The sequence below is a fragment of the Emys orbicularis genome, chromosome 2, assembly GCF_028017835.1.
Source record: "Emys orbicularis isolate rEmyOrb1 chromosome 2, rEmyOrb1.hap1, whole genome shotgun sequence".
NCBI lineage: Eukaryota > Metazoa > Chordata > Testudines > Emydidae > Emys > Emys orbicularis.
This window is the reverse complement of record NC_088684.1, coordinates 27,307,525-27,451,703: the sequence shown is the minus strand read 5'-3', so window position 1 is coordinate 27,451,703 and position 144,179 is coordinate 27,307,525.

The window sequence follows — 144,179 nt, the reverse complement described above, 5'->3', positions numbered from 1 at the left end:
ATCGGAACTCTGCTCTGGACAGCTCCAGCTGAATTTAAGCCCTGCCAACACCCTGATTTTCAGAGGTCCTGAATGCTCACAAAAAGTCAGAAATGTAGATGGACAAAACTGAATTTTCAGTTTGCTGGCAGGTCCCAAAAAACAGAAAAACAAAAGAATCATTCAGATAAAAAAAAAAAGTATATGGAGATATACCTATCTCATAGAACTGGAAGGGACCTTGAAAGGTCATTGAGTCCAGTCCCCTGCCTTCACTAGCAGGACCAAATACTGTCCCTGACAGTTTTTTTGGGGGGGGGCCCCAGATCCCTAGATGGCCCCCTCAAGGACTGAACTCACAACGCTGGGTTTAGCAGGCCAATGCTCAAACCACTGAGCTATCCCTCCCCCCACAAACTGATTTTTGGGGGTAATTTTAGGTGAATTGAAAAAAAGAAAAAATAGTTTGGGATCAAATTAAGCATTTCATTTTATTTCCAGGAATTTTAAAACCATTTTTCCTAGAAAGAAATAGGTGATGCCCCCCTCTTATACAGATAGCCCAATGCCTAGAACACTCACATGGCCTGTGGGGGACACTGGTTCAAATCCCTGATCTGGAGCATGGACTAGAACCCCTCCTGCTGAGTATCCTAGCCACCAGGCAATCAGCTATCCTGGAGTGGGTCTCTCTCCATCTTACCTATTAAAGTATTTTATACAAAGTGGAACCATTTCAATACTCACTGGGCCAGAGAGAGAGAGAACGAGAATGACTCTATAGCCTGGAGACATGGCACCATCTCCTCCTACAATTTTGTGAATCTATCCTGAACACTTTTTGGGGGCCTGAATTTGTGTTGAATTTGCAAATAGTTCCTGTTTACCAAAAACTAAGTTTTCCAGTGAATGCACTAGTCCCCAAGATTTGCCCAGCTCTAGTCAGAAGTCAATAGGACAGAGTACTCAATACCCATGAAAGTCAGGTCTTGAGTCTTCAATCTGATGATTCCTACAAGCAATTATTGATAAAAATGTGCTAAATGCTTTACCAACATCTAAGAACACCCTGTCCCTAAGACCTTACAATCTAAATGGACAAGCACTAAAGGAAGAGGAATGGGATATGAGGAAAGATGACTCATTGATAATTGGATTTGGCCCTATGCTCTCCCATCATGGGTGGGCTGGTGGGGAACCATCACAAATGGCCTCTTCTTTATAAAGAAGATTGCCAATGAGGTGAGCAGCCTCAAACCTTGAGGGGTGAGGTCCTAGAAGTAGCTTGATAGCATATGCTGAACCTGAGTACCACAACACTCAGGTATCTGCAGAGGTTTCACAAGGGCCCACAAAGAACTATAGACAAGTCACAACAGATACAGCTGCTGGGATGGTGGCTGGGCTAGCATGCATGGTTCAGGGGAAGAAGTCCTGACAGTGGGGACATTTTCCCTGGGCAGAAAAAGCCTCCCTCATGGACAATGTGTGAGAGGACTGTCTTCAAAAGGAGGATGAGAAACCCCTTCTCTGGGAGCTGCAGAAAGAAGAGGAGAGGCCTACAGAGCAACCTTACCCAGAGCGAGGATACTGAGGCAGCGAATCCTCTTAGGTTGAGGAATGCTCTTCATTAGCCATGTACAAGCCCTCCTCAAAGAGTTCCCTCCTCCTGAAGGGGAAGAGTTCCCACCACTGGTCTTCACCCCTGGCCTTAGTATGCCAGTCAGTAAACCATATGTGCTAGTAGCCCACCAGAAAGAGACTCAAAATAGGGAGCTTTTCTGGTGCTGTTGGAGGCTGCATTACACAGTAGGGAGGCCACCGCAGGAGAAGAAACCCAAGCCATATTCCAGAGGTGGGTGGTACTGAGGGGAGAAACCAGCACATGACACCCACCAGCAGTCATGGGAAAGGGGGATTCACACTGACAAAATTAAACGCATTGCAGCATGATATTTGAGGGGAAAGGAAAGGGAAGGCAAAGGCTCCTGTGAGAATGAGTCCCACCAATGCCTGGAACCTCTGGAGATATGCATAGGGGCCTTACCTGGTCCTCTGTCCCCAGAGGTGGGGGAAACCACTGGGCTGTGGCCAAATGAAGCAGCTGAGTGTGATGAAAAGGCACAAATCTGAAAGGTCCTGCACAGTTAACTAGCTAAACAGGGGAAAAGAGCACCTATTCCCTCTAGCTAGCGATAGAGCCACCTCTGGAACTCAGGAAAGCTGGCAGAGACAGAGGAGGATTTGCTCTCCTTGCTACTGTCAGTCTTGCCCCTCTAGGCACCATATCATTTTTCTACCTTTCCTTCTCTCTCCTTCATTCTCTCATCTTTCTTCTTGCTAGAAGGAGGGAAAAAAGGAGACAGTGGAGCAAGAGTATTAAGGTAACTGAAAAAGTTAAGCAATCTGCAGATATACTATTTACAGCATAGCTAAGAGTAAAACCCTAATCTCTGAGGTGCCAGACCTGTGCCTTTTCCACTTGGAAAGAATGCTACATGCAGATTACGAAGAGTTGATGCATTAAGGCCACAGATTAGTAATCCTTACCCACGTTTGAGATCTACTAGTGAAAAACCATTATGTATATGCAAAACATTATTAGCAAGCACATTTTTCAAGATGGGTACAAAGGTAGAGTGACTAGGTTGAGAGACACTGTGACCTAATGAGTTTGAGTGTAGAAGCACACAACTTGGATCTGACATTCAATTTATTTATTTATTAATTAAGAACCAACGTTTAGAGTGAAAGTGCAGCGAAGGTGTTGAACAGCACACACGTGCATGGCTAACTAACCTACCTAACCATCAGACCAGCCCTTAAACACATGCTTACCTTTCAGTTTAGGAGTAGTCACATTGAAGTCAATAAGACTACTCATGCTTAAACTTAGGCACATGCTAGTAAGCATGCTTATCTTGTCAGCTGCAGATTGAATGAATCAGGGATCCAAAGGACTATAGGTTTCAGTCATGGACAATTTAAAAAGGACTACTAAGCCATACGGAATTGGCCCCTCCCCCCCCTTCCAAAAAGCCCCAACAAAAACTATATAAGAGAACATAAAGGCTGCACAGTAAAGCATGCAAAAGTAAGGAAACACTACAGTTAAGGTTACACAAACACTTCAAAATATAAAATTACACACAATTGACAGATTGATGATCTTCAAAGGCAAGTCTACATGCATACAAAATTTATCATACATCAATAAAATTCCTGTGCAATATTCTCAAGCAACAGCAATTATATTCACTCTATGAAAATATGGCCAATTAATAAATGTAACTAATCATTTTGACCCTAGAGGTATCTTTTATAGAAAATATTTAAATACCAAAAATTATGCACCAGATTGTTGTGATGTAACGACATATGATTTCCACTCCGCTCCCAAGCAGAGGCGTTTTAGCTGATGAAACTACCTAACCTAGGTTTATCTTCCTGCCACAAAAAATATTATAAACAGTCAAGGACCACCAGTATTTTGCTGTCCAGAGTTGGGGGTTAGAATTTGGTGGAGGTGGAAGATTCATAAGAATGAGTTCTCAACTCTCTTACTGCCCTCAAATCAATCATCATAGTCACCCCTTATACCAGAGGAAATGCAGAGGAAACTGTTACATTGCCCTAACTAGGTTACTGCCGAATAACTGAGAGGGGTGTTAAAGCCAGACCCATGAACTTAGATGGCTTAACGTGCCCTACAAGGCCACAGATGGTTCTGTTGAATAAGGCCTCTACTGCTACACTTCCATTTTACAATCTAAGCCTAGAGGTAAACCATGCTATTTGATTAAAATTCAAAGCTGGCTAACAGGTTGAGCAGTAACAAGGACACTTATCCCATTCTCTCTCTCCTTAAAGTTATCTTGAATCATTTAATAAAATGCTCACAATCAGCTAGGATAAGAGGCTAAAGCACGATAGGACTCAAAGCAACATTTAAAAAATATACTTCCTACTTATCAGAGGGGTAGCTGTGTTAGTCTGGATCTGTAAAAAGCAACAAGGAGTCCTATGGCACCTTATAGACTAACAGACGTATTGGAGCATAAGCTTTCGTGGGTGAATACGCATCTGCGTCTGACGAAGTGGGTATTCACCCACGAAAGCTTATGCTCCAATACGTCTGTTAGTCTATAAGATGCCACAGGACTCTTTGTTACTTCCTACTTAGTAAACTTGTAACACTTAAACCCCTAGGGTATGTCTACACTGCACAATAAGCCCAGGTCTGTGGGACTCAGGCTTATGGACCCCGGTGTTTTAAAGCCCAGGCAGTCTACACTGCATCATCAACTTGGGTTTACAATTGCTGGACCCAGCTCTGACAGCCATGGTAATGCATCCATGCTGCATTATGTGGACCTTCTGACTGGTTTCTGCAGCTTTACCTGTGTTCACGCTGCAAAATGACAGGGCTTGGACCTGAGTTACAGCAGGACTTGGGCTCTGGCCCACTAGACTAGCAGGGTCCTAGAAACCAGGTCCTAAGCACTTACTGACCCAAGTCAGACCGATTTATGGGTGTGTAGAAGGGTCAGAGTTACAGCCAAATTTAGTAGGCAGTGTAGACATACTCTTTTTAAAGGCTTGGTTTTTTCTTGAATTTTTTTTTAAATACACTTTACAAATCCATAGAAGAGCTGACATCCTGTTACTGTTTGTGAGGGAATCATATTTTATGTGAAGACAGACTTCTATTTTAAAACCATCCAGCAAGCCGCAGAGCTACATCACACAAAGTTACCCCACCCACCACATTTTTTAATGCTTTCACCAAAGCAACACTTCATTAATCCCAGATACTACGCTCATATAATACATTATAACTCAATTCTGTGATTCATTAATTGACTCAGTTAAGCCATCCTTAATTTGATCCCTGATAGTTTGAAAATATTCAATGAGGACAGACATTCCCTGCAAGGTGAGTGTATAAACCTTCAATAAAGCTTGTTTCTGAGATTTGGCCTTTTATCTCTGAAAAGCTTTAGAGAGTTTTCAATGGAAAAGAGGGGGGTGGGAGGGAAGTGTGGGAAACGAGGAAAGCTGTCTTTGATGCCAGGTTAATTTCATGTACCCATGTGACCTAATCTAATTCTGAAACTAAACTGATTTCTGTCAAAACAAACACACACAACAACAACAACAACGAAACAAAACAAAACAAAACAAAACAAAAAAACCCTGCATGGATAGCAGAACAGTTTGGAATCAGGAAAAAAAAAGTAAGTTCTTAGCAATGCACAAAAAAGGCCTTAATTCAGCTCCTTTTGAATGACAAACTGCACTTTCAAGTGTCACAGCTTTATCTTGTATGCTAGGCAAAGTATCAGCCTAGTGAGAAAAAGGCTTCACCTTTAGGCAGAAAAGAAGTCCTTAGGCTACTCAGCACCCTTCAAAGAAGCCAAATTGCAGATTTTTTTTAAAGTGATTCCTTCTTAAAAAGCTTTTACAACATTGACAATTTTAGGGAGGAAGTGACTCTGCAGTCAGTGCCTGGCCTGCTCTACTATCAGAGGAAATAAGTAAGTGATAATGTACTGTAGGATATTTAAGAGAAAGAACAGAAGAAAATGGCAATCTGGGACTATACAGCTGATCCCCAAAATAGACACCGCAGCTAGTGCCAAACCAGCTGCCAAGAACAGTAGACTGTAAAATTCCCTAATACCTGTGTCATGTTTACTTTATATTTACATTGAGAAGAGGGCTTCCCAATAGACAATATTTGATAGTCTTTTTGTTCACTGTCACTGTCATTATCCACCATCTGCTCTGTCAATTTTTCTTTCTGTTCTTCCTTGTGCATTCATCAGCGTGGTAGTAAGTAACTATCTTAATGACTGCAGCATATTGCTTCTGGATTAGCACTAGATATTGTCCTGGCTCATATACAGAGCTGTAAGTAAGTAGGAGACCTGGCAGGAGTTATATGCAAAACCGTTTTCCCCTCTTCGAAAAGAAACAGTAACTAGGAAAGTTTTATCCCAACTCACTGTTAGGGATGTGATGGTTTGGTTAAAAGTACTTCCTCCTATGAAGTTCAGTGAAGTACCTCCCAGCTCTAAAAATCTGAAAAGATGTCGTGGGGTGATGAGTAGACTGAAAAACTGAAAAAAACACAAAACACAAAACAACCTGCTTAGTTTGCCCAAAACTAGATCGAGAAACTACAGTTTTGAGTAAAGGGCAGCTTTTAAAAAAGGACTTTGTGGGTTAATACACTGACCCACATATAGAATGTCTTTCTGCCTTGCTTGCTCTGTGGGTAGATGCCAGCAGGGGGTATTCCAAGCTTGGCACATCTTTACTTATTCTTTGCTTTAAGGCCCTCTAAAGTTAGTTCTCCAAAATTTATCTCAATGTTCCTTTTGTGCAAAGCAGACGTTTTTATTTTTTTGCTGAGCTTAGTCATGTATTGAGAAACTAGCAGGGTTTTGATTAAAAAACTCTTTTACTTTTGTTTTTCTTCAGTGCAAGATGTTAAATCAGGCTAAAGAAATGGGGGTGGAGGGAGGAAAAATTGACAAACTGAAAGAGCCAGAGGAAAATTGGACTGGAAAATTTCCTTGTGAGTATTACAGTATATAAGACAATGTAGTAGTGTGTGTGTGTTTTATATATTATATGTTTATTTATTTCTGATCCACAAAGAGAGGGAAAGTGAAGTGATCTTAAGCATCAGGGATCACAGGATGGAGCACCGCCAGGCTGCTTGAATGCTTACACAGTTTAAATGCAGCCCAGATAAGCTATGATGTAAAAGGGCTATGAGCCTTATCTTGTTTCCATTCAACTCAATGACAAAAAAACATTGTAGAGAGTGAACAGCAGCAGACTGAATTTTGTGGAGAGCAACGGTGGCAGAAATGATGAGTATGAGAGCTTTGCTAATGCATAAGTATCAGGGTGTGATGTTGGTGAGTGCATGCCTCTTGAATAATTGCACAAGTTTTTGCTCATAAATAGGCACAAAGGCTGTTAGAATTAATACTCCAACTGCAGTATGAAATTTGGGCTTGTCTACATGGCAAGTGACTGGACTTCAAGCCAGGGTATGAATCTACAGTACACCAGCTTGCTGTACAGTAACATCCCATGTGGACACTTGCCAGAGCTAATAAAGAATGACCTCTCTATAGGTTTTCTGTACCAGCCTATAGAATCCTATAGCAAAAAATATAATTCTCTATGCAATTCTATATGAGAGTTAAAGTTTATAGAACAAAGATCATACATTATTAAATTCTATGAGTTTTAAGAGTAAATTTTATAGAATCTTCTTAGTGTCAGCCCATTCTTTTCCAGAGGGGTAGATAAATTAACAGTAGCATAATTTAAAAAGTTGTGGGACACTCCTAGAAAGTGGTTGACAGTGATGAAAAAAAACATACTTCTGAAAAAAAATGTTTTAGGGCTTTGTATATTTTTGTATTTTAAGAGTTTCAATTTAGGGAATCGTAAGGTAAACAAACAGGATGCACAGTTTTAACCATACTGTCATTGAACACAGACAGACAGCAGTATTTATTAGTATGGAAACAATGGAAAAATTGTTAAAAGTGAGTAGTATAATCAGGAGAAATAGATTAGACATCAGTATAACAGTGGTTGAAGACACAAATAATAATAAAGGGGGAAGGGACCGAATGGTTAGGCAGCGGTTCTGCAGAAAAGGACCTAGGGGTTACAGTGGACGAGAAGCTGGGTATGAGTCAACAGTGTGCCCTTGCTGCCAAGAAGGCTAATGGCATTTTGGGCTGTATAAGTAGGGGCATTGCCAGCAGATCGAGGGACGTGATCCTTCCCCTCTATTCGGCATTGATGAGGCCTCATCTGGAGTACTGTGTCCGGTTTTAGGCCCCACACTCAAGAAGAATGTGGAAAAACTGGAAAGAGTCCAGCGGAGGGCAACAAAAATGATTAGGGGGCTGGAGCACATGACTTATGAGGAGCGACTGAGGGAACTGGAATTGTTTAATCTGCAGAAGAGAAGAATGAGGGGGGAATTTGATAGGTGCTTTCAACTACCTGAAAGGGGGTTCCAAAGAGGATGGATCTAGACTGGTCTCAGTGGTACCAGATGACAGAACAAGTAGGAATGGTCTCAAGTTCCAGTGGGGGAGGTTTAGGTTGGATTTTAGGAAAAACTTTTTCACTAGGAGGGTGGTGAAGCACTGGAATGGGTTACCTAGGGAGGTGGTGGAATCTCCTTCCTTAGAGATTTTTAAGGTCAGGCTGGGATGATTTAATTGGGGATTGGTCCTGCTTTGAGCAGGGGGTTGGACTAGATGACCTCCTAAGGTCCCTTCCAACCCTAATATTCTATGATTCTAAGGGATAAAACAGACAATCTGGGAAGACTGAATTCCACACTCTAGAGGCCATCACAGCAAAAAATCAATCTTATGCTAAGGTGTGAGTCTAGGTGTAGCAACTCAAGGAACATGGTGTCAGTGCACACATGCAGCACCAGGGTGCGAGTCAGGAAGGAAGGCTTGCATATCACCAGGTCCCTCAGCAGTAAGGGCTTTAAAAAACAGCAGGGATAGCTTGAAATAATTCCTCTATTTTACAGGCAGCCAACGTAAAGGGCTCAAGGGGGTGAAATGTGATTATGGCTGCTCAGTCCTGCAAGCAAACATGATACTGCATTCTGAACTAGCTGCAGTTTTGACATTTTTCTCAGAGCTAATAATGGAAGCAGCAATTTGGTATCTCTAGAGAGAGAAGAGGAAGCAGCCTGGATATATTTATGTAAAGGACTAGCAAAATAATAGGCTTGATTTGGAAACTCCTCATGGAGTCATTTCCACACAGAAAAAAAAAGGTGCCTTTAGAACACTATCAGGGATTAATGGATGGGGGTCTGGAATAGCCAACTGGTGAGAAACCAAAGGTCAGTACCTTTGTGGTCCAGGTCCTCGTAGATGTACTTTGTAAAGGCAAACCGTCAGTGTGACCATCTTGACCCAGACTCAAATGAGGGAAAACACACAAATGTGAAGACAGTCTTTCTTCTTTTTACTGCAATTGGCTTTTTGGACTTCACCAAGGTGCAGACTGTCCTTATGAGCTCTGGATGGGGGAAATACATGCTTAGAGGCCAGAGAGGTATACTTGAGTTTCACTAATATAACAACCCAGAAAGGACAAGCATCTCCCCTCAGAGAGAGGGAACCACCACATTATCATTATTTATTATAATTAGTATTTAGGGTGAGATACCCAAGTGCCTAAGGATGCAGATAGGTACCTCGGTGGATTTACAAAAGTCGGTGCCCAACTCCCATTGGCTTTCATTCCTTTATCCCTGGGCCTGTTGAGAAGACCATCTCTCACCACTGGAATTAGGACTGTGGAGAGACTGAGGATTTCTGGGGAGCGTGGCTGCCACAGAGAATGTTGCAGATGACGACTTAGGCATGTTAGGCAAAGGAACCCAGTGAGGCTGGGTTGCAGTGCTTCAACACAAGATGTATATTTATTTTATTATTGACCAATTTCACTTTTCTCACAATACTTTGGGGGTTTTTTTAGGCCTACCTGGGAGAATGTACCTAAGGAATGGAAGACTCTGCAATGAGAAAAAGGTAAGAGAGACGTTACGAGCTTTTGAGAGTACTCCTGGTATTTATCCTGTGCCTACCACAGAGACTTGAAGATGGAAAACCACTTGGGCCACTTGGATTGGCACTCAAAACTTTTGCAGTTTCATTGTTTGCATAGGCTTGCTCAAGTGTGCTGTAACCAGAAATCCCTCAGGTTGAGTGGAATTATTCAAACAGAATTACAAATACTGACACACAACGAACCAGAAATATCACCTAAACAACTCCCTGTAACAGAGAACAAACCATCAGGATCCATGGACAAGAGGCTTATCATAAGCAGAATGAAAAGCATAAGTGCATATTGTAAGCATAATGGTAATACTCAACATTTCTTTGGGCAACGAGAAGGTCTGGGTTGCTGCTTTTTAAAAGTTTATTTCCTTAAAAGGCAAATAAGAATTACTTTCAAACCAGAATCTTTCTGTGTGTATAGTACAGGATCCCATTTCCTTTTGCATAAATTAATATATCTAGTGATTTTCTTGATGTGCATAACATACATACCAAGAAAACTTAGGGCTGGTCCACACTAACCCCCCAGTTCGAACTAAGATACGCAACGCTGAAGTCGAAGTACCTTAGTTCGAACTACAAAGTACTTACCGCGGGTCCACACGCGGCAGGCAGGCTCCCCCGTCGACTCCGCGTACTCCTCTCGCGGAGCAGGAGTACCGGTGTCGACGGCGAGCACTTCCAGGATCGATTTATCGCGTCTAGACAAGACGCGATAAATCGATCCCAGAAGATCGATTGCTTACCGCCGAACCCGGAGGTAAGTATAGACGTACCCTTAATCCTATTCTATGCTTTCTCTTGCCATTTGATTTGTTGCTGTTCAGTTGTGTATCACGTCTGCTCTCATGGAACATTGAATACTGTCAGGAATGGTATATACTGCTTAAGGGGAAAAATATTCTTGCTTTAAGTGGGGGGGGGGAGGTAAGAGAGGCGGGGGGAATAACCTGATCACTATTTTACTATTTGGCTCTCTTTTCTCAACCATGCTAGTACCCAGGCAACCAAACTGCCTAATTTACCATCCTCTTTATTGGCCTGTTGTATTATAGGGAAATTAATTCTGTCTTTCTTAACTGTGCCACCCACCTGTAATATTTATCTACTATTATATGGCTGTAAACAGCATCCTGTCAATGAGCATTGATTGCTCTTTCATTTTGACATGTGGCTAAGACAATATGTATAATGTACATGTTCTTAAAAATATTTTTTTCACTGATTAGTTAATGCATTACAGGTAAATATGTTTGGCAAAATTTGAAAATGATTTGAGAAATCCCAAAATTAAAAATATTAAAATCCAGAGGAAGTTTCACAAAACCTAGTTCTCCTGTCTCATCCTGATATGTACTTATGTTGGCAGTCAAGCACCAGTTTGTAAGTGTTGAACTAACTGCTCCAATTTATGGAGCATGAGCACATAGACTTGAAAATGATATACAAGTTAAATCTGGTTCCCTCTCTGATGATAAGATGGAAATCTTGTATAGAGGTGGGGCTGGATTTTCAGAAGAGTTTGAGGCCAGGCATAATGGGAGCCATCCTGAAAGAAAGCTTTCCTGAACCCCTTCTTCTGGTCTTCAAACAACCCCCCAACCTCTCCAAGCTCATCATTGGAAGCAAGCTTGCCACAGACTAGGACACACCAACTCAAAGTGGCACCAGTCCCTGCCAGAACAGATGCAAAACCATTGTCATAGTGATCAACATCTTCCCACCCCATAACAAACCTCTCAAGATCCAAGGGTCCTACACATACCTATCAGAACACGTGGTGTACTTCATTGGGGCATTTAATGCCCTGGATAGCAACTATATGGGTGAAACCAGACAATCACTACATTCTCGAATGAACTCACATCAGAAAATGATAAAAGACAAAAACACCATATCACCTGTGGGTGAACACTTTTCACAAAGCCATCACTGTATATCTGACACATCAGTCCTCATCCTTAAAGGAAACCTGCAAAAGACTTTCAAAAGATGAGCCTGGGAGTTTAAATTCATAACTGTGCTAGACATTAAAACTCATGGTCTTAATAAAGGCTCTGGATTTATGGCTTATTACAACAATTGTAACCTGCTAACCCCCCTTTTGTCCTATGACTACAAGGGTGTTAACAGGCCACTTCGCTTTGAACTGTCATTTAGAATATGTGCTAACTACTTATGCTAAACTATCTTTTCAATAAAAATAACAGGAGTACTTGTGGCACCTTAGAGACTAACAAATTTATTAGAGCATAAGCTTTCGTGGGCTACAACCCACTTCTTCGGATGCATCCGAAGAAGTGGGTTGTAGCCCACGAAAGCTTATGCTCTAATAAATTTGTTAGTCTCTAAGGTGCCACAAGTACTCCTCTTATTTTTGCGGATACAGACTAACACGGCTGCTACTCTGAAACCTATCTTTTCAATGTATTTATCTGTGACACTCTGAGTACCTTTCCCAGACCTGAGGAATAGCCCTGAGTAGCTTGAAAGCTTGCCTCTTTCACCAACAGAAGTTTGTCCAATAAAAGATATTACCTCACCCATCTTGTCTCTTTAGTATCCTGGGACTGACACAAGTGCAACAAAATGGCATACATCAAATAATTTGGAATGTTTTGACATTTTCAAAATGAAAAGTTTCATTATCTGATTCAAAATGACGGTGTTAAAATTTCAATTTCAAAAAGTTAAAGGTCTAAACAGACTAAACTTTTCAAATATTTTGGAAATAAAAAGGTTTTGATTGACCCCATAAGAAAAATTGGACCACCAGTTAATGGAAATTAAAGAGATTTTGACTTTTGTTCTGATTCAGGATAGGAAAAAAATTTCAAAGTCTCAAATTCTTGAGGGATGGGAAAATTGATTAATTCTAGAGGTGGATGGAAACAGTTTCTTTATCCTTTAGATACTACATATATATAAAAAAAGAGCAACAAGAAAGAAACAGTGATCTCACAGTGTCTAATAGTACAAAAGAACGAGTCATTTCATATTCTCTTCATCCATTTGCCTGAGAAATGAAGGAATGGTGCGTGTGGATGCAACTGTTTGCAGAGAAAACACTGGGAAGCAAACAAGAAAAACTGAAAATAATATTTTTTAAAATGTATACTAGGGAAGAGGAGAGAAAGAGGAATTTGACTACAATGAATGGGAACGTAAAAATAGTCTAGAAAAGATATGAATAAAAAAAAGGCAGATGAAGAGCATTGGCAATCTGAGAGAGGGTTGGGGTCAGCCACTTAACGTTTCATCAGATGCAGAATTTAAGATTTCATTTAAAAAAATGTAAAGGACCAGATTCAACCCCTGCCCCCCCAATATTTATAGATGGCTACTTATCATAGTATACCTAGGCAACAAATACATCCTCTGTACAGGGCCGTGACTCCTTTTCCCATTCCCCTCACCATTTGCAGTCTTTAGATTGGTAGCTGTGCTGAACCCACGAAGTCCTAGTGTTCCCTGAGCACAAGGACAGAGCATGTTGCAACCTTTCAAAGGGTAACATTTTGGATATTCTGTCCCTGCATTTCTGGATGTATTTATGCACAGTGAAAAATGTGTCTTGCCCATTATGGGCATTCGTTCCATATCTTGTCACACAGTAGCTAGGATGATGAGGGGTCTGATCTGGCCCTTAGGTTCAAGTGTAAGACAGGATTTCAAATATCCCTACCAATGCAAGTTGCAAATGCAAAACAGCAGATTTGCAGAGTAGCTGTCAGTTGAGATAAAATGGTCAGGGAGCTAAATTGCATCAGTTTCAAAAAGGTTAATTAAGTTGCTCTGGTACCCAGTGAATATGCAGTCCACACCAGTGAAACAGCCTCTGACTACTCTTATGGATATCATGTCCTCATGCTCTATGGAAATCAATTAGTCTGCACTGAACTGTCCAACTGTAGGTTCTGAGTGAGCACCACATTTTAGTACACAATGATTAAAGACTACAATATTCCTGCTGAGAAAAGGATTGCAAATTGCACCCTTCTGGGGTGGCAGTGATGTAATTTAATTATAACCAAGGCTGAAATGCCATAAAAGCCTGTGGATAATATGTTAAAAGCACATTTTGGAACAATACTACTGCATGTCTTAGAAGACAGCACATCACCACCAATAATGAAGATTCAGCAAGTCAAATTACCCGCTCCCTGACATCTGTGCAAAACTAGTCTCTTCAGCAGGTTTACACAAATGTAGTTCATCGGAAGTCAGCAATGAGTTCTGCTGAAGGTGCACAAGAAGTAATACAATCCAGTTCTCTCAAGCTATGTTGGCTTTGCAGAAGTAACTGAAGAAGCAGCTGTCAAAACTACTCTTTAGTACTAAAGTTAGCAGAAAGTACTCAAAATACATCTGTCAAGTAAGAATAGTCCATTTTTTACATCGTCACTTTTTAGAGCAGAACCGTGTGTTACGGCGTCTATATCAGAACTGCTAATTATGGTTCTTCTATTGAAATCACTGGCTTCACTAGGAGTAAGAAGCTATTTATTTCCCTTAAATGTATTAGTAAAGAAATAAAAACAATTTTTTATGGGGATTCAACTGGCTAAAAGGAAGGTTACCTCAAGAAAAACAATAATGGATGTACAGAGTCCTGACCTATGATTGGACACTACTACTGTCTATGTACATACTAATGGAATGAAAACAGAAAAAGTACAGCGTGTTGGGGGCGGGGAGGGGGAAGGTGTTAAGCCAAAGAAAAGTATTAAGAAAAGAAAGTGCTTTTTAAAACAAGTATATGAGTTAATTTTCTTTAGATTCTTTGGATCCCATTTTGCAGCCACTCCATAGGCTGACATCCCATTGACTGCAATGGGAATCCTGTGTGCAGAACAGCTGTTAACTGGGTCCTTGAACAGTAGATGGCAAAACAAGTGTAAGGAAGAACATGAAAGAACTAAAAGCATGAATAAAATAAGAACACATTTTTAGTAACAAAATTACTACTAACATGAGTTACCAAATCAGCACTGACCTTTAAGACTCTCCAAAATTGTGATTTTTCCAAGCAGCTGTTTGCATGTACTCTATTCAGCTTCTTATGCTACCCTCATCAGCATAGTATCTGAGCGCTTTTCAGAAGTGCATTAAGTGTCACATGTGATTTACTCTCTCTCTCCCCCCTTTTTCTCACATGGGAAAAACTGTGAGGTTTATTAATTTATGTAATTCCTGGTACTGTGTGTGACTTTGTTATTGAAGGGTAGATCAGAGAACTGCACTTTACATTTGGAATGGAAAGGGGTGATGTCTGAGGAGGTTCTTCTACGCTGTGGACATTCATTCCCCAGCCTTGGACCAGCCCAAAAGAAAGCTCTGTCTGCTGCACATATATGAGCTTTACCCTTGCCATGGTGAGCTGCACTGTGCCTAAGGAGCGGTATATATCTGCGCCATTAATAAAGTGCTGGCACATTCTGAAAAAAGGACTAAACAGTGGCATTGTGAACTGCCATGTTTATTGTGTCTTTGACGCCATATAGCATTGGATCAGTTTACAAGTAAAAAGATTGTTCCCCTAATTCTCAACCCAGCAAACTAAGCCTAGACTCAAAGTCAAGCAGATTTTCCCCCCTCACAGATCATCAATGCTAACCAAAATACTGCAGAACAAATTCTACCATCAGTTACACCTGTGAAAACCCACTGAAGGCTAGTAGGATGCACTGCTTTTGCCTAACCCTAAAAGATCATTGACACCGATTTGTAACATTGTGACGTTATTTTGCCTAGAAAATCTATTTTAGATTCATACATATTTTGCTCTCTTTCTGAAGCCTGTACAGTTGTACTCTTGGTACAAAGAGAGCCTGTAAAATGTGCTTTACAGGCAAAGGAATATTGAAAATTAATAATGCCAAGTGTTTAAAAATTCCCTAAGATATTTCTAAAATAGATAGGAGGCTGGATTGTAATGTATTTTGTTTAGGACACATTTATGATTATGGGGTGTGGTATGAAGATTTTACTGACATGTTCAGCATGGCTTGCGTAACTTGCTCACTGCTTTGCCACCCAAGTAATGAGGCCACCCCAATCTCAGGCAGCTAAAAGCTTTATACCAAACAATCATACATTTTTTCCCCTCTTGCTACAGCCTAATCCTAATCAATGGGAAAGGCAGCTTCTCACTGAATCAGGTGTCTTGTAAGCAAAGAACTCAATCAAATGACTTTGCTGGCCCCTGTAGAACTTTTGTACCACTAGTATTATAAAACAAAATTTCAGAATGTTGTAAATAGTTTAAATGTATTTATAGGGATTATTTTTAAATCCGTCCACCTGTAGTCAAGTGTTTTAGTCCAACTATACAAGTCTTACAGAGAGCCATGGAACCTCTGAAAGTGACCTAAAATAATTCTCTATACCAAAAATGGTAAAGATCTGTAAATAAATCTGTTATTTTGGGTCCTTCGGGGCTAGAAATGAGTGCTGACCCACATTAGGAAGTAGATTCTCGTATGGTAAGGAAGTTCCCATTTCAATCTCTGCAGGGTCAGCAGATATCAAAAACTAAGTCTTAGTACAAAAGAGCAGTTGCTGGTGCAGGACTCATTGTCCATCATGCATCTGAAGAAGTGAGGTTCTTACCCACGAAAGCTTATGCTCCCAATACTTCTGTTAGTCTTAAAGGTGCCACAGGACCCTCTGTTGCTTTTTACAGATTCAGACTAACACGGCTACCCCTCTGACTATTGTCCATCATGGCCTTCAGGAAAGTGGGGTTTTGAGGAGAATTCCACATTTGAGAGTTGAGGAGGAAACAGTACTCTGGAAGATTGGTTTCAGAAGAAATGGAACTGTTTGAAGCTTATCAGGTGTTTAGAAAGTTAGAATGAGTTCCAGGGAGAAATAAAGTGGTCAAAAGCACTTAATATCATATTTGTCACAGGTTTTGGGAACTTTTGACATGAACATATGTGTTTATCAGTCTGGGTTGGTAAATTTTCATTATAATTTTGCAGTGCCATACTGTACTTTATACTTTACAAAGAGGAGAAAATAAGATTAAGGAAAGCAACAAAGTCAGAGGCATCCCAGATTTATTAAAGTGAATAAAGTAACAGACACACATTCTTGTTTTTCAACATTTTTAAATGCTTTGCAAACATATATTATATAACCAAGTGTTAGATATAGAGCTGGGTGAATGACTAATTTTTTGATTCTCCAGCAGTTCTGAAAAGTTGAAAAGAAAAATACCAGTTTTATCAGAAGCTGAAAATTCTGAATCTTTTTTTTTGGAAAAACTGAAAAAAACAAACAAACCAACCAAAAAAACCACAACACCAAAATTTTTGTTTCCAGGCAATTTTTTTTTTAGAAACAAAAGTAATGAAGGGCTACATTCACAAAATGACTATGGGTGTGTGTGCACATTTGGTTGCATTGCCTCCCTTATTACTTACAGCCCAGTGGTTTGAGCACTCTGTCAGGATGTGGGAGCCCCAAGTTCAAATCGCCCCTATGCCCAAAGTGGAGAAGGGATTTAAACTTGACTCCTACGCAGCATGAAAGTGCCCTAACCCCTGGACTATAGAATAGGAAGGTGCTGGGTTTCCTCACTCTCTTGCTCTGAAGCTAGAAATACCTGAATATAGTCTTTCAGCTAGAGAGAGAGAGGGAAAGAAAGAGAAAGTGAGCCTATCCCCCTCTTTAAAGCACTGAATAAGGTTCTCAACTACAAAGTGGGAGACTCAGAAATCACATCCCAACTCCAGTGACTGACATATAGGCCAAAGCTATTTGGTTAATTCATGTCAAATTCATGAATAGTTTGGGCTCATCCAAAATGGCATTTTTCAGCAAAAACTTTTTCTGAAACATTTTGACCAGTTATGTGCTTGTTGTTCCTGTCCACTGCAGTATTAACAAACCAACAATAAAGGACAGCAGGAGGATATTTGTATGAGATTAGCACTTACAGGTATTATGTTTCAGTAGGAGTGATTCTCTTTTTAAATTCAGTCTTTTCTCTTTAACTAGTGGGAAAAACATACTCTGTTGCTGCCGTGACTCATTCTCCTCACAAAAAATCTTTCTTAGTGGTGCTTATTAATCATGCTCTCTCTTACTCTTTCCAGTGTCCAACTTGTGGGTGGCAGTCATGCATCTGTATCCTCCCGGGGTCTTTTGTGTAAGTACTGCAGGCCCTCAACACATGAGTAGTTGGAGGTAGCTATGCATGGAAAACTGGAGTCCATGGTAAAATTTCCAAGGACATCAATGGGAATTGGATCAAGCCCTCTATCTCCCCAAGTGACCGTTCAGTACTTCCCCAGTGCAGTAATGAGTGAGTAGCTTTTATGTCTAATACAATTCTCTTTTTTTTTAAAACCTTGTTCAGACTCCTGAGGTTTTACAGGTGATTTTTTTCTGTATCTTTTTGCTTCTTGTGCTGTAATTTTCTGTTGCTTTATTGAGCTCTATTTAAATATAATGAGCTTGATTCATCAGCTGTGTAAAGTAGAGTAATTAACCAGATATGGGCAAAAAGTCACCTGAAAGTGTAAGAGATGGGAGTGTAATTTGCACATTGGTAACTGGGACCCAAATTCCTTTGTCAAATTTGGGGTGGGTTGTAACAGAGGGAACGCTAGTAAGCTATTGTTTTTCCACATGCAGTTTATGAAAATTTCTTCTTTCTTGCCACTTCCTAGTTGGGGTCAGTATCTTTGGTCTCTCTAAGGTCCACTGATACCTAGTCCATCTTCCTAGTCTTTGGCCTCCTCCTTGGTCATCTTCCATGCACAATCATTGCAACCAAGTCCCTGGGCTGTAGGGGAACATCCTATGGATGTAGGACCGCTGCAAATATCCAGTAAGCAGTTGCAGACCCACTAGTGGCATCTCTCATTAGAACGTGGTGGGGAGGCAGGTGGCCTGGCTCTCTATAAAATGCCACATTGTTCACCTTGGTGTCCTCATCATAGGGCCTGAGACCATCTTAGAATAAGTCTTGCAGGAGCAAGTGGGATTCAAACACCTCAGTAGGCAGTTCACATAGGAGAAGGGAAACTGATTTCAAGACAAAGGATATCAGGCTTGGACAGCTGACCTGTAAAGCTTGTCCAATAGATCTGTTCATGTGAACTGATGTCCATGTCAAGTGTATCTCAAGGGACTATGGAGGTCCCCACAGCTTATGTAAATGTTTGGTTTATTTGACAAATCAAATTCCACTGACCCATGATACACAACCGTTCTGCATCACATTTTACACCAACACCCCCAATGAATAGTGCTCACACTTTACATTCTCAGTAGCTAACTTACTTGCAGAGATGAAGTTTGCATGCCAGGAACTGAACTGGAGCCAATAAGAGTAGATTCATGTAAAGCTCTAATGGGTTTATATTATAATTTTAAATACATATATTCATACACATTAATAATTTATAGAACTGGTTGAAAGTTTTCTGATGGAACAGTTTTCCCCATCAGAAAATGCTGATTTGATGGAATTGAAATATATTGTGGGAACAGGCAGATCCCATCAAAACTTTTGACAGAAATGGAATGGGCAGGTTCCCCAGCTCCGTGGCCATTTCCACAGGATGGCCAATTTTTTTTTTGAAAAAATTGTTTTGCTTTTCCTGAAATAGAATTTTTTGAAAATTCCTTCACATGGAAAATGCTGAACGATTTGCTTTTGTTCCAATTCTGAACAAAAACACAAATTTTTAAAGTTTTGCGCAAAACAATAATTTATATTTTTTGATCAGCTCTAATAATTTACCATGATCAAACACACCTGGGTGAGATACTGGTCCCTAGGGGAAAGGATAGGTAAGATGGCTTGAAGCCACCATTGTACACTCCTGATTCTGGGCTGCACTGGGGCTGGAGTAGCCCTGGAATAATGTGGTAGACAGTCATCCCCTCTTTTCCCCGGGCTAAATTACAGCCACCTGTCCCAAACTGTCCGTGCCATGACTGCAATGCTTGACACAGTTCTCTTGCACTCCTGGCACACCCCTTACACCAGGGCTCTCACCAAAGTCTTTGTAAAGCAGCTTGCTGCTGTCTTCCTCATTGCTGTGCCAGGGGAAATTCTCCCCTGGGTGGATCCGGGGTTCTTATGAATCTTGTATGCCATTCTGGCCCTGTTGTCTGCTGTGAAAAGGCTGATGCTGGGGTGAGAGTCTCAGCCTTCATTTTTATTTACCTCATGAGAAGAATAAAAGTCTCTAGGTCAAATTCCACTCTCAGTTACAGTGATGTGAATCGTGACTGGAGGCTATGGGATTACTCCAGTTTTAAGGCAGTCTAAATAAGAGCATATTTTAAGGATTATTTTCAAGGGCATCAAGATTTGCCATTGGGGGGGGATGGGGGTTGAGGTGTATATTATAGGAATATATGTGGCAGTTCTGTGATGTCAGTTACCATAATACTTCTCAAATCATAAAAAAAAAGTGGGTTTAGACTGAAGTAAAGCTCAAGTTACTCTTCATTTCTTGTTTTTAATTAATGGGAATTTTTCTGACTATGTGAAAATAAATGATTTTAATGCCAAAATGTTATAGAAAATCTGTAATGTCATGATTTCAGCAGCAGTAGCTGGTCAGAAATGCAAAACTAAGCGATTCTGATTGACTAACTGTAGGAACAAGTATTCAGTAATTCTGTAGTGTTCATGATAAACAGGGCAGCCAGATGAAGAATTGTAAAATCTGTAAAATAACCATGTTATGAGCTAACAATGTGAGTAATAAGTATAAAAAAAAGCGAGTCTGAAAATATGAATTACTTGTGTTTAAAAATCAGATTATATAGTCAGACTCATCTCTCTTACTCCCCTCCCTCTGGGAGGTTTTGGTTTTGGCCAATACATAACACAGTACTAACACAATCATTTGGTACTCAGTGGATGGTACAACTGAGGTGCAAATTGACTGGTTGTTAAGTGATGGATAATTGCCACCTATGATTTCAGAGCTTACCAAAAAAAACTCCATCAGAAAATGGGTCTAAACATGTCCTCATCTGCTCAAAGCTCCACCTTGGACTCACTGTCCACAAAAGCACCTTGAGATTAATAAGTAGGAAAATGATACCACAGCTATCTTAGTCAGCTGTGCCACTGGTTTCTCATCCTTAGAGATGAACGATACTGTGAAAATACAGCATCTATGACAGAAAGTTGACTCACAGCAATAAGGCTGCTTTGAACTGAGAGCTTCTTAAAACCTTGTAATTCTGCTGTGTTCAATTTAGGCCTTACCTTCAAAAACAAACCTTACCTTAGACTTTAGTCCATCCTGTGCTTTGCTGTACATTGAGCTACCCACATTTTGCCATCCTTGCCTGTCGACTGCCCTTCTCTCCAAATCTTCCCCTTTCATGTTGAGGTGCTTGATGTCGTTCAGAACTGTTCATTTCCATGTTATTCGCGGTCTTCCTCTCTTTCTGCTTCCATTCAAGGGTGGTATTTGGTAAGCTTTCTTTTTCCATTCTCAGCACACGTCCCAGCCACTGATGACTTCTTTTGTAAACTATTTGTGAGAGGGTGCCTTGTCGAGTCATTTTTCTGACTTCTTCATTCGTCTTCCTATCTCGATGTGTTATTCCCAATTATATTACTATTAAAGGATGCCAAACGATCAAATCAAGAGAAGGACAGGAAGGATAGTTGGAACAAAGAACAAAAGACATCCAGAAGGTTTTTAATATTCTGACACTGGGACAAAGTGGCATGTAAGCCACTGAATTTAAATAAAGATTAACTTTGCCAATTAATCACTGACCCTGACAAGTGATGAGAAAGATAGAACAAATATTCTGAAACAGTGATAAACTATGTTGGGTCTCAAAACCTATACAAATATTGACATTTCTTATTTGCTCCAGATAATGTTCCTATGCAGCCTTAAACTGTATAAGTCAACTCAGCAATCAAGTCTCTAAAAGTAGGGAAATCACCAGGAGAAACAGAACCCGTAACTCTCAGAGACTCCTTTGAAAATTCCAAACTAAATCTAGATTGGATGTCTGTTTTAAAGCTATGCTTTAATTCAACCACAAGTTATTGCACTTGATAGTTTTCTCTTATAGAACAATAGATATGGAGGGCTGAAAGGGATCTCAAGAAGTCATCAGATCCAGCCCCCTGTGCAGATGCAGGACTAAGTAAACATAGACCATCCCTGACAGGTGTTTGTCCAACCCGTTCTTAACTTCCAATGATGTAGATTCCTCAACCTGTTTTGGAAGCCTATTCCAGAGCTTAACTATCCTTAGAGTTAGAAAGATTTTCTAATAACTAACTTAAATCTCCTTAGCTGCAAATTAAGCCCATTACTTCTTGTTCTACCTTCAGTGCATACAGAGAACAATTGATCAGCCCTTAACATTTGAAGACTTATCAGGTCTCCTTTCGGTCTTCTTTTCTCAATACTAAAGATGTAATAGAGAAGAGTAATTCCTTCCACTGCAGGAATTCCCAGGCACAGTTCTATGACCTATATAATACAGGAAGTTAGAGGAGATGATCATAGCAGCCCTTTAAAAACCTGTGAGTCCATGGAAGTCATATCTAAACTTTCATTTTGTGTTTGCCTGGTGACAGGGGCGGCTCTATGTTTTTTGCCGCCCCAAGCACGGCAGGCAGGTGGCTTTCGGCGGCGCACCTGCGGGCAGTCCGCTGGTCACGCGGATTCGGCGGCATGCCTGTGGGAAGTCCGCCAGTGCCGCACCATCGGCGTCCCTGCCGCCTAATTGCCGCCGAAGCCGTGGGACCGGCGGACCTCCCGCAGGCATGCCGCTGAAAGCCACCTGCCTGCCGCCCTCACAGCGACCGGCAGGCCACCCCCTGGCACGCGCTTTCTGCGCTGGTGCCTGGAGCTGCCCCTGCTTGGTGAGTACAGCAAGTTGATGACTACTAGTAATTTTATATATAAAATAAATGGTCAAGGATGGCTTTCAGCTTTGAACATATGATTGCTCCTTACATAAGTAAAAAGGGCGTGCTTCCCCATTCTTTGTTTGATAATAAATTAATTTAATAATCAGTGCATTTGCCCAAACCCCACTCACGTGGCTCCCAACAGATGACTGGAATGACTGTTTGTTTGAAAGCATGAATGCACGCTGCATCTTCAGCAATCATTGTCTGAAATTCTATAGGAAGATCATACAGCATCTGCATAATTTAACATGTACCTATCACTGTATTAATGAATCAGCGTCTCCCACTATTAAACTTAAAAAGAACCCAAACTAGAAAAGTAGTTAATTTGCTTGGAATTTAGTAGCTTGCCGAAAGCACGTATACTGGCCGAGGAGCAGCAGGATGCTTTGATGTGTTTTAGCTATCATTAGCCGGGTTTGCTATTAATTATATGTTGCTTTACCTTTCGACATATAATATCCTTATATTAAAGGTAAAAATACACTTTATGATTATACCAGAGCCAGACTAGTTTATAATCTTTTCTCAAAAGTTAAAGATGTTAAATGTATCTGAGCTTTGCCAGGTACTGGAAGTAACCAAAGGAAACCAGGTATTCTACAATGAACTCATGTAGTCGGGGGAAGGGGGAAGAAATTTTGCAAAACAAAACAGCCTAAATCTGAGTAAATTAAGTCCCCTAATTACTAGAACTGTCAATTTTAGATATCAGGATATTTTTTTAAAATAACGTGCACAGAGATGGGTGAACATCAGGGTTGGAGGTTAAGTGCCTTTGGATACCTTAGGGTATGTCTACACTACGAAATTAGGTCGAATTTATAGAAGCCGGTTTTATAGAAATCGGTTTTATACAGTCGATTGTGTGTGTCCCCACATAAAATGCTCTGAGTGCATGAAGTCGGCGGACCGCGTCCACAGTACCGAGGCTAGCGTCGACTTCCGGAGCGTTGCACTGTGGGTAGCTATCCCACAGTTCCCGCAGTCTCCGCCGCCCATTGGAATTCTGGGTTGAGATCCCAATGCCTGAATGATGCAAAACAGTGTCGCGGGGGGTTCTGGGTACACGTCGTCAGGCCCCTCCCCCTCCGTCAGAGCAAAGGCAGACAATCGATTTGCGCCTTTTTACCTGGGTTACCTGTGCAGACAACATACCACGGCAAGCATGGAGCCCGCTCAGCTCAGCTCAGCTCACCGTCACCATATGTCATCTGGGTGCGGGCAGACGTGGTACTGCATTGCTACACAGCAGCAGCTAACTAATTGCCTTTTGGCAGTAGATGGTGCAGTATGACTGGTAGCCTTCATCGGCGATCTGAGTGCTGGCAGACATGGGGCTGCATTGCTACATCGCAGCAGCCCCTTGCCTTTTGGCAGTAGATGGTGTATTAAGATTGATATCCATCGTCGTCATATTACAGTTCAATCAGAGGCACCTGGGCAGACATGCTCAGTCCTATTGAACCGTCTTTACGATGATGGCTATCAGTCTTAGTACACTATTTTCTGCCAAGCGCCCAGTATTTTCTGCCAAGCACCCAGAAGATGCCGAGGGCTATCAGTCATGCTGCACCATCGGCTGCCAGCTTAAGATGTAAAAAATAGATTTGTTCTGTATTCATTTGCTTCCCCCTCCCTCCGTGAAATCAACGGCCTGCGAAACCCAGGGTTTTGAGTTCAATCTTTGGGGGGGGCCATTCTGTGTGACAGTTGTTTGTGTTTCTCCCTGATGCACAGCCACCTTTGTTGATTTTAATTCCCTGTACCTGTACGCCATGTCGTCACTCGCCCCTCCCTCCCTCCGTCAGATACTAGTTTCGCGCCTTTTTTCAGACCAGATGCCATAGCACTGGGATCATGGAGCCCGCTCAGATCACCGCGGCAATTATGAGCACTATGAACACCACGCGCATTGTCCTGGAGTATATGCAGAGCCAGGACATGCCAAAGCAAAACCAGGACCAGCCGAGGAGGCGATTGCAGCGCGGCGACGAGATTGATGAGGAAATTGACATGGACATAAACCTCTCACAAAGTACAGGCCCCAGCAATGTGCAAATCATGGTGTTACTGGGGCAGGTTCATGCCGTGGAACGCCAATTCTGGGCCCGGGAAACAAGCACAGACTGGTGGGACCGCATCGTGCTGCAGGTGTGGGACGATTCCCAGTGGCTGCAAAACTTTCGCATGCGTAAGGGCACTTTCATGGAACTTTGTGACTTGCTTTCCACTGCCCTGAAGTGCCAGAATACCAGGATGAGAGCAGCCCTCACAGTTGAGAAGCGAGTGGCGATAGCCCTGTGGAAGCTTGCAATGCCAGACAGCTACCGGTCAGTCGGGAATCAATTTGGAGTGGGCAAATCTACTGTGGGGGCTGCTGTGATCCAAGTTGCCAGGGCAATCAAAGACCTGGTGATATCAAGGGTAGTGACTCTGGGAAACGTGCAGGCCATGGTGGATGGCTTTGCTGCAATGGGATTCCCAAACTCTGGTGGGGCGATAGACGGAACCCATATCCCTATCTTGTCACCGGAGCACCAAGCCACCGAGTACATAAACCGCAAGGGGTACTTTTCAATGCTGCTGCAAGCCCTGGTGGATCACAAGGGACGTTTCACCAACATCAACGTGGGATGGCCGGGAAAGGTACATGATGCTTGCGTCTTCAGGCACTCTGGTCTGTTTCGAAAGCTGGAGGAAGGGACTTTCTTCCCGGACCAGAAAATAACCGTTGGGGATGTTGAAATGCCTATCGTGATCCTTGGGGATCCAGCCTACCCCTTAATGCCATGGCTTATGAAGCCGTACACAGGCAGCCTGGACAGGAGTCAGGACCTGTTCAACTATAGGCTGAGCAAGTGCCGAATGGTTGTGGAATGTGCATTTGGACGTTTAAAAGCGCGCTGGCGCAGCTTACTGACTCGTTCAGACCTCAGCGAAAAGAATATCCCCATTGTTATTGCTGCTTGCTGTGCGCTCCACAATATCTGTGAGAGTAAGGGGGAGACATTTATGGCGGGGTGGGAGGTTGAGGCAAATCGCCTGGCCGCTGATTACGCGCAGCCAGACACCAGGGCGGTTAGAAGAGTGCAGCAGGGCGTGGTGTGCATCAGAGAAGCTTTGAAAATGAGTTTTGTGATTGGCCAGGCTACGGTGTGAAACTTCTGTTTGTTTCTCCTTGATGAACCCTCCGCCCCCCACCACCCGGTTCACTCAACTTCCCTGTAAACCAACCACCTCACCCTCCCCTCCCCCCTTCGAGCACCGCTTGCAGAGGCAATAAAGTCATTGTTACTTCTCATTCATGCAATCTTTATTAATTCATCACACAACTAGGGGGATAATTGCCAAGGTAGCCCGGGAGGGGTGGGGGAGGAGGGAAGGAAAAGGACACACTGCAGTTTAAAACTTTAAAACGTTAGCACTTATTGAAGGCCAGCCTTCCCATGCTCGGGCAATCATCTGGGGTGGAGTGACTGGGTGGCCGGAGGCCCCCCCACCATGTTCTTGGGCGTCTGGGTGAGGAGGAAATGGGACTTGGGGAGGAGGGCTGTTGGTTACACAGGGGCTGTAGTGGCGGTCTCTGCTCCTGCTGCCTTTCCTGCAGCTCAACCATATGCTGGAGCATATCAGTTTGATGCTCCAGCAGCCGGAGCATCGACTCTTGCCTTCTGTCTACAAGCTGACGCCACCTATCATTTTCAGCCCGCGATTCAGCCCGCCACCGCTCCTCTCATTCATATTGTGCTTTTCTGTAGTCAGTCATTGACTGCCTCCACGCATTCTGCTGTGCTCTTTCAGCGTGGGAGGACATCTGGAGCTCCGAGAACATATCATCCCGAGTCCGCCGTTTTCTCCTTCTAATCTTCGCTAGCCTCTGCGAAGGAGAAACATTTGCAGCTGGTGGAGGAGAAGGGAGAGGTGGTTAAGAAAAAACACATTTTAGAGAACAATGGGTACACTCTTTCACGTTAAATTTTGCTGTTCACATTACACAGCACATGTGCTTTCGTTACAAGGTCGCATTTTTCCTCTTATATTGAGGGCCTGCCGGTTTGGTGTGAGAGATCACTCACGCAGTGCCAGGCAACAGATTTCGGCTTGCAGACAGCCATGGTAGGCCACAGTCTTTTGGCTTTTTTAACCTTCTTAACATGTGGGAATGGTTTCAAACAGTAGCGCCCTCATTTCCCATACCAAGCACCCGTTGGGTTGGCCATTTAAAATGGGTTTGCAATGTAAAAGGAGGGGCTGCGGTTTCCGGGTTAACATGCAGCACAAACCTAACTAACCCTCCTCCCCCCCCCACACACCCAATTCTCGGGGATGATCACTTCACCCCTCCCCCCCACCGCGTGGCTAACAGCGGGGAACATTTCTGTTCAGCAGAGCAGGAACAGGCACCTCTGAATGTCCCCTTAATAAAATCGCCCCATTTCAACCAGGTGACCATGAATGATATCACTCTCCTGAGGATAACAAAGAGAGATAAGGAATGGATGTTGTCTGCATGCCAGCAAACACCGGGACCATACGCTGCCATGCTTTGTTATGCAATGATTCCAGACTATGTGCTACTGGCCTGGCGTGGTAAAGTGTCCTACCATGGCCGACGGGATAAGGCAGCCCTCCCCAGAAACCTTTTGCAAAGGCTTTGGGAGTACATGAAGGAGAGCTTTCTGGAGATGTCCCTGGAGGATTTCCGCTCCATCCCCATACATGTTAATAGACTTTTCCAGTAGCTGTACTGGCCGCGATTGGCAGGGCAAATTAATCATTAATCATTAAACACGCTTGCTTTTAAACCATGTGTAATATTTACAAAGGTACACTCACCAGAGGTCCCTTGTGTGCTCTCAGGGTCTGGGAGCACGCCTTGGGTGAGTTCGGGGGTTACTGGTTCCAGGTCCAGGGTGATAAACATATCCTGGCTGTTGGGGAAACCGGTTTCTCCGCTTCCTTGCTGTGAGATATCTTCATTGTCTTCATCCTCATCTTCCTCGTACCCCAAACCCGCTTCCCTGTTGCATGATTCTCCATTGATGGAGTCAAAGCACACGGTTGGGGTAGTGGTGGCTGCACCCCCTAGCATCGCATGCAGCTCCGCGTAGAAGCGGCATGTTTGCGGCTCTGCCCCGGACCTTCCGTTTGCCTCTCTGGCTTTGTGGTATGCTTGCCTTAGCTCCTTAATTTTCACGCGGCACTGCTGTGCGTCCCTGTTATGGCCTCTGTCCTTCATGGCCTTGGAGACCTTTTCTAATATTTTGCCATTTTGTTTACTGCTACGGAGTTCAGCTAGCACTGATTCATCTCCCCATATGGCGAGCAGATCCCATACCTCCCGTTCGGTCCATGATGGAGCTCTTTTGCGATCCTGGGACTCCATCACTGTTACCTGTGCTGATGAGCTCTGCGTGGTCACCTGTGCTCTCCACGCTGGGCAAACAGGAAATGAAATTCAAACGTTCGCGGGGCTTTTCCTGTCTACCTGGTCAGTGCATCTGGAGTTGAGAGTGCTGTCCAGAGCGGTCACAATGAAGCACTGTGGGATAGCTCCCGGAGGCCAATAACATCGAATTCCATTCACACTACCCCAATTCCAACCCGCTAAGGCCGATTTTATCGCTAATCCCCTCGTCGGAGGTGGAGTAAAGAAACCAGTTTAAAGGGCCCTTTAAGTCAAAAAAAGGGACTTAGCCGTGTGAACGTGTCCAGGCTTAATTCGATTTAACGCTGCTAAATTCGACCTAAACTCGTAGTGTAGACCAGGCCTTAGTCTCTTTTATTTGCATACCCCAAAAATATGAGTATCATCCAAGGCTGCCAATACTTCTGCTTCTGTCACAGCTGAGATCAAATGGAGTACAACATGCCAAGGCCTGAAGTCTCCATACTGCCTCCATATAAAATACAAATGTTAGTTCCAGTTTAATCTTGCCAAATTATTAATGTAAATATAGTTAAAATAAGTTCTATAAATCAAAGGCCATCTTGGTTTAGTGAAAGAACAAGGTAGGCTCCATTTTGTGTTAGGTTCTTGTTCCTCTATACCAAAAAAAGGCAGGAAAATAGGAAGAGCGGGAATCTGATCTTGCCCGGCAAGGGCATGCACTGAAGTGGCTGTTTATATTATTTTGCATCCTGTGAATCTCCAGATTTGTAATAAACACAGAACCACAAACAAACAAACAAACAAACAAACAAACAAACAAACAAACAAACAAAACAGCTCCCTATAAAGACAGATGAGGGGAAAAGCCAGGGGGCTTGAGCTTTTGAGCTGTCAGAAGTTCAGGTGTCTAGCTCTCTCTCGTAGTGTGGCACAATCTTGGCACTGACTATGGGCCTGCAATAGTTACTTACTAATTAAGTTGGGGTTGTTTGTTTGTTGTTTTGGGAAAGCAAACTTGCAAACATGGACCTGGTCCGATTAGTTAAATCAATCTTACTCTCACAGACGACGCAAAGCGGAATAGGGCGGGAGTTAAGATAGGGATACATACCTCTGTATTTCATCTGACATTCACAGTCGGTGTCCATTGCTGGCTTTGGTCATCCGGATTCTGTAGCCTCTCCATCGCTGACATCTGAAAAGGTAGAAGAACAACTTTGTATTTTAGAGTGTTTGAATGTGTGCTTGTGTTATCCCGAATCTCCAAAATCATTAATCCACTCCCCTTTCCTTCCTTTCCTTTGTCCCTTAGTAAATAAAGTGTTGTTGTTTGTTTACATTCATGTGTATGTGTGGTTTATTGGAATCCAGCTCTAATAGATGGGCTTAAAAGGGGGAATCAGCGGGAGGTAAACTGTAAGGCTCCCCGAAGTCTTCTGATCAGATCAGCCTAAGAGAGATAAAAATCATTATACCAGGGGAACCTCAATCTGTTTCATTTTAGGCAAATTAGGTGCTATCCATGGGTTCCTTGGAAGTGTCAATTCAATCATCAACTGAGCTAAGTTTGGATGCCCCTATTTTATGACTTAGGGATTTAAACTAAAGTATCCTATGACTAATCAGAGAAATTGGTCTAGGTTTCCAAAACACAAAAATAATTGGCCAGATTTTAATCTCAGTTATGCTTCTGTAACTAAGATCAGAATCTAGTCCAATGCAGGCCAAGGGTCTTGTAGAAAAGCCCATTTGCTAGCCCTTGCTTTAGCGATGGAGACTGAAGTTTCAGGAGCAGGGTGGGTTGCAATGTCCATTTCTGCTTAGTAGTGCAGCTCATATAAGGCTGGCTAATATCACCTTAATAAGCCATATAGTTGGTCTTAACATGCTAATCATCTGGAAGGTTCCCAGAGGAAATTAGGTAACCCTAACACCAAGAGGAGCTCATCTGGTGTAGGAGATATGGCTGGAGTCTCAGAAGTTAGCTTGTGAAAAGGAAAAGTTTTATTCCTTGCAAGCCTCACTCTGAGATCAAGAACAAAGCAAGATGGGAAAAATGTATTCCAGTTTTAGCAGCCATTTTGGTAGTGTCTCCTTTTGGATAGACATGATGGGTAAGGGTGTGTGTGTGTGTGGGGGGGGGGAAGTCTTGGGCTTATCAGGGGAGAGCCTAGAAGGCAACTGAAATTAGTGGGGGGAAATGGACCAGGAAGCCAAGAGGTAGGAGTTCCTGATGCTACTTAAGACCTGCCATCATCCAGCAGTACTTGTAAGAAGTCCCAGAATAAGAATAAGAAGTCCCAGTCTACCTCACATTGTGTCTACTTAAAGATGTTTTTCTATATGTCTTTAACTTTGTACCAGTCATAGTTTGGCAGCCTTGGTAGTGCTTTTGAGGGTGAAAACACTACCCTTTTTGATACAAAGCCAGCTATCAGGGCTGGGCCATGGGCAGCCTGTGTGCACTGGTAGGCTAGGAGGCTTGGGTCTGAGGTCACACTGCAAAGTCAATGGTAGAGTTGACAATAGGCCTAACACTAACTTCCATTTCCCTTCTTCAGTTACTTGAACACACTATCATTTCATAAGATCCAGCAGAATCCAGCTGGATGTTGATTCTGTTACTAGTAAGTTACCATTTTCAATTATCTCGATAAATTTTCCAGACTTTCAAGTTTCTTACACCATCTCTCAACTCGAGTTTTCTATGCCATTGTGGGAGCATCCATATATACACTAGATAGCCACGTATTACATTTACTGTGATAAGACAGGTTAACAGGCTTGTTTCAGAGATCGGCGGGGGGGGGGGGGGAGAGGGGGAGGGAGGTTATTTAGTTCTCACTATCTTTTTCCATTCACTTTGAAACTCCCTGGTCATTCTGAAGGCAGTAAGTGAGACAACTGCCTATCCCGCTGACCACTATTATCTCAGTGTTTCCGTGTGCTGCCCCTGCCCCTCTGCCATGTACTTTGGCCAAACCGGACAGTCTCTATGCAAAAGAATAAATGGACACAAATCTGACATCAAGAATTATAACATTCAAAAACCAGTAGAACTTCAGTCTCCCTGGACACTCAATAGCAGACTTAAAAGTGGCAATTCTTCAACAAAGAAACTTCAAAAACAGACTCCAACGAGAAACTGCAGAACTGGAATTAATTTGCAAACTGGACACCATCAAATTAGGCCTGAATAAAGACTGGGAGTGGATGGGTCACTACAAAAACTAATTTTCCCCCTGCTGATACTCACACCTTCTTGTCAACTGTTTGAAATGGGCCTCCTTGATTACATTGAACTCATTAGCACTACAATAGTGATTTTCCTCCCTTCTTGTCAACTGTTGAGAATAGCCCACTTGCACCTTAATTGAATTGGCTTGTTAGCATTGACCCCCCCCCCCTCACTTGGTAAGGCAACTCCCATCTTTTCAGGTGCTGTGTATTTATACCTGCCTTTGTATTTTCCACTCCATGCATCTGATGAAGTGGGTTTTAGCCCACAAAAGCTTATGCCCAAATAAATTTGTTACTCTAAGATGCCACAAGGACTCCTCGTTGTTTTTTGCTGATACAGACTAACACGGCTACCACTCTGAAACCTGTCCATCTATCTCCTCTAAGTCTTTGGGGGTAGGGACTGTCCTTTTGCTCTGTTTGTGTACAGTGCCTGGCACAATGGGGTCCTGCTCCTTGTGGGTGCTACAGCAATACAAATAATAATGAAGAGGTAATTCCTTCCTACACCAATTTAATACTCTGTTCTTAAACCAAACATCCCTGTTTCAAAGAAAGATGGATCCTGACATCACTTGCTTCCAAAGCTGGCAGTAGGTCCAAACACATGCCATTATTGGTGAAGGCCATTTCCATAACATGTACGTATATGTCACCTATCCATAAAATATATAGCACTAAGAAGCAAGCAAACGGATGCTTAAAAAACTAAAGCCCTTAACTTGTTTGCCCTTGCTCTAGTAAAACTGCAACCAACTTCAGTGGGACTTTTGGCTGAGTAAGGGCTGAAGTATTTGGTGCTTATTTTATAGCCATCTGATTTCACTGTTGCCTTCATCTAGCTGACTTTCTTCTGACTTCAGTGGGATTTGGATCAGGCAGCATATGATCCTCTAATCCCCTTTTAGCTCTGAAGGGAATAAGAGGCACACAGCATGGCTCAGGTTGAGAGACAGTTTTAAGATCTGAGCAAAAACCTGAAAACATGCTTGGGTTGATAAAAATATACCGAAGAAATGAAATTAACCAAGTGAGCAAACATCTATACTCATTTTGTGTTAAGCTAAGCAATAGATCTTAGAAGAATGACCAATTTGCCTTTATTTCATTACCTGCTCTATTTAAGAGCCTCTTCATGCCTATTTAATTTTCTTTGCTGGTTCATATAAAAAAAAAAGTAATAAAATCCATTATAGTTTTTCCTTGTTAGAAAGGTGGCTTCTGGGTTGATTTTCATTTGTTAGTGTTTCTGTTCAGAAGGTCAGTGAGAATAAAATCCATCTAAGGTTTGTGTGCGCTTTTATATCACTTGTCAGAATCTCTTAATGTCTTTGGGCCAAGTTCTTGCCTCAGACTATAAAGGCCAAATTCTGCTCTCATTCAATTCACATGTAATCCAATAGACACATACAGATAAGTCCTGGTTTCCATTAATTGTGTTGGAGACTTCTTTTGCTGGGGTGGAATGTGCATCCCTGATGGGATGTATTTAGGGAGATATTTATCTCAAGGAGAGCTTCCTTCCCATCTCAGCTCTGGATTAATTCTGTCAGCTACATATACCCAGATTGTTGATTCCCTTTGAACTACTGAATGACAATCAACGGGAAAGAGTTGGGCCACACAAATGCTAGACAGAGGGGTAGCCGTGTTAGTCTGGAACTGTAAAAAGCAACAGAGAGTCCTGTGGCACCTTTAAGACTAACAGATGTATTGGAGCATAAGCTTTCGTGGGTGAATACCCACTTCGTCAGACGCATGTCAGACGCATGTCAAAGGGCAGGGCCGGCTCCAGGCACCAGCTTGTCAAGCAGGAGCTTGGGGCGGCCGCTCTGGAGAGGGGCGGCACGTCCAGGTATTCGGCGGCAATTCGGCGGACTCCACCTCAGAGCGAAGGACCTCCTGCCAAATTGCCGCCGCAGATCGCGATCGCGGCTTTTTTTTTGGCTGCTTGGGGCAGCCAAAACCCTGGAGCCGGCCTTGTCAAAGGGTCCCATCACCTAGGCTCCAGTCCAAACTTCTACACAGCAAGTTTTGACCTGGGCCAGCTGCAGCCATGCCACAGATCTTTTACTCCCATGCGGATGTACCCTCAAAGGCCACTTAACAGATGGGTCCTGCACAAAACAGTGCTAGTAACAATGGTGAATTTATGACCTCTAGCCCAGTGTAGGAGACCTTGGTTTCAATCCCCCCGCCCCTCCTCCTCCCCAGGTCAGATTTGGAACAGGGATTTGAATACACCTCTCAGAAGAGTGCTTTAACCATTAAATATTCTGGGGTAGGTCTCTCGATCTCAAATACTGAAGCTGTTCCATTTTGTATGGATAGTCATTGAAACAGAGACTGAACCTGATTCTTCCAGCCAAGTGCTCTAACCACTGGGCTACAGTGTCACTCACCTCTTTTGCTAACCCAATGCATATTTAATTTATACAAAGTAGAAGAGTTTCAACAGGAGAGATTAAGAGAAGCCCACCCCAGAACATCACAGTGGTTAAGGCAAATCCCGGCTCCAAACCAGATAGAGGGGATATTTGAACTTGGGTCTCCCATAGCCTGGCTAAGTAAACTAACCCCTGGAGTAAAGGTTATAAGCACCACCATCTCAGGGGGGTTTTTTAAACAAGAAAGCTGCCTAACTCCAGGAGAAAGTTGATGGCTGTGAATCCTGAGCAGAGATAGGCACCTGCCTTCAATGAGGATGTGGGCAATTAAGTCCCTTTGAGGGTGGGGTTTAGGTCTCTCCCCTCCCATCAGCTTTTCCTGTCAGGCAGCCATCTCAACTGATCAGCATGCTGGTTTTTGTGGATCCCTTTCTTAGGCACTTAACTCTCCCCATTCATTGTATAGGGCACCTGGGCACCTAAATCAGGGCTGAGGATTCCATTAGGTATCAGGGCTAGTGGTGGATTTAGAGTTAGTGGAGTCCTGTGTGCAGCTTCATTTTTGCCTCCCTGTGACCCAGCCAAGAAAAAGAACATTCTTTTTTTCCTTCATCCTCCTCCTAGGCTAGGTCTACACTACCCGCCTGAATCGGCGGGTAGAAATCGACCTCTCGGGGATCGATTTATCGCGTCCCGTTGGGACGCGACAATCGATCCCCGAATCGACGCTCTTACTCCACCAGCGAAGGTGGGAGTAAGCGCCGTCGACGGGAAGCCGCAGAGGTCGATTTTGCCACCGTCCCTACAGCGGGGTAAGTCGGCTGTGATACGTCGAATTCAGCTACGCTATTCGCGTAGCTGAATTTGCGTATCTTAAATCGACCCCCCCCCCCCTGTAGTGAAGACGTAGCCCTAGATTATAAGTAATAGGAAGTAAATGAAAATAAGGTGAGGTACCATGATAGACTACAAAAACAACCCTCCCCTCACAGACCACTTGAAAATTGCTGAGGGTCTCGGCCGCCCACTTAATAATCTTTCCAAATGTTGTTTGTACTGTTAGCTAACTATTGTAAAGAGCTTTGGATAAGAGCGCTTCATTAAAAACAAACAAACAAACAAACAAACAAACAACACCTTTCCTCAGTCCACCTGAATGGAGTTCTCAGACCACAGTTTGAGAACTTCTGGTCTAGATGAAAACTTGTATTTGCATTACACTAATGTGAAAAATGAAAAGTATAGATGATTCATGAATGGAAAAATAAAAATTAAGTTTCTCCGAAGAAACTTATTCAGATAGCTTTTTTCTACACTTTTCCTTCACAAAAATCATTAAGTCATCGTAAATAATGTTTTACAAAGAAGCACTTTCAATTATCAATATTGCCGAACTTGTCAAATGTTCCTGACTCATCCTAAATCATAAATAATTTTTAACTTGTTTCATTACAGAAAAAGAACATTCACCAGAAACATTTGTGACAGGTATTGTTAAAAATATATTCAGAATGGTTTCTACATTTGGAAAGGTTGCCTGCAAATCGTCACATACAAGTCTATACAAATTAACCCGTGATCTCGAAGCACAGACCTGATCATTTTTGATAAAATGAATGAAATGTTTCACTTCATCCTAAAAAAAGATTTATGTCTATGTCCTCGCAGTAAAATTCACTTAATTTCTTACTGTAGTGCCTTTTAGCATTTTCGTCCATACTTCTGTCAAAAAATACGCAAAATAAATCAGTTTTCTTTAGAGATTCGCCTCTACTGCACAATTGCGCTATTATTGTGTCACAAATAACATTGACGGTCTCAACAATGATCTTCTGTCCCTTTTAAATTGATTTCATTGTCTCTAGTTTCATTCAAAAATAACTTCCTGCTTTTTTTATGCTTCTCATCAGATATATCAAAGGAACCTATATTTTCTGTTAATGTTAGTGTCTCTGCTTCCACCAAGCTCTAGTCATTTCGAATTTCCATGACAAAACTTTTAACTGGTGCTAACAATTGTGCAGCATTCAAAAAATTTGTATCAACCTTTTGCTGATGTCATTAATTCTTTGACGTAAATGGTTCCACAAAAGAATTTTAAAAAAAAAAGCAATATTGTACTTTTCAAACTTTCCTCCTAAGGATTTTGCTTCAGTTTTTGCACACATTTTTTTCAGAATTTGATGGGGCTATGTTTAATAAGGTTTTCTTTAGATCATAGCTCATTTTCAAAGTCAAAACAGCATCTGCATGAGCAGACCACCTGATGTCAAATTCTTTTGACTATCAAAAGTTTTTTATTTGCCTGCTCCAAGTGTGATTGTAGCATACTCCACCAATGCGTGGAAACCAAAAAAAGGCATACACGTTTTGAATGAAGTAAAAAAATGTGTAGCTCCCTCACAAGATTTGGCTGCAGCACTGCAGATTAAATTTAAGGAATGGCTGGAACATGGTATGAATAAAGCAGAGGGGCTTGCATTGTTCAGTCTTGCCTGTAAATCTGGGGATGAAAAGTGCTATAAGAACTAGTATTATTGTTCCACCTGTGTGAGTGAAGAATCAGACCCATGTGTATAAATTAATTCTGCACTCTAGAAAACCGTAAACAATTCAGACAAAAAAAAATTCTACCATCTTCCATTAATACTCTGTACTGCAACCTGTAAGCTATACTTAAGTCATAAAGCTTATTTTCTTCAACAATAAAAAGCAGTAACAAATGAAGATGCAGGTGTATTACTCAAACAATAATAATCATACTTAGCAGAAATGTGTTTCTTCAAAAGTAGTAGAGTTATTTCTACTACTACAGTGAATGTATGGATGGAGTGAGTGTCTCATCAGCATAATGACACATGTAGTCAAGTCTAAAAGGTCCAACACAGAGTCCTGCCTCAGGGATAACAAAACAATTGCCATGAGGGATCAGACCTTTCATCCATGTTTTGGAGTGACATATAAACTCCACCAGTATCAACTGCTTTAGAGCAGGGGGCAAGCAATCATGTAATGGGCAATAATGGAATAACTTATCCATAAATGGAAGTGTCTTCATAACCACTCCCACCCCATCAGTTAGTGGTTGGCTAGGCCCTGAAGTATTCTTATTTTTTAACCTCATTATTATGGTAATCTCCATATCTACAAAACAAACATTTAAACCTTTTTAAATCCTTCCAAGTTCTTGGCTTTAATAATTCTTATGGAGGTGAGTTCCAAAGACTAATTACTCATTTTGCAAAATTTCTTATATCTGTTTTAAATAAAAGTGAGAGTTTTGCTTAAGTAAACTCTGCCAGCTCAGTCCCTAATTTTGCAGAGAAGATGACTATTTTTTGCATGTACAGAATATAGAAGCCTGTTTAAAGCAAAAGTTATCTGGTTTCCATACTGTATAAGCCTGTCTGAGGCCAAAGAAACAATTGTCAAAAACTTGGCTTGCACAATACGGAAGCAATACATACATATTTCTCGCTGTGTCGAGTTCCTATATTTTATGCCAGAAGGCATGCTCCCTACCAATGCTCACTAGAAATCCAATTATTTGTTGATAAATTTGCTGCTCTGGTGATAAAAATCACAGCACTTCCTTCTACAAGTGGGGGAAAAAAACCCCAAAACACCCACATTTTTACTTACGCTTCTTAAGCCTTCCCCCGCCCACCTATAAAACTCTTCGCTTTCTTGTTTCAAACTATGTTTATTCTTTAAATTCTTGTGAGTATAAGAAAAATAATCAAATATATTATTGAAATACACGAAAAAAATATTTTGTATTTACTGTCGATTGTTCCTTCTATCCAAGGATATAAGCACTTTACTAAGGCCAAGTATTTAAACTGTGTGTGAATTAGGTAATATTTCCCTAGCTATAAAATGAAGGTAAGTCACAAGAAGATCAAGTGACACTTCCAAGATCACACTGCAAAGTCAAACAGCACTGTTCACAATAGGCCTAACACTAACTCCCATTTTCTTGGTTCAGTTGCTCAAATAAGTATCATCTCATGAGATCCAGCAGAATCCAGTTAGACATTTACTCTGTGTACAGTCAGTTACTATTTTCAATTATGTCAATAAATTTTCAAGTTTCTTTTATTGGCCTTATTCACATTTGTATCATAATCACAAGACAGGTGTGCTGCTTTTCTCTGAAATGATCCAGTTCCCTTGACAAAACAAACTCCTTGGCCTTCAACTTCCAAGTTTATCCACTCAGTTTACTGCCTTGCAAAATAGTACACACCTGCGATTAGCACTTAATTACAGTGAAGCCAGTAGCAGCTCTGCTAAGGTTGAGTTGACATTTTGGATATGACTGACATTTTGCATAGGTTTCGTTTCTGGCAGTCGGGTTACATCACAATGAAATGTTGTGTACAAATGTATTTTATTACATGTGGTTTGAATCTGTATAAGTTGTTAGAGAAAAAATAATAACTTGCCTCCAGTTTGAATTACCTGCCTCCTCCCCTTCCTACAATTTTTGAAAAGGAACTAGTTATTTATGATCCCATCACTATAGTATCAGAGCATCTCACAAACATTAATAGATGGAGTATAACATGCCTGTGAGGTACAGAAGTAGTATCCCTTTTCACAGATGGAAAAGGGACTCAGAGAGAGATCATGACTTTCCCAAGACTGCTCAATTTAACTCAGATCTCCTGGCTTGCAGTTTACCATCTTAGTCACAAGTCCAGCCTTCCTCAGCATTTAAAAGCTGCAGAAAAATTTAGTTCTGAAATCAAAATATGGCCTTTTAAAGAGAGTATGTGGGCGGCGTGACACAAAAAACGGCTGCTCAAAGAAGTTAAGAGAAATACTAATGAGCATTGCATAAAGTTATTTTCCTACTTTTTGTATCAACTCTGAGTTCTGTTTTTTTGAAGGGACTCTGCAACGTTATGAATTAACATCTCAGGGCAATGTCACTGTGGTAGCAACACAAATAATGATAGGGCAGCCTACAGCTTATATTACACATTATCAAAAATAATGAAAAAATATTGATGCTAGAGAGGGACTTGAAAAGACTTTCAGATACCCTGGGGAAGGGTGTGGCATAAGGACCAAGATAGATGGGACAGATTGGGACTGAAATATTAAGAAACACCTATCCAATCTCCTCTTCCCTTGTTTAATACCCATAGACAGCTCTTTGAAATAAATGGGTTGCGAGAGCACTTTGCTGACTCAATGAGGTTCTAACAACTCATGATGAGTATATATCAAGCTCATCTTATTGCATGATTACCCCCTGAAAGTTACTCTATGGTATTTTAAGGATAACTGAGTAGAAAACAAAGATCTGCCTATTTAAAAGATGCACATCTTTTCCTTGTAATGAAAATACCTTGAATACAGAAATCCTTTTCTTCTACTTATACTGTACACACAATATGTGAGGTACATTTTATAATTAATATAGATTTCAGGTACAGCACACTCCTCAAGTGCTTTCTTGGGTACAAGGTGAGTCAGGCTACCTAATGGTTCTGTTATTTTTGGTACTACCCATGCACATACTGTGGGGGAATATGGTAGTTCAATATCAATTCATCTTTTGGCTGAGACATCAAACTAATGTTCTGACCACTTATGCGAATTAAAAATTCCCATAAGCTTTTCACAAAGCATGGGAGTTCACCACAGTGTCCTGACAAAATTCCAACTTCACATAATTACGTTCTGCCCCAATATAATATAATTACATGCAATAATTATATTCTGCCTAAATTCCCCCTGCAGTTTCATCTGGATGCAGTGTTCTTCATTTCCCATCCTAAGATGTTGTGCAATATTGCTGTCTGCTCATGAACATGTTTCAACTGCAGCTGGTTGAAAGCTTTAATTTCAAATTTTGATATTTGAAAAGAAATCAATGAGATTTCCCTCCCTCCCCCCAACATTTCCAATTAATTAATCTCTTTGCACTATGGAATTATAGGGAGGGAGGAATTTGACCCAGTGGTGTCATAGTAAGGTATTATCAAAGTAAATCCATGAAGCTCCAATTACAAGTGAAGCTAAATGAAATATTGCCAGGTAACATACATTTCTAGAAATGACAATACAATTTCAAGATCAAAATAGTAAGTGGAAGTCTAGGAATTCAGTGTTTCATTTCGTCTTGGCTTTGCAACGAAGATCTCTGGGCATTAGGACAACATGAGAAAACCAAACCAGAAACTACAGGGAAAAAGTGCTAATAGCAAGATGAAGCGGAGTCTATGCAAAATAATGGATAGGAGATGACAACAGCAAGATAAAATGAAATATGATAGTAGTTACACTAATGTTAAAAAACAAAGAAAAGTGAATACTAATTAAGCATATTTATAGGTTATTTATTTGCTATGGATTTCAGAGTAATATTTACTCAGCCATACCACAGTTCTTAATTTTGCAATATATTGCCTCTTGGTTCTCTGAGAAGTGGTTGAAAAAGCCCAAATTCAGAATTGCAAGCTGTGACACATAGCTAGAAAGGGTTAAACATCCTGCAAAATGAATAACCCAAAGACAACATGTGGGGAGAGATGTAAATACACAAAAACACAAACATTATGTATGAGTAGGGTGGGCAGTGTAAATCAACAGTCCCTGTCTAGGCTGTATTCTGATAATTCAGAAGTCAAAAGAACATCCTATCATTTAAATGAATTGTAAACATGGGATACCTCAGTATTCATCTCTCTTTGAAATGTACTGTGAATGGTGGAGGAACAAGCAAATGGACTTATGTTAATTCATATAGCTAAGTACCAGAGATGGACCTCCTTCAAAGTCATCCTAATTACCTTTTGTTCCCTGAGGAATTCCAACTTGTCAAAAGACATGAAATTGTATAAAAGATCTTTGGGTCCTGATTCTGTCATCTCAGATCTGCTTAGACTTCATCAGGGGAAGTTTGAGTCACAAGACTGAGGTCCCAGTTATGCTGGTACACTCTGAATATGAGATTTGGACATTGGACTCAGAACCTCAATGAATTGAACTCATGTCTGTATGTATATTGACCTTTTACCCATGCTCTTGTTTTTTAATTTTTTTTTAGTTTAGTTAATAAGAATTGGCTGTAGTGTGTATTTGGGTAAGATCTGAAACATTCATTAGCCTGGGAGGTAATGTGTCCGATCCTTTGGGATTGGTAGAACCTTTTCTTTTATATGATGAGATATGATGAACATTTCTGTAAATCTTATTTGATATGGGTATTTGGATGGAGGCCTGAGGCTGGATCACTTTAAGGGAACTGTGTTTGGACTTCTGAGTAACCAGTGAGGTAATAAAGAAGCTGTTTTATGCTGGCTTGGTAAATCTAGGTATTGGAATATCCACCAGCTTTACATCGATTGTCTGCCCCATTCTTTGCAGTTCACCCTAATTGAATGACCACAGCTGGCTCCCACTAAAACCCCAGTCACACAAGCACAACAACAACAAAATACAGCGATGTAATTCCCAGGAAAAGTGGTGCCTCCCTGGACTAGAATGTGAGTGACAGGCTGGGAATGTTCCACCACTGGACTTAGAGGCCAGTAAGAAAGCAGCTCACTGACACAGCAGTCAGCACTTGTGACAGGCAGAGGAACCACAAAAGAACAAGCAACCTTCCCAGTCACTCAGCTCACCAAGCAACCAGTAACAGTGGTCATATAGGAACACTGTAGGCCCTCATGCAGAAAACGACTGCAGTCCTGGAACTGCTGAAATATACAGCCCTCAGTATCTTTACACTTATTCCATAGTCCCATGGTCTTGTGCAATAGGACTACTGACACATGTAAAGTGTACTCATGTGTACAAACGTAGGCAGAGTTGGAGCCCTATATTTGTATCTAATATACGTATGACTTATTCCTCAACATTTTTAATGTATTGAATCTCACAACATTCATGTGAGGTAGGGAAGTAGTATTATGCCCACTTTACAGGTGGGAAACTGAGGCATAGACACACTAAGGGCCAGATTTCCAAAAGCACCTAGGTGCCTAATTCCCATTGATTACATGATTGAAGCCCACCCCCATCCCTAGGCTTCAGAACTTGAGTTCCAGCCTGAACCGCAACTTCAAAGCGCTCTCGTACAGATGGTTTTAGAGCACTTGTGTGAGCCCTTTTCTAACTACATTTCTCCCCCCCCCCCCACTAAAAACTCCATGGGTGAATCTGATCCAATATGATTTATAGAAGGTCTTGCACGTTTTACTACCCCTTTCTCCTGCCTTGGCACAGATGTGCATTCTACTCCATTCTTAACAGCACACATGATGCTTAGACATCATCTGTCAGTTATGTGTCAAATATGCTGCAGTCTTAGTAAAACAGTATTTTATAGCTACATAAGTGACATTTTAAAAGAGTATATAGAGAGATAAATATATCCTGCTCAATGCATTCTAGTCAAGTGGATGGAAAAGTTGTGATGAACAAGAACTCAAAATAAGCTTATATTTAGAGAGAAGAGAAGAGGAATCCAGGGCCACCCACTACTCCATCTCCTGGCCCAGGGACCCTATAAATAACAGCCATGTGCTGCTTCCTGCAATAGTTGCTACTACTATTCCCTGAACCATATCCACTATGGCCCCTTTCTCTTCACCCTTACCTCAGGGCTGAAGATCTCACCTCCTCCCCTTCCTCACCCTTCTGGTCCCAGCCAGCACTGATCTGCTCAAGCCCTGCAGCTCCTTTTTAGCTGGGCCTGCTGCACTCTGATTGGCTGCTTCCCTGCAGCCTCTCTAGTCAGGTCTGGGGGGCCATCTTCACTGCTCCTTTTCCTCAAAGCCTCTAGCAGGGGTCCCCAGAGAACCTAGTACACCCCATCACAGATAGTCATTGTTTTTACATGAAAGTTTTTACCCAAAAAAATATTCAGTTTTTCTGATATTTTCTGTGAAAACTTTTCATTTTTTGACAAGACCCTTCCTACAGTTTTTTCAGCTTTTCTCCATGTGGAAAATGAAAAGAGGAAAAGGAGGAGGAGAATACCTCATGTCTCCACCTGTAACCCATATCCACAATGTCCTAAATTCATTGAGGGAGCTTCTGTGGACTCAAGAGAAAAGAAAGGATCATGAAAATTATAATCAGAGCCCTTCTTCTGACAATTGCTCCATTTCAGGGTTTCTGAATTTTTCCTGTCCTCAATTCATAGTTTTAATAGGGCATGATCTCAGCCTCAGCCCTACTGTCAACAGGCATAACTCCATTAAAGATGAGCTAGATGCATTCACTCACACTAAGGATGAATTTGGCCTACTGGTTAGGGCTGGGAATCAATCATTCTCTCTCTCAGGAGAACTCTGGTGCATGTTTTGCACATGGACTGGGAATACTATAGAATATATAACTATAAATATTAGGCACGCAAGTGTTAGTTTGTACGTTACCCAGTCACTCATCAATTTGTGATGTGGTTTTAGAAAGGTGGTAGAGGGAAGACAAGAATCACCTACATCACATATTCAGAGAATGATAAAAGAAATAGCCTGCTAACTATGAAAAGATAGACTCATCCCCCTTTCATTTGTCTCATGGAATTTTTTCTAGATTTTAGAAATGGAATGCTCAAGTCTAATATCATTTGTTTGTCTCTACCGGACAATGGAACTGTAACAGGTTTCAGGGGTCCTCAAACTTTTTGTATTGGCGACCCCTTTCAGACAACAAGCCTCTGAGTGCGACCTCCCTTATAAATCAAAACCACATTTTTTTATTTAACATTTTAAATGCTAAACGTATAACACTATTGTTTAAAATGAATTTATCTTTTCTTACCACTTTTAAATTAAGACTAAAAGACATTTATCGAATTATGGTTAAGCAGAAAAGGGGTGGGGTTTTTTTTGGTTTGTTTGTTTTTTTAATAGTTATGCTTAATACTGGGGGGGGGGGGGGAGATATGAAAAAACTTTGTCAGTATCACTTTTCACAATAGACTTAGTGCCCCATTGCCACCCTTCTGTGCTGCTGCTGGCCGTGCAGCATTGCCTTCAGCGCTGGGCAGCTGGAGAGCAGCAGCTACTGGCTGGGCACCCAGCTCTAAGGCAGTGCCACTGCCAGCAGCGCAGAACTGCAGAAGCAAAGGTGGCAATGCCATACCATGCCACCCTTACTTCTGTGTAACATTTGATCTTTGCACTGGGAAGGGTGGCTGGGGCAACTAAGGTAAATTTTTGGGCAACTATAACCCCCACAAGCCCCCATAGCGCTGCCCCTTCCTATGTGTCTGACAGTTAAATTATAAATTACTTTTTCTTTGCTGATCTCAGTGTTCTGCTTGGTCTGTGGTTTAAATGCAGCTCTTAAGCTGCTGAACAAGCAAGCCCTCAGCCCCATCATTTTAGCCTCAAGACGACAAACCTGCACACACAATATTATAATCCCCAGAGTCCAATTTCTTTAAAATGGTGAGAATACAAATATATATTTTGTTTAGGCACAATGATCGCTGCATTATATGTTTACAATTCTTTTTGAAGTAAATACATTACATTGCAACAGAAAGGTGTGTGTAATTTTCTTAAATGCTAGCTTTAAATTATATATTTTATAGCAATTGCTCTGTTTCATGCATGTACTTGTGACCCATATGTAATAACCAGGGAATCACAACCCCTAGTTTGAGAACCCCTGGGTTATATTAACTAATGCCCCATATGAGATAGAGACAAAAGAAGTGATTTTAAAAGGTGCTGATGAACCCAGTTTGTTCACCAAGGCAACAGAATGAAAACAAAGGAACTCCCCTACCCCATCCTCAAAACAATTAATAACCAGGCTGCATTGCAGGGTCCTGTGTGCCAGGTCAAACTCCTCAATTAAGTGCAAATGTATCACAAACAAAGGCCTGATTCTGTAAGCTTAATTGGGTGAGTAATTCCACTGAAGTCAATGAGACACTCACCGTGATATAAAGCAGGAATCATCCATAGAAGCCAATCAAATTATATTAGCTCATCTTTAAAACTGGTATAACTGTGAGGAAAATCAGGCCTGTTGACTTCAATGCAACTACTCATATGAGTCAATTTCCAGGATCAGGCCTATAAACAATAGACTCCTCAATCCACCCCACCAGATGAACTACTGCTACTACTAACACTATACAGTCTCCCTTTTTATGTGGTGCAGAACAGCTGGTGACCAGTTGATAGCTGAAGATAATTAACCTTTAATTGTTGCCAGTTACATTTTCACCTGTTCCACTTACAAATCCCTGGAACTTCTATCAAGGCTAATTATCACACTCTGCTCCTTTCCCAACTAAGGAGGTGTGGGGAAACTACCCTTCCTCATGAGGAAATTAACCCTTCACCTGTCAGTCTTTCCTGCCACCTTTCAACTGGTGTTAGGTTACCACTAGAAAAATTACAATTAACTTGCAGAGTGCCAGGTTATTGCTAATTATTGCTATTTGGTGGCCCCTGGCTTCTTCTGGCAAGAGAAGGCTGAGGCAAACATTTACTTTTAATGATAAAAATGAAAGCAAGAAAAAAGACATGTAAAACACAACAAATGTTGAAAAAGGGGAGGAGCCATAGCTATGAGGGAAAAAAATGTGGCAAAGAAATGTGAAGAGGAATGATTGGCTAACGCCACATGAAGGTGTCTGCCTTGGCTCGCCACCTATACAATGAGAAAAGTCATACTTGCCTCATAGGGCATGGTGCGGCTTAATTCTCTAATTTTGTTCAGGATCAAGTCCTTTGAGAGGCTCTGATGGATGATGAAAGCAAAGTACCACAGTACAGCAGCCTCCCTCTTCATATTTAGTCCAAAATAGAAGAGGTTGTAGAACAGATATGCTGTTTCCCCATAGACTCACTGGCTAGCAAAATGGGCATTGTCCTGGAATTGCTCCTTTGCGCTGTGTGTTGATAAGCTTTTATTACAGTGGCTAGACTCTCTCTTACATAGTCTTATTGTGCTCTTCAGACCTTCCCCAGTGTAATCCATGAACATCCAAATTTCTACTACCTGAGCACACAGCATGTCATGTCTTTCATTTGTATAACATGGTTTTGTACTCTCATGGGGGAAAACAGGGCTTCTTAAGATGTTATATATTTAAAATCAGAACTCTATAAAGAAAGGGATGGGTACTAACTACCCCCGGTAAGTACCCTGGTCTCAAGAGAGCAGATAGAAACTGAAGGGCGCAGATCCAGTAGATAAGATCCCATGGGAAGCAAGTCTAAAGGAAAAAAGAGGTCAGGAGAGTTGGTAGTTTTTAATGAGACTTTATTAAGGGCACAAGAACAAACTATACCAATGCGTAGGAAAGCTAGGAAGTATGGTAAGAGGCCACCTGGTTTAACCAGGAGATCTTCAGTGACCTGCAACTCAAAAAAGAGTCATACAAGAAGTGGATACAAAGGATAAAAATAAAAAAAAACAAAACAACACAAGCATGTGGGGACAAAGTTAGAAAGGCCAAGGCACAAAACAAGTTTAAATTAGCTAGGGCTATAAATGGTAACAAGAATGCATTTTACAAATACATGGGAAGCGACGAGTAGGACCCATTACTAAATGAGGCGGGAATGACAATAACAGAAGATGCAGCAATGGTCTATGTGTTAAATGCCTTCTTTGTTTTAGTTGTCACCAAAAAAGTTAGCAGTGATCAGATGACTAACATAGAGAGCCTTATAAATGGGGTAGGATAGAGGCTAAAGTAGGAAAAGAACACATTAAGAATTACTTAAGGCATGTCTACACTACACAGTTAAGTCACCTTACGCTCCGTCAACATACAACCACCGCTGTAATTACACTGCAGTTGCATGTCAACACTATGCTCCTTGTGTTGGCCGAGTGCATCCACTGTAGCAGCTCGTGCATCGACACAGAGAGCAGTGCACTCTGGGAGCTATCCCACTGTGCAACTTGCCATCTTCCACAGGATGTTCTGGGAAGGGTTTGCAATGCCTCCTGTGGGCAGGCTCAGCATACCAGGATGTATTTTTCTCTGTTCCATCATTGGGCTTTCTAGTTTTTATTGCGCCACTTTTCAACAGCCCCTGCAACCTGTGTGTCCAGGGCCGACGAGAGGGGGGGGAAGCCGGTACAAATTACCGGGGCCCGGCGGTCCGGAAGGAGGCCCGGGGCCCGGCTTTCCCCCCCCTCCCCCCGTTGGCCCTGTTTAGCCGGTCCGCCCTTGCTGGGGGGCCCGAAAAAATTCCGGGCCCGGCTTCCCCAGCTTCCCCCCCCCTCTCGTCGGCCCTGTTTAGCCGGTCCGCCCTTGCTGGGGGGCCCAAAAATTTTTTTTCACTGGGGCCCGAACCCGCTCTTGGCGGCCCTGTGTGCGCCCGCCATCTCTGTCTAAAATCATGGATCTTGCACTGCTCTCTCATATTGTGATGAGCATTATGAACACAAAGCATCTGATTCTGCAGTATTTCATGAGCTGTGATTCTGATGCTAATGCCGCGGTGTCTGCCCTGCTGTGTGCCATAGACAGAAACAATTCAAGATTGCTCTTGACATTCACTGAGCAGTTGCACGCGGTGAACCATTGGTTCTGGCCACAAGAAACAAACACTGGGTGGTGAGATTGTATCATGATGCAGGTTTGGGATGATGAGCAGTGGCTGCAGAACTTTCGGATACACGAAGCCACCTTCCTGGAACTGTGTGTGGAGCTGGCCTCAGCCGTCTGGCGCAGGGACACCAAAATGAGAGCTGCCCTCATGGTGGAGAAGTGAGTGGCAATCGCTGTGTGGAAGCTGTCAATGCCAGACTGCTATTGATCAGACTTGAATCAATTTGGAGTCAGGAAATCCACCGTGGGGGTTGCTGTGATGCAAGTGTGCATGGCTATTAATCACTTCCTGCTATGAAGGACTGGAATGGTGGACAATGTGTGTGGACTAGTGGATGGTTTTGCAGCAATGGGATTTCCTAACTGCAGTGGAGCGATAGATGGCATGGATATCCCTATTTTGGCCCCAGGCCACCTTGTGATGGAGTACATCAACAGAAAGGGCTACTTTTCTATGGTATTGCAAGCGCTGGTGGATCACCAGGGTCGTTTCACCCATATCCGCACGGGCTGATCGGGGAAGGTGCACGACTCACACATCTTTTAGGAACACTGGCCTGTACAGAAAGCTGCAAGCAGGGCCTTTCTTTCCAGACCAGAGGATCACCACTGGGGATGTGGAAATGCAAATAGTGATATTGGGAGACCCAGCCTACCTCTTGCTTCTCTGGTGCATGAAACCTTAAACCAGCCTCCTTGACATCAGCAAGGAGCGCTTTAACAGGCTCAACAGGTGCAGAATGACTGTTGAATGTGCCTTCGGCTATTTAAAAGAACTTGGTGCTGTCTCTTTGGCAGGTTACACCTCAGCAAGGAAAATATCCCCATGGTCATAGATGCCTGCTGTGAGCTTCATATCTGTGAAGCCCAGGGGGAGAAGCTTCCCCGGGGTGGAGCACTGAGATGGACTGGCTGTCTGCTGCTTTTGAGCAGTCAGATGCCAGGGCTGTAAGAGGGGCTCAACAGGGAGCTATTTGGATCAGGGAGGCTTTGAAGGAGCATTTTAGCAATGATCCACAGTAATGTGTGTTGCTGTAAAGTGTGATCCAGGCATAGCTTTTTTGCACTGTGGTACAAACCTTGTAATGTGTCATATGTTAGTATGATATGCTAATATATCAATGCAAATGCACCTATTTGTATGGCCACTTAATTTTAGCAGCAGTATCCATATGTTGGAGATTAATAAAGATTAATTCACTTTCCATAAAGTACATTTTTATTCCACACCCATGCAAACATCTCTAAGTCATGGTAACGTTAACTTCCTACATACAGGGAAAAGTATCTTTAAAGGGGAAGGGAGAGGAAAATCACAAGCACATATGCCAATGACACTCTCACAGCTAGGTGTATGTCCAGCTGTCATTGTGCAAAATCTCCCTCGGGGTGGATAGCCTGGGGTACTACTGCAACCCTGGAAGATAAGAGGAATGTGGGCTGGGGGGGGGGAGCGGGAAAGAGTGGGGAGGTTCTGGAAGGCAGTTCTGTATGGGCAGGCGAGCACGAAGTTCAATCAGGGACTGCAACATGTCTGTTTGCTCCCTGAGTTATCATTCGTTCCTCCCCATTTCCTATCCTGGCTATCCATCCGCAATTTAGAATTGATTGTTTCTCTCCATGCTTTCTGCTCGCAATCTGAAGCACCAAAGGACCATGTCTTCCTTACTTCTCTTGTTTCTTCTCCTTATCTGATGGAACCGCTCCACTGGTATGTGGGAGGAGACCCTCAAGGGCACATCTGCTTCTGCTAAAGAAACAGTGACAGAGGCCCTATTGTTATTGCACTTACACCCTTGATCCAAACAAGTAACAAGCACACCTTTCTCACTTTCCCTTGGCAGCCATACAGCATGGTGGAAGCACCAGCCATGGTGAGTTTGGACCAGGGTGGGAAGGGCAATTTGGGACAAAGTGGTGGGGGAGCACTGGGGTATCAGTACAAATGCAGAGGGCTACTCTTCAGAATACTGTCACCGTTTTCCACAGGTGGGGGTGATTGTAACTGATATCTCACTCCTGAGGGTAACCAAGGCTGAAAGGGTGCAGCTCCTACATGCATGTGGCTGCAGATTGGGTATGTATGCTGCTAGCCTGTGTGCCACAATGGCTCCTGGTGATGTAATTGCCGCATGGCACTCCACCATTTCCTACTGTGGGGGAAAAACCAAGGCAGCCCTACCATGAAACCTTCAGGGAAATTGCCTCATTTTTTCCTGCTGCGGCATGCCCACACTGACTGCACTGTGCATCAAGCTCACGCCATACCCCACCATTGAAGGCTTTGGTTGTTTTTCTGTAACAAAGGATATGTCTGAGATCCCATGAAGGGGGAGGATCTTGGAGCCTGGGCTCCAGCCCAAGCCAGAATGTCTGCACTGCAATTTGATAGCCCCACAGCCTAACTCCCACAAGCCTTAGTCAGCTGACCCAGGCCAGCCATGACCATACCTTGGGTTTTTACTGCAGTGTAAATTTTCAATGATCCCCTCAGATAGTCTCTCCCCTGCAGGCCAAGGAACATAGAAGACAAACAACAACTAATTCATTGTAATAATTAGACAGGGGCCTGAACCAAATCCCTATGCCCTAACACTCTCCCAAACTTTGGTGTGGTTTCATTATCGATATCCAGTTCTGAATCTCATGGTAGTGACCTGTCTGTATAATTGAGTGAACCATAACTGCCTGATGTGTATTTGGAGCAAAGGGGTTGAAATCCAAATCCTAACCTGAAGTGGGTATATTGATGTTTTACATTTATATAGTGCTTTTCCTTCCCAAGGACCCCAATATGTTTCTGAAAGTCCATTCACAATATTAAATTGCACTTGTGATCTCAGCAATACTAACTTCCATGATTTTTTGCCACATAATCCTGGGCACTTAGCCAGGTGATCCTACTATGTGAAGTTATTACTTGCCAGTTCTTCCCCCTACTAGAGTCCTATGGCCCTGTCTAGGGTAACAATATTTACCAAAAGGGAACACGGGACATCATCTGGGGCTAGTCTGAGGCCCCCCTCTTCCCTTCCCCCATGTGGGACTGGCCTGAGGTCCTGCATGCTGGGCTGGCCTGAGCTGCTTCCTCACCCAGCCCTCCCCCAACCCAGGGCCCACCTGCACCATTCACCCCCCTCGGCCCGTGCCGCTGACACCCCCCAGGCCCACGCAGGGTTGTCCTGAGCTGCACACCCAAGCCCTCCCTCCTTCCGCACGGGGCTGGCATTGCCCCCCACCCCACCCTCAAGTTCCTCTATGCCCCACTAGGGGTTGCACCTGACTTTTTTGGCAAAACTGGATATACTGATCAAGTTGGCAAGAGCAAATGGGACAAATGCCCAATTTTGCCAAAAAAGACAGGGCTTAAAAAAGGGACTGTCCTGGCCAAAATGGGACGTATGGTCACCTGATTTCCTATGAAGCCCTGACGCTTCCTTGTTCACGGGGAAGTGCTTCCTTGGGGGCTTAGGAGCATGACAGAGCACTGCAGCCATTGCTCTCCGCCATCTTCTTTTTCAAGTCCTTTACTCCTCTCCAAACAATGGAGGAGAACAGCTGGCCCTTGTAGCCTAGTCAGCATCATATTGTTTTCTTGTGCTACATGCTCTCTGAGGAAATAATGCACTTTTCCTGTGTTATGGTGAGCCGTGCTGTACACAATATTCCATATGGGCCCTGACATAATACCTGCTACCTTATATAGAAACGGTATCACTTATTTTGTTTTAGATTCTGTCCCTCTGTTAATATAGCCAAGTATCTTATTGGCTTATTTATTTATTAAAGTGTAGCTGTATCCTGAGCTGAAGGTTTCTATGATTTTTACATAACCCCTAGATCTTTTCCGTGATCTGTATGCGGATCCATGATGGCTCTCTTTTAGCACATATTCCCCTGTGGGGGAGCACAGCAAGTTTTATTCACGTTATTTAAGTATGGTTATTTTGTATTCAGATAGTATTACTTTCCAGTCAGTTTTATAACAGAATACTCATTTAATGCTGGGGGTGGGGGCACAAAGAGAAGGGGATGTTGTTCATAGCCTAGGTCTCTGAGCTGTCCCTATGTTTCTAGGCCTTCCAGCAACGAACTAGGTCAGTGGGGCCCTCTACATCAATGCATCTTTTTAGGCACTGTACATCGCATGCTTTTATTCCTACTGTACAATGTGTTCTTGTGTAATTACAAATGTATGTTTCCCATCATCACAAAGACTTCACATTGCTCAAAGCAAAACTTTCTTCAAAGGCTTTAAACTGTTGAAGGGGAGGCCCCCTTCTGAGAGCTACGATTGCTTGGGGTGATTCCTTCTTTAACTCATCCACAGTAGAACCATCAGCCAAATTCAACTGGCCTGCATCACACCGTGTCTGAACTGGCCCCAGGGTTGCATTTCAGCTTTGGAAAAGGGCATCTCTGAATTTTTAAATGCAAACTGGAAAAAAAAAAAGCATTGCACTCTGTTTGTCACAACAGGACAAGACGGGTTGGAACCATTTGTTGTTCTTCTTCTTCAGCTAAAACCTAGGGGAAGAAAACTGATTCTCTGATAAGATGTTTCCCACACTGGATATTTTCATTCATTAGCTGCAGCATAGAGAAATAAGGTTATTTGTTAGTGGCAGGAAGAGCTAAGCTGGAGGAAAATGGGAACACATATATATGGAGAGAGAGGGCATGCGTTAAATATTAATAGGAAAGGGCCAGATCCTGAAAACTTCCTACTGTGTATAGCACTTATTACCAGGAGTAATCCATTGATGCTAATGCTTTTATAATAGTCAGCGGGACTACTCATGTCAGTGAGTTGTAATAAGTATTTGTAGGATTGGGACTCACATTCTAGAAGTGTGTAAGACTAAAAAAGTGTGGACACTAGAAACTTATACTTTTAATGCGTATGTGCACACACACACAGAGTCTTAAGTGATGGTATTTAAACATATAGGTGGAGGTAGCCACACTATTTTTAAATGTTGCCTAACATTTTCCATTATAATCCTCTATTTTCACAACTTTAGTAGTACTAAGGTACTTATATGACCCCATCACTGTCATATCTCTACACCTACAATTTTTAGTATATCTACCCTTATAACACCCCTGTGAGGTAGGAGGAAAAAAATCTATTAATACCATTTTTACAGATGGGGCATAGAAAGACTAATGTACTTAGGCACCAAATTTCAGTTAGGCACCTAAGTACCTTTGACAATCTGGGCCTAAGGTCACACAGGAACCCTCTGATAGATCTGAACCCAGATCTCCCCAAGTCTAGGCTATAACCCTAGTCACTGGGCCATCCTTTCATAGAATCATAGAATATCAGGGTTGGAAGGGACCTCAGGAGGTCATCTAGTCCAACCCCCTGCTCAACGCAGGACCAATCCCCAACTAAATCATCCCAGCCAGGGCTTCGTCAAGCCTGACCTTAAAAACCTCGAAGGAAGGAGATTCCACCACCTCCCTAGGTAACCCATTCTAGTGCTTCACCACCTGCCTAGTGATATTTCCTAATATCCAACCTAAACCTCCCCCACTGCAACTTGAGACCATTACTCCTTGTTCTCTCATCTGGTACCACTGAGAACAGTCTAGGATCCATCCTCTTTAGAACCCCCTTTCAGGTAGTTGAAAGAAGCTATCAAATCCCCCCTCATTCTTCTCTTCTGCAGACTAAACAATCCCAGTTCCCTCAGCCTCTCCTCATAAGTCATGTGTTCCAGCCCCCTAATCATTTTTGTTGCCCTCCGCTGGACTCTTTCCAATTTTTCCACATCCTTCTTGTAGTGTGAGGCCCAAAACTGGACACAGTACTCCAGATGAGGCCTCACCAATGCCAAATAGAGGGGAATGATCAAGTCCCTCGATATGCTAGCAATGCCCCTACTTATATAGCCCAAAATGCCGTTAGCCTTCTTGGCAACAAGGGCACACTGTTGACTCATATCCAGCTTCTCATCCACTGTAACCCCTAGGTCCTTTTCTGCAGAACTGTTGCCTAGCCATTCGGTCCCTACTTTGTAGCAGTCCATGGGATTCTTCCGTCCTAAGTGCAGGACTCTGCACTTCTCCTTGTTGAACCTCATCAGATTTCTTTTGGCCCAATCCTCTAATTTGTCTAGGTCCCTCTGTATCCTAGCCCTACCCTCCAGCGTATCTACCACTTCTCCAGTTTAGTGTCATCTGCAAACTTGCTGAGGGTGCAGTCCACGCCATCCTCCAGATCATTAATGAAGATATTGAACAAAACCGGCCCCAGGACCGACCCTTGGGGCACTCCACTTGATACCAGCTGCCAACTAGACATGGAGCCATTGATCACTTCCCGTTGAGCCCGAGGATCTAGCCAGCTTTCTATCCACCTTATAGTCCATTCATCCAGCCCATACTTCTTTAACTTGCCGGCAAGAATACTGTGGGAGACCGTATCAAAAGCTTTGCTAAAGTCAAGGAATAACATGCCCACTGCTTTCCCCTCATCCACAGAACCAGTTATCTCATCGTAGAAGGCAATTAGGTTAGTCAGGCATGACTTGCCCTTGGTGAATCTATGCTGACTGTTCCTGATAACTTTCCTCTCCTCTAAGTGCATCAGAATTGATTCCTTGAGGACCTGCTCCATGATTTTTCCAGGACTGAGGTGAGACTAACTGGCCTGTAGTTCCCCGGATCCTCCTTCTTCCCTTTATTAAAGGTGGGCACTGCATTAGTCTTTTTTCAGTCATCTGGGACCTCCCCTGATCGCCATGAGTTTTCAAAGATAATGGCCAATGGCTCTGCAATCACATCCGCTAACTCCTTTAGGACCCTCGGATGCAGCACATCTGGCCCCATGGACTTGTGCTCATCCAGCTTTTCTAAATAGTCCTGAACCACTTCTTTCTCCACAGTGGGCTGGTCACCTCCTCCCCATGCTGTGCTGCCCAGTGCAGTAGTCCGGGAGCTGACCTTTTTCGTGAAGAAAGAGACAATAAAAGCACTGAGTACCTTAGCTTTTTCCACATCCTCTGTCACTTGCCTCCCTCATTCAGTAAGGGGCCCACACTTACCTTGACCTTCTTCTTGTTGCTAACATACCTGAAGAAACCCTTCTTGTTACTCTTAACATCTCTTGCTAGCTGCAACTCCAAGTGTGATTTGGCCTTCCTGATTTTACTCTTGCATGCCTGAGCAATATTTTTATACTCCTCCCTGGTCATTTGTCCAATCTTCTCATGGATTTAGTCACCCAGTCTGAAACTTTCTGTGCGTGATCTCTGCCTCATTTGCAAGAATGGGGTTACTAAAAAAGAGTTGTTTAAAAAATAGCTTTGGTTCCTCAACAGTTTGGAGTAGCAACTTGAAATTTGACATGAGGATAGACTTGCAGTCAGAGATAACTCCCTAGGTGGACACTTGATTTGGAATAAGTGCGCTGTATAAGCTAAACCAGGAATATGCACTCTTATTCCAGAATAAGACTGTCCATTATGGGGAGTTATACAGTATAACTATAGCAATATAATTATACTGATATAAGTATGTTAGTATAATTCCCCCTGTAGAGAAGCCTTAACCCTTTGAGGCTAATGGTGAATTTATACAAGCTACAAAGGGGAAAGGATAGCTTGTGAACATCAGCTGTTGGCAAGAACTGAATGAATCAGCCTAATGGGAACAAGAGGCACTGTCTGTGTGTTACAGTTTACCAAGGTGACATCTTTACAGGGTTGTTAAAATTACTCTGAAAGCATAATCTGTTATAAACTACTGAGTATGGGATCAAAATGTCACTGGTTACATATGACTGTTACTTTTCTGCAGAAGAAATGTATCAATGGATTACTTTTACCAAGTCATTCAGAATAATACTAGTAAAACAAGATGTCATTCCAGTTATTTTTTTATTCTTTATTCCAGTTAGATGTTAAGCTCTTCTGAGCAAGGACTATCTGTTACTATGCATTTGTATAACTATGATGGCATCCCAATCTCAGTTGTAATCTTTATTATTATTTGTATTGCAGAAGTGCCTAGGATCTCCAGTCATGGTCTAGGACCCCTCTGTGTGAGAAGCTCTATAAACAGAACAAGGAGATGGTTCCTCTCCCTAAGAGCTTACAACCTAACTAAATCTGTAGATGTTACTAATAATTAATACTGCTTGTCACACACACACTGGTAGAGCCTCTCCCTGCCCCCCAGGCAGGACACTCACCAGACTATTGTGTTTGGGGTCCACGTAACTGGGCCCTGTGTATTTTAAGTTCCATGAGTCTAAACAGAGTCCAATCACTGCCCATGGCTGGGGTCTCTAGGCACAGTTTCAGGTACGGATCCTCTGTTTAGCACCTCTTTGGAGAGTCACGGAGACTGCCAAGCCCCTGGCACTATTGTTGTCCCCTCAAAGTCCCCTGTAGCTTAAGCACGCACTCTCTCAGAGTGCTAACCATCCAGATATTCTGGGTTTACAGTTTAACTCTTCGGGGGCACATGACAGCAAAAGCCAACAGACACACAGATAGAATTGCATAGTATTCTAAAGCAAATTACTCTTAACTTAGCACAAGAACTACACAGATCTAGACAAAATAATAAACACATCTAAACACATTTCCTTGCCTCTATTTCCTGACTATTCTGGAGAGTTCTTTGGCTTGTGGCAGAGTGGAATCCCGGCTCTCCCTCCTGCACATTGCTTCTCTTCAGCATCATGGAGTCTCTCCCTCACTCTGGCCTCTGCAGTCAGTGACCTTTCATTCTCCTGTCTTAGATTCAACTTCTTCTGCTTCTCCTTTCTTTTCAAAATGGCTGGTGAGAGACCCGCTCTTTTATGACTTCCCATCCCCTTTGTCAGGTGACCTATTCAGCCTCATTAGGTGATCAAAATCCCTCACCAGGTGATCCATTGCTGACCACCTGGGCAGAATGGTTCTTATGGGATGTAGTCAACTCTTTGTCCAAGGTGGCTCCCATGCAAATAGAGGACCATTAAAGTTTAATGACCTTCTGTTGTTAGTCCTATGCCAACAGCCCTTGGAATTTCAGTCCAACATGGAGGTAAAAGGACAACAGAAAGGGAAGCAAGCCCCACCTTCATAATGGAGTTCGTGGTGTGACACTGATACACATGAACAGTTCATAATCTCAAACAGAATTCATAAGTTGTGCATAGACAGATTCTCCAAATCATCACCCTACCATTACCAACTTCTGCTTCAAATCTACATTAACTGCTTTCTCCATACAAAAACCACACATATTTTTAAAGTGATGATAGCCAGTGATCCCTTTGTTAAAACATAACAAAATAAAGCCTCTCATATTGGGGAATGAGATAGATAGTTTTACAAAGGTGTCCGCACCCTGCTCCCTAGGCTAAACAGGCATTAATCATGGTATTAGAATGCAGAGGAATGTATAGGTAATAAAAATTTGCTTACACTTAGGTACTTAAGCAAAAAAGAAAATTCCACTCACAAAATATCTCCTTCAGCATCTGTGAAAAAGGTCACAGTTGAAATGGAAGAATGGTGTAAAACAAGTGAAATTGAGATCCGAATGAGAGTCAGTGGCTGAGAATTCTGTTCAGAGCAGGATGAGTATTCTACTCCCCATCTAGGGCTTGATCCAGCACCATTTATGTCACTGATAGTTTTTCTATCAGAAGCAGGATCAAGTCCCTAATATACAAGCAATGGAATAATTCTGCAGATCATATGATATTAGTATTTTTTTCTTAAAGGAACCCTCAAAAATTGTAGCCTGTTTTATTTCCACATGGTATCAAAGAAATTTCAGGCTCATGGTATTGGTGTTTGGAAAGTGTTTATTTTATTTCTACCATATCCGTGACTGAGCAGGTCTAGATTTGAATATATACATTTTTTGAGGGATGGAAAATATTTGTAGCTTATGATGTTAGGATTAAAAAGAACAAGATTCAGTTGTAAAGACCCTTCAATTATACTTCTGCTGAGCAGAATCTTTGCAAGGAGATATATGCAAACTAGAAGAGGAATTTCATCTTTTACTCATTAGTTTTCCATGAAGAAACCACATGGCTGGACATTAAAGCACAGCTCTATCATTCAGTACAAGCTGTGCTTTCATTTTTTTCTGAACGAGTGCAGACAGCAAACTTTATTCTATACATGCTCTGATTTTAATAACATAATAAAAAAGCTTAAAAATTAAAATGAATTGAAGTCAATAGGAAAAAACCAGAGGCCACAAGTAGGTTCCAATATATACTGCAGTTTGGGTTTTAAACTTTTCTCTCAGGAAGTTTTTCTCAACTCTGCCCTGAATACTATCACAGACGCTTTCTTCACGACAGCTAAAATTGAAAAAAGAAATCATTTAAAAGGGGGTAGGAGGGGAGCGGGAAATCTCTGAATTATCAGGTCCTTTGACATTTGCTATTATTTTCTATATAAAAACTTTGACATAAAACCCATCCCTTGTATAGCTGACTGGGTGTCAAGATAGGGAATAAACAGTAAAGTCCTAAATCATTATTTGCTCTAAGCTAAAAATAAATGTAAAATGTTCTAAAGTTTGACAATCTGACCTCTTTTAAGGTGATGAATGGATTTAGCGATTTCAGAGCAGATTGACATTTCAGAATATCACATCCAATATACAGCCTATTTTTTCATCCAATATATTTTTATTTGAACCATTGTCCTTTTGTGTAGCAGGACTTTTTTTTAAGCCACAAGAAATGTTGTTCTCTTTTAGGGGTTCTTTGTCAAGGTCCTATCCTAAGACGTACTGTTGCAATTGTCATTACTGAATTCAATAGGTTGGCACACTTCAGCATCTCTCAAATCTCAAATGCTTAACAGTACCCGCCCGATGTATAATGTCATGAAATTCTGTGCTACTTGTATTTCAGTGTTGTATCATTCTGATGATAAAGTATGGTATTTGGGCAATTCTGTCAAATCTGCATCCTAAAGTTCTAAAATAACATTACAAAATTATCCCATGTGGGGAATCAGCCTCAGGAAAAGATGTGAAGACCGCAGTTTGTCATTGGTTTAGAGCTTTCTTGGTGACACGTTTCTACATCTCCTATTGCTTCCCATGTATTAGCTCCTATGCACTCTGAGGAAATGCTGAGTCCACTTAGTCGATTTTGAATGCCCAATGCTATGGCCACAGTGTGTTTGCCACAACAGTTGGGAATGAGTAGATAATGGGTTGCTCTGTGCTTTTGGTGTTCTATAGCGGAAGTCCTTCAGGAAGTGTAGAGATGCCACACTTCTTGTACACTCTAGATACAATCTTTGGTTTCCTATGACACATTTCATGTTGAGGGCAGAAACACAGTACCCAGGACAGGGCAGTCTCAGGCTGTAGCCAGACAATAGTAGGAAGTTTTGTTACCTCATTGCTGTAAATAGTTCCCAGGATCACCAGAACCTTGGTAGAAATGGGGTTGGGTGGGGCCACGAGGCCCCATCCCCTCCGTGGCCCTGCCCCGGTCCTCCTTTTCCCCCGAGGTCCCACCCCCTGTCCGGCCAGAAGCCGGAGCCAGGCTATGGTAAGAGCCTGGGCCACTATAGACGGCACCAGACCAGGGGCGCCGGAATAGTGGGGCCAGGGGGCCATTGTCATATCCTTGGGGGCAGCAGGTTTAGGAAGAAATCACTTGAGACCAGAGAGCAGCCAGCTTACAAAGCAACCATTTATTTACAGACACTCACTGACCTGGCCAGCCAGTTGGAACTGGCTGGCTATCCCCTAATAATCTAACTCAGTTGCCATAGGAACAAAAACCACAACAACCAAATACACAACAGCCATGGCTCTCCACCTTTTTGCAAAGTGGCCCATCCACTTTTCACCATAGGCCCCATCCCCGCCCCACCTATTCCCCTGAGGCCCCGACCCCTCAGCCAGGCCAGCAGCTGAAGCCCACCTGGGGAGCCCAGGCAGCAGTAGGGCGCCATGCCATGGACCCTGAGAGCAGCCCCCGGCCCATGTCCTTCACCACAGGCCCACTGCCCAGGGCAGATGGAGGGTCTGTGGCTCCCCACACTGCCCACGTGGCTCTTACTATGGCAAGGCTGCAGCCCCCCAGCTGGAGCCAGGTTGGGGTAAGAGCCGCGTGGGCAGCTGTGGGGATCTATGGACCCTCCTACTCTGGGCGGGGGGCCCACAGGACAGGGACATGGGCCAGGGACTGCTTTCGGCCCCCCATCCTGGGAGGTGGAGGGTCCATGGCTCTCAGCCCATTCCAGCTTCTGGCTTGGCCAGGGGCGGGGCCTCATGTGGAAGAGGGGCTTGGGCCTCTGGTCCCCCCAATTTTGGGAAAGCTCCACCACCCTTGCCCCAGACTGTCCACATGCCCTTGGTGGCCTGCCCAAGGAGGTGGGCAGGGCCATGGAGGGGCTTGTGCCTCTGGTCCCCCCAGTTTTGGGAAAGCTCCACCACCCTTGCCCCAGACCGTCCACATGCCCTTGGTGACCTGCCCAAGGAGGTGGGGACATGGGCCAGGGGCTGCTCTTGGGTGCCCCAGCCTCCTGCCCAGGGCAGGTGGAGGGTCCGGGGCTCCCCACAGTGGTGTAAGGTCCCTGGGCAGCTCTGACGATGGCCTAGATCTGGCTTCCAGCCTGGACAGGGGGCGGGACCTTGGGGGAAGAGGAGGAGTAGGGGTGGGACCACTGAGAGGGGCCTGCACTGGGAACAGGGGCCTACATTTCACAACAGGGTAGCTCCCCCGCTGTGAAGCACAGCCCCTGCCTGTGCCCCTCTGCATCTGCTCAAGGCTTGTGGTTTGGGGGGGGGGGGTAACGTGGCCTCCTACCCCCAAACTACACCCATGTTAAAAAGTGGGCAGGCATGGCCCTCCCACTTTTAAAAGTGCGGAGACCATGGCCTCCCTGTCCCCCCTCCCCCGGTTCTGGAGCCTCTGATTGTCCCTGTTCATAGTAATGGGTTTATCTTGACACCACTGTGCTCATCCATCAGACGCAACTCTTAGAGTCCTCAGACATTCTGGAGAGGGTAGAAAGGGGGTTCTCCTCCTTCTGACATCCCGGGAAGGAGTTCTCACTCAGCCAGAATTCCTCCTGCCCAGCTCGTGGCCTTGGAGAGACAGCAACTTATTGTCCTAGAAGGAAGCAGGTCCTTTAATTCCTAGTCATATGGCTGACCCCAGTGCAGGGACACAAAAAGTGGGAATAGGGGAAGGAGAGCAGAGGAGGAAGAGACCACAGCTATGAGGCTCCACTCTGCATAGATGGGTCCTCTGCCATAGAAAGGCATTATTGCCAACCCCAAATGTTCAAAAATCATGACTCAGGCTCACAGGGGTGAAAGTAATAATAAATTCTTACCAGTACAGGGGCTGGCTCTGGCCCCCGGAAGGGGTGGGGCCTCGGGTGGAAGAGTTGGGGCCTCGGGCAGAAGGGGTGTGGCCTCAGTTGGAAGGGGCAGGGCTGGGGGGGGGGTCAGTTTCCCCCAGCAGCAGTGGCCGGGAGCCCCGGGCCCTTTTAAATCACTGGCCCTGGCGCAGTTTCCCTTTTGCCCCTCCCCCCCATCGGTGGCCTGGGGGGGGCAAAAGGGGCAATGACGTTCAAGCACTGTGGCAGCGCTTTAAGGACCCTCAAAGCGCTGCCACGGCAGTGCTTTAACGTTGCTGCCCCTTCCCAACCCCATCGGCGGCCCTGCTGGTACGGACCCTACCGACAGGGCCGCCGACGGGGGGAGGCAAAAGGGGCAGGGACGTTAAAGTGTTGCCTCGGCAGTGCTTTAACATGGGCTGCGTACGGGCCGGTACAGGCTTCTTACCGGTACACCGTACCGGCCTGTACCAGCTCACTTTCACCCCTGCAGGCTCACCAAAAGTCACGAGATTGGCTTTAAAATCACAAGATAATGTAAAAATAATAGATTTAGTGTTCCTTTTATCTGCCTTCTATTTTTTGAGCCTTCATGGTGCACTGGGGTCACATTTTGAAGGTTTCCCCACAGCCACAAGGGCTAGAAACATATTTTTTCTTTAAGAATTAAGACAGAAATCATCACATATCCACCTGACTCCAGGAGCTGGGGCTTTAAGGAAAACAATAATAATCATGAGATTCATGAGAAAATCATGAGAGTTCGCAACACTGGCAGGGGACTGAGGGAAAATTAATTCAGCTCCTAATGTATTAACTCCAGTCTGATATTTTGTTTTTTCACATGTACCCATTTTAAATTGTCACAATGAAATGCCAACAAAACATAATCGAATGCCAGGGAAATTAATAAAATGCCAAAAACATTTAGTGAAAGAGCAGTGGGAAATATCTTGATATCCTGTGCATGCACATACAGAAAAGGAGCAGAGAGTGTGGTAAAAGGGAAGGTACAAATATGAACAAAGTGTACTGATTCATGAAATTAAAAAGGCAGTTTTTAGAAAGGCCAGCCAGCCCATCGGTAGTTTTAACTTAGCTCACCATCCTTTGCATGGCAAATAATCAGAGGAGGCTCTGATCCTGGCCTGGAACATTGTATCCAATATGTTAGGCAAAAACAGGCTTTCCATAATCAGGAAGTCTATCTGTATAACTTTCTTCATGTCTATAGACAGATAAGCAGATATAGTATAACACAGCATAGCTGACATAAGGCTTTATCGGGATATGGTTTGAGATGGTTACTTTACAGAAAAATGATAAAGTGAAGAATGAGTTAGGCAGGTCATCACAAACTGGTGCCAAGAACATACCCCAATCCCCATATGTCTATCCATGTATTTATATGACCTTTATCAACAGAGTATTTGAGGATAGAGTGGTATTATCCCATTTAATAGATGAAGAAATGAGGTCCAAGATAGATTAAGTGATTTGCCTAAGGCTGCAGCAGAGCCAAGAACAGAACCCAAATCTTCCAAGTTCTTATGTGGGGACTTAGCTTCTAATTAAACTTCCTTCTTGTGGCCAGTACCAAGGCCTTCTCTAGTCTCCTCATTGGTCTTTCAGCTTCTTCTCTTGGGTTCACCTGCTTCAGCCTGATGGCAACACAACTCAGTGAGATGAGAAAGAGCAGAGCTGTGCTCTCGAGTGAGAGTGAATGGTAAGTGTAGGTTCCAGAAACTTTCTCTCTCCACACCTTCTCTGTGAGGTTATGGGGTTCTATTGCCTGGGGGGTGGGACGGACACATGTGGGACAGTATGCAGACAACAGTAATCTTAAAAAAAACCCCAAGATTTATTAAAAGCAGACAGAAAATCAAATTAAAACAAAAGAAACAGTTTGCTTGACATATCTAGATTAGCTCTTCTCATAAAATAGATAAGGCATTTTCAGTTTAGTTACAGAGAAAAAAAAGTGAAATACCTTGAAAGTAATCTTCTCTGACGAAACTGTCGCCATCACTTTTTCTCTAGAAATCTATTCCTCAGTTGTGTGACCCGGGGATTTGTTTTTCAAGTCTCCTCTTCAAAGTCTGTCTACTTGTCTGGATATTCTTCTCTTGGCCATCCATGCATCTCCCAAGTGTTAGAGGCCATTAACCTATCACAGTGATATTTCATTAACATTTACACAGATGAGTCTGTGATCAGCAGTCCCATTGGAGAGTAAGGTCCCATGAATATTGCCTCCTAATTATCTCTGGGGGTTTTGTTCACCCTTCCTGTCTCCAGGGCTGGTATGTCACAAGTCCCAATGATTTTCATTTCTTTAAGTATAGTGATTAGCTGTTGATTTGTACAGTTGTTCCTTTGTATAGGAATCAGCTCATGCCTTCCAGCTCGATAGATCCAGTCTACATGCCTGCTGAACACAGTGACAACTTGGATGTGCCCCTTATTAAATTTCTTTATTTAATTTCTCTTATCATAAAACAGGGGTGACAAAACTTACTGACCCTCCAAGATTTATATGATAATCTTCCTAAGTTTGAGAGCTAGGCGCGTCTGCTGGGACTCGGGTCTTCAGCACTGCACCTGCTGAAGCCCCAAGTCCTGGCAGGCACCTCCCATGGGGCTGAAGCCCTGAGACCGCTATCTCTGCAGAACAGAAGCCCCTAGCCCCACCACCCTGCTGCAGGGCAGAAGTCCTGAACTCCCCCAGCCCCAGTCTGGTAGGTGGAGATATTGGGGGGGGGGTGTCTCCACGAACTCCTCTTTAACTGTAAAAGAGCTACATTCGGATCACGAGCTGCAGTTTGGCCACCCCTGCCATAAAACATACATTATTGACAGACCTTAGATCTTCTGTCATATTCCCAAATACCATATTTTTCAGTTATGGCACATATCTAGGAACATTTTAAAAATATCATTTTTATTGATTTTGAAATTAATGGTGCTATTTTAGTGCCCCTTCACCTGTCAATTGAGGTTACTTTTTCTCCCCCAATTAGTTCCTCAGCTCCTCTTCCCTCACCTGGCTTCCTCTTGAGTCAGAAATAGAGCTAAGCCATTCCCTAACTCCCCCCATCACTCCCCATCTATAATTGTAAGGATGTAAGATCAAGCATTCAAAAAAAATCAGGAAATTCCAGTAGCGTTAACTCAGTCACCATGCATATCCTGTGTATTTTATGGCATACATTAATAACAAAGAGTAATACAGTGGGGCCATTAACGTGGATGTTCCCTACCTGCAGTAGTAAAATTTACTGGTGTATTTGAGGTATTTACCATTCTAAGTATAAGGAATACTCCAAACAGAGTGGTAAAGGTAATTACTTTGGTACAGTATGCGTCAGTTTGTTAATGATGCCAACTGCAAATTAAGATTTACACTGAATGAAGAAAAAATAAAAAATATGACTGATGTGTATTGTGGGAGATTGCACTTAATGCATGTTTTTATTAGGTTTTATCTTTAAAAATCCCCCAAATTAACAGGAGAAAGAACATGAAAATCTAAAGGTGATCAGATATTGCAGGTTACAAACTCTGCTGGCTCCATTAGACGTTAATGAGGCAACTCCTATAAAAGCTACTGATTCAGGCCCATAACAGCTGTGCACTCAAATTCAGTGCACTGCTGTTTAAGTGGACGCCAATAGACTTAAGGATATTTTCTGCCATGCTTGCTCGTTTATGGTTTTTTTAAACGGACCCATCTTTGTTAAATCAACTCCCCCTCCTTTTTCCCCCTCCAAACAATGAGCTACCATTACTGAGGACTATGCCCATGCCAAGACTGCAGCCTCAGTTATTTTCACTGTAGCTCTATCTAGAACAGTGTGTGTATAATGGTTTTATTCTACCCTCACTGAGTGTTTCAAAAATAATGTACGTGTGGAAAGAGGGATTATAATCGTAACTCACTTGCAACTTTAACCTGAGTGGGTTCTGCCAAGTGCCTTCTTATCTTCACCAGGATTTTACCTCATGTTAGTTACCATGTGTATGCTAACAAGAGTGAAGAACACACCCTTTTTTCCTAGCAAAGACATGGCCTATAACACATTTGGTCTGAAGGCCTCATTTTACATGGTTGCAGGCAATTTATTCTGTTCAGCACTATGTGAATTTGCACCTCTTAACTTTCACTTCAATTTTTAGGAGAGAAGAACTTCCAAATATCAAAGCAGTTCTGAGCCATAACTGTCTAATTTCACCTAACTTTGCATTCAAAGCTTCTAAAATCACCAGGCTATTATATTGACCCAAAACCATAAGGCATCCTTAGTTTCATCAAAATAGTTATGCATGTTTGCAGACTTTTAGACAAACCTTTTTCTTTCTTGAAGAGGATCAATTATTGTATCTATAATATGTATTATGTGTGAAGAAAAAGGAAAATCCAGCTTTCCATAACAGCTGTTCAAAAATCTGTGCCTGTAAAGCAACATCAAATATTGTAACATGGGGGAGGGAGGAAAGGTCAAAGGAAAGGGGAATTAAACAAGGAGAAAATGGAAGTAACAAAGAGGAGCCTCCTAAAAGCAATAGAAAATTTGAAGACTAGCAGAGGTTGGAAGCTAGATATGGGGTCATACGGTTCATTCCTGCAAGGTGCTAAGCACGTTGGGCCAGAAGTATGAAAGGTACTGAGATGCATATAAGCACTTATTAGGATTTACAAAGAAACTTAAGTGATTTAAGTACACAACTCCCTTTAACTTTCAGAGTAGGGATTCAAATCAGGCTCTTTTATCTCCATCTTGAATGCCCTAACCACTGGGCTATTGGATACGATAGGACAGTGCTGTCTTTCAGTTCTATCCTGAACCTGAGTAACCTTCCCCATGAAAGTTTAGTCAAAATCATTATGTTTCCGTGAAAAGTTTAGGTTTGTTAAAAATTGGCATTTTCTAATTAAAAAAAAAAACATTTAATCAAAAAATTCCCAAGCATCTCTACTAAATTCCTTTGTAAATCTGGACCTTTGGCCCCAATCCAGCAAAGCACTTAAAGATGCTTAGCTTTGAGTAGTTCCATTGATTTCAATGGGCTTGGGATCAAGTCCTTAAACCATAGCACAGTGTTGTTGTGCAGTATTAAATGGATGCTGTATTCATCCTAGCAGTGGCTGCATTTCAGAGGAAGATGAAATCATCACCATATATAGTTTGTTAATCACTTTGGGATTCTTCAGGATAAAAAAAAACCACGTTGGCCAAAATTTGCAAACTTGAGTGCCTAAAGGAAGACAATTAAATTGATGTGAAGGCACCTAACTACATTAAAGATTCTCAGACACTTCAGTAATGGAGACCCCATAAGTTCCTAATGTAGTCAGCAGTATAGCTAACCAAGCAGCCTGATTTGCACAGGTGATGAACCTTGCAACTTCCATAGACTTCATCTTTCTGCTCTGTGTTGCCCTGAACATTGGACACACAATTAATCTGTTACTGATTTGAGTTTGTTTTGGTTTCAGCTTCAATCATCTCCCTGTTTTATTTTACTTTATTTGTTGTGAAAACAAAAAAAAAGAAAAGAAAAAAGAAAAAGAAAAAAGAAAAAAGAAAGAAACTGATATGTTAATTTGCAGATGAACAAACAGTTAAAGTAAAATGAGGATATTTTAGAACAGAGAGGGTATTTCTGTCAAATAAAATAGAATAATTTACTATATAATTAGATGGTTCATCAGATTTCTTACCTAAAGCATTTCTCTCTGCCACAGCCTGTTCCCACAATACACGAACACACACAGAGTAAAGATAAAAGAGTTCTGCTCTGGGTCATTGTTAAATGTAGTTTATTTCAGATGATTAGATATCAATTTCAATAAAGTGTGTTTGAAAAGGTAGAAGAGTGATGACTATGCAAAAGTTTGCAACATAGATCAACTGCTTGATTAGATAGAACAGAAGGTGCCTTGTATAAAAGGAGTGGTTAGAGATCAGTACAACTACTATAAGAATAAGGACAAAGGTGTAAATTACATACATGTCACAGGTTCAGGGCTAGTTGCACCTTGTGTCCTCTACTGGTTTCTTATTGAGTACAGGCCTTAGGCCGTAAGCCATCTCTCTCGGATAGAATTCATAGAATCAGAAGATTAGCGTTGGAAGAGACCTCAAGAGGTCATTTAGTCCAACCCCCTGCTCAAAGCAGGACCAACATCAACTAAATCATCCCAGCCACGGCTTTGTCCAGTCAGGCTGTAAAAACCTCTAAGAATGGAGATTCCACCCCTTCCCTAGGTAACCCATTCCAGTGCTTCACCCCTCTCCTAGTGAAATAGTTTTTCCTAATATCCAACCTAGACCTCCCCCCCACAACTTGAGACCATTTCTCCTTGTTCTGTCATCTGCCACCACTTTGAAAAGCCGAGCTCCATCCTCTTTGGAACCCCCCTTCAGGTAGTTAAAGGCTGCCCTCAACCCCCCACCCCCACCACTCTTCTCTTCTGCAGACTAAATAAGCCCAGTTCCCTCAGCCTCTCCTCATAAGTCATGTGTCCCAACCCCCTAATCATTTTTGTTGCTCTCTGCTGGACTCTCTCCAATTTGTCCACATCCTTTCTGTAGTGGGGGGCCCAAAACTGGACACAATACTCCAGATGTGGCCTCACCAGTGTGGAATAGAGGGGAATAATCACTTCCCTTGCAGGGCCGATACAAGGAAGTTTCGCGCCCTAGGCGAAACTTCCACCTTGCGCCCCCCCCCCCCCCCAGCCCTGCAGCAGCTCCCCGCCCCCTCCTCCGCCCTGAGGCATCCCCCCCCCGCAGCAGCTCCCCCCGCCTCTGCTCTGAGGTGCCCCCCCCACGGCAGCTTCCCCACCCCCCCCAGGGAGCCATGCGGCAGCTCCCCACCCCAGCTCACCTCTGCTCCGCCTCCTCCCTGAGCACGCCGCCCCTGCTCTAATTCTCCTCCCCTCCCAGGCTTTCGGCGCCAAACAAACAGCTGATTGGCGCTGCAAGCCTGGGAGGCGGGAGAATTAGAGCGGGGGCGGCGTGCTCGGGGAGGGGGCAGAGCAGAGATGAGCTGGGGTGGGGAGCTGCCGCACGGCTCCCTGGGTCGAGGGGGTGGGGAGCTGCCACGGGGGGGGGGGTGTCTCAGGGCGGGGGGGGGGGGGCAGCTACTGCAGGGCTCCCCATCCCAGCTCACCTCTGCTACACCCCCTCCCCGAGCACACCGCCCCCGCCGGCAATGACAATAATTGCATGGAGCGGCCGCTGCGCTGGGAGAGGGAGTCTGAGCCGCACGTGTCAGCGCGCCACTGGCAGCCCAGCCCAGGAACGCTGTAAAAAAAAATTGGGGGCACCGCTTTTTGGCGCCCCCAAATCTTGGCGCCCTAGGCAACCGCCTAGTTTGCCTTAATGGTAGCACCGGCCCTGTTCCCTTGATCTGCTGGCAATGCTCCTACTAATGCAGCCCAATATGCCATTAGCCTTCTTGGCAACAAGGGCACATTGTTGACTCATATCCAGCTTCTCGTCTACTGTAATCCCCAGGTCCTTTCCTGCAGAACTGCCGCTTAGCCAGTCGGTCCCCAGCCTGTAGCAGTGCATGGGATTCTTCCGTCCTAAGTGCAGGACCCTGCACTTCTCCTTGTTGAACCTCATCAGATTTTTTTTGGCCCAATCCTCCAATTTGTCTAGGTCACTCTGGACCCTATCTACATCTCCTCCCAGCTTAGTGTCATCTGCGAACTTGCTGAGGGTGCAATCCATCCCATCATCCAGATCATAATGACGATGTTGAACAAAACTGGCTCCAGGACAGACCCCTGGGGCACGCCACTTGATACTGGCTGCCAACTAGACATCAAGCCATTGATCACTACCCATTGAGCCCGACAATCTAGCCAGCTTTCTATCCACCTAATCCAATCCATACTTTTTTAACTTGCCGGCAAGAATACTGTGGGAGGCCGTATCAAAAGCTTTGCTAAAGTCAAGGAATAACACGTCCACTGCTTTCCCCTCATCCACAGAGCCAGTTATCTCATCACAGAAGGCAATCAGGTTGGTCAGGCATGACTTGCCCTTGGTGAATCTATGTTGACTGTTCCTGATCACCTTCCTCTCCTCCAAGTGCTTCAAAATGGATTCCTTGAGGACCTGCTCCACAATTTTTCCAGGGACTGAGGTGAAGCTAACCGGTCTGTAGTTCCCCGGATTCTCCTTCTTCCCTTTTCAAAAGATGGGCACTATATTTGCCTTTTTCCAATCATCTGGGACTTCCCCCAGTCACCACGAGTTTTCAAAGATAATGGCCAATGACTCTGCAATCAGTCAACTCCCTCAGCACCCTTGGATGCATTGCATCTGGCCCCACGGACTTGTGCATGTCCAGCTTTTCTAAATAGTCCTTAACCTGTTCTTTCATCACTGAGGGCTGCTCACCTCCTCCCCATACTATGCTGCCCAGTGCAGCAGTCTGGGAGATGACCTTGTCTGTGAAGACCGAGGCAAAAAAAGCATTGTGTACTTCAGCTTTTTCCACATCATCTGTCACTAGGTTGTCTCCCCCATTCAGTAAGGGTCCTACACTTTCCCTGACCTTCCTCTTGCTGCTAACATACCTGTAGAAACCCTTCTTGTTATCCTTCACATCCCTTGCTAGCTGCAACTCCAATTGTGCTTTGGCCTTCCTGATTACAGCCCTGAAATTCTTAGTTTGGGTCCCAGGGCTACAGCATCTGTGAACCAACTGTGATTGCTCAGGTCTGACTGAGCTTGGCTATATGCAGTTCTTCTCTTTGGGAGCTCTGAGCATTGGTGAATATAGTGACCCCAGCCAGTATTCTTAAAAACAAAGTATTGTTTAACCTTAACAATAGGAATTCAGCACAGCATACAAGAAAAGGGTTGAACAATCTATACTCATAATTATGTTAACTAAAGACTTAGGTAGACCTATTTTACCCATCCTCTGAAGCCTGAGGCTCAATCTCCTCCCCAACATTCCCTGCCTCAGTCTCCCCTTAACCATGTGAGCTCCTTGAGAGAGCATCTGTGTCTTTTAACACCATTGAGGCTTTGGATCTTCCTACCTTAAGGAAATTGAGCCCTCCTTGGAAAAATGTGTCTGGTAGGCTAAGTTGATGGCCAAGCCAGGGGATCAAAGTGACTGTCTCTTCATTGTACCCCAAGTGTTTACCAGGAGGTGGGACTATAAGGAATCAAGCCCCTTCCTGAGTGTATTTCCTGACAAACATGATAGTGAATATATGCATACTGTACACAAAACAATAACCCAGTCAAGATACAGCATTCATAAACTATTACAGGCAACTCCAAACCTCTCACACTCTCTTTCCTGTTGCAGCCTACTGGTCTGGTGTTTTCTTACCACATTGCAGACTCCTGATTTACAAATTGTTTGGCTACTGGCTCAATGGAGATAGCAGGAGCAGACAGATACATTGTGTGTTCTTTGTATAGATATGATAATGCACCTCATGCTTGTAGGAAAGTCAACATAGGGACCATTGCAAGAAGAACCTTGTAACTAAGTTAAGTAAATAGTCTTACTGAGGCCTTCTGGAATTTATTTCATTCTAACTTCACCCCCTTCAGTTATTCCAAACTGCTGCTCCCAAAAGCATTTTTCCCACCTATCGCTTTCACTATGTCACCTCCCACCCTTCATCCCACCACACACATTATGAGTCGGCTTCTTTTTAGTCCCTAGTTTGCTGCACATCAAGTTCAGACTCTTGTCCTTGTTTTCAAGGTCTTAAACCACACAATCTCCTCTGACCTAGTCCCTTTCATATGCATGCACACATACCCGAATCCAAATCGCTGCTCTGCCAATCATACCAGCCTTAATATCCTTTCCAGGTCCACCCACAAACATCTGCTTCTTTGTCCATTCACCTTTATGCTTGAAACCCTTCCTCCAAAATTGATTGGTCACGCTTCCACCTTCATCTCATTCTAATTGCTCCTGAAATCCCACTTCGGTCTTCCGGGTTCCCAGTATTTAGGAGTATACACAGAACAGTGGTAAATTCACTCCACTACATTAACAAATGTAAGTTAGAAAGGAAAATATTAAATTATTTGAAAAAGTTGTTCTCATAGTCCTCTGCTGTCCATGCAGATGTAATAGCTAAGTCAAATGTGACCTTTTTACATAGGTTTTAAAAGACACATGCAGTGAGAGGACAAAACAAATTAGTACAACACAACCTCCTGAGTCAGGTATAACACTAGAGTGAAATGTAAGCCACTTCCAAAAATGAGATGAGAAATTTTAGAAAGTAAACAAGAAATCAGTTCAGCAAAATGAATTAAAAAAATTCTGAAGAGGCATAGGATGCCAACACACCTAAAAACAGAAGAAATAGAAAGCAACAGTATAGAGTTTATGCTCATAGGACTCAGGAGGGCTAATAATAAATACTGAAGAAGGAAGACAGATGCAGTGCAAAACGGTACTAAGCTTTCTCCTAACTTCAGACATATGTTGCCTACACAACTAAATAGTGGGAACATCCATTTTGAAAGGCCTATAAAATTCAAAAAAGAATGAAAACATTGTGTTGAGATCTGTGGTTGAATTTGATTTTCGTTTTCTGAGTATTACATGTTTTGCTACTTATAGATCCATTTATTGGTGTTCATTGGAAGATTTAATTCAACCACTAATACCAGGACACAAACTATTGAGGGACAAGTCTTTGTGTTCAGAACTAAGGAAAGACCTTAGTATATATTGCTCCAGTATTTTTCTAATTAATGGAAAGAAACAAAAGTTACGTGGGACAGGTTACCAAGTATCAGAGGGGTAGCCGTGTTAGTCTGGATCTGTAGAAAGCGACAAAGAGTCCTGTGGCACATTATAGACTAACAGACGTATTGGAGCATAAGCTTTCGTGGGTGAATACCCACTTCGTCGGATGCATGTAGTGGAAATTTCCAGAGGCAGGTATAAATATGCAGGCAAGAATCAGTCTAGAGATAACGAGGTTAGTTCAATCAGGGAGGATGAGGCCCTCTTCTAGCAGTTGAGGTGTGAACACCAAGGGAGGAACTGCTTTTGTAGTTGGCTAGCCATTCACAGTCTTTGTTTAATCCTGAGCTGATGGTGTCAAATTTGCAAATGAACTGAAGCTCAGCAGTTTCTCTTTGGAGTCTAGTCCTGAAGTTTTTTTGCTGCAGGATGGCTACCTTTAAATCTGCTATTGTGTGTCCAGGGAGATTGAAGTGTTCTCCTACAGGTTTTTGTATATTGCCATTCCTAATATCTGGCTTGTGTCCATTTATCCTTTTACGTAGTGACTGTCCAGTTTGACCGATGTACATAGCAGAGGGGCATTGCTGGCACATGATGACGTATATTACATTGGTGGATGTGCAGGTGAATGAACCGGTAATGTTGTGGCTGATCTGGTTAGGTCCCGTGATGGTGTCGCTGGTGTAGATATGTGGGCAGAGTTGGCATTGAGGTTTGTTGCATGGATTGGTTCCTGAGTTAGAGCTGTTATGGTGCGGTGTGTGGTTGCTGGTGAGAATATGCTTACGGTTGGTGGGTTGTCTGTGGGCGAGGACTGGCCTGCCTCCCAAGGCCTGTGAAAGCGAGGGATTGTTGTCCAGGATGGGTTGTAGATCACTGATGATGTGTTGGAGAGGTGTTAGCTGAGGACTGTAGGTGATGGCCAGTGGAGTTCTGTTGGTTTCTTTCTTGGGCTTGTCTTGCCTCAGGAGGCTTCTGGGTACGTCTGGCTTTGTTGATTTGTTTCCTTATTTCCTCGTGTGGGTATTGTAGTTTTGAGAATGCTTGGTGAAGATCTTGTAGGTGTTGGTCTCTGTCTGAGGGGTTGGAGCAAATGCGGTTGTACCTCAGCGCTTGGCTGTAGACGATGGATCGTGTGGTGTGTCTGGGATGGAAGCTGGAGGCATGAAGGTAGGCATAGCAGTCGGTGGGTTTTTGGTATAGGGTGGTGTTGACGTGACCATCACTTATTTGTACTGTGGTGTCTAGGAAGTGGACCTCCCATGTAGATTGGTCCAGGCTGAGGTGAATGGTGGGGTGGAAGCTGTTGAAATCGTGGTGGAATTCTTCCAGAGTCTCCTTCCCCTGGGTCCAGATGATGAAGATGTCATCAATGTAGCGTAGGTAGAGAAGGGGCGTGAGTGGACGAGAGCTGAGGAAGTGTTGTTCCAGGTCAGCCATAAAAATGTTGGCATATTGTGGGGCCAGGCAGGTGCCCATAGCGGTGCCACTGGTCTGGAGGTATATATTGTCACCAAATCTGAAATAATTGTGAGTGAGGATAAAGTCACAGAGTTCAGCAACCAGTTGTGCTGTGGCATCATCAGGGATACTGTTCCTGACAGCTTGTATTCCATCTGTGTGTGGGATGTTTGTGTAGAGAGCCTCCACATCCATGATGGCTAGGATGGTGTTTTCTGGAAGATCACCAATGCATTGTAGTTTTCTCAGGAAATCAGTGGTGTCACGGAGATAGCTGGGAGTGCTGGTGGCGTAGGGTCTGAGTAGAGAATCCACATATCTGGACAGTCCTTCAGTGAGAGTGCCAATTCCAGAGATGATGGGGCGTCCAGGATTTCCAGGTTTGTGGATTTTGGGTAGTAGATAGAATGACCCCGGTCGGGGCTCTAAGGGTATGTTGATTTGTTCCTGTGTTGGTGTAGGGAGTGTCCTGAGTAGATGGTGCAGTTTCTTAGTGTATTCCTCAGTGGGATCTGAGGAAAGTGGCCTGTAGAATTTGGTTTTGGAGAGTTGTCTGGCAGCCTCCTTTTGGTAGTCAGACCTGTTCATGATGACAAAAGCACCTCCTTTATCAGCCTCTTTGATTATAGTGTCAGGGTTGTTTCTGAGGCTGTGGATGGCATTGCATTCTGCATGACTGAGGTTATGAGGCAAGCGATGTTGTTTTTCCACAATTTCTGCCTGTGCACGTTGGCGGAAGCATTCTATGTATAGGTCCAGACTGTCATTTCGACCCTCAGGAGGACTCCATGTGGAGTTCTTCTTGTGCTGTTGGTGGGAGGGTATCTGTGTATCAGTGCACTGTTCAGAGTTATCTTGAACAGGGCTTTGGAGCAGAGCCCGGAGCTGGAGAGTGGAGCAGTAGGTTTGTGCCCGGAGCTGGAGCGGAACAATTGAAAAATTTGATTGCTCAAAATCCCTGATCTTGAAAGTATTCTTTGAGTCGGAGACGGCGAAAGTAGGCTTCCAGATCACCACATAACTGTATCATGGGGGTGGTGGGGCAAAAGGAGAGTCACTGAGATAGAACAGACTCTCCTGCCGGGTTGAGTGTGTAGCTGGATAAATTGACGATATTGCTGGGTGAGTTAGGGGTACCACTATTGTGGCCCCATGCAGCAGGTAGGATTTTAGACAGCTTACGGTCCTTTTTCCTTTGTAGAGAGGTGTGTAATGTAGATCTCCTGTCTTATTTTAGTAAAGTCCGTTTGTGTGGAAGGTTGGTTATTAATGAAAGTCTCCAGGTTGTAGAGCTCTTTTTTGATGTTTTCGTGTTTGCTGTATAGGAAGCTGATCAGGTGGTTCCTCAGTTTCTTTGATAGTGTATGGCATAATCTCTCACTGTGGTCTGTGCAGTATGTAGATAGCAATGGATTTTTCACCTTCAGTCCATTTGGTATGATGTCCATCTGTTTGCATTCAGAAAGGAAGATGATATCTGTCTGTACTTGTGCAAGTTTCTTCATGAGGTTGATGGATTTCCACTCCATATGGCTAAATGCAGTACCTTGCATGGTGTCAAGTATCAGAGGGGTAGCCGTGTTAGTCTAGACAGGTTAGGTGATGATTGGCAACATTTGCAGCATTCACTATGGTTTAGCTAAACCTGCTTTATGTAGAGGCTCTGGTTCCCAATAAAAATGGTTTCAGATTTTAATTCTGGAAAATCACAGATATAATGAATGGATTGTATTTCTAATATTCTGTCACATTTCTTCCCAAACTTTTTCTGACAATGAGATATGTAATTTAGATTCCTACTTTTATCTGCCACTATTAGTGGGTACAATAAGGAATTAAACCACTTGTATACATATTGCCTGCAAAGTGCTCTTTTTATTATTAAACTTCTTAAGAAACTCTTCCAATAGATTTCATGGAGAAAATAACTTTATTCTGCTGACAGAACGGGGGGAGGAGGGTACGCTGCACGGCTGCAGTAATACAGTTCTGATATAATATAATGATGTCATTACTAAAACAATTTTTTAAAATTATGTTATAGTTACTACAGTGATCTTAGGACCATTCATTAGCCTTTCCTGAGTCAAAATATAATAAAGAAAAAAGAAAAAGTAACAGAAGCTTAATGCATAAAGCAATAGATGTGTACATTTTTATCCCTTTGTCCTGATATAAGTAATAATAATTGCTGTATTAATTTAAATGTCTTGCCCATTGTAATTTGTTTAGCTTTGTTTTTTTTTTAATTGAAAATTCCTATAGGACTTTTCCATAAAGGGAACAACTAATGGTGCTGGATTCATCTAGAGTCTTGGTCTAGTGTCTGAGCTGACCAATCTAAGTGAACACCAATACCAGAATAGCAAGATTAGTGTTGTCTAGCTAATCCCCCCAAAGACAGGATCCTTGTGGTGCATCCTGGAACTGGAATACTTCTGAGCCCACTGTCCCGTCAAGCTGGGCTCCCTCTTACACTGTGATGCTATGACAAGCCGCTAACCTCTAGCAGGTACTGCACTTCAACAGACATCCACAGGCAGGGACACACCCAACTGAATTACATGAATGCTTCTCCCAGCCTCTCATGAACTAACAATAGAGACGCTCCAGCCAATTCCCTCCTGCTCCTCCGCTTTACACCCCAGAGCTTTACCGTCTTGCCCTGGTCAGAAGCCTGACCAGGGTAAGTTTATTACCCAGTCTGCCCCTTCCTCAATGTGGAGAGGACATGCACAAGCCTTTGTAACTGGGCTGAGATTTCCCAAGCACTTCATCCAAAACACACTGTTTTAGGTAAAGTATAAAACAGATTTATTAACTACAGAAAGATAGCTTTTAAGTGATTATAAGTGGTAGGCATAAAAAAATCAGAGAAAGTTACCAAAGAAAATAAAAGAAAAACACACAATCTAAATCTTAAACCTTCTTACACTAGGCAGTGCTTAGATCAGCAATTTTCTCACCCAACTGGATGTTACAGTTCTTAATGCACAGGCTTTTCCTTAAACCTGGACCAGTCTCCTCAGATGACCTTTGTCTTCTCAACGTTCCTGTTGCCTCCAGCAAAGGTAGGGGAGGAGAAAGGCAAAGGCCTGCTGTTACTGTGCTCTATTTTATATCCTTAGTCCATGTGCCTATAAGACACTTGCCCAGACATGTCCGAGTGGGCTTGGCGAATCACTGGATTGAGCAATCCCCTGGCGTGGTCTTGTGCTGAGTCATAGGGTCGAGCAGTCCCCATTGTGTGGTGCTTGCGCAACTGTCATTGAATTGTAAATCCCTTGATTACAACTCCCCTGCTGATTAATGGTCGCTGAACACCGCCTGGGTGGGGGGGTCCTTTGTATGTCACTAGCAAACTTACAGCATATTTCAGTAACAGCCATACAGCAAAATTTCATAACTTCATACACACTAATGATATACAAATTTGGACAGAACAATGGGTTTCAGCAGATCATGACCTTTCATATGATGTCTTACCTGGCATGCTTTGTGTGAAATATGACAACCACATATGAATGAAGAATATGGAGGTTATACGGTGCCATTTTGAGGTACAAAGTATCAGAGGGGTAGCCGTGTTAGTCTGGATCTGTAAAAAGCAACAGAGAGTCCTGTGGCACCTTTAAGACTAACAGATGTATTGGAGCATAAGCTTTTGTGGGTGAATACCCACTTCGTCAGACGCATGTCCCCACGAAAGCTTATGCTGCAATACATCTGTTAGTCTTAAAGGTGCCACAGGACTCTCTGTTGCATTTTGAGGTACAGTGTGTCACACCCCCAAAGTCAGAATTTCCTATAAAAGAACCAAACATAATAAAAGAATATTATTCTAGAATCATCCTGATCTTCTGTCCGAATCATTCTGAGATCCTTTGTGATATGCCTGGACAAATCATCATAAAAGCCAAAGAAAATATGTGGTCAAATTTAATATCTGGTAGAAAAATTATTCAACCCCATGAACAACAAAGTAGCTAAACAAACCAAACTACAAATGTGGTAGTATGTGACAATGTGGTCCTTTTCAAGGAGTGCATGCTAAGTGAACAATAGCAAGAAATAGTGATGTGATTTGAAGCTGGACAAAAGCAGTTTAACAGTGATGAGGATTGCAGGAGGGTCAAAGTAAAAACTTGCCAATAAAAAAGTGGTGTTTGGTGAAAGTGGTAAACTATTGAATATGAATAAGAAACTAATGTACATTTAATGAAATACATTATTTCTGATATGGAGGAGAATCCTTTTTGCACATGGAGCTTGAAGCTATTGCAGACCCTTCCGCTAGGGTAATGAATTGGACTGATGTTCAAGTGCTCTTCTGTGAGAAAGTTAGACAACTGGTATCACCACCATGTGTCATTGTTGAGAGGGGCACCCTCAACACTCATCATCTGAAAATTAAAGTTTCCTTTGAAATATAAAGACTCAGATTGAAGACCTTTTGAGTTGTAAATGTGGCCCTGTATATGATCAAATGCTCCCTGCTGCATATGCCCTGCCTACAGAAATAATGATGCACATTAACAGAAAATATCATTGGCGGTTTTCTTTTTTGTTTGTTTGTTTGTTTGCTCTTTCTTCACTGATCCTGTTTTAGGTACTAGTTAGCTTTGATTTCATTCCAAAGCATTTGATTTTATCTCGTGCTAAAATGTACGGACAGGACTTGAAAGGAAAATGGTAGAGTTGCTTTTTGACACTAGATTGTCTGATTCTGAAATACTAAAAAAGCTTCTGGTACTTTCCTTTACAAATTTCAATTCTAAAATCTTGTTAGTATTAATAAAAACAGCATAAAAGATGAGAGCAGACTATTGAGCGGTCCCAAGATTCTTTGTGTGCATGTGACAGTGAAAGAGACACAGAGCACATATCTTTTTTAAAAAAATCAGATGAGAGAAAGAGACATTGGAAACAGCTCAAATGTCTTGTTAAAATGGCCACTTACAGTATCTCAGCTTTTTCAAAGACCCTTCAGGGGAAACCTATTATAAGCAAAGTTTAATTGGCTAAGGACAGTGTTAGGCTATTTGTCCAGCACTGAGCTACAATAATAAACCTTGTACTTACGGAGGTCAGTGATGTCTTATAAGGAGATACTGACTGTGCATTTTTAAAAGCCATTTATGTATAAGATAGTTCATTAAACTAGCCAGGCATTGTGTGTCCTCTAACTGTAGGAAGGATAACAATAGCTTTATAATAATTGCATAATATTTACTGAGATAGATTAATATTCACAAACGAAGGTAATTAAATGCTGATTATCTTTTGTAGCTGCTTAGCAACCCCAATATTTAGGTTCTGTCAGCATTTCTATTTCTCTGGGTTTATAATCACACAGTAATAAAACTAAAGAAACCCTATTTGGCTATTTTTAGGTTATAATATAATGTTTAACAGTTTTATAAGTGTCAAAAAGTATACAACCATTGTATATACAACTGTATCTTTACTCATCGAGATGCAGTGTGTGTCTTGCTATATCTATATATGCACATAAATGTATATCTATACCTCTATATACACACCCAAAATAAGTACAGAGAACTTGATAGATATAGCAATGGTTATACATACATACCAGTACTCAGTAGTATTGAAAACATGAGAGTTTGTTTAAAAACAAGAGAGGAGTTTATAATATGAAATACGAATTTGATGGGAGGATTACAGAACCATAATCAAACTGCTGGGGCATGTGGGTAGAGGCAAGCAGATATGGCTGTATCTTTTCCAGTTGTTCCTGTTGGATAAAGTTAATAATTTCTCCATAAGTCCCATGATAGAGAGGTCTTTAAGACCATCTTAATTCCATTATCTCAGAATGACCCTTTTGCCTACCAGAATTGAGGCTGCCACTCATTTCTTGATGTTGATAGGGAGTACCAGCATATTTAGTGACCCAGGTGTTGACACCCAACCAAAGATGCCATTCCATTAATTAGGCAGTGTTTTTTACAGATATTCATAATATGAGAGGGTTTGACTTTTTTTTTTTTTTTTTTGCCTGTCAGCATTTATTCTTTACAAGACCAACCTTGTGTAAATGCTCTCAGCCCTATGATATTTGTGTAACATTTTAATTGGGGATCTTAAAGGGAGGGAGCTGTAGGTGTCCTTCATTTTCTGCCAGATGTTTCCCATGTTTCTGCTGAAACAGGAGCACTTCTTTCCTCTATTTTCCTCTTCAGCTAATGCATTAATAAGACACTGGAAAAAACCGAGCCAATTGTAACAATATACCACATAGCTGACCTTGTTACCACATTTGTTAATGAAGTCCTCTTGGTGGTGATGCAAGGCCAGCTGCCTCCTGTCTGTAACTGTAAGTGGAATTGCTGAAGGAGAGAGCTATGTAGCCTTGGTATCTAGCATTTATGACTATATTAAAAGGCGCATAGTCTCCTACCTTCAGTGGCAGTATGTCCTTTACCTTGGACATCCCATTTTCTAGCCACAAATATTTGTATAGGTTTAGCTTTCATTTTCAGGAAAAGGATAAGAAACTCATGATTCTTCACACCAAAACAACCTTAATTCTGATGCCTGGATTGGATACACTCGTGGATTTTTTAAAATGTACTATTTTTCTCTTGATTTAAGTATCTAAATATTTGTAAGGGATATTGTTAAGTGGATACACTATAATTTTTATGAATTGACAGGTTTTTGTTGCGGTAAAAATCCTTATAATTGCAGCTGCTTGAGAATAATGTTGTATCATCAGGAGTTGAGGGTATTTAGCACCCTGCTAGAGGTGCTCAGCATATTTACACCCAGAGATCCTAAACATAACTCAGATAATCTTAGCCCAACTTCTGCTGGCTTGGTCATGGGAGAGGTTTCCTTTTGGCTCACCTTGTATTAGCTATTGGCTGAGACGAACACAGATCCCAGGTTGAGTCTCAGCTGGGTTAGAGTGGTGTATCCAACACATAGCAAGTAAGGGGACTCTGCTAATTGGACAAGTCCACAAGCCAGCTGCTAGACAGGAAACATTCTTGTGTTAGCATTACATGTTGTAAGGTTAATTCCCTGAGCACTGAGCAGGTGTTTTATAGAGCACTCCGTTGGGATTTCCTAAGAGCTCAGCAGATCCTTTGCTTGAAGTGAGAGTAACACTTTCAGATCCTTGCTTATGTCTGTAGTAAAGAAATTGTTTTCAGTTTCCCACACTATGGAGCAACATTGGAAGTGCATTTTGACTAGGGTGACCATATGTCCCATTTTGGCCAGGACAGTCCCTTTTTTAGGCCCTGTCCCAGCTGTCCTGACTTTTTTGACAAAACTGGGCATTTGTCCCATTTGCTCTTGAGAAAAGGGGGGCCTTTGGCAGTCTCATGTGTGGCTTGGACCAACAACTCTGGGCACAGGTGGGAGGTGGGTGGGCTTGGGCCGGTCCTGGGCGCCAGTTGCGAGGGAGACCTCAGGTTGGCCCCGTGCACAGGTAGAGGCCAGTGTGGGGCTGGGGCTGGCCCCGGGGAGAGGGGGACCTCAGCTAGGCCTCATGTGGGTGGGAGGCAGGAAGGGCTTGGGCCAGCCCTGGGTGGAGGGGTGAGCGGATTGGGCTGTCTCAGGGGTGTCCTGTTTTCCCATGGTCACCCTAATTTTCACCCATGTATCTGAAGACAATTTACACAAGAATCACAGTGATTCACCTGCAAAATTCTGTATCTTGGTAAAGTCATTAGGCTGGATTCCGCACTGCCTTGCACTGTTAAGCTTGAGCAAAGTGAATGCAAAAGGGGTGTGTGAAATGCTACTACTTTTTTTCACACACCCCTTTTGCATTCACTTTGTGAGTGAGTGGAGATTTCTGCTTTAAATGCACATGTGCAAATGAATTTACAAGAGGCAAAACAGCAGAGAGTCAAACACTGTGTTTTTGATATTTATTAATTTTCATCTACCCTTTGTTTTTAACATCACACTGGGATACAAAATTTCCAATACGGACAGCCTTGTGAAAATAAAGCATCGCCAGCTCAACAACAACAAGTTCACTTAGGCCTTGATTCAGCGTAACACAAGCACATACTTAACTTCAGTCCAGTTGGCTTTAAAGGTAAGCACTTGCTTAAGTGCTGAGTTGGGGCCATACTCATGCAACAAGTGAGAAACAGCTATTTAAGAATGGAAAAAGAGATATACACTAGAAAGTCACATGGGGACTCCCAAACTTTCCCCTTTTCCTGTCGTATAGGAGAAGATTGTTAATTGTCTTTTCATTTACTTATCAGAACACCTTGTGTCCTATCCAACATAAAATACCTTGACTTTTTTTCAAATCACCACTCCATATTGGCACTCTTTCCTTTCATCACAGATTTCACCTTTTCTACTTAACACATCCTTGGGTTCATACAGAACTTTCCCTAACTTCTGGCTAAAAAATAAAGGTAATCCTAGAATATCTGGGTTGGAAGGGACGTTAGGAGGTCATCTAGTCCAACCCCCTGCTCAAAGCAGGACCAAATATTTAAAACCTCTGACTCATTCCTGTACTAGTTCTGTATGACTCAATTTATTCCCTGCCTCCTTTCACTTGCACGCGTTGGCTGAGATTTTGCAATTACTTACACAAGTCAGTAACTTTATACATAACTAGACCTACTGAGTTTGGCTTATTGACTGAAATCAGTTTGGCTCGGTGAGGAGTCAATTGGAAGGCCAGGTTCTAAGTGGTCATGATCCTGCAAACACTTACACACACGAATATCTTTATGCATGAGTAGTCTCAATTAGTTCTAATCTAAGCCCTGATCCAGCAATTTACTCGATGCAGTTGGACACCTGAACCTATGTAGTGCCCCTTTGCCTTCAGTATGGCTCCTCACCAGCTCAGATGTCTGCCCTTGGGTAGCCAGGTGCAAGATTGGGGCCTTAGCCAATTCTTATGGTCCGGAATAATAAGTCAGGGATAAACATGAAATGATCACTCCTTCCAAAACTGCTTGAAAATGTCAATTTGTGGACATATTTTGTTACTATCTTTCTATTTTATTCTTTGACTCAGACCCAGTTGGCTTGGCAAAACAAGGTTTTAGTAGAACTGGTTGAAAAATAGGAGAAAGTTCAGCAGAAAGTTCAGCAAATTGTGAAGTGTTTTCCATGCCTTTATGTCTAGCAACAGTCCAACTTTTCATATTCTGAATTTTCTGTGGAATTTTTCAAAATCAAAGTTTTTGATTTTGAAACTGGAAAATTTCCAAAAGGGAACTTTGCATTTTTGAAATAAAACAATTCCAAATTTGACATGTTCTTATTTTGAAAAAAAATCTAACCAATCAAAAGCTTCACAGCAGCAATACAACAACAATAGCATTAAAAAGCGAGAGAGGAAACAAGCAGGCAGATTTTTCCAGGACAGCCAAACAACTTTGTCTATTTAAAGTTTCTGCCACAAATTTAAAAAATAAAATAAAATAAAAGGAAAACATTTAAAATATCCAAGTGTTTTCCCATTAAGTTCCATGTTTGGGGGAAAAAAAAGGGCACAATTCAATGAATATTTTTTATCTGAAAAATTCAGTTCCCCTTGCTTGAGTTCTTCTTTTGTACTTCCTGCTGTTATGTGAATGACTCTTCCCATGGTGTTATGATCACCCTATAATTTTGACTACTGTAAAAAAAAAACAAACCATCAGTGGGTTGAATTGAATATATATTTTTCTCTAACAATGTTATTTTGGTTTAATTTCAATTAGAATATTAACAAAAAACACTTCCTGCCCAAAATATCAGGCTGAACTATGGTTTTGCATATGACATTCTTTCTTTCTTTCTTTCCATTTTTCAACTTTTCCCCCCAAACCATAACAAAGGGGAAATTTTGGTACAGCTGTACCAAAAATAACACATTATCAGGCCAAATTCTGCTCACAATTATAACTACTGCAATGCAGTTACTCTGGATTTTGCACTAATGTAACAGAGTAGATTTTGGTTCAATATTATCCTCTTCTGAAATTCAAACCAAATTTTACCTCCCTAATTGTCAATTTTTAGAGTATTTACAGTCTTTCAGAAGAAACAGTCTTGATTTCACTTTACATTGTTTTAACGAAAAAATGTGCATTGTAAATAAATAGTCATTTCCCCAAAGTTTAAAGCTCAGAGATAATTTTATTGAGAAGAGGTAGATTTTTTGCTAATTTTGATATAATATGTACATTAAACATAGTTTTAAAAAAATTGAGTCATATAGGAAGTAACATAAGCCAGCAGTTAGTTGATGAGACTGGGAATCAGGAGACTTGGGTTTTGTTCCCAGCTCTGCTACTTAATTTTTGTGTGACTTTGGACAAATCATTCAGGCAAACATTTTCAAGCTTGGAAGCCTGAAATTAGGTACCTAAATCCATATTCAGGCATGTAAATGTGCAGATAATGGAAGCTCTGGGTACTCTGATCCTCTGCGAATTAGGCCACTTATTTAGATGCCTAAATATGGATTTAGGTACTTAACTTCAGGCTTCCAAGCTTGAAAATGTTTGCTTTAACCTCTTAGTGCCATCTGCAAAGTGAGAATCAAAAATTCTTGCTTAGGAGGGGTGTTCTGTTGGTTAATTAAAGATGTTTGTAAAGCATTTTGAAATCCTTGAATGATAGCTCCTTTGATGTACAAGTGCAAAACACTATTTGTTATTATTATTATATGACATCCTCAATGAGTGGATGTTGCAACATCTTCTGTGCTAGATTCCTTCTCCCATAAGGCATTTGTATCTGTAACTTGATGAGTCAGTTCCAGACAACTGTTCCACTAGTCTATGTGAAGACCACAGGTAAGTTATCTGAGGACTAAGAACCTGCATGAACCAGTGCACAAAATTGTGGTGCTGTTCCATTTGGTCAGTGAGTCCCTGTTGCTAGCTGTAGTGCTGTACAAGTCTGCTGCAGAGGAAGGGGAAGACAACGGCAAGGGTTGGTGCTGAGTGTGGCTCCTCTAGCTCTGCAGTCTGATTCACCATTGTAGTAGCCAGGGAGGCAAAGAATAACCTCTGGAGGAGCTTCCTCACTGCAAGACTAAAGATACAGTGGAGAAGAGAGATTGGAAGAGAGAAGAGAGGCTTTAGGTGAGTTCTCAGGCAGAAAGGGGGAGGAAGAATGGATGGAAGCAGTGGTGAGCATGCTTGGGGTATAGGGGAGAACTGAGAGGAAAGAGAGTACTGACAGGCTAATGGTCCTTGTGGAGGTCCAGCTGACAAACCTTTGTTCCCTCTATGAGGATCAGTCTCTTAAAAATATGAACCCCTGTTAATAAGATGTAAGAAAGAACCTCTTCTTCCTCCTTTCTATTATAACAAAGCAGCATTAGTGATCAATCTCGTAGGAAGCCCATACAAGGGAGCTGTTCTAATTCCTATTGCTGGACTGCCCAAAAGGCACTGATCCCAATAAAGCCATTACTTTATTTTAAGAAGGAGAGTTTGACTTTCTCCTCTGAGATTCAGGTCACATGCAATTCTCACTGATGCCAAAGGGAGCTGCATGCATAGATTAAGGGGATGGTACGAACTTGAAACGTTACATAGTACAGAAATATGGAGTTATGGGTTGCAGGAATGTGGTTGTAATTTGTGGGGCTGCTTCTCTACCACAAAGTCGTGTGGCTGTACTACTACATATCAGGATATGAGCAGATTGAACCTGTTAACCATATGATCTGTCCTTCTGGGAACAGAAAGTGGTCTTGTCCCAACCCTGATTTGATTTCCACACTCACTTTGTCCAGGATCTGCCCCACCCACATAGCAGCTCCTACATTAGCACTGATTTTAACACAGGTGTTCTGTGAGCAGCTGTGAGCAATGTTCTGTGAGCAGCTGTACTTACATCTGTTGGTAACACAGGAATTTCAACTGTTAAAGTGCAGCATTCTCCTGACTTCAGCCTGCCTGTAACAAAGGCTAATGCACAGATGTATAAAATTCTGTACATCCATATTCTGAGTAATACAGCTCAGCATTTACATTATTCCTCAGGCAACCAACGCACCTTCTCGCCACCACATCTGTGGTCTCCTACTACCCAATTTAGCCCCATCAGTGGCTTTAAACTCAGAACACTACATTGTAACCATTAACCTCTACTTGCTTGCAACTCAAACACCAAGCTGCAGACAATGAAAGGCCTCTTTTTTAATCCAACACTGCAGGAAATGTCATCTTTCTTTTCTGATTTTTTTCATCCTCTTCCTCTCTTGCTCTTGACAAGCCTTTGTCTTTCTCCTCTGACATCAGTGTCAGCAGGGATCAGGAAAGCTGTTAGAATTAGCACTTGGTACAAGCACAGAGGGGCAACTTTCAAGGATCAACAGAAGGAAAACTGGAAACTTCAGAAACTGGTGCCCACATATTTAGGTTGCTCAGCTACTGGTAACAGTTATGGACTTTTTGCCTTGAATCAAATATGTAGCATCCACTCAACTCTTGTGTCAAAGTTCTGCAGTGAAATTGCATTACACCTACATGATTCTTTTTTCAATGAATCAAAATCTACATTCACAAGCTATATCAAACAGGCAAACAAAAGGAAAGTATTTTTAAGTTTAACCATCTTGATAGAAAAGCACTGACTATTCAGCATGCCTAAACTTATGGTATCTTCTACAAAGCAAGATAAAGATTGTTTTTACACATCATCTCCCCCAAATCAATTGTGTTCCAATCTGCTAAACCATTACATCTTCAGAATGGATGGCAAGGAAATGATAGCAGGGTAAGGCATATTAAGATTTCAAGATTTCCATTCCTTGACACACTTTTACTCACAACTTTTATAATGAGCAACATTATCCTCCTAAAAACAAATTCTTTAAATGCTATCCATGGCATTACACAAGTTGTCAGAGTTGCCTTTCCATTTAAAGTTGACAACTCTAAATATTGAGGGTGAAATCCTGGCCGAATTGGTGTCAATGGCTAAACTTCCATAGGATTTAATAGAGCAAGAATTTTGTCCTTATCAATGTAGGTACTTGTATGCCTCCGTCCCGCATAGTACCTGAGCATCACCCAAGTATTTCAAAATAGAAATAACTGGTAGAATGTAGTGGGAGGTCATGGTGGCAGAAGGATTGATGATACGGTATTGCCCAGTCTATCCTGAATCTCACCATCTTTGTTGTTTTCTTAAAGCCCTAGATCTTGAAGGCCAGTGAATATACCAGAATCTGCGCTCTCATTAAAAAAAATAAACAAAAACAGTAAGTTTATAGCCCTCATGGTTGCAGAGATAAACTTGAAAAAGTGAACCTTAAAGGTTTAAAAATCAGATGGCAAATAAAAAGAACTCTATATTATTATTTTTAAAATCTCATGATTTTTAAGCCAATCTCATGACGTTCTGGGGACTGGCTCATGATTTCCAAATGCTTGGGATTGGTACTATTGTGATATTTCAGTCCCACAGAGGGCCAGTCCCATGGAGGGCTTTAAATAGAAGGAGAGTCCAATTCCCGGTCTCTGTCTATGCAGTGAGTATTCAGATCAGAGCATACAGTGACCTGTGTTGCTAAGAAGCTGGGCACCTGCATTGTGTAGCATTTGGAACCATAATACATATCTATGGATTTGAATATGTATTTTTACTCATGTTTTACCTCTCTCCCTTCAGGAACCCCCTACAATATGCCCTGGCTCCTCCCTTGCAGTACTCCCCACACTCTCCCAGTTCTACAGTTATTCTAACGTTGATATATCACAAGTGGTTCTATTTTAACCCCACCATCTAACTCTTCAGTATTGTCTCAGCCAACTGGAGTGTGTTTAGAAAAGTAAATATGTAATAAATATATTTGATTAAAGATGGGTGGGAATTTTTAATAATATTTTTGACCAATTTCAATGAAAAAAAGGTCAAAATGTTCACAAAAATGATCATAAACATTTGATCCTGTTTTTTCCCCACTGAAATGCAAAATTCTGAAAAAAGTATAGCAGAAACAACAATATTCTAAATGTTCATGAAATTTCTGTATTTCAATGAAAAAATGGGATGGCTTTTTAATGAAAGGGTTATCCCATTTTTCAATGACTTTGATATACGATACACCAAGCCACACCTATGTGACCTACATTCATGGAGACAAGGAGGATGAAGCAAAGCTAGTTCGGACTTTTCTGACCCAGTTGACATGTTCTTAACTCTGTTTTGGCAATGACAGAAAGAGAGAGTTACCTTTGTTTTGATGAGTTCCTAGAAGTATCTATGCTTCAAATGCCAGTGTATTTCTAAATGGGAGCATTCCTACCATTTATGCCAGACATTTCTGTGTTGCAGCTTCTCAAATACAGCTCATATGCACTGTCTGTGCCCTCATCATGGCCTTTTCCATTTCATTCACTTAACTGGTTAGGGACCGAGGAGAGACTGTCAATTAACACTTACAAATGACAACTGTCTCAGATTCCCACTGATTTCATTGAGAGTTGGATCTGATCATTATTCCTATTCAGATTTTTTAAATTATATTTTGTACAAACTAAAGGACTTAAAACCTCTACAATTATTGTCATAGCAAGATATAAAATCCAGGCTGATTCTTTAGAAGTGTTGTTGGAGGTAAAGTGTTATATATTTAATGTGTACACAGGCAAATTATTATATGGTAGATGCATCCTTTCATCACTGGCATTTACAGGGATCATGTGATAACATTGTAAGCTCTTTTGGGCACGGACCATTTTTTATTCTGTCTTTGCACAGCACCTAGCAGAATGGGGCCTTTGCACAACTAGGACTCATAGACATTACCACAATACAAATAAATAGTAACAATAATAATAAATTACACCAGTGGAAAGAGTCCTATTGACAACAATCAGAACTGTTGCAGTTAATTCACTAACACAAAAAGGACTGAAGTAGCAATCATTTGGCTATGCAGAGTAACTGCAATTTTGATATCATGCAAATTTCCCTTTATTTGTATTTTACTAATGTGGCAGGTTTCATGTTAACTGGCAAAATGTTATTTCTATAGGAACAAGTGGGAAGACTGATGACAGCATGCTGACATGAATTGCGGTGTTACTTAAAACATGACTTTTTAAAGATGCTCACCTGTGCAAGGTCTAGGAGACGATCTCTTTCTTTAAGCAAAAGCAGTCAGATCACAGAACGCAGGTTAGCTGTAGCTTCCAAACTTCATGGCAGGACACTTGTACCTAACTTAGAGCTTTTACTAATGAGCTAAAACTTGATGGCCCAAACCTGCTCCCATTTAAGTAACTGAAAAAACTCATAAAAAGCAACAGAGGGTCCTGTGGCACCTTTAAGACTAACAGAAGTATTGGGAACATAAGCTTTCGTGGGTAAGAACCTCACTTCTTCAGATGCAAGCCTTCTTCACTTGCATCTGAAGAAGTGAGGTTCTTACCCACGAAAGCTTATGCTCCCAATACTTCTCTTAGTCTTAAAGGTGCCACAGGACCCTCTGTTGCTTTTTACAGATTCAGACTAACACGGCTACCCCTCTGATACTTGAAAAAACTCATGATGACTTAAATAGAAACCAGATCAGGCTCTTAATTTGTAGTGCATGGAAACAGCTTCTGCCACCAAGTGCCAGTTTAAAAATGTTAATGCTCCAGGGGCACCTCATAATTAGTACACTGAAAATATACAGTAAGTATATAGGCTCCTCAAAGGCACAATCCTAGTCCTATGTAACTGGTGCTTTGGCATAACCCCTAGCTGGAGAGGTCTTCCTTGCAAAGTTACATATTCACTATCATTATCCAGGAGTCAAACAGACAAGAGAGTCTGAAGAATTCAGTGCAGACAGCAATGACTCAATTTCCCTCTAAAGTAATGGTGTGAGCAATCTCATACCATTACTCCCAACTCCAATAAGTTCATCGTGTCTGCATTACTGCCTGCTAACTGCACATACAAAAAGAGGGACAAAGAATTTCCCCGTGCCCCCACATCTCATTTGTATAATGGACTTGAGCATGATGGGAGTTTTCACATCATGGATGAGCAGCCTAACTGATAAAGAAAAAAAGGTTGTCAGCAACAAGAAGCATATGTTGTACTGAAACAGCATGTCAGACTAAGCCGGTTATACTGGAGGAAAGTAAAATCCTATTTCTAGTATCCAGCGGTACTGTAGCTATCAGGTGACTTGCAAAAGAAATCCAAGTTATATATTTTTGCTGCTATAAGATATCTATATACATTGGATGAACACCTATTTAAGGAAGAACTAAAAAAAAAAAAAAAGACTAACCTATTAACATGTAAGTTTCAACTGGTTCTTCTCTGCTTAAATAAAATGATGGCCTGTATAAACAGAACAAGGTATATATGTAGTATATTCAGTTGAATAAACAATTTGCATATTAATATAAACTGCCTAGGTGCTTTAATGTGCAAGTGTCGCATCAGATTCTTAGTTATAGACTTCAGAACTCAAAAGGGAATTTGTATACTCTGAATCATATCCTCAGTGATTGAGTGACTCCCTTGTTCACACTGGCTTTTTCTCAGAGATATCAGCCAGCCCTACGAAGTTGCACTAGATTGATAAATGCATCTATTTCTTTTCATCAGAAATGTTTTTTCCCATGACTTCAAAACCGAAGCATGTTTTAGAAATTGTCTTGAAACAGGAATACTCAAAAGTTTGTTACATCTACGGCAATGTCATTCATTGCTTAAAACAGACTCCTGGTAAATATGAATTAAACAAAAAGAGAGATGAAAAATGTAGAAAACTGTTTCAGGTAACAGTCTCCTGTTCTGATCTACATGCCATCTGGGGTTTGTGTTTATAGAATTTCATTGCTGACTGCCATTAAACTATATAATTTAAACATTTTTGTATGGATAGGTATATTAAACCCCTCTCTTTTTATGTACAATAATAAAAGAATCTCAAAAGTAAGATAAATTAACAAATGATATTGATTCCCAGGCACAATGTTACTAAAAATCATGGGTTCCTTTAAGAAAGCCAGCATTCAGGCTACAGTTCAGTATCACTAACTGCAGTGACCACCAGCACAGCTAAAAGAAGGGGGGTGGGAGGGGAAATCCAACCCATAATGCTGCAGTATTTACTTCTCTCTTAATTCCAGGTGCTGATGTCACTGCCATCCGTCCTGTCTCATGACAAAGTCTCAACATCCAAAGAATGTGGAAATAAACAGATGATTCGTAAAATGCATTCACTGCACATGGTGCTCAGCGGGGAATTGTTGCCAGTACTAAAGCAGTTTGCTCACCCACAGATAGGGTTGCCAACTCTCCAGGATTGTCCTGGAGTCTCCAGGAATTAAAGATTAATCTTTAATTAAAGATTATGTCATGTGATGAAACCTTCAGGAATATTTCCAACCAAAATTGGCAACCCTACCCACAGATTCTGGTATAGTTTCTGCAATTGGTCCAGAAACTTGTGGAACTAGATCTTTCCTTCTGCCATGCTGGGGCATAAGGGAGTGAGGTTGGGCAAGATATAGGAAGCCCGTTACCCCCATCCTACTAGTAAGACAGGATCTCTCTCTCATGCTCAAACAGACTGAAAGAGGGGGCTCAGCTAGTGTGCGGCCATGTGCAGGAGCAAGCACATGATAGGCTGGGGAAGGAGTACACTCAGCCCTGCAGTTTACTAGCACTTTCTTCCCAAGTCCAGGTGATATATTACTGCCTGTCTGGATAGATTCCCAAAGCAGAGGAACTATCTGTTCCCCCTGCGATGTTAGCGATGTTTAACCCATACTAGATTATATAATGTATATTTACATTATCAATATATAGCATAGTTCACCTTGAATGATCCCCAAATGCTTCACAAACTCCTGTCTATACATATGCATCTCTAACATGCATCACTTCTGGGGTGACGAGCAACAAGCAGACAAACAATGGAGAGTACATTGTGCAATAGCAGGGGGAAAGGCACAGGAGAAGAAATCTCATAGGATCATTATCGCCCATGCAGAGCAGACAGGATTTTGACTTATGAAGTCTCAGCTGAAGAGGACCTCTCACTGTAAACTGTTTGGGCCTAGATGTATATATCCTTAGAATGATGAAGGTCTAAGTTGGCCATTGGGAATTCAAGGAGTGTAGGGTATTTCAAGCCCAATTCTTATCCCCTCTGATCTATGGAATAAATCTGTGGGTACAACAAAGAATTACTATACAGTAATCAAGAACAATCAGCCCATCTGATGGCTGAGTGACTGGATATTGCTGACCAGGCAGTTGTGCAGGAAGGTGCCTTGATGCAGTTCTTAGATTGTTCCACTGATGAATGGCTCCAGTTTGTGGTTTCGCTGAAACTTTATCGATTCATATTTTCCCCTTCTGTAATAAGGGCCTCAGCTACATCGGTCTTGAGATATATGCACGAAACTTCCTTTGACATCATTGGGAGTTATCCATGACTATCTGGCACCAAGATTTAGTTCTAAAAGGTTATGGCACCCTGAGGGCACATTTTTATGTGTTTTACATGGTCTCATTTGCAGTTATCCTTGGATACAGTCACTCATCTCTACATCACAGTCCTACTGTATAATCAAGAACTAGAACTATTCATGAGACACCATCTAGTACAAATAAAGGTATCCTCAGGGCACCATGCAAATGTACAAAACTGATGTAATATTCATGCATCTGCATTCCATTATTAATATTTCGTCTTAGCATGTTCAGTGAGTTTCTCTGTCATGGAATTTATTCATGGAAATATCAAAGCAAAGGGAAACAATGAGATTGGCAAGGGACAGGACAGGGGAAGAAAGAAAGAGGAAATATACAAGTGTGGGTGGTAGATTTAACATCAAAGTAGCTGTACAAATGATCAAGGGACACCAGAAGAGAACACCAAATATGTATCTTCTCTTAGCTGTATTAAAGAAAGGTTGATCTGAATGAGAATATATCATACAGCACCATAAAAATGATACTGTTTTCACTTTCAACATATTGTTCCATTGTACAATGTTAAAGGTCGATTTAGATTAGATGCTCCTTTGGTCTTGATAACAATTAAAGGCTCTACCATACTTTTAAGGCACTAGTCCATAATATCTCCTACAACATCCCAGTAGACTGGGGAAATGTAGCCACTGCAAAGGGGAAATGTGGCAGTATGAACTCCTCTCTGCAACTGGTCAGCTGCACTGGCTGCTACAAAAGGGGAGACAGGGACCCGTCCTCTGCATTCTTCCTGTCCCTTCAGGAGATGGTTAGCAATGCTAGCTTCACACAATCCTTGCATCCAGATAGGTGCAAGAACTATCAATCTAAGTTGCCGTGTAGGGGGAACAAATAAATGGGAAGGCTCCTTGTAGCCTCCTGTCCTTGTGCAACTGCACAGCAACTACTTACTCTCAGTGATCTATGCCTTGTGGAGCTAACTCTAAACAAAGCGGTGGCTCCAACAACATACTGCTGTCTTTCACACAAAGAAACTGAACATAATCACAATGGACCAGAATCACCTTTGGAGCCACCATGGGGCAAATTCATTTACTCCACCATGCCTTCAGTGGTGTTAGGTGAGAGATTAGCTAAACCCATTATGTCAGACACACATATTTAATTAACCTGTGCTTAAAAACAACAAAACAGGGCACAACTTGACCATAAGCTGCAAGCGTTGGTTGTTTGCACACTCCAGTTTGAAACTAGTGACTCGGGAGAACAGCTGTGTGAATAATGGATGTTTTGGTTTGCTGGCAATTCTGAAAAATACAAAAAAAAATTGGGGGAAACCTAATTTTTTTTTTTTTAAATTTTCAGGAAATTGCAGAGTTGAAAAAGTTCTTTGTTCAGCAGAAAATGAGACCATTTGAGCATTTAACTGAAGGAAATTTTGAAATGAAAAGTCACTCTGAATGGAAAATCGAGATGTTTCATTTTGAAAATGTCAGAATGAAACATTTAATTATTTGGGATTTTAAGGGTTATTTTTCATCAAAACAATTCAGTGAAATCAACATAAATTCACAAAATATTTTGGTGTCACTGAATCTGCATTTTTCTCCATAAAATGTTTTTGTTCAAAATTTCCCCCCAGTCTAACCAGGAACACATTCCTATCTTGAATTGACTATATTCCTTATGCTTTCTGGAATAAATGAAGAATATGCAGCGCCTCAGATTCATAGCCAATAGGGAGATGGCTGTCTACATGTGCGTTACATATCAGTCGACTAATACAAGATCCAAATGCAAAATCCAGCTTTTAGGTATTTTGTGGTTGACTCTGGGGTTACTTTGGACCCATAAAACAATGCATGGCTTACATTAATAACAGGTACTAAAGGGCTCTTTGACCTAGCAGAGGAAGATATAACAAGAATCAATTGCTGGAAGTTAAAACTAGACCATTTCAAATTACAGTAGACACTTGATGTTACGAACACCAATTTTATGAATGAGTTTTTCAAATAATTTTTCCCAATGGACAAAAAAAATCACATAATGAAAATGATGTCAATGAAGAACAAGTGGCTCTCCCTTCGCACTCCAATGCCTTCCATCCATTGGGAATCACTTTGCAGTGGTTTGGACAAGAAGAGAATGATGCAGTGCACCATCCTGCAATTGGGGCACTGTGCCTACTGTAATTTTGAGACGTTCAATGTGATGAACTCCTCAATCCCTAATTAGTTTGTAAAATAGGGGTTCTATTTCAGAAATAAGATGCACATTTTTAACAGTGATGCTGATTAGCTGTTGGAATACACTATCACTATCAAGGGAAGAGGTGGATTCTCCATCACTTGAAGTCTTCAAATCAAGACTGGATATCTTTGTGAAAGATATTCTTTATTCAGACACAAGTTACTGGGTTTAATAAAGGAAAAACTGGATGAAATTCTATGGTTTGTTTTATACAGGAGGCCAGATTAGCTGATCTAATTGCCCCTTCATAGGTTTTAAAATCTATGAACATATAATCCACAATAGTAGACTTTTTACCTTGGGTAGATATAATATTATTCATATTATGTGCTTCCATGAGAGAAATAACTGAATGGAAACTACTTATGGTAGAGGAGTTGTAACATGTGTGATGTATTACATGCCTCTCAATTGAACTAAAAATATCTTACACTCTGATTTTTTCAATGGACGCAAGCCACAGCTTGAAAAAAAATGATATATATTTTGCTGCACTGAGGCTAACTGCAAAACATCACTCTATAACATTGCTAGGCTATCTGTAATGTGTTTATTGCATCAGTGAAGAAAAGGATATGAGAAATCAGGGCATATAGAATATAAATTGTATTGAATTTCCTGCTCATATTGTGCTGTTTGGAGGTGACTATGTCAGCTGAATCATATATCATTATTATTATTATTATTTGTTGCTGGTAACACCCACAATGTCCTGTAGAGAAATGAAGAGCAAGTGAAAAGCTTAGAGTGAAAAAAGTAAAGTGAGCAGGTGGTGACTAGCTACTTCTGATGATAGAAATGTATCTGATTCATAGATTATAAAGCCAAAAGGGACCACTACAACTCTCTCGTCTAACCTCCTGATTAACACAGACCACAGAATTGCACCAAGTGATTCTTGTATCAAACCCATAACTTCTGTTTGAACTAGAGCATCTCCTTTAGAAAAGCATGCAATCTTTGTTTAAAGACTTCAAGTGATAGAGAATGCACCATGCCTCGGTAAGTTGTTCCCATGGTTAATTACTCTTACCATAAACAAAATTGTACCTTTTTTCTTGTCTGAATTTGCCTAGCTTCAACTTCCAGCCATTGGACCTTATAATAATTTTGTGTGCTAGAATAAAGAGCCCTCTAGTATCAGAAATATCTTCCCCATGTAAGTAATTATAGGACATGATCAAGTCACCTTTTAATCTAAATAAATTGAGCTTCCTTAGCCTCTCAGGCCCAGATCCTCAAACGTATTTAAGCACTTAACGCCCATTGATTTTAATGGGAGTTAATTGCTTAAATACCTTTGAGGATCTGGGCCTCACTTCTTTAGTCTATAATTGTAATAATAAATCAACTTTTAAAGAGACTATTCCCCAAGGCCCTACAGCATTGGCATTGTCAGCCAGCTGTAAGTATCATGGCAGATGAGGGTCTTCAGGAAGAGTTTGAATGAGGAGAGACCCGTATGGACCATCTCAGGAAGGACATTGTGTGCATAGGTGTTGTGACCCTGAAACACACTTAGGAACTGCCACCTGATGTGCTGAGACTACCTCTGAGCCCATTTCCCCTGGCAGCTTGGGACTTCAGTACCCTGCCTGGTTGTGCCAGACACACTAGCCTGCTACAAACACAGACCCAGGTCTGAACTATGTCCCCCAAAAGCTTCAGGCTTAACTGAAAACAGCTTAAGAAGTGTTCCTCTCTCCAACACCCAGATACCCATTTCCCAATGGGATCCAAACCCTAGATAAATCCATTTTACTCTGTATAAAGCTTATACAGGGTAAACTCATAAATTGTTCGCCCTCTATAACACTGATAGAGAGATATGCACAGCTGTTTGCTCCCCCAGGAATTAATACTTACTCTGGGTTAATTAATAAGTAAAAAGTGATTTTATTACATATAAAAAGTAGGATTTGAGTGGTTCCAAGTAATAACAGACAGAACAAAGTGAATTACCAAGCAAAATAAAACAAAACACGCAAGTCTAAGCCTAATACAGTAAGAAACTAAATGCAGGTAAATCTCAAGATGTCCCAAGCCTCTTTTACAGACTAGACTGCCTCCTAGTCTGGGTCCAGCAATCACTCACTCCCCTGTAGTTACTGTCCTTTGTTCCAGCTCAGGTGTTAGCTAGGGGATTTCTCATGACTCCCGCCTCCTTTGTTCTGTTCCACCCCCTTATATATCTTTGGCACAAGGCGGGAATCCTTTGTCCCTCTCTGGGTTCCCACCCCTCCTCCTAAATGGAAAAGCACCAGGTTAAAGATGGATTCCAGTTCAGGTGACATGATCACATGTCACTGTAAGACTTCATTACCCACTTGCCAGCTCACAGGTATACAGGAAGACTTACAAGTAAACAGAGCCATTTACAACTAACTGTCTTTGTTAATGGGAGCCATCAAGATTCCAAGCCACCATTAATGGCCCACACTTTGCATAATTACAATAGGATCTCAGAGTTATATTTCATATTTCTAGTTTCAGATACAAGAATGATACATTTATACAAATTGGATGACCACACTCAGTAGATTATAAACGTTGTAATCATACCTTACAAGAGACCTTTTGCATGAAGCATATTCCAGTTACATTATATTCCCACTCATTAGCATATTTTCATAAAATCATATAGAGTGCAACGTCACAGGTGTTACATGGAGGAATGCATGGCAATACCCAGGGCCGGCTCCAGGGTTTTGGCCGCCCCAAGCAGCCAAACAAACAAACAAACAAACAAAAAACAAAAAAAAGCCGCGATCGCGATATGCGGCAGCAATTTGGCGGAAGGTCCTTCGCTCCGAGCAGGAGTGAGGGACCGTCCGCCGAATTGCCGCCGAACAGCTGGACGTGCTGCCCCTCTCCGAAGTGGCCGCCCCAAGCACCTGCTTGGTAAGCTGGTGCCTGGAGCCGGCCCTGGCAATACCTGTGGAAGAAGTAGACAAACAACATGTCAAGACCAACGTCCCTGGCGATGCAGATGGGGGATCACCTTAAAAGAGACAGGGATGAAAAAGTAGACATTGGAAAAATTATGCTAGGGCCATGCTAATTACTGGTGCTATGGTAGTTTATAGTATGTCTGTTAAAGAAACTTCTAGGAAGGTCATTCTGGATGGGCAAATTAGATGCATGCATAGAACAGAAAAGAAATACCTACGAAACAAATATATGGCCAAAAATATGGGTTAAATATTTTCCAGTTGTGAGGAGCACAAATATCAGAGACCTTGCTCACAATCACATCTACTAAAAGAATGTATAAATTGTGCTGTTATTAGAACATACAAAGGTATACATACACCCTTTTGGACTTGCTTGTTTAAAATGCAGACGGAACTGATTCCCAATAGTCAAATTCTTTGCAGACTCACACCCCAGGGGAATCAGTGGATTGCACAGGGTAGAAAAGTCAGCACGGTCTCATGCCTTTAATGTTTGCAGGAGTGAGAAAGCACACCCTGATGATTATCACAGTACCACCCAGCATGTTGTAAAAAGCTGACTGGTTCTGTTATGCCAAAGATGCAGAAACAGAGATTATTGTAACCATAAGTGTTTGCATATAATGTATAAATACATGTTATAAGCACACAAAGCTATTATACACCATTTATTTTAAATAAATAAGACTGTTATCCTTACTTTGTCTCATAGAAGTCAATTAAAAATATTATCTTCCTACTGAGAATGATATAATATAAATTCACTGTTAATTCATTCTCGTCCTCCCTCCTCATAACCCTTTCTTGCACAACTGAATTCACTCCAGGCTGTTCAGTCTTGCATGCACATCTTGAATTTCATTAAAGTTTTCAGTACAGAGATCATCTGCGCTGCAATGGGAGATATTTAATAAAAAGAAGTTCAGTACATTCAAGTTTCCAGGAATCGAGCCACTGAAAACTCATCTTACAATTATATCATCAGGGATGTCTGATAGAACATTTGTTTAATCTTCGCATAAGACATTCTTATCAAAATCAGAGGTGTAGACAAGTAAGCCTGGTCTCAATTGTGACTTGTTAAAAGGATAATGGAATGATTTATGATTTGAAAATCTTTGCTCACATGAAACAGAATCTTCAATTCTCAACAGTGCCAGGTGGAAAACTAATCTTCAATGGCTACACCGATATATTCTCTCTTCTTTTAACCAGGATGTCACAAATTGACCAGATGTAAAAAAAAAAAAAAAAGCAAAGTCCCTGGCTTCCATGGGAAGTGTTCAGCACCATTTAGCAGTGGCTCCTATGTTTCTACTTTTCCTTTAATGCAATTGGAGAACCTTTCTCCTGCGAATCTAACACCTGTAAATTTCAGTGGCTTTTTTTGCCTAAAATGTTTGCCTTATAGCAAAGATAGAGTTTAAATACCATTGTGTGATCATATTTTTATGAGCTGTCTTAATGACCATCTTTTCTCTCAGCATCAAATATAATATTAAATTTTCAACACCCCAATTATCATTATCATCTTAATACACATTAAACAAAAACAACAGGAAGCAAAGTATAATATACAGTGTTTCAGTATGTTTCCATTAAATGCTGTTTTCAGGTAACTTTGGGTATGAACTACAGTGCCCGGTGTAATATAAATGGATAAACTAGAGGGCAGACTTTGCATGAACTCCAGAACCACAATTCTGACAATTTTATTAAGATTTTCCTTGTGCCTTGTAATACATTTTTATTGCATTAGCTGAAAAGGACTGGAGCTGTCCAGTGGCCAAAATTATTCTAACTTCAAATTATTCTAACGGTTAGCCTAGTGGCTGGAGCATCGACAGTGTACTTCACAGAGAGTAATTTTATATATTTATAAGGATAAATTTTGATTAAAATTTCCATTAATCTTTTCCATCAATATAATTGTAACTTTGTCGAGTCAAACCACATTTATGGCTAAAGCAAATAAAACAGTGGTAATATTTTATTCAAAGCAATGTGTACTTTTTCAAAAAGACAAATTACATTTTGGCCATAGGAAGACAAGTAGTAAAATAAAAAAAATGACAACAAACCCTCTAGTGTGTTTAGGGCTGTAATCTCAGATGCACCCAAGGACCATGGGGTGCAGCCTAACTGGGGGTGCAAAGGAGCCCTTTGTCTCTCTCCACCACTAATCAAGGATGGTTCTGCACCAGTCCAGTTCCTGGCACAAATTAGAGAAGCCTAAAGGCTGCTTTGAATTACACCAGCTGCCAACAGTGCCTAGCATCCTAGGATTGCCATGCTCCTTTGACCTAACTCATGGCTCCTGTGTCAGTAGTTGCTCAAGGTCATGCAGGAGTCAATGTGGTGGTTCTAGTAGAGGGTTCTCCAGCAAAGAGTGAATCCATCACTCATTAGTTAAACAATCTTTAGGGCAGCTTTGTGCTGAGATGCCAGTGCAAAGCTGCGACAACAGAATCAGGAACTGGGCCGTTAGAGTCCAGACGTGAGCCAAATAAAAAACAGTGACCTTTACTAAGAATAAGAGATTAATTCCAATAAATTCAGCTGACCCTTTAACTGCCAATGTTGTCAATATTTGATGTCATATTGAAGTCTGATTCCAAACAGCTATACCTATCAGTTATTATGTTGCAAACATTGCATCATTAGAACAAACTTGCACTGGCTGACCATTCCTTCAGGGCCAGCCACTATTGCAAGTTTTTTGCGGAATGAATAGCTATATGCAAATTAGTTCTTCCACAGGTGCCAAATAGATCACAAGGCTACATTAAAAAACAGGTAGGAAGAGGCATTTGGAGGTTGGAACACTCTCTGTTATATGTTTGTGCTTGTTGTATGATGAATAATAATTTCTATGGTTGAGACCTGCTTGCCTGAGTCCATTTATTATATTTTTGTTATTATTTATATTCCAGTAGCACTTACAAGCCCCAATCATGGACCTGGTTTAAATGCCCAGCTCTTTTCTATCTATAACATCTTTCTGTGATTAAACTGCTTATTTCTTTATAAAGAAGTACCCAGTACTCTGGATTTACAAATGACACAGACACTACTTTAATGCACATGGCCGATTAGCTTGTATCTCCTTCCATAGACACCCTGCATGACATTGTGGAATGTGGCATAACCTGAACATGCTGCATTACATCACAAAATTAAATACTGTAATTGCAGGTAGAAAAGGGTAATTATCTTTGGATTGTGAATATTTTGACGCCACCTGCAATAAAGAGGAATGTTGCTGCTGCTATAGTAGTATACTGCATTTATTGTTAGAAAGCCATTTTATATCTAGCCACTGGAAACATAAAAACAAAAACCCAGGCCAACTAAAACAATCATAGTAATCCACTTCCAATCAGAGGGCCCAATCCTGGGCTATTGAACTCAATGGGACTTTTCCACGGACTTGAACGGGAGAAGCACTGGGGTCTGTGGTTTTCAACAGACTGGAACTCAGCCATAGTGACATACCATATTACTGATCATTCCCTAGTCTGCTTAATGTTTTCTCTTCCTTTGATTTCTTTTGGGCTTTGTTTGGTTCAAATCCTTTTAAAACCATGGTAACTCTCTTGGCAGCCTTCACATCTTTTTTTTTTTACTTTCCTATTTGTATTTAATGTTGTTTTGCAGAGAGGGCAAAAGATTGGGAGAATGAGAAAGAGGGCAAAGGATCTTCCTTGTCTGCCTGTACAAAGGTAGGTTAGTTTAACTTTGCTGTGGACCATTCATTACTGCCCCATCAGAACCTGATAACCCACTGGACAGCTGTCAGAATATCAGATAGCATCCTTATGTTTTCCTCCCTCTAATTTACAAAGATATGACCAGCAAACACTTAACTAGAAAACTTGGTTTACTTTTTCTGACTCTTGCTGTTCTGAGAGCATACTCAATTCCGATATTCCACCCTATCTAGAAGCATACACTGCACCATGGTATCTGGGCTCTTAGAAGGCATGAAATTACTATTTTGCCCTTTATGAATTATTGCTTAGGAAAACAGATAACTTCACAAAAATTTAAGAGAAACTAAGAATTTGGTTCAAGGCAAAATTTCCCCACATGTACCCAAAAGAATGGAAGTTTTTGTCATGGGTAAAACCTCACACATTTTGTGAGACAATACAATTTTTCTGTTGAAAAAACTGATAGAATGTTGTCCTGGAAGAAGGCCTATTTTCTTTCTTTTTTTCTTTCTTTCTACAAAGATTCTCCCCCCCCCCCCCACAGCTTTGTCACTCTCTGTAGCAGTTACTGTGTCCTACAAATTTGACTCAAATAAATCTTTTCCCATAAATACTCTTAGTAATTTTTTAAATTAGATAAGCAACGGGTGAGGGGTAGCATTTTGTCTGGTTTTTAATGTTTTTTTTTGGTGAATTTTAAAGCAAAAGGTGCACATTTGTCATTTTATAGCTCTATAGAAAACCTTTATTTTTATTTTTTTGTATTTCAGTAGCACCTGGAAGCACCAATTACAATTGGGCCCCATTGTGCTAGGTGCTGTACAAACAGAGAGAGACATAAACCCTATCTCGAAGAGTTTATCATCCAAATAAAGGATGGGAGTGAGGAAGTACTATTACTCCCATTTTGCAGGTAGGGAATTAAGGCACAGAGAGATTAAGGTTCAGATCCTCAAATGTTTGTAGGCACCCAACTCCCATTGAAATCAAAGTTCAAAGTCACATAGGAAGCCTGTGGCAGAGCAGGGAATAAAACCCAGATCTTAGTACCAATCTAGTGCTTTAATTACCAGACCATCCATACTTAAAAGCTGGGCTAAATTATCTTTAAGGTTTCTTCAAATATTCCTTGTGCATCATACTGTGTCTTGAATCATGAACGCACAAGAGGAATGTGAGTGATTTCCCAAGGGATGAGAACCTGCCTACTGGAGAGCAAATTAACCCTAAGAATCAAACCAAAATCATAACATTAAGAGTAAAGGATGAAACTGCCTTGAACCATCCCTGTTATTACTCAACGCTGGAGAAGTCTTCAGTATACTGGATGATTTGCATAATGCTGTGACATCTAGCCACACTGGCACATTAAGCACAACCTTACTCTGAATTTGCTGGCATTCATTCATTCAAGACAGAATTTTCATATTGTAACATAGTTTTTCGTGTGTGACTTTCCTCTGGGCAGTCTATTTTGAGAAACAAAGTGGAATAGGAGAGGATAAGTGGTGCAGCTCTTTCGTACACTAGTCTTTCACCTGTAGAGATCTGGGCTTTGTTGAACTTTCACTTACACCAGTGTTAATCTGGAGTAATTCCAGTGAAGTCAATAAAGTCATGCAGGGGTACAACCAGTGTAAGTAAAAGCAGAATCAGGCCCCTGAATACCAATCTTGGCTCAACTTACATGCTACACAGTGTGACTAAGGCTTGTGGCTTTGGGTTCTGTGAGTGATTAGTGATATATTTGACACTCCTGTGAGTTATATTTTGAAACTAAGGAGAAACTATTCTTTGTTTGCCCATTTATAATACAGACAGTTTGTCATGTACAAGGGCATATGGTCTGTGGGCCTGGTCCCACTCCCATTTGTTTCAGTGGGAGTGGGATCGGGTCTTATACAATGAAAAGTCTCATACAGTTTTGTAAGCAGTCACTGCACACACAATGATCTTAAGCTTTGGGAACTTTGTTCCAAAGCTTTTTATGATTAGCACTTAAATTAATTTGCCTTGGAAAAGCTACTCTACTGTTTGATAAACTATACAGTATCTAGAAACTCAGGCTAATTGTTGCAATGAATTTTTCTTTATGCTTGCTCTAGTAAAAATCTCTCTTGTTTAAGCACAACAGGTTTAGGGGTAATTAAATATGTTGTTCAGTGAAGCATCGGTTTTAAAAATTAATGAATGGCAGCTCCTGTGAGACCTCCCTATGTAAGGGTTTTTACTCCAGAACACAGCCCTGAAGGGTGTTTGGGAAGTTACAAACACTTTGTTTTGGAAGCATTTTTAAAAATAACAAGGTACCTCTTCCCTGAAATTTATAAGATAGATTTGAGCCCTTTATGGAACAGAGACCAGTTTAAATTACCCAAATGCCAAATCCTCCTCACACTGGCCCTAGTGTAAATCTGGAGTCACTCCATAGATATCTATGGGATAGATTCTGATCTCATTTACACTAGTGTAAATCTAGATTGTATTCTCCCCAGCATGTGCATGTCCCTCCCAACTATATACATATCAAGTGCAGGACAGTCTTCCTGGACATGATTTTCCTCACTTACATTAATGAAAAATCAGGAGTAACTGCACTGAAGTCAATGGGGTTACAGAAATATAAACTGTATATATTTGGCAGGCTGATTCCCCTCTTACACTGATTTTACTACAATGGCATAATCTAATAGAACTCTGGTCCCTTCCCAGTCAGGCTGGAAAGAGAATGTGAGGAAGCTGCACTGTTTCTTCACATTCTGTACCCAATCTGTGAATAAACAGAGAACTGTTCATCACCAGGGCTGTTAATTTGGCCTCTTTCATGAGCACTGCATTCACTACAACATAATAGTAAAAAATACAAAGGTAACTAAGGAGACTGTATTGAGCCACACAGACTAAAGTTAGTAACATTCATTTAGTAATAAGATTTAAGATTCGACTCAGTCAAGCCACCACCCTGTAAACATCTGGATTTCCCAGTATGTCCAGTCCTCCGAGTGTTTACCTGTAAAACTCTTCAGGAGAGGGACTCTCTTTATTTGGATGCTCTGTATAGCACTTGTGGCTCCCTTCTGAGATTAAGAAGGGGAAAGATGTGGGGTGTGTTCAATATCTGTTTTATAAAATGTTGACACTACCTCAAAAAGTGCAGGATTTAAAACTATAAATGCCCATGCTTTTGACTCGGTTAAGAGACACTAAGAACATTTGAATGGACAGCCTATAGCTCAGGGGAAAAAAGAAACACACTCTTCTCTGCCCTCTGAATAACAATAGCCTGACCTTGGACATTAGAATATCTCAACTTCTGAGCAACAGAATGTATCAATAATGGAGCTCCCCCAGTATGACTCCTTCCATAACTAGAGTGGTCCCTGGGCTTCTCAGAAGTGTTTATATGAAAGGGTACCAAATGGCTTCACTGCCCTTAAGGGACCAGTCCTAAAATGGGCAGGGTCAGGGCTTACCTCCAAAGGAAAGCTTCCTTCAGATGAATACCAGCCTAAGGAAAACTCTCTGAACCTATTCATAAATTGCCAAACTACACTGACTCCATCACAAGCACTGAGTATACCATCCATGCTTAACAAATAATAAGAATATTTAAAATGTGTAAAGCACATTACAAGTACACTTAAACAATATGCAGAAGTACTGCAGTGCCTTATAAGATGCTCTGCATGTATGTTTCATTGTTACCTATCCTAGGCATAGCCATACAAATTAGCACACTGAGATAAATTTTGAACAGATACGCATGGGATTTAACTAAGGGGTCACAATAGGAGTGCGGTTCTCCATTTGCTAGGCCACTTACATTTTGAATAGTTGGCTGACTTTATGCCAGCCTAATATGTACGTACTCTCATCAATGTCAATGGAATATTTAGCACATTTCTTTCCAAGGTGTTAGCCTGAACCAAAGGAAACTCCTTTCACTTGGACTCCATCTCAGAAAACAATATCACATTCAAAAATAAGCTCTCTGTCATTAAACTAATAGTTCAAATTGCCACATAGGATTCTCACAGGTAAGACCTAATGGATGATTTTTAACTAAGAACATTGTGTTAGAAATAAAATCACCCCTCAACTCCAAAAAGGAACCCAAACTTAAAGTCATTTTAAATCTGTAACTTTTAAACCCTCAAAGCACAGAAATTCAGTTAGGAATGAAAATCCTGGACTATATATTTGGGCTTTTTCATTCTGTTGAGAAAGAAAAAAAGAAAAGTATATTATTTCTTTTTTCAAAATACTAATACTCAGCGTTAAGGCAAGACCATCAGCCTGGATTTTTAGTCTTACTTGTAAATTGCTTTGCTTATCTAGGTCCAAGGTCAGACTCCCAAGGGAATGTTGGGTTGTAATGAGGCATGATCCATGGCAAATACCCTTGAGCTGGCTTCCCATCTAAAACGCCGCCTCTCCTATTCACAGTCATGATGACCATTGGGACTATATAAGTGGTTGCCAATGAGAAAGGGAGGAGAGCTGTGCTGTAATACCAGTGGAACGGAATAGTAGAAGAGTCATAGGCTATGCAGGCAATACTCTTGGCTCCTCAGTGAGCACCCCACCAGCGAGAACGAACTAATTGGAGGTATTTAAGAGTAGGTTAGATAAATGTCTATCAGGGATGGTCTAAACAGTATTTGGTCCTGCCATGCGGGCAGGGGACTGGACTCGATGACCTCTCGAGGTCCCTTCCAGTCCTAGAATCTATGAATCTATGAATATTTAGCAAAGCCATCTTTTCTCCCAAATGTTTATTCAGGCATTTGAGTCACATATGTTCTAACAAACAGTAAAACCAGCATTTTAAACCATCTGCATTAATATTGCTTCCTCTTGCAAATAATCAGGTTTCACTACATGTCATGATATTGCCATTTCCCCAGATGTCCATACAGTGTTTCATTAAAAATAGGATAAGGCAAGACCCCTTTTAAAAAAAATATCACTTTACAAATCTTTATACAAAGCAAAAAATGGCATAAACCAGCCCCTTTTTATTTCTTTTGCAGGTCACTTTTAAATTTGACATATTTAAAATAAACAAAGAGCATATTATTTTTAGTTTCTGTAAGGTGAGCAGAGTAGAAACTGTTTGGAATCTATTTTGGTTCAGGCCCATCTCTTCATAAAAGATTTCTGAGTCATTTTCAGTGGAAATAAAAACACTTATCCTGTTACAGGGATTACATTTGTAAGGGGAAAGTTGAACTGCCAGGACTGATCTAATTCTGATAAAAACAAATGTTGGTGTGAATTTATAGACCCAAACCACAGCACAAACCTGACATAGTTTTGCCCAAGAGGTAGTTCTGTAAGTCAGAGGAGATCCAACCCAGTGACTGAATAAATATAAAGTCTGATTTACTTTACAGATCAGGGCTAAGGTATGTTGACAGATCAGTGCAGTGATGCACCATACCAACTTTGTCTGTGCACACATACAGAAAATATGACCTGGGAATTAAGCAGAAAGGAGCCCTCATCAGCTAGAAACTCCAAAGGAGACTGTCACAGTCATTCATTCACACCTCACTGGAAAACTCTTTTTCTAATGGATTCCATGCTTTTTTGGTTGTTGTTTCTTTTTTAAGTGCCAATGGATTGTTGGCTCCATTTGAGTCTTAGTAAAATAATAAATCTTTTCTGGAGATTTGAGTTCTCTTCCTAAAATTTTCAGAAGTTCTAATGGCTAGGTATAATTTGGAAAACAAAATGAATCCCATATTGGAGTGACACCTTATGGCCATGTGCCCTGCATTCATTAAAGCAGCTGGAATATATAAGAATCTTTTGATTTCTGTACAGCATTGAACTTCAAGAACGGCAGTTACTGTGTGTGGTTTGGTGAGGCTTTAAGGTCTGGGACATTTTGCATAGCAGAGGACAAGAGTTGGAAACGGTGGCAGCTGGAGTTGGTTGGAGATGGACTTCAGGACAATGTTGAGCTGGATGTGGTTTATAAACAAGGATGCCCCTTCACTGCACTCACTTGTTTGTTATTCTGGTCTAAATAAAGTTATTGCAGATAAATGAGAAGGCACAAATGGCTGCCTGGGGCTTGGGAAAGTTAACAAGAAAATCACTGGAGACAAGGATGGGATCCTTTGGGTGATATCATTTGAAACAGCCAAGTAATTGGTGACGTAGCAGTGAGGAAGAGGTCTCTGGTTAAAAAGAAGAAGAAATTAAAAATAAAGATAGAAAGGTGAAGATTGTGTATGTAAAAGAGCTGCAACAGTGACACTAAAGAGAGTTGAAAGAAAAAAACATGTTCATAGATTCATAATAAGGTCAGAAGGGACCATTAAATCATCTAGTCTGCTCTGTATAACACAGGCCATAGAACTCCACCCAGTTAATCTTGTACTCAGTCCAATAATTTTTGCTTACGAAATTTTTTTTTGACTAATTGAGTCATTTTCCTTACTAGTTCAAAGTGAGACCCTTGTTGTCTTGGAAGGCTTGTGTTTGTTTAACCTCAAAAACAGTGTGAATATGAGGAATTGTCTGAAGTGTTTAAAAAACACTATGTACCCCAACCCCAAAGTCCTTGCTGAGAGATATAACTTTCACACAGGAAACTTTCTGGCTGCCCACAATCTGCCATTTCAGTAGCTGTCTGAGGGAGTCCCCCAGGAACCATTTTGCATTTGGAATCAGAAATCCTGAACTAAGAGAGAGGAAAGCATTGTTCACAGACTAAGGAACTTATTATGGAAGGACTGTGTGTCTGAGTCCACCAAGAGAAACATCTGGCAAGTCAAGAGAGCACCTCTGCTTTCCTATCATATGACTAAGGGAGGCTTGGTCCATAGGCAAGAAAGACTGGAATCATTACGCCCAAGAAGATAACAGTAAATTGGGGGGAGAGGGGGAAACTGTTTGTTTGGAAACATCTTATTAACCAGAGTAATATTTATACAATAACTGAAGTGCAGAAGATGAGGTATGAAAGGTGTTTAGTGCTCATTGTGCACCACAAGACAGAAAAGAATTCAGCAAAAGAGAGTATTTTGGCAGACTATGTGGAGCACCACTGCAACTCTGTGGATACGGAAGGGTCCTTTCCAAAATCTGAGCCTGTCCATAACGGAATGGCTTGCAATTAATCCCAAGTTTCAGAATTGTTTATACCGCAGAATAAATGGGATTCAAATGTTCCATAGTAGTTTAAATAGTGGAAATGAGATGGAAATTGCTACAGGTGCTGCAGTATTCAGTTTCTGAAGAAATTTACAAACAAAAAATAGCGTCTGTTAAATAAGAAGAAACTGATGTAATATTGAAAAGAAGGAAATAGAGGTTTAAGGATACCCGCAGGTCAAGTCTGCTGTTTGTTGTTACCATTAATTGTTTTGGAAGGAAATAGCCCTTCACTAACTGGCAAACATGGCTTGAGAGAAAGCTGTATTGGAGTACTATGCACTGCATGTTAGATCAGGTGGTGAAAATAAAAGAAAAAATTACATCTGATTTTAATCTGGACTGGGGACGGTGAAAGGCATAACAATAGAGCTGGACAAACAACTGGGTTTTTGGTTCTCTGGCAATTCCAAAAAGAGAATTGTTTTGGATTAAAATGAAAATAATTTTTTTCCAGAATTTTTGACAAATCAAAAAGTAAAAAATAAAAATAATTTCAGATCAAATGAACAATTTTGTTTGATCTGAAACTAAATATTTTATTTTGATGTAGTGCATTTTTTGAAGTCTTTTCATATTTTAAATTAAAATTAAAGGCAATTTTGAATCAAAAAGTAATTTCAAATCAGAAAATCAAAATGTCAAAAAATGTTTTACTTTTTTCAGATTTTTTTGTTTTAGTTTCGGGGTTTGTTTGATTGTTTCTGAATGAGGCAATTCAGTGAAATTGGCATAAATTCATGAAATGCTTTGGTGTCAACAAATCTGCATTTTTTGCTGAAAAAAGTTTTGGTTGAAATTTTTCCCTCCAGCTCTCCTTTACAATAAAACAGTTAAAGAGTAGTTAAAAAGATCAGACTTAAATTTCTATATGAGGCTTATCTAGAGCCATAAGCTTTGTGAACAACTAGAAAAATTCAAGAAGCAGGGAATAATTTCACCTGCAGAGAAATGAATGAACAAATTGCATGTAACATTAAAACAGATGAAAGAGCAATTGCGTCTGATAAATAATTGACCATCAGCAGTGCGTGGAATATGTTCTTTAGATGGTCTTTCCATTAATGGAAGAAGCAATTCAGATTCATGGAAACTAAGAAAGAACCTACTTGCTTCAATAATGTACTATTTCTTGTTTGACATCTCTGACATTACAAAAGAGAAATGTTTTCCTTATTCCAGTAGGAAAATTAAGTTTCTTCTATCGAGGTATTTATCATCACCATAGTCTAGGAGTTCCTCACAACCATTAATGGATTTTTATTCTCACAACACTTATGTGAGGTCGGAAAGTATTATCACTATTTTACAGATGAGGAACTGAAGCACAGAGTAGATTAAGAGACTTGCCCAAAGTCACAGAGCATCTTCTGAGTTTCAGTCCAGTGTACAAGCCTCTAGAGCAGGGATTGGCAACCTTTGGCACGCGGCCTGTCAGGGAAATCTGCTGGCGGGCTGGGATGGTTTGTTTACCTGCAGTGTCTGCAGGTTTGGCCGACTGCAGCTCCCACTGGCCACGGTTCACCATTCCAGGCCAAAGGGGGCTGCAGGAAGCGGTGGCCAGCACATCCCTAGGCCTGCGGACGCTGCAGATAAACAAACCATCCCGGCCCGCCAGTGGATTTCCCTGACAGGCCACGTGCCAAAGGTTGCCGATCCCTGCTCTAGAGTCCTACAACATAATTCCTACTTTTAATTACCAATAGAGAATATTTGTTTATGATAGAATTATAGTAACCCTACAAATTTTATGTGCTAGGATGATTATTGAATTAAATTAACATCCTCCAAGCATAGTGAAAAAGCAAATTTGGTTAGAAGTTATTTTGACTGCCAGATTTAAAGCAACGTACTGAAAGAAAAATTAATCCATGTGTCGTCTGTTGTACTCACTGAAACATCCAACAAACTGCTCCATGGACCTATCCATAGTTCACTGAAGTCAATGCAAAGGCTCCTGTTGACTTCAATGGCCTTTGGGTATGGTTCCAAGTCATATGTGCTTGTGAGTTACTGAACCTTGCCAAAAACTATATATAGATTTTACAGTGAAGAATAAACAAGTGTACATATATGTAGGTGTCATGATCCCAAGTTTCCTACAACCTGATCTCAGATACCTTCTGACCCCATCAAGCTTCTCACTTGGAAATTTTACCTGGGGGAAACCCCTCTGTCTGCTCCCTCATTACCAGAACCCTGTCCAGGGTATGATACGTGTTCTTTGAAGGCCACTGCAGAAATTCCCTTTAACCATAACTCCACTCCAGACTGAATTAACAAACTTGTAATTTATTATTTACAATAAAAAACTATGAAGAAACTCTGGTACTGATCATCTATCCACTGCCCACTGTCCTTTTCAAGTCCCAGAAAGTCTTAATCCATATCCCAGTTCAGGCTTCCTTTTCATAATCCATGGAGTTGAATGTTCTCCCAATCTGATCTCACTGCCACCCATCTTCAGTAAGCAAGGAGAAAGCCACCTCCACCTGGCAAGTCTCCACACTCATTCTCCTCCAATTGCTGAATTTGGGGGAACATATTGGAGTTGTTCCCAGCAACTCAATGGGCCCTCACTTGGTCCTTAGGTTTCAAACCACTATCTCATTTCTGCCCACAGAGTTCTACCTCCCACATACCTCATACTTAAAATAATATAAATGTGACACTTTTAAATAAATATGAATCCTAACATTTTCCATAGTAGGTAACATATGACAAACACTTCTGCTGCTCAGAGATGTACAAAAGAGGTGGGTTGATACGATAGCCTTAATATTTTAGTATATTTGCTTTATATTATTGTAAGGCGCCTAGAGCCTGGGATTGGCACATTAATTAAATTTAAATAAACACATTTAAAAGCATGATGGTGTTCTAACACATCTTCCATTTTATATATTTTGGTTCTTGGTACTGCAGTACAATTAGAGATCTCTTGGCTTAAGAGAGAGTGTTTACATAAGTAGGTATAGAGACAATAAGAAAAGATTAACATCTCAACATTCCAAATTGCTTCAGTTGCCTTTTCATATTAGAAGGAAACAATTTAACAAAGTACCAGAGTTACTGCCTGCTTCTTAACTCCGAGCCATGGACTACACTAGAAACATGTTGGTATAATTACATCACTCAGGGTGTGTGGAAAATCACCCCTCCCCTACCCCCGAGTGATATACTTATACCAACTAAAGTCCCAGTGTAGACAGTGCTATGGAAGGCTTCTTCCGTCAAGATAGCTTTCAGAGAGGAGGGATATCTCCGCCAATGGAAGAAGCTCTCCCATCAGCGTAGGTAGCATCTTCACTAAGCGCTACAGCAGCGCAGCTGTGCCACTGCAGTGATGTAAGTGTAGGCAAGCCCTGGTACACCTGAGTAGTTATGTATGAAATTTTTCCTTTCCATTTATTACTACTGTGTTTCAGGAGTATTTTATTCACTTATTTATCGTTGTCATATCAGCTGTGGATCTCTCATATGTTTTGTTTCTGGCCAGCTTAGATTTAGGGGCCAACCTAATGTCCATTAAAGTCAGTGGGTGTGTCTATTTCATTTTCAGTGAGTGCTGGATCAGGTCTGCAAAATACACTCCTTTCATGAACCCAATACAGCTTAGTCTTCCTTAAAAACAAAACAAACAAACAGAACTGTTGATAAACAAAGAAAAGTAAAACCTTCCTTAACATTGTTTATGTAGCACCCAGAAACCTGTTTGTGACTCAGAGGCTCACTGGTGTTTCACTTCTCTCTGCCAGCAACTCTTGTCAGGCCTGAAATACTCATTGCATCTAACACACTGTTGTCATGATGTATGCCCAAAAGATGGCATGTAATATATCATTGGAAAACAAATAACTCACTGAATATTAATATTACTTCATAGAAATCACAGAAATGTAGGACGTCATTTTGTTCACTCCCCTGCACTGAGGCAGGACGCCGCATAATCTAGATCATCCTTGACAGGTGTTTGTCTAACCTGTTCTTAAAAATCTCCAATGATGGATCTTCCACAACCTCCCTAAGTAATTTGTTCCACTGCTTAACTACCCTGACAGTTAGAAAACTTTTCCTAATGTCTAACCTAAATCTCTCTTGCTGCAACTTAAGCCCATTGCTTCTTGTCCTGTCCTCTGTGGTTATAGAGAACCATTTATCATCCTCCTCTTTATAACAACCTTTCACATACTTGAAGACTGTTATTATGTCCCTCCTCAGTCTTCTTTTCTCCAGACTCAACAAACCCAGATTTTTCAATCTTTCCTCATGTTTTCAAGACCTTTAATCATTTTTGTTGCTCTCCTCTGTACTCTCTCCAATTTGTCAACATCTTTCTCAAAGAGTTGTGCCCAAAACTGGAAACACTTCTCCAGTTGAGGCCTTATCAGTGCTAAGTAAAGTGGAAGAATTACTTCTTGTGTCTTGCTTACAACACCGTTACTTATCACCTTATTATTTTCTAGGTGCTTACAACATGTTTGATTATTTGCTCCATTATCTTTCTGGGTACTGAAGTTAAGCTGACTGGTCTATAATTCCCTGGGTTGTCTTTAGTCTCCTTTTTATAGATAGATACTATATTTGTCTTTTCCAGTCCTCTGGGATCTCTCGTATCCTCCATGAGTTCTGGAAGATATTTGTTAATGACTCAACATTTCTTCAGCTAGTTCCTTAAGTATTCTAGGATGTATTTCATGAGGCCCTGCTGACTTGAAGACATTTAACTTGTCTAAGTAATTCTTAACTTGTGCTTTCCCTATTTTAGCCTCAGGTTCTACTCCATTTACACTGATCTTCACTATGTTAATTGTCCGAGTACTGCTAACTTTTTTTGCTGAAAACTAAACCAAAAAAAAAGAATTTAACACTTTGGGCATTGCTGCGGTTTGTTATTGTTGTTGTTGTTGTCATTTAGAAATAGTCCTGCCCTGTCTTTGGTCTTCTCCCTGCTTCTAATACATTTGTAAAGTGTTTTCTTGTTATCTATCATGTCCCTAGCTAGTTTACTCTTATTTGTGCCTTGGCCTTTCTAATTTTGTCCCTGTTTTGCATGAGGTATGTATGGTGTGTGCATAAAGAGTTATAAATATGTGCTAGAATTATGTTATGAAAATATGTTTGGCAAGCAATGCATAAGCATAGTCTGCCTTTGACAAAGGAATTTTTGTTTGCTTGTTTGACCAGCCTGGTTGTCAGGCAGAGATAATGAATGTATAATGAATGTATATTAACATAACAGGTAAACAAAACCATCAAACTAGTGAGTTATCTATAAAAACAGCAGGTCTGAACCACAAATGATAAGCAATTGGATCAACTTATAAAAGTGTATCGAGTGTGGTCTTTTATGAAAGCCTGTGACACACCGGTGATTAATATCATTGTGAAATATACACATTAACACTATATGAAGAATTATGGATTCTCATTGATACGATGCTTTAAAGTCTGTGATCAAACACAGGGAGATACATCAGACAGGAGGGAAGGCAGCTATTTACCTGTCTTCAGTGTAAATTAAGAAGTGTGGAATCAAAACAATAGAAGCCCCTTTTACCTACGAAACGGCTGGGGAATAAGACTGCACTCCCAGGAAATCTCCCTGCCTCTTGAACTTTGAGAAGACAGCATGGCGTCTATACCCCAGCAGGAGAGAGAAGCTTTGCCTGGGCTTACTTTTCAAAGAATTTCAAAGGTTTACTGCACTTGGCGGATTCAAAGGGCCAGAGCTTCTGAAATCACAGAACATTGGAACCTTCAACCAAGGGGGTTGAACGATCTGAAAATTCAGTTTAGGTGAGAAACCTGCTTTAGGCAAGGACTGTAACTTGCTAAAATGAAGTTTTAGCCTTAGAAGTATATTTTACTTTTGTTTGCATGTGACTCTATCTTTATTCCTTATCCTTGATATCACTTAATCCTATGACTTCTTGTTTAATAAATTTGTTTTACTGTTACTATAAACCAATTTAGTGATATGTTTGATGGGAAGAGTGTGTTTACTCCAGATAATAAGCTGTAGTGTACTTACTCTTTAAAAGAGCAGCAAACTCAGTAACTTCTGTGAGTGTTCAGTGTGAGGGCTGGACACCTCAGGGAAAATTTAGGACTGGGATGGGATTGGGGTCACTCTGCAAAAAGAAACTGGATGGTGGTGACCTGCATGCTTGTATGTGGCCTGTTGGTGTCAGGGCTGTGAGCCACAGCACAATAGCATTTAAGACACCCAGAGTTGCAGGGCAGGTGGTAACACAACCCCTTACTGGTCTGAATTGAACCACAGAATGTGACAGTGCTAGATGGTTTAAAGAGCACAGTGCAATCCAAGCTCCATTGAAGTCAATTGCAAAGCTACCATTGAATTTAATGAGATCAATATTTGGTCTCTGTTCCAAAGAGCTTACAAACTAATTTTAGAAAGGCATAGAGAGGAATAAATGCTTAGGGAGACTACCATAATAAGATCATGTTGTTGCTCACTTTTGACATGTATGGAGGGGAATAATTCAGGCTGCTCCTGTTGGCCTGTAACCCCAAGAAAGGCTGGAGGTAGTCTTGGAATTTAGCTACCTCTACAGCCAGTTTCCTGCTGCATGTACTCTGATGCCATCCAGCTGCCTAACCCCCTAATTACTGGTGGCCACAATTGCAGAAGAGCACAGGAGCAGCAACCATGGAATTAGTGAGGGCACCTGGATAACATCTGAAAGGACCATTACTAGGAAGCAAAAAACTGAGGGAAAAAATCCCTCTTATTCCCCAAGTGGTTGCATTTATGTTCAGGAAGGATGCAAATGAGCAGAGGGTGGTGACTGGAAAACAGAGGGTACTTCATAGAGGAAACATGGAAAAAGACATAGAGATAGGAGAGGATAAAAGAAGGGAAGGGGGCATTGAAGCTATTGTCAATGGCAGGTATACTAAAGACCCAACCAAGGTCATTTTCTTAATGAAGTTATCCATTCCCTTTCCTTATATTTACACTTTGTTATATTTTTACTTGGACTCCAACCCTGCAAACCCAGCCAAGTGATCCTATAAAAGTTAGGTGAGTAAAGACCACTCCGTGAGTAAGGGTTTGCAGGATCAGTCCCTATTAAGCACAGTGCACACTTTAGGTCTGGGCACCTGAAAGTGAGAACAGGCATTCTCATGGCACTGTTGTAGCCGGCATGGCAAGGTATTTACATGCCAGATGTGCTAAAGGTACATATGTCTATTCATGCTTCAACCACCATTCCAGGGGACATGATTCCATACTGATGCTGGATTCTGCTCGATAACAATCCAAAGCAGTGCAGACCGATTCATGTTCATTTTCATTATATGAGTCAGATGCCACCAGCAGAAGGTTGATTTCCTTTTTTGGTGGTTCAGGTTCTGTAGTTTCCGCATTGGAGTGTTGCTCTTTTAAGACTTCTGAAAGCATGCTCCACACCTCGTCCCTCTCAGATTTTGGAAGGCACTTCAGATTCTTAAACCTTGGATTGAGTGCTATAGCTATTTTTAGAAAACTCACATTGGTACTTTCTTTGTGTTTTGTCAAATCTGCAGTGAAAGTGTTCTTAAAACGAACATGTGCTGGGTCATCATGCGAGACTGCTATAACATGAAATATATGGCAGAATGCGGGTAAAACAGAGCAGGGGACATAAAATTCTCCCCCAAGGAGTTCTGTCACAAATTTAATTAACGCATTATTTTTTTAACAAGCATCATCAGCATGGAAGCATGTCCTCTGGAATGGTGGCTGAAGCATGAAGGAGCATATGAATGTTTAGCATATCAGGCATGTAAACACCTTGCAATGCCAGTTACAAAAGTGCCATGCAAATGCCTGTTCTCACTTTCTGGTGTTATTATAAATAAGAAGCAGGCAGCATTATCTCCTGTAAATGTAAACAAACTTGTTTGTCTTAGCAATAAGCTGAACAAGAAGTAGGACTGAGTGCACTTGTAGGCTCTGAAGTTTTACATTGTTTTGTTTTTGAGTGCAGTTACGTAACAAAAAAAAATCTACATTTGTAAATTGCACTTTCACGTCAAAGACATTGCACTACAGTACTTGTATGAGGTGAATTGAAAAAGACTATTTCTTTTGTTTATCATTTTTACAGTGGAAATATTTGTAATAAAAAATAATGTACACTTTGATTTCAATAACAACACAGAATACAGTATATATGAAAATGTAGAAAAACATCCAAAATATTTAATAAATTTCAATTGGTATTCTATTGTTTAACAGTACGATTAACACTGCAATTTAATTGTTTTGAGTTTATTGCGTGAGTTAACTGCGATTAATCGACAGTCATGCTCATTAGCATATGCTAATCTCTGGAAGCTGATTGCTAAATTGGAATGTCACATGTCAGTACACATGACATAAAATAGAATATGCAAATCCCTAAAACTGGCTGAATTGTGATAATAAATTAATAATTAATGAGCTAAAACTTTATATAAAGGCAGTAATCGGCAGGCTAAAGCTCTGCAGGGATAGGGACCAGCAAGAGAGCGGAATGCTGCCAAACACCTATGAGAAGATACCTGCGCAAGAGATGCCACCTGAAAAACTGCTTGGAAACCAGCCACTGCAACAGCAGCAGCAACAGCAGCCTTAGCAACAGTTGCTCCTGGCACCCTGCCAGCAGGAGGCCTTTGCAGCAGCCCAGCAGCAATGGTGAACAGGCTTCCATCTCTCCTGCCTGAGGGGACACTTTACCTCAGGAAAAGACAGCAGTGAGCAACCCGGCAAGCAGCAGCACACAGATCGCCACCAGACAACGCTCTCTAAACACCGATCAGGAGCTGTGACAGATCAGAAGGACCATAGACGATCTCAGAGGGAATTGAGGAAGCTTTTGTAAATTTAATCTTCCCTTTTTACCCTTTTACTCCTAGAGTATATGGCTCTTGTCTGTAAATAAAGCTGGATGCCTGTGGTTTGAGTGAGATCTCCCTACCCATCTGATATAACTGCCTGATCAGTACTTATTGGATGTTAAGTATTAAGTGTTAATTAATATATTGTTCTATGTATTTGAATTGATACATGGTTATAAAGTATAGAGTGTTAAGTGAATAATTGTATGGTTATATTGTTGGATGTGTAGAGTTAATTAAAAATGTAATTGTAATACTGTGTCTTTATTTCTTGCGCAGCTTCCTTTACATTGTATCTGTAACCTACGGTTTATTTGATTCTTGCCTCTCTCTCTCCTTTTTTATTGTAATCCTTCACTTCTAAATACATTCTATTTTTGTTTTTGAAGAATTTACTGCTTGCTGCCTATTCTTGATCGGAGGGCTGTATCCAAGTCCTTTAAGGGGAAAGTTAGTTGGCCTTGGTCAGCGGCTTTTCTCTGGAAAATCCATAAGGCGGGCCACAACCTTTAATATCAGAATATAGGGTTTAAATTAAATGCAGTGATTTTAAGTGATATCATTGACTTGATAGAATTGGGTTTAAATCCTCCAGTAACAACTAAGGAGGAACAGGGAGGCTATCAGACTTGCACAAGGTGCATAGGAAGTCTGTAACAGAGCAAGGAATCAAACCCAGGTCTCCCAAGTCCTGATTTGATAACCTAAACATTGAACCACCCTTCCTTTTTATTAAATCATGAAAGCTATTTGTGTGGTGTCCCCTGCTATCAAAGCAAAACAAGAAAAACTCCTTGATACAACTGACAATGTAAATACTCAGGTTTTGAAAAGTTGTCGTTCCTTGATTTTCTTTTCCCATTCTTTCTTTCACTGTACACAATGGAATTATATAAAAAAAATCCCACGCATGTAAAGAACGGTTGGTTTAGATTTTCTTTTTCCACTAACTTTGATGTTCATCTCCAGTACTCCAGTGGTGCTGCAACCAAGGCTTGAAATATTTCCTCCACTACTTGTGCCATGTCAAACATTCTCTTAATATTAAAACAAATCAAAATCAGGAGGATCTAATTGTCCTGGGTTTGATTCTGTTAATAAATAATGAAAAATTAAATTGGAGCTCAACCATTTCTCAAAGCTGCACTGAGGCTTCAGAGATGACTTGAAAATGAAAGGCTCCAAAAGGGAAAAAATTAAAATAAAAAAAAAATTTAAGAACAAAGCACAACAGTTAATATTACTAACCCTCAATTTCCACTGAACTTACAGGGAATTTAAGGATTACTCAGTTCCTCATAGGGATCAGGCCCTTGTTGAATGGGAACATATGATTAGGTTCCAGTAATATGTGCAAATGCCATCATCTGTGTATGCTCTTAAGCCCCAAAGGGAGGGGTGTAAAAGATGCTTAGACATGAGAAGTTGCAATCACATGAAAATGCAGCTTAAGGCCCAGCAGCTGGGAGAAAATGCAAGCAAACTGACAACCGTAACTATTTTTCTTTCTGGGGCCATTGCTTTCTGTGAAAATTTTCATTAAAAGTCAAAAAGGTATTTTCTGTTGAAAAACCGTTTCATTGGAAAAAAAATTACCAGCTCTATTCAGTAGAGACATTAGCAGATGGAATCTATGGTCCAAGCATGGATTTGACTAGGAGATACATTTTCTGTGCCACAAAATTGGGCATCTGTATGCATCAGATAGGTGAATACATATGTCAGGCCAACTTCTGACATGCTCTTCCTGGCAGGTATAACTCCCTGGATCCTCAGTTATGCCTTCTTCTGAAAATGGTCCAGTGGGCACAAACATAATTTGCCCCTGTTGTTGTGTGTGGAAGTGCCTGGTTTAGAAACATAAACTTCTGAAAATATCTCCCATCATCACCACATCCACAATGAAACTGGAAACTCCTCTCAACTAAAAAGCCAGAGGAAAGATTAGTTTTCACTTAAGAATTATTAAAATGAAGAACTAGCACAGAGTCCCCTGATCCCATCCCTCATTCCCTCCTTTCTCTCTGGGCCACTTGTTTGGCTCGTCAGACACTTCCCAACAAATTTGCTAGACTGCCAAGATTCATAGATCCCAAGGCAAGAAGGGACCATTGTGATAATCTAGTTTGATTTTCTCTATAACACCGACCATAGAACTTCCCCAAAATAATTCCTAGGGTCTATCTTTTAGAAAAACACTGTCTTGATTTAGAAATTGCCCATGATGGAGCACTGACCATGACCCTTGGTAAGTTGTTCCATTGGTTAATTACTCTCAATGTCAAAAAATGACACCTTATTTCCAGTCTGAATTTGTCTAGCTTTAACTTCCAACTATTAGATCACGTTATATCTAGATAGAAGAGCCCACAGGTAGATTCTTACAGATTGTAATCAAGTCATCTCTTAACCTGCTCTTTGTTAAGTCAAATAGACTGATCTCTTTGAATCTATCACTATAAAGCAGGTTTTTAATCCTTTAATCATTTCTGTAGCTCTTTTCCAAAACCTCTCCAATTGATCAACATCCTTCTTGAACTGTGGACACCAGCACTGGTCGCACCAGTGCCAAATACAGAGGTAAAATAACCTTTCTAATGCTAATAAACACTTCTTTTTATGCATCCAAGCATTACATTAGGCCTTTTGGCCATAGCATCACACTGGGAGCTCAGCTGATTATCCACCATGATTCCCAGTGCTTTTTCAGTCACTGCTTCCCAAGATGGAGACCCCATCTTGTAAGTATGGGCTACACTCTTTGTTCCCAGAGGTATACATTTTGGCCATATTAAAACACATATTGATTGCTTGAGCCCAGTTTACCAAACAATCCAGATGGCTCTTTAGCGGTGAGCAGTCCACTTCATTATTTATCACTCCCACAATTTATGTGTCATCTGCAAACTTTATCAGTGATGATTTTATGTTTTCTTCCAGGTTGTTAATAAAACTGTTAAATAGTGTAAGGCCAAGAACCTCTCTCTGCAAGACCCCACTAAAAACACATCCATTTTGAGACCTATCAGTTAGTCAGCTTTTAATCCATTTAACATGTGCCAGGTTAATCTTATATATATATATATTTTAAAAATCAAAATGTCATGAGGTACCATGTCAAATTCCTTACAGAAGTCTAAGTTTATTACATAAACACTATTACTTTTAACAACCACACTGGTAATCTCATCAAAAAAAGATATCAAGTTAGACAGGATCTATTCTCCATAAACCCATGTTGATTGGCATTGATTATATTACCATCCTTTAATTCAAGAATCAATGTGTAAAAATCCCTTCAACGCAAAATGCACGTGGTTGCTACTACTGTTACATTTTGCATTTCAGGTCATTTAGACACCCCTTTTCTCTCTGCAACATAATCAAACATAATCTCCATGCCAAATAAGCACCCAATCCTGCAGTACTTAGATAAAGTTTCAATTGAAGTCAATGGGAGTTTTTTGCAAGACAAATCCTGCAGGATCTGACCTGATATGAACAATATTGCCAGTTTGTGTAACTGCGACTATGCACTTCTCTTAGCTCAGTGAAATGGGCAAATATTATTTATCTTAGAGAGACTGGGAACCCTGCTATATCGAAGCTGGCTATATATTTAAACAAGTGCTTCAGACACCAGGATGTCTCCAGGTGCAGTATATTACAAGGTACCATCTGCATTATTAATAGCACAGAACTTTCTTCCCAGCAAGCTGTAGAAAATCTTACATGGATTAGCTTTTTGAGAATGAGAAATTAAATATTTACCAGAAAACAAGTTCTTCTGCTCGTGTGATGTACTTACTGACAGGGCGCTTGGGTCTTTTATCATAAAGAGCAGAGCCTCCTTTAGGATATAGGCAGCCACTTATTACAAAGAGGTGTGGCTGAGATGGTCCTGAGGCCAGGGCTGGCTCTAGGCACCAGCAAAACAAGCTGGTGCTTGGGGCGGCACATTTTTAGGGGCGGCATGGCCAAAGCCAGAATGCCGCCCCTAAAAATGTGCCCCGGCCGCCCTAGCTCACCTCCGCTGCCGCTCGCGCGCCGCTACTCGCCCTCCCTCCCAGACTTGAGAGCCTGGGAGGGAGGGGAGAAGCGGCGCCCGCGCCGCGGCCACTCGGAGTCTCCCCCTCCCTCCCAGGCTCTCAAACCTGGGAGGGAGGGGGAGATCCCGAGCGGCAGCGGCGCGCGAAACGGTTGTTTCGCGCGCTGCTGCTCTCCCTCCCAGGCTTGAGAGCCTGGGGGGAGGAGGCGGGGCTGGGGATTTGGGGAAGGGGCGGAGTTGAGGCGGGGCCGGGGGGTGGGGGTAATTAAAAAAAGGGGGGGCGGCCAAAATTGTTTTTGCTTTGGGCGGCAAAAATCCTAGAGCCGGCCCTGCCTGAGGCAGAGCCTGGCTTTGGTATTGTGTTCTTTCTAATCCTGCAGCATGCTCCCTTGTAAGTGAAGTAGTAATTTCTTAAAGGCCAATTTAAACTCAACAACACATGCTCTGATGTCCCTATAAATAAATATTGCAAACGGAGCTATTTTTATTTCTTGCAGTTTGATTGCCAAGATAACTAACATTAAAAAACAAAACAAAACACAGCTTTATATTAGGAGCAAAACTCTATTTTATCCAACACTGCCTGCCTTTAACTATTTATGGCTTGGTGCTGAGAGGTACTGAACACCACTACTGCTGTTGAGGTCAACGGTAAGATGCTGAGGCTGTTCATTACTGATAGATAGAATTGTAGACAGCACAAATCATTTTCTTTCATAGAGACAAATCCTGCAGCTGTTAGTCAAGTAAAACATCTAATGGCTTCAGTGAGAATATTGACAGAGGAAAGGCTGCTAGATTTGGCCTATTAACCGGAAGGGATGGATCCAAAGTCAGTGTCTTTGCTGGGCTTTGTATCCAGCCCTAAAAGAGAAAATAGTTGATACTCCATACAAGATTAAGGAATTCAACATAGATAAGACAGTATCTAGCTACCTACCTGCCCCTATGGAAAAGTCCTATAGAACAATATTTTCTAAACATTTTTAAAGCAAACCTATAGAGTTTTAGAGTAGAGCAATAACGTTACACTAAATTCTATAGAATTGTTTAAAATTTCTATTGCAAGGAGATCATTTTCTATTGAATTATATAGATTTTAAGAGAAATCTTAACACAACTCTTTTTAAAATTGTCTATCGAAAATAAGTGATCAAAATTATGAGTTTAATTATTGGTTCACTGCTTTAATTGCTACTGAATTCTGTTATTGTTTCATAAAGGTATTTATCAACCTAAGCTAAACTAGTTTAGTTTATCTAGATTTTTATTATTTATACCATACTCATCCCTTTGGTATCTGCATCAACCTAACTTGTTGTTTATAATAAATGCAAATTCTGTTGTTATAGACCTGATAGAAAAAATATTGGTCATCCTATTTGGTCCATCTTCCTTCAAACGTGCAGTTGTTAATCTCATAGAGGCAGGAAAACATTCCAGTTCATTTCATATTTTTTCCCATTCTTGTCAATCACAATTCTATAATTGGTGCTTGGTATTGCATAGGGGTAAAATGCATTTGCCATAGTCACCAGGATGCTAAAAAGTGTTTAATTTAAATAATCAGGAATTTTGCCACACACCATAAACCCCTCACATAAGAAGCGGCTTTAAACATTAGCTTTTTGGCAATGAAACATATTGTGGGATTTTTTAATGTTAAGTGAATTTGCTGCTTTTTAAGTATCTGCCTTGGCAGCTCTGGAGAACAAAGCCAACTATTTATGCACTAAACAGGTACAGTACATCTAACAGAAGCAATGGCAGCTTCTCCACACTGCTCTACTAATTTGCTTTGAACCTAATCTAGAGGGATTAACTCTTTAGGTGAAATGCTGGCCCAGTCTGAGGTCACAGGTAGGAAGGGGTGATGCTACCACAAGAGCTCCAATTAGTTTTGATGGACTTCTTGTGATATGAACACGTGTGCCCACTAGGTACTGAATTAAGACAGCTAAAGCCCTGAATAGCTTGCAGGATTGTCGGACTAATGAAATGTTTTGTTGTGCACTGCAAATGGCTTCTTTTGGCTGTTCTTAACAATATGTGCATTGGAAATGTACAGGTAGATGAACAGGATTTTGCTCATCCTTATAAATGGATACAGACCAAAGATTTACAGGGCTGAAAGACTATTCCATTAACAATTCCTGGAGCCATCCAGACCTCATGGGAAGAAGAAACACACAGGATAAAACAAGTTAAATCCAGTGATTTACCTGACAGGATGTCAGACAAATTCATTGTAAAGTATAGAGTCTACTTTAGCATATTGGCAGCTGTTCATTGCAAAGAAGTGATTAAGTGGCTGAGATGATCCTGGCAGAGCATGGCTTTGCTATTGTGTTCTTTTTAATCCTGCAGCTTGCTTTCTTGAAAATTATGTGCTCATTTCCAAAAAGCAAATTTAGTTTTTACTGTATGTCACAAAGGCCTCAGAGGATAAAGGCTCTTTCTAAGAACTCTGGCATACTGGGTGAAAATGGACTGATTAACAGCTCACCTCAAAATTAGCATGACTTGTTACTGCTAACAAACTCTCATGCACCTCACCCCTCACCATGTACAGATAAAACTCACACAAGTAAATTCATTGCTAAGGAGAGGTCAGTCAGCTGTCTCAGAGAATTTTGGGTCTGTGATCAAAGACATGGTTGTAGTTCAGACCAAATATTGCTACTCCATCCACTACTGTTCCTATCTGCCATGGACTATGCCATGTTGTTCAACATACATTCTATTGTTCTTAGAAAACAATAATTTCCTACTCATTAATTTGCGCTTTGCATCTCACATCCATTAGTTTGGACTGATTTGTCCTCCTCTATTAGATCATGCCTAGCTTCGGGAAAACGTTCATGTTTTAAATCACAGTAGTTGGATGTGGTCAACCCTACGGCACTCCAAGAGTTGAACATGAACAGCTAATACATTTTTAAACATGACTACATTAGTCCTATTAAAATCAAGTGAGCTAAAACTTATTAGCTATCGTGTTTTAAAACATGACCATTTTTTCTAATCTAGACATGAACTTTGTCAAGCTGCAATAACCCATATGAATGTAAATTTCTTCATTTAGCTCAGATTCTGTTGTATAGACATTATGATCTGTATCTAACTAAGCCAGGTTTCCAGATTGTAAAGGGGGAAAAATCACACTCCAGATGACTTTGAAACTATATAAAATGTAACAAAATCCCATTCTGTTGTCAGGTACTTTTTCTGTAATTATTTTCCCGACAGACGCTCTTATCTCAGTCAGTTTCTCCTGCTTTCCTCTTTCATTCACACACAAGTGATCATGCCTCCCTCCCTCAACGTAGTGCCATGGGTTCTTCCCTCAATCCATGGGTTGCCTTCATCTCTTTCATTATTTTGCACGAGAGCTGCCATTTTTCTCTTCAAACGATATCAGGTGATTGGCGGTCATGTTCACACCCAAAAGAAAGCCACTAATTTCCCTATAAACAGGACTTTCCTTCCGCTCTGTAATGATTCACTTTTCAGCATAACTGGCAATTTGGAGGAGTAATCCATCCTGGCACATATGGCTGGCAGGGATTCGTCATCCTCCAGTCCAGCCTTCCTGGCTGATCTTCTCTGCATGATGGAAGATTTGTGTGTGGTATCAGCAAGGATTGTGTTCATTGCAATGGTCCTCTTTGCAGCATGTTGGCTCAAGCACAGGACTTTTATCAAGATGCCCCTGGAAACCATGAGATATGGATAAGTACCACTTGGTAACTGTAAGTGCTGGGTCGTGGTGTGAGTTCCCAGATAGGGTTGCCAGCCCTCCTGGATTGGCCAGAAGTCTCCTGGAATCGGAATTGATGTTCCGGTGGCTACTGAAACCAATCCAGGAGATTTTAATAGGCTGGGCTAAGGCAGGCTCCCTACGTGCCTTGGCTCCACGCAGTTCACGGAAGAGACCGGCACGTCCCTCTGGCTCCTAGGCACAGGGGCAGCCAGGGGGTCTCTGTGCACTGCCCCCGCCCCAAACGCCGACTCCACAGCTCCCATTAGCTGGGAACTTCTGCCAATGGGAGCTGCGGGGGGGGGGGGGCGGAGAGGGAGAGCCTGCAGGCAGGGGCAGCGCGTAGAGCCACCTACCCACCCCTGAGCCTAGGAGCCGGACATGCCAGTTGCTTCCGGGAGCTGCCCAAAGTAAGTGCCACCAGGCCAGAGCCCACACCCCTCATCCCCTCCCACACCCCAACCCTCTGCCCCAGCCCTGAGCCCCCTCTCACACCCAAACTCCTTCCCAGAGCCCGCACCCTGTCCCGCACTCCAACCCCCTGCCCCAGCCCTGAGACCCCCCCTGCACCCAAACCCCATGCCCCAGCCCTGAGCTCCCTCCCACATCCAAACTCTCTCCCAGAGCCCCCCTCCTGCACCCCAACGCATGCCCCAGCCCTGAGCCCCCTCCCACACCCAAACTCTCTCCCAGAGCCTGCACCCCCTCCTACATCCCAACCCCCTACCCCAGAGTCCCCTCCCACACTCTGAACCCCTCGGCCCCACCCCAGAGCCTGCATCCCTTCCCGAACCCCAACTCCCTGCCCCAGCCCAGTGAAAGTGAGAGTGGGGGAGAGTGAGCGACAGAGGGACGGGGGATGGAGTGAGCAGGTGCAGGGCCTCGGAGAAGGGGTGGGGCATGGGGAGGGCAAGAGTGTTTGGGTTTGTGTGATTAGACAGTTGGCAACCCTAGTTCCCACATGTGAAAATAATGTGACTTTATTCCTCGCTTTACAAAAACATATTACCTTTGATTGCAGGAGCAAAGAGCTCTGTTTATTTAAGAAGGATAAAGACATGATTTCCCCCCCCCACCCAAGATATATATATATATATGTGTGTGTGTGTGTGTGTGTGTGTGTGTGTGTGTGTGTGTGTGTGTGTGTGTGTGTGTGTGTGTGTATTTACACACAGTACATCCAGGTGCATACACAGATGGACAGGGCCGGATTTAGAGGCAGGCGACCCAGGCGACTGCCTGGGGTTCCAGGCTTGGTGGGCATTGGGCTTAGGGTGCAGTTTTTGTTGTTAGCTACAAAAGGGAAAATAGAATGTTTGAAGTAAAATATTTCAGGTATTCCATATACGGATTCATTTTCCACTAACCTCCTACAATGTTCTGGATCGTTGTAGAATCTCGTGGAACCTTCCAGACTTTCTGAGAACTACATTATTTTTGAACCTCCTAGAATGTTGTCAGCCATGCCCTTGAGGGTATATAAGGGGTGGGGTGTTGCCAGCCAGTCGATGAGATATAAGAATGAACTGAAGTGAAGTGAGAACCCAGCTGCAATATTGTAAACCTTGTTTTATTGTGTAATTGTGAAAGTGTACTTGTGTTTTAAGACTTGAAGAGTGTAAGTGGTGACTAATAAAGGACATCTTTAATGAGACTCCAAAGATATCTATCAAACCCCTATTTATGCAACAGTATCAAAGAAATACTGTTACTTCTTTTGCCATGCTTAACACGTAATATTTGATGACTGAGGAACATAGACTTTTACTCTCCCTAATACTGTCTGTTTTCCCCCGTAGAAAATAAAAGATGGCTCGGAAGAAGTTTTAGAATCTCAGTATAGAAAGCAAAAAGCTCAATTCCAATCTAATTTCTAGCAAGGGCCAAATTTGTTGAGAAATAGCTGAAACAGATCAACATAGACCAGGCTTTAGGCAGTAACGATCGCCCCAGGGCAGAAGAAATTGAGGAGCAAATCGTAAATGATGGAAGTCCTAGTACTAAGAAATGAGCAGATTTACCTGAAGATAAGGAATGGAAATGTGAGGAAAGTGATAGAGAATCATCCAGATTTCCTGCCGGCATAAAGGCTGTCACCTACTGTAACACTATTTAATACTGGTCCACCCAATGTTGGTGCACAGTTCAGTTTCTTGATGTTAGTACATTTCAGTTAGTCTTAAAATTGAAAAGTTTCTTAGAGGAAACAATTTTTTTATTTGCTTATATATGGTATGAATAAATACAGATTTACAGATCCTAGTGAGCAAATTTATCGTTTTGCTTGACAGGGCTAAATCATGCATGCAAATTGTGCATCAAAGTTGTGAAATGGGCTACAAATGCAATAAAAATAAGGTATTCAAAAATTTAACAAATGGATGGGGGCACTGAAGATGCTCCTCGCCTGGGGCAGCCCTGCAGATCAAATACATTCTTACATCCTTACATACCTTATATCTAATCCATTTGCTTGTCTGTGCAAAAATATGCTTCTATCTTTTCTCTCTCACTCACTCCTGTACTTTGAGGAAGAGAGAGACCAAAAAGAACCCAAGTCTTAGGTCAGAAGCCAAAATAAAATAAAGGTCCATTTCTCTTCTATTATCCTGCAAGATGCCCCTGAGAATTTTCTCTGCCCACAGGATGTTCTAGTTGAAAATTACTTTCTTACAGGTTTTATTAGTTGTTTGCACTTCTTGGGTTTGGGGAAATTTTATACCAGATTTTATTCCACTGTCTTGCCTGGTTCAGGGCACTTTTGGTTTACTTGACTCGGAGTGCCACAGGTTTTTTGACTTTTTTTTTACACTACTGTCCCCACTCTTCCTAGCTATCAGTGGACTGATCATCTCAGTCTATGAAAGACTGGCTCTCTCCTGGCCAGCTCTCTCTATTGGAACGTGGAATAAGCAGTACACTGATAAAGTTTGAGTCCAGTCCTGTCATTGACTTGTTGTGCAGATGTAATCAATTCACTTCTCTGTCTCCCCATTTCCACATATGTAAAATGGAGATAATATTGTTTACCAGGCTGGTTTGGACAATGTTGCTAAATCCACAGTTGCAGGGATCTCCATTCTAACAAGGTTGAAATGTTAGAATGGTGTGGAGCTTAAGCTGCTGGGCTGACAAACTTTGGGGAATCAGAAAATCTTCTCCTACATTGTGACCATGGCTGGGGTCTACCGTCTCTTATTTAACAGAAACTCCATACTCTAATCCAGTATATTTCTTCATAAAGAATTCTCCTTGCCCTAGAACTGAACCGCCACTACCCCAAGCTGGCACAGAACCTGAGTTTGGGGTAACAGAAGTAGGAGAATCACACTGTCTTGCAGCTTAGTGCCTCTCCCCCCAAAAAAACACTTTGCAAAAGGGGGCTTCAGATTTGCCTGAATAGACCACAACAATTATCTACATCTCAGGGAGGGATTAATGTTTGTAAAGCATATTGAAGCACAACCAAAATATAACTGCTAAGTGTGATTATTATATGTACTTTAACCAATTTTAAATGACACTACTGAAGGAGAATTTCTATTACTCCCCATGGAGTCTATTTCCCATTCTAATAGACCCTCATTAGAGGATCTTTCTAATATTCAGCCTGAACAGTATTCAATACTGTAGTCCCATGGATAAACCAGGGAGTTTGTCATTGAACTCAGTGGAAGGAGGATGAGACCTCTTGAAAAAAAAATCATACTTACCTGAAACATATAAGGAAGAAAAGTGTCTCAAGAGGAGTATTGTGGAAAGCACAGGCATTGTAAAGTGGTTGCAAATGCTACAAAGCAAATGTTATTGTGTTCTTCCTTGTAGACAATGGAGATAAGGAGTCCTCTTTACAACATCCGTAAGCCCAAAATGAGAATACTGTGTTTGGTACAAGGATTCATCTGTAGAAGGGAACATTAAACTGGCTAGCTACATAAATGATGAAAGGATTACAGTGCATGCTCTGCGGGTGAAAGGCACTCGTGTGAAGGGCTCACACAAAGCTCTCCATGGCACTTAAGACCTATGGTGTCCCTTTGTGATGGAATAAGTGGAACAGCCATGCAAGGGGTCTCCTCAGCCTCAGTCACTGTGGAGGGGGTGCTCCACACCAGTCAAGATTAGGCTGGCCTAGAGGAGAATGTTGGGGGTGTGACTACTGGATTAGAGCATGTGAGTGGCTGCACTGAAAATTGGAAGGTCTATCCCATGGCCTTCTTGGCAGCAAGGTTGGGAGCAATGTATATATACATACAGCAATGTATTTCAGATTCCTCAACCCCTGTGATTTCCTCCACTCTACAAGATGCCACTGAAAGGATCAGGTGCACAGAAGAGAAGCAGCAGAGTGGCAGAGAAACTGTCAATCAAAACTAACTGAGGTGTATTCAATAAAAGGGAGGAGGAGAGTTATTCAGGGCAATCATCGGCGAACAAAAGTTAGAGTGATAATAATAAAAAGCCTAGACATCAGGAAAAAAAATATTCCTACCAGTGAGGTCAATGAGGCAATGGAATAATTTACCTAGGGGATTAGCCAAGGGACCATCAGAAGATGTACTCAAGCAGAAATCAGCGTTAACATTTTGAGAGGTAAGTTAATGGAACCGCCATACTTGTGCAGAGAACCGAGCTTGATGGCTGTGGAGGCCCCTCCCAAGCAGGAAATATATGCATCTCTGACTTTTAATCAAAATTGGAGGCTCAGTGGCATAAAACTCATTCTTGCAGAGACACTGATTGTTAGATGACTCCCTTTGCTGTAACTTGCCCACCACTTCAGTGCCTCTATCATCCCTCCTCTCACTCTTCTGACTGCAACAGCCAGCTGCTGCTTTCCAGAGAGTTAATTCCAGAACTGATGGAGACTTCACTTCTTTAAACAAAATTTAAAGTTTTAGTGCAATTTTATTCTGTGTAGTGTCTCTCATACAAACTGTATCCCTCCATGTTTGCAGAGTTAGGGCCCCACCCTACAGCCCTAACTTGCATAAATAATCTTCTTCATGAGGCTATTCCCAGGATCAGGCCCTTAAATAATGCAATCTGAGAAGCAGGGATGTGATATTATGGCATTGCTATGGGCCATATCATGTTGTGCAGAACAGCTGTATGTAGAATTTGAAATTAGTGCTCACATTGGTCATCATAGCTTTCCTTTGCAATGTAATTCGAATGGCCAATGGTAGAGTGCATGTCATTATACCAGATATTATCTCTGGTGAGAGGAGAGCCAGGACCTCTCACTGAGAGTCAGTGGAAGATGTTGGGTGCTTAGTACGTTTTAAAGTCTTGGCCTTTACCTTTCATTGTGCAGCAAAACTGCAAGATAGCAATGATGCAACGTGCAAACATCAGGATTGCTGTGGTGCATACAGCTGGGAAATTGTGACATCTTCTGTTTTTCTATTCATTCAAGCTTTACATTTCCTAGACCTCTCCCTCTGCGTAGAGTTCAGGAGCCACTTATAGAGAGTTGTTGCAGCCTATCACAGAGGAGCCATCCACCTTCTCTGCTTTCATGGTGAGATTACTTTTGTTCTTTCTTGCTTTACTCAAGTTTAAAAGTGTCATTTTATACTGAAAGTATGTTTTACTCTGTTTATAGAAACAAAGGCTAAGCCTACACTACAGAGCCCACATTTGCATAACTATGCCAGCATAGTCCCCTACCACAGATGCAGCCTACATTGACTAGAGGAGTTCTTATGCCTGGGTAGCAACACTATCTCCCTGAGCAATGTTAGTGATGTTGGCAGAAGCACTCTTCTGCTGGCATAGCTGCATCTGCATCCAGGGTTTTTGTCAGAAATGCATTTATTTTCTGCTTGGGAGGGGCCTCCACAGCCATCAAGCCCAATTATCTAGATAAGTACTGCTGTGTCAGTCCAAGGTGTAGGATTTCTCACACTCCTGCCTGACATAGCTATGCTGATATAAGTTTTAAGTATAGACCAAGCTTCAAAGCCTAGTCTCCTGAAGTGATATCCATCTTGTCAAACTAGCGTAGTTCTGGGTATACGGGTTACAGATGCTCTAACACTACTGTGCTGAGGGCTATATAAGTATACTACATAGCTAGAATGTCTGACTATTACACAGTGATCATGCCTGTAGTACAGTCATGTACCTAACGATGTGGTGGATTCTCTATGACTTGAAATCTTTAAATCAAGACTGGATATCTTTTTTAAAAGAAATGCTATAGGTCAAACAGAACTTCATGCAAAGTTATTGGGTGAGGTTCTTTGGTCCATGCATGAAGTCAAACTCGATGATCACAATGATTCCTTCTTGCTTTAAAATCTATTAATCTAACAGCAAAAGGGTATAATGAAAGAGGTTTGGTAGCTTCAGGAAACAAAATATGACATGTTTTTATCATGTTTGGGGCAGGTCATTCATTAGCACCAAGACCATATTGTATATGTTTATTTTGTAAACACTGCATCTTTGGGATGAATGTTGAATTCCAATATGCTGTGAATGTTCACCAGGGCAAGAAAATGTTGACGTGTATCTTATTGTGGATTATCGTTTTGTAGCCCCACAAAGGTTGAGTTGTGAAAAGATGTAGTTATTTAACTTCTGCATTTGAAGCCTTTGTTACGCATTGTTTTAATCTTTATTTGACTCCAATGTAATTATTTAAAGTCTGTTTTAACATTCCAACCCCACCTCCAATGGAGATAGTCATTGTTTGACATGCCTGTTGTACGAAGTCTGTAGCATTATCTATACAATATTGGCAACTGGTACACAAGTAGTAAATGTGAATCAAAGCAGAAATGTCCATGAATCTAGATTCCAAAGCTGAACATCCTCTGACCTGAGGGGTACAACTCAAGAGTTTGGTTGGTTATAGATATTTAGAACCAGTTCCATCTTTTGGGTTCCAGATCCAGATCTCAGTGGGCTACTGAGTATGGAAATGATCCATGCCACAGTTCCACCCCACCTCATTCACCCACCTATTGAATACTTTGGGTAAGAGAGTACTCAGACTCCATCTTTCACCTTGCATGCCCAGCATCCATTCCAGCAGGAAGTGGTATATGCTTCTCCTTGATGTAGGCCTCCCTGACAAATCTCAAACTTTCCTTTGGGCTACCTAGTGAAGCTCAAGGAAGCAGCATCCGGAAACTGACTATGCTAAGTCTTACATACTATACCTTGGAAATAGATAGATATGGATATTTGGAAAGGAACTTTAAACAAATTATCTTTTGTTGTTGCATTATCCCTATTCATTGTGTGAATGATCCAGTTCAACAAAGACTTGATTTTCAAAACTGTGCTGTTTGAAAACATGCTTTAATACAAGTTTTACCTCCAAAAAATGTTTTAAGGAGTATTTTGTTAACGAGAAAGATCCACTTACAATAAAATGGAGTAGCAAACAAGGGATTAAGTATACTTAGTGCAATCAAATAAAACTAGTAAATAAGGATTGAGGTTACATATGTTTGTCATATAGTAACAATTAGCTTGAGGCTCTGAAAGAGTATTAGAACTTTTACTGTGGGAGTAGCCATCATATAAGACTACGATTAAGGGGCTTGAAATGTGGTAGATGCTGACAGAGAATTCCAGTCCCCATAACATGGTGAAATTGGGTTCAGCTGTTTGGATTTAGCAGGGATAGATCATAAACTTGATTTCAATGAGCCACGGTATACAAAAAATGCCTTAAAGTCTGTGGAATAGGATGTTGTTTCTTTTGCTTTTTTCTTACTCCATCTTGTGACACATGTTGCTTTCCACATTCACAAAGGGACAAAAAAACCCCAACCTACTGATTGTTATATAGAATTTTGTCGCTGGGATTAAAACATGCGTGAATGTAAATATTCTTTATGTAGATTCTAATTCCACGATGGCTTCTGGCACCATCCTTGTATCAAATGCCATATTTCCCTTTTATATCCTCGATGTTTTTGGTTGTTTTATTTGAGAGACAGAAATTAGGCCTAGATTTTGATCCCAAATACACTGGAGTAAATCCAGTGTAATTCTGATGACTTCAGCAAAATTATGGCAGATGTACACCAGAGTAACTGAGTTTAGAATCTGGCCCTGAATGTCAACTCTGGTCTAACATACAGGACTAAAAAAATTGTTATACGCAATACTTAGTTGTTAAAATATGCAACAAACAACTTATATGACCTACTCTTTTTATTTATGGGTAAAGCTCACGCACAAAGATGTGCTATAGAAATAATTATAATAACTCTTCTATTTAAAAAAATAATGGCACCAACAATGTCTTTTCTCACTACATAATGATTTTTTAATTTTATTTAAAAATAAAGAGACATTAAAGACAAATCCTGCGCTTTTAAAGATAAAAGCACTAAACTTGAAAGTTTTGGTGGATCTCTGTTGTGGCTGGTTTCTGGAAAAATGTTAATTTACATGCATGTGCCGGGGGATAAAATCCAAAGCTGGCAGCGGGGATGAATTAGATCATCTAATAGGGATTTCCCAACTATAATTTCTGTGATCCTTATTTTTAAATTATATTTTATTGTAACAATCAAGAACAACATTACAGAAATATAACACATATCACATTTAAAATGGGAAAAAACAATAAAGACTCTCCGACAGGTTATAATTAAAAATGACAGCGGTATGCCAGTATATGTGTCATTTAATGTTCTATGTGAACATGGCAGCAGTACTGTCCTTATAAAAATTATTGGTTTTAAATGAAAACAATAGTCCAATACAAGGATCTTAATGTATTTCTGAGTCTACTTAGTTACTTTAGTACAATAATTATTGGTGTCAAACTTCTGAAAGATTTAAATTCTTGTTTTTAGTAACTCTGAATTTCAAATTACTTTTTAATGTCACATTTTATAAAAAAGATATTACATCAAGGAAATCATCTCAACATGAATAAAGCAGGACAAGAGGGAAATTAAATGAGAAACAAATTATCTAAACAATACAGAAGAGATCTGAGAAGATCTTCACAAGACTTACCAACCCCTTCCATTTTCATCAGCCTGAGAAAACACATGGTTGGGTTCATAAGCAATAAAATTATACACAAGTGCTCATCCCTTGGGTCGTGTGACAATGGAAAAGACTCACAGAGCTGCTCTATTCTAGCACTAAATAAAGTTATTTGTCAGAATCAGGAACAGTTTTATCTCTTAAGCTACTCTCTCCCTGCTTCACTGCTAGAGCCTTCCTCAGACCTCTCCTGCCGGGTTTGCTACTACAGATTTTAATAAAGCATTACATGCCTTTAATCCCCGTGCAAGGCCGAAGTAAATGGACTTTGCATGGAGGACCTGCATACCGGGTAGAACCTACCCTTTGATCCAGAACTTGGGGTATGGAGTAGTCATGCAGCCATTTTACAGCCACCAGTTTGAGTAGCAACTATTACTTACTATATGCTCCATGAAGGTTTGGATCAACACTAGAGTAGGTCAAAACTGGATTTCTGGTCATAGGCGCCGACTCTGTGGCTAGAGCACCCATGGAAAAATAATAGTGAGTGCTCAGCACCCAACGGCAGCCACACAGATCAGTTTTGCCGCCTTTCCCCCAGCACCTCCCACCCACCGGCAGGCCCTGCAGATCAGTGCCTCCGCCTTCCCCCCCAGCGCCTCTTGCCCACCCGCCAGTGATCAGCTGTTCACTGGTGTGCAGGAGGCGCTGGGGGGGGAGGGTGCAGAGCGGGGGCAAGAAGAGGCAGGGGCAGGGACAGAACGGGGCAGGAAGAGGCGGGGCAGAGTGAGGGCTTGGAAGAAGAGGTGGAGTGGGTGTGGGGTCTGGGGCAGAGCGGGGGTCGAGCACCCCCCTGGGATCTAGACTGTTCTCAGTGGTGGCAGATGACAGAACAAGAAGCAATGGTCTCAAGTTGCTGTGGGGGAGGTCTAGGTTGGATATTAGGAAACACTGTTTCACTAGGAGGGTGGTGAAGCACTGGAATGGGTTACCTATGGAGGTGCTGGAATCTTCATCCTTAGAGGTTTTTAACGCCCGGCTTGACAAAGCCCTGGATGGGATGATTTAGTTGGTGTTGGTCCTACTTTGAGCAGGGGGTTGGACTAGATGACCTCCTGAGGTCTCTTCCAACCCTAATATTCTATTATTCTAACTCAGAAAGTCGGCACCTTTGTTTCTGGTTCATGAGAAATTTTGACATTCCTGGAAACCCTGGAAGCCCTGGCATGGCAGGGCTGCCCCAGAGCAGCAGATCCTAGAAGTCTGAGTTACCTAGCAGCCCGCCAGTTGACCTGGCAGGGAACCAGAGAAGTTTCCAACAGAAGCCGGCTTGGCAGGCAGAGTTCCATTGGAAACCTGCCTGTGGTTTGACAAAATTTCATTGAACCCATATTGTTTGCACGAGACATTATCGGTTTGACAAACTGACATTTTCTGACAAAACTCTGTTTCGACAGAAAATTTCCAACCAGCTCTAGCCAACATGGGTCACATTGCAAACATATTAATCATGGCCCCCACCTACCTCCTCCATGGTGACGTGCAGAGTGTGTGGAACAGTGCTTTGTGATGTGCAAGGCATGGAAATCCCTTTACTTCCCTGTCTATCCTGCTTTATTCTCCAGGGAGTGGAACTGTTGTTTTTTAGTCCTTTTTCATCCATGCAAAAGGTCAGGATTTGATAGTGCAGTTTTATATCCACTAGGAATACTATCTCTGCTGTCTGCAAGGGCCGCTGTCATTGGTGGAAATTTAGTAGACTCTGAAAGACACATTTCCCTCCCTGCTCTCCCCTTTGCTCCAGAAGGAAAGTCATCTGTTCTTAAATTATACCAGCTGCTTATTACTTCTCCCTCCACATCAGTTCTGCTCCACTGGCCAGGACTCTGGGTGGACAGAGCAATAGCTCCCCTCATTCCCCACCTCTCTCCACCACCTGAACAGGGAAGGAATAGCAGCTTCACAGAGCCTCCTCTCCTCCTCATACAGACTGGTGAAGCAGTAGCCCACACAGAGCAAGTAACAGTCATGCCTTTAGTATACCAGAGCAATGCATTGTTTCCCATGTCCAGCTCGGATAGAGGAACCCATCATCTCTCCATAGTCACATAGGGCTGCCATGTGTGGCATCTAATCAGTACTTTGGCCCAGAATATCAGATATTAACTTTTGGCTGCAATTAACTAATGTATTATATTTTCTTTTACATTGCTATAAAATATGGATAATACATCCGCTTCCATAGATGGCATCTCTAGCAATTGTCATTGAGCAGTAAACCTTTATTGAAAAGTCTAGATGAAGTTTAATGAAAACCTGTGCAAGATTTTAAACTGTAATTATTTTAATCTTGCTTCCCTGGCAGATTAATGAGAAGCATTTAACATCCATTCCCACTGATCTTTAATTTATTCCTGAAGTATTTATTCGCATTGTGTTTTAAGACTGGCCAGCACTGATATTGGACTAACTCAGCAGATATCAGGTGCTTTGATTCTTTTAAAGTTTTGTTAAGTTACCTAATAATTGGCACTGACTGATGATCAACTGTAGTCTTTCTTTAAAAACACGTATCAATTAATATCATTCATTTGTCTTATACAACTGAGTCAAATTGTGGCACAATCCAGTTGTGCAGCAGCAGAGGTTTGCATGGCACTTCACAGATAAAATACAATCCTCCACAATCTCAGAATATTTTACAACCCAGGGCCCTTATCCTGACAGTGTCTCCATTAGGGTAAGGAATCACAGGTCTCAAAACTGGCTCTGCAGGAGTCCCCAGGCAGTCTGCAGACCAAAGCCACCACTCAATAGCTCACTGGTATCAGCAGAGAGAGTGGCTTAGAGTGGACCTTAGCTCTCCAAAGGAACCACCCATGAAGCTCCTGATTGGAGAAGACCATCCGGCCTCTCTGATTGGCTAAGACTCATTATTTAAGCCAGAAGGAGGCACATGAAATTGTTTGAATGACTAGGTGGATGGCTGGCTACATGTGAGCAACCACTAAGTCTGACCACTTCTGTCCTAGTCCACAACAGCAGGTAGCCTCTGCTGACCACATGAAGCCCCCATAACTCCACTGTTAATATCAAGGCCAGTATTTTCAAGAGAGGTCATCAGCATCCACAATCAGGGTCAGATTTTCAAAAGGGTGAACATCTGGCCACAAATGTTACAATGGGAGCTGCTGAGTGCTGAACACTTTTGAAAATTGAGCCCACAGTTTTGGCTGCAGAGCATTTTAAAATTTGACCCTATTTGCAAAAGATTTTAATAACCTTTCATGAAACACATCCCCTGCATTTTCAACTGACATAGCATCTCCCAGGCTTGATATTGGGACTCCTCTATAAGGGCGAAGGAGACAAGATTAGATTCCTGTTCTGGGAGGATTCACTCAAATACAGTGGATGCCATTAAAACTCAACACCTGACACTTCCACAGACCCTGAACACAGGAGGATACTATGGATACTGTAGTATGTACCTAAGGTGGCAAATGTACCACTCGATGATACTTACTGATATTTCTCATAATACATAACAGCGCCTATGCCAGGAGAGAGGGAGTTCACCCTGGGGCAGGGATGTGTTGTGAGAAGACAACAAATCTAGACTCCGCTCCATAGGAACTCCGCTGGCACAGGCTGCTTGAGGTTGGCACTGAACCAGCATATCTCCCAGCCAGTTTGAGAAGCCTCTGGGAATGGCTGTGTGACTGTTGTAGACCATCTGCATTGGAATTCACAAGGGGGACCTATGTGTTGTAACACTCAGCATTGCAGTAGCTAATTTTTAGGTGCCCTGGCACCCAGTGGAATTCACAATCCAAATTAGGCTCCTTATACCATATATGGGAGAGTTTGGCATCTAACAATGGGATTCACAAAATCAACATGCTGAGCAAGGAGTCACCTAAGCTAGCCAATAGGAAATGCAGAGGAGAGCACTGGGCTATGGGGTACTTGACAGGAGGTCTCTCTCTCTCTCTTTCACCTGTTAGAGCTGTTCCACTGTGTATAAATAGTCACTGGAGCAGGGACTGGAACCTGGGCATTCCACCTCCCAGCCTAACCACTGGGCTACAGAGTCAGAATCTCTCTCACTCTCTTTGGCCCAATGATTATTTAAGTATTTATACACAGGGAGGGGGAGAGCCCAAGTCAAATGCCTTCCCCACATGAGGCAGGAAGGAAGATTGAAGCTGGGTCTGCAGGGCCAGCCTCAGGGGCAGGCAAACAGGGGGGCTGACCTGGGCATCAACTTCTGGGGGCAACAAATCATTGCTCTCTGGGGTGCTAAATTGGGTTTTTGGAGGGAGGGTTTTGCTTTTCCTCCCTTGGTCATTTGGGACGGAAGGGGCAGCACCAAATTTTTTTCCCACTCTAAGCGATAAAATGCCTACAGCCAGCCCTGTGTCTCTCACAGTCTCCCACATCCTGGGAGAGTGCCATAATCACTGGACTAAAAGTAACACAGGGAGAACCATGACCTTCTCCTCCTACTACTTTTTGTGTGGATTTAGGCATGCTCAGAGAACACCTCCCAGATTGGGCCCCAAAAGGCAAAATAGGTGGGAGAACACCTAGCGTGTGAATTCTGCTGGGGCTTAGGGTGAATTAGGTGCTGAGCTCCTTGGTGGTGTCAGAACTGTGGTGCTGAGCGTAGTTTTATGGATTTAGGGGCCTTAGGGCTTTAACAGTGGAAATATAGGCACCAAGGGACTTTGAGTAATACATGGTTAGGCGGCAACCGAGCATGGTTTTTCCAAATACCAGTGGTGCCTAAATGTTGGACTTAGGTGCCTAAAATAGCAGTTATGTACCTGTGCCTCCCTGGTGAATCTCACCCTTACCTATGCCCCCTCCCCACCATGTGAATCTCACCCTTTCCATCTCTCCATCCACTTTCCTGGTAGACTTACCACTAGTAAGAAAGATAAACTGAACAGTAACAAGTCACCAGGACCAGATGGTATTCACCCAAGAGTTCTGAAGTAACTCAGATATGAAATTAGAGAACTAACTGTGGTATGTAACCTATTCATGAAATCAGCCTGTGTATCAGGTGACAGGAAGGTAGCTAATGTAATGCCAATTTTGAAAAAGGGCTCCAGAGGAAATCCTGGCAATTACAGGCCGGTAAGCCTAACTTCAGTACCAGGCAAACTGATAGAAACTATAGTAAAGAACAAAATTATCAGACACGTAGATAGACACAATTTGTTGGGGAAGAGTCAACACAGCTTTTATAAGGGGAAGTGATGCCTCACCGATCTATTAGAATTATTTGAGGGAATCAACCAGCATGTGGATAAGGATGATCCAGTCGATACAGTATTGTTGGATTTTCAGAAAGCCTTTGACAAGATCCCTCACCAAAGGCTCTTAAGGAAATTAAGTAGGTGTGGGATAAGAGGGAAGGCCCTCTCAGGGATCTGTAACTAGTTAAAAAGATAGAAAACAAAGAGTAAGAATAAGTGGTCAGTTTTCACAATGGAGAAGAGAATAGCAGGGTCCCCCGAGGAGCTGTACCGGGACCTGTGCTGTTCATATTCATTAACGATCTGGAAAAGGAGGTGAACAGTGAAGTGGCAAAGTTTGCAAATGATACAAAATTATTCAAGATAGTTAAGCCAAAGGCCGACTGTGAGGAGTTAGAGAGGGATCTCACAAACTTGGCTGACTGGGCAACAAAATAGCAGATGAAAGAAGTGCAAAGAAATACAAATAGAAAAAAATAAATCAAACTGTACATATACAATGATGGGTTCTAAATTAGCTGTTACCACTAAAGAAAGATCTTGGAGTCACCACGGATAGTTCTCTGAAAACTTCCTCTCAATGCACAGCAGTGGTCAAGAAGGCAAACAGTATGTTAAGGACTATTAGGAAAGCAACAGAAAATAAGACAGAAAATACCATAATGCCACTATATAAATGCCTGGTGCACCCACACCTTCAATATTGTGTCCAGTTCTGGTCACCCCTTCTTTTAAAAACAGGATCTAATGGAAATGGAAAAAATTCAGAGAGGGGCCACAAAGATGATCAAGGGTATAGAACGGCTATCATACCAGGAGAGACTAAAAAGATTAGTGCTGTAGAGTTTACAAAAGAGACGACTAAGGAGGGACATGATAGAGGTCTATAAAATCATGAATGGTGTGTAAAAATTAATAGAGAAGTGTTATTTTCCCTTTCACACAATGCAAAAACTAGGGGTCACCGGGCAGCAGGTTTAATACAAACAAGAGGAAGTACTTTATCACAGAACACACAATTAACCTGCGTTGTATTGGGCAAAAGTAGAATTGAGTTAAAAAAAAGACTGGATGAGTTCATAGAGGATAGGTCCATCGATGGCTATTAGCCAAGATGGTCAGGGAAACAACCCCATGCTTGGGACAACCTTAAACCTGACTATCAGAAGCCGGGTGTAGAAGACAGAAGCTGATCACTCCAAATTGACCTGTTCTTTACATTCCCCTTGAAACTCTGGGACAGGCCACTGTTGGAGACAGGATACTGGAAAGATGCACCATGGTCTCACCCAGTATGGCAGCTCTTGAGTACCCACGATCCAGTGACTGAACAGGCCCTCTTTTTAGTTTTTGTACTAACATCGGGATAACATTCAGTGCCACCTCACGTTCCACCAATATTTTTGTTTTTACCATGCCATAAATATGCATGGCGCTTTGCCTTTCTCCAGTGTCCCTGCCCTGAAGAGCTTGGTCTAAGGGCCAGAATTCTACCCTCAAATTTACTTTCCACAGGAGTCATTGGGAATGTGCACATGTAACCAAGGGCAGAATTTGATAACAAACTGTTCCTTTCTTTTTGGGTCCCTCACACGAGGTGCTGTGAAACAGTTAAGTCAATGGTGATGAATATTTTTTAACTTGCAAGTAAGTTGTCTTCAATTATACTTGGATTAATTATTAAATGAAGATCATCATTAAATATTCAGCTGCAGAATATTAGACATACTACAGTCTCTGTCACAGATGAAAAAAACCTCTCTTGAGAGGATTGCAATCCATTCCTGGGTTTATAGACCTAAACGTGCTAAAGGCAGAGCATCGCAAACTCACATGCTGACCCTGAATGTTACCCTTTGCATTTGTTTCAGTGACTTGGGACACCATCCTGGAAGGTGCTGAATGCCCTTGACTTCCCCTGGCTCCAACAGGCATTGAAGGCACTTAGCCTGTCACAGGAGTGCCTGGCACCTTGCTTTAGCTATTTTTTCAATGAAAGGTAAACCGAACTGTTGACAAGACCAGATATTTTCTTACATACACAGTAAAAGAGTGTGTTCAATTTGAAAAACAATAGAAGCCAGGATGGCTGAAGCAATACTGGTTCTGGTATGCAATACCATAAGTAATCTTATTATAAATGTTACGATCTGTTAATGACTTGTTTTTCAGGCATTCATTTCATGTGCTCAAGGAGTTCCATTGTTAGCGTGATACAGGAAGTAAGTCTTACACTTTATTGTCTAGATTTTGCCTTTAAGGGATCAGTGAGGGGGTCATACTACAACAGGGGCATAGAATTCCCCCCTAAGCTCTGGACATGCACACCAGGCAGTGCTACCATTCTTCAAATGGTGGCAGGGGGGCTGCCACCCAGAAAGTGGGACTAATATGGTATGTGCCACCCTGATCACTTAGCTCAGATAAAATAATGAGGAGTCCTTGTGGCACCTTAGAGACTAACACATTTATTTGGGCATAAGCTTTTGTGGACTATAACCCACTTCATCAGATGCATGGAGTGAAAAATACAGTAGGTAGGTATAAATATACAGCACATGAAAAGATGGGAGTTGCCTTACCAAGTGGGGGGGGGGTCAGTGCTACTGAGGCAAATTCAATCAGGGTGGATGTGGCCCATTCCCAACAGTTGACAAGAAGGTGTGAGTATCAACAGAGGGGAAATTACTTTTTGTAGTGACCCAGCCACTCTCAGTCTTTATTCAGGCCTAATTTGATGGTGTCAAGTTTGCAAATTCATCTTCTTTTGTCTTTTAGGCTGTGAGCTCTTCCAGGGCAGGGACTATCTTCCTATGTCTATGCAGTGTTAAGAGAATGAAATAGGAACTTAAGGGAAATAATTGTGCATTCCATTCCACCTTCACATTTCTTACAACACTATTAATAACACACTCCAGCCCTTCATATGGCTTTCACCTCTATCTCCAACAGATACCAAAAAGGAATACTATACCTCAACTTCATCAAACTTGCAATCTAATGCAAAATCTTAACAGTGAGCTCATATGCTTTAATATCAATTATGATAATGGATCAGCACATCTGACAGTCCCATGTTCCATGTATTTGGGAAGACATAGTGGGTGAGGTAATATCTTTTATCGGACCAACTTCTGTTGGTGTGTCTCTCACCAACAGAAGTTGGTCTAATAAAAGACATTACCTCACCCACCTTGTCTCTCTAAAATCCTGGGACCAACACAGCTACAACAACACTGCATACATGTATTTGGGAAGTTATTCTGCCCTAACACTGTTGAGGCCACATATTTTCTGTTACGGATATAAAGTTCTAAAATGTTCTATATAGACAAAAAATGTTGATGTCAATTCTGACTCAAATTCTTCCTTAAAAACTTTCATTTGCTGTGGTGCCTACAAAAACTTGACAATGGTGAGGCTGGTGGTATACTAACCAATATTATCTCATTGTTTCTTTGTACTTGCCTGCCTGTTGTCTCTTGTCTTATGCTTGATCGCAAGCTCTTTATGGCCGGGGCTATCTTTTTGTTCTGTGTTTGTACAGCACGTAGCACAATGGCAGCCTGGGTCCATGAGTAGGGATGCTAGGCACTACGGTAATACATATAATAAATATTAGTATAATGGATATTCTAGGAATCAGCACATGAAGAGTAACTGTCTGGCCAAAGGACAGATCTCAACATTTTACATTTCTTGCAAAGAGATACAAAGAAAAGAGACAATCCAGTGAAAAAACATGAAAATAGATGGTATTTGAACTCTTGTTACTATTCTTGTATCAATTTATTTTTCATCAAACCACCATGAAAATCATGCTCAGAGTTCTATGTTTTGATTTTTGCCATTTCAATGAGATTTTTACAAAATAAACGTTTAAAGTGCCTGTTAAAACTGACCTCTGTAACACAATTTTTACTATGCCACAGCTACTGCTGCACCATAATAAACTGTTGAACTATATCTCCCTCTGATCTTCCAGCCTCTTGCTATGGAATGTAGTTAAAATGTACAATACAGAAATAAAACTCACAATATATACTGAATTGCTCATACAACATTACTATAATATTAGCCCATCATAATAACAATACCTATTATTTTGAGTGGTAATAATCATACCGTGCTTTGCTGAGATTCCCACTAAACTGAAGTTCTGTGTTCTAATGTAACCCATGCCTGCTTGGTGTGGTGCTCTGTCCCCCTCTAGTGGCACCTAAAGATTGGTGAGTTTGCTACAGCCTTGGCTGAGAGCCATGTGGCTTTTAGCTCATGCAGTAGATAGAGGCTCATAGACTAAGCTTCAGAGTTCCCAGGTTCAGTCCCACCCACTGATGACCAGGGTCTGTTGGCATTACACTAACAGGTACTGATATTAGATACCAACAGAACTTTGGTTCTTGTTCATAGATTCCAAGGCCAGAAGGGACCACTGTGATCATCTAGTCTGACCTCTTGTATCACACAGGCCACAGAACTTCCCCAAAATAATTCCTAGAGCAGATCTTTTGTTGGGATGCACTAATAAAAGCATACATTTTGTTGATCTTATCCCTACTATTATCACCTAATGATGATACTCTGAAGAACAAAGAGAGCAGCAGACTGCTTGATTCATTTGACACCACTAGGTTGTGCCTGAATTGTAGCTTGTAGCTCTGTACTGTAACAAACTTATGTCTGTTTTATGCTTATGTAGAAATAGAAATTAAGTTAAAAAGTGAATTTTCAGACTGGGCAATTTGCTGACTCACAGGGCTCAGAATTTTGATCCCAAACTTCTTAGGCTGGCTAGGACAGGGAGTGTTGTAGTGCTGATATATGTTGCCAATTAATTCAAGCAATAAAATGTACATAAAATAGCTTGAGACTGGAGAAAGGTGACATACATGGAGAATGAAAGGTAACTGAATAATGGACTGTATTCCATTGAGGATTTTGGATGGTATCATAAACCACCAGAGCAATGCTGAGTGCTTTGTGTCAGTTTCAGAATTCTGAGTGGGAAATATAGCCCTAAAATGCAAAGTGTGTCTGATCTCTATTTCACAGAAGTATCCAGTTTTCTATTCGTATTTCTCCACCTTTACTTTTTTTCTTCTCCACTTTCCCTTCTTATTGTCTCTGACCTTGAACAGCTCCAAAACAAGCTAGAGAATGGTTACAAAAATATAACCACTCACAAAAATGAATATTTGCTGGGAATCATTTCACTGAACACTGTAAGAACTATGGTATTACTAAATAGCCAGATGCCTTAAGCTCATTTTAACAACCACAACAGAGTACAAAAACCCACATTGAAAAGCCCCAGACTATGTTACAGGGCAACACAATTATTAATCAAGAGACATAGTACCCTGATGAGATGTGAGCCCTAAGGTAGAGTATCGAGAACTGTAACCACAAACATTGAGAATGAGGGAGAGAATGCTAATACATTAATAACCTATTACACCGTTAGCTCTGCATTACCATTCTTTCTGGGATGTCAACAATTTAATGTTATGGACTGCTGTTGTAGATAGAGATACAAGATACTTCTCATTTTCTATATTGTTTCCCTGGACAGAATAATAAAACTGTTCTCATTTTATCCTTTCAACAGTGTTATTCCCCATAATTTGGAAATTTTCTCAATTTCTGCAGTTCCGGTTCTTACCTTTGCTAACCAGTTTGGATGTTAATGTACTAGAATAAATCTTTAGTTTTAAAAAGCAATCGTAAAGTATGTCCTAGTTCATGGCTTGAATTCTTCCTGGGGCCACTGACACTTGTTTTACCCTTTATACTTTATACCCAGCAAGAGATTAAAGACACCAATCCAGACACACAACAGCACTTGCAACAAGCCCAGACAAAAAGGACAAGGGATATGACAAGCCCAGGCAAAGACTCAGCAGGTATAGTCACCAATTCAACAAGCCCAGGAAGGGACTAACAACAACTATAGCAGACGCCACATGACTGCAAACACTCAGCAGCAATCTTTAATACATTGAGTGTACAGTTTTGCAACCAAGAAGACAGAATTGTTATATGCAGAGA